Source organism: Bombus bifarius, unplaced genomic scaffold (genome assembly GCF_011952205.1).
Source record: "Bombus bifarius isolate JDL3187 unplaced genomic scaffold, Bbif_JDL3187 scf7180000008546, whole genome shotgun sequence".
In the NCBI taxonomy this organism is placed as follows: Eukaryota; Metazoa; Arthropoda; class Insecta; order Hymenoptera; family Apidae; genus Bombus; species Bombus bifarius.
The window spans coordinates 37467-154974 of record NW_022884719.1 but is presented as its reverse complement, the minus strand read 5'-3'; the positions used below and the strand labels follow the sequence as shown (position 1 = coordinate 154974).

General features: G+C 38.5%; 1 protein-coding gene across 3 annotated transcripts; it reads right to left on the bottom strand.

The window, feature by feature from the left end:
- Nucleotides 1-20454: 20454 nt before the first annotated feature.
- Nucleotides 20455-103163, bottom strand: LOC117213237 (triokinase/FMN cyclase-like). Of its 3 annotated transcripts, XM_033458600.1 has the most exons (12): nt 103105-103163; nt 102609-102798; nt 102411-102480; nt 95110-95220; nt 93720-93808; nt 83313-83529; nt 76091-76336; nt 59133-59522; nt 56309-56562; nt 28625-28752; nt 20579-20739; nt 20455-20546 (listed from the first exon to the last, which is right to left on the bottom strand). In XM_033458600.1, exons 1-11 carry the CDS (start codon nt 103146-103148, stop codon nt 20622-20624), a joined length of 1857 nt encoding a protein of 618 aa, XP_033314491.1. In that variant the 5' UTR covers nt 103149-103163; the 3' UTR covers nt 20455-20546; nt 20579-20621. The 3 variants fall into 3 exon arrangements, 2 of the variants coding, with proteins under 2 accessions (XP_033314491.1, XP_033314492.1); XR_004488612.1 differs by lacking the exon at nt 28625-28752; XM_033458601.1 differs by lacking the exons at nt 20455-20546; nt 20579-20739; nt 28625-28752 and adding an exon at nt 55606-56116.
- Between the last annotated feature and the right edge of the window lie 14345 nt (nt 103164-117508).

Here is a 117508-nt window from a genome sequence, read left to right as displayed (position 1 = left end):
GTCCTGTACTTCACTTATTGTTTTGATTGGACACTGTTGGTCTACTGCCCTGTTTATAGTGTATGTTTCTCCTTTATTTAATATTCTTATCGTTGGAACTTTTTCCATCCTTGGTTGGTTCACTTGCACTATGTCAGAAGCACTATATTTTACGTCCGCCTAGCTCGACTGCTCGGGCAGAACTGTGCTTGGTTTGTTGGTTGACTATTCGCGACTTATGACGTATTCCTTTTTCTTTCCTGGTTCACGTTACGGCTCATGTGAAGCGCGAGACGTGACAAGAAAAAATGGTTAATATCATTGTTTTTTTTAGAAAATTTGCGAGTAAAGAAGTAATGTAGAATAAATTAATTTAATAATGTTAACAGGACAGTAACTATTTAGATATAATAAAATAAAATAAGATAAAATAACATAAAAGTAAGATGTAAGAAATCGTGGAATAAAATATGAGGATTAGTAACATAATTAATATGATCGAAAATGTGTATCATAAGCAATTTGTATAAAAATATTTTATTATCAATATTGATATGCAGATTACCAATATACTGTATAAATATATAATAATATACTGTATAATATATAATGTATAAAAGAATATAAAGTTAGAAATGAAAAATATAATAAAAGAATAAATATACTGTTACGCCGCGCGACTCTCTGCCTGGCCCAGGTCACACACCGCGGGCCAGACGGACACCAGAGGTCCGCTCTTCCGTACGGCGTACCCTCAATAGCCTTAAGCACCGTCCATAAATCATAGATTTACGAGAAAAGGTCCTTTAAACAAAACAAACAACTGGTCCCGAGGAGTTTCTAAACACTATTGTCTACCACGGCAGGACAAGGGAAAGTTGTTTTTTTGTCACGCACGCGGCAACTTTCCCCCCATTAATAACCTTCTCTCGAGGGCAGTTAAGACCCTTCGTTTGAGCAATTAAAAACGAAGGCTAATCCCTCGCTCTCCTAAATAACATCGGCACGAACAAATCCGATGGTCCCGTGCGCTAGACTGATCCTTAGCCTTCCTCCGAGACAGCATCGTCTCCCAAGACCACTGATTTCACATCCTTCGAACGGTCAACATCCTTCGAGCGGGTATACACACCCGCAGATCAGTCACTCACTCATCTCGTACATACGCACCAGTGTAACTATCCTCGTTATAAGTTGTGGAATAAACGGTGACCTAACTTACTACTGTGTAATATTCAATCAACCACCTCTGTTATCCTACCCGAAACAGGGGAACGACTACTTCGCGGCGTCGATTCACCGAATCGTAGCGAGAATTTACGCCTCTCGCTGACGCGTTTTCCTAGCGACCGCGTCTCTCCGCGATCGGTCGTAACATATACTATGCAATGTAATTATCTTGGTGTTTATAATAAAACAGAGTGAGAGTTTTAAAATCAATTATAAATAATAAATTAAAATAATAAAGTATAGTATAATTCATAATAGAGTATTACTAAATTTCAATGGTTATAAGAAATTAAATTTCGTTCTATCGTAACCTGAGTCATGTAGTATTTAATTAGTGAGTATTTATACCATAAAACTCATGTTTCACTATAATCGAATTACTTTAATAAAAAATCTAACATTAAATTGATTAGTATGTTACTTTCTATATATGTAACACATATTAATGCATTATAGTTGTTATGGGATATTTAAGTCTCGAAATCAACTTTTATTCATCACATATTTTATTCATCATATAACATCATCCATATGTATATATGTTTCCATTATGTGTCATGTTCATTAATTTATTATTATCATTTACTTTTGTTATTTCATTAGTTGAACTTGTAATATTATAATGTAGGTGTGCTTATTAATTAATTTAGTAAGCAACATCCATTGATTGGAGAAAATCACGACCTCAATATGTCTTAGATTTTTATAAAATGATTGTTTACCATTCATACTGGCGTTTATATTTTCTTGTGTAGTTTTGTTTTGGTATAGAGTTAGATAATCATGATGTGGTTCAATAACAGGTCTATAATATAATCTTTACGTAAAAACATTTAGATTTCTGTACTAAGTTCATATTTAACAATGTTTGTTTTTTATTAAATAGTGAAAATGGTGGATAATTTTGATCAGTTTGCGTTCACTATACTGTCAAATCGTGTATTTTATGTATTGTTTATGAGTTACCTTTGTTTAATTTTCATTCAGTAGAAAATATATAACAAATTAACTTAGAATTCTTCTTCCATGTAATTTTTTACCACCTTGTATGTATTGTCCACATTAGTATATTCAGAGTCATACTAGTCGACACGTGTTCATTACAATATAATTGTCAAATTTATTGTAATTATCTAATATAGTTAATAAATTTAATTAAAATCTTAATATATTATTACGCCACGTGTAACATTTCCTTTGTAATCACATCGTTCTTCATGGCCTTCTCAAGATGGATGCTATGTACTTTGCTATTAAGCACGTGCTCAAGTAACATGATAAAATATACAATTTGTTTATTTAACTGACAGTTCATGGCGAAAAAGTATGTATTATTTGTGTCTTCTGGTGTTATTTGTTGAGAAATGTTAAGTTGGTATGATCGCTGCTTACTACAAGCTAAGTTGGTACGACTTCTAACGACGCTCTTTTGTCTTATAAGTCGACCACGTTGTTCTATTGACTTGGAGATTCCTGTGTGGTAAGACGTGTTATAAGACTGAAATATATTGGAGAAAACGAATCTAAGTGAATCGTTATTTTATAAACCCAAAACCTTATTAAATAACATTATTTACCTGAGATTTATCCATACTAAATGTGCTTCAGTGTTTTTTGGTTATAGTTATTTGGTTATAGTTACACGTGTTATTCGGCATATTTATTTATCTGTATCATATTTTCCAATTTATAAATTTACTGATTATTATGCATCAACTACCTTAATCGATAATGTGTTGTACTAACTCATATTATTTCAGTTAAAGAACAAGTAACATAAATTTATCTTTATTCACGTACATTCATAACGTATAAGTGTGGTGAGTTAATGACTTGTAGATTTTTAGTTTTAATTATAAAGATAGGAATATTAGTATCTTAGTTTTATTGTTTTCCATGTTAAACTTTGATTTATGTAATTTAATAATTTCTTCTTAGTTTATATGATGTTAATTGTAATAGACATATTTCCATGTGTTTAGTATATTCTCTGATAGAATCCAGTATTAACTTATAGTCTCTATTATATCGTGTTTGCAAATGTTGCATTACTGTTTAACATTTTACTAATATCATCTTGTTATTTATTGTATACGGCTTTCATCTGGGTTACATCTGATTAGTATTAGATAATTTTAAATATAATATAATATAATATAATGATACTTTTCTTTAATTTGATTTAAAGTTTCTGTTACGAGTATATACTTGTAATTGTAATATATATATATTTATTATTACATATTTCAACTAAGTTTATTACTTTATTCTTTATAACCATTAAACATCAATATGCATTAACAGATGATCTAGGTTCCTTCTTAATTTGAGACAATATCATTAAAATATACTTTTTGGATAGTTTACTGTTATCCAATGTATCATATTTTGTATCAAAAGTAGATATTAAATAATTTTATATCTCCAAAAGAATGAAACGGAAAGAGATACATATTCATTGTGTCTTTTCTTTCAAATTTTTAATATGCTAAAATAACCATTTTATATTATTCTATCCAGTGCTATGTTATTGATGCTGTTGCTATTACTTATTATTTGGACATGTTATAGATAAAATTACCTTAATTTTATACATATTGATAATCATAATTTTGATAAACAGATTATATATTTAAGTATCTTCTTATTAATATCAAATATTTTATATTATCGTTAATGTTTGATGCTAAGCTGTTAATCCTTGGATTCATATATTTCATGATATTGTTAATAGAATATTGAAATATTTTAGATTTATCATTCTACTTGTGGTATTTTAATTTATCTATAATTCCTTATTATAGTTTGACACTTTACCACTTCTTTAGCACTACTAGTTATGTACATAGTATGAGTAATTCAAAGTGGCCGTGAATGTCAGTACGTGTACACTTAATAATGATTAATATACACTAAATATATGCATTGTATTACTTATTATCTACCATTAGTATCTCCCCTTAGTGGAGTTCTACTTTTGGTATTTATAAGTCACAAGTTTCAATTGCATTCTTTATTTAGTGTTCTGTTATTTTCAGCACATGATGTGTAACTTCGTTTAATTTTAAATATGAATATCTATTTTGAGTGCATCAAAATTCATGAGTATGTCATATAAAATGAAAATTTTTGACTTGTGTCAGTGCTGCTGCATATTAGGCCGTATTACAGCCTTGATCCTATTGGCATGTGGTTAGATCATTTAACCACATGCATACTAGGTTATCTTTCATACAGTGGCTCACGAAAGTATTCGAAGGCTTACATATGCAAACTTGAATGGCCGAAATAATGTACATTAAAGTATTAGGTTGGCAACTAAGCGATTATGGATTTTGTTATTAGGTGGTAATAATTTGCTTAGACAAGCAGATGTCAATAGGAAGATAAAAGTCTTAAGATTATGTCAGTAACATTACCTACATAGGTAGGAGTTATGATCCATTTATTAGAAGTACGCATTGTAAGTGACTCACAAAAGTATTTGAATGCTACATATATTATTAAATTATTTAATATTAATATTTTGTTGGGCCACCTTTAGCAGCAATAATGTTTTCTCAATCGACGCTCCATACTGTAAACCAATAATTTTGTAAAACTACACTTAACAGAGTTCCATATTTCTATAATTTTATCTTTCAATACTTTCTTTGAGGTTATTTGAAATTTATTTCATTTTTTCCGATTTCAGCCCATAAATTTTCAATCGGACTTATGTCTGGACTTTGCGGTAGAGTAATTAACATGTGTGATGTGTTATATATGACCCATTCTTTCACAATTCTAGCAGTATGCTTAGGATCATTATCATGTTGGAAGTGGAAATATTCGAATAATCCTAATTTGCGGACACTTTCTTTAAGGTTATTTTTTAAAATATTTAAATATGTATATTTATCAAGTATTCCATCAGTAAATATCAAATTTCCGGCGCCACTGGCAACTATGCACCCCCACACCATAACCGATCCATTTCCGTGTTTCACTGTTTGATGTAAATGTCGAATTTCCAATTCCGTATTTGGTTTTCTCCACACATAATTTTGACCATCCGAGCCAAAAATGTTAAATTTTGACTCGTTCGAAAAGATGACTCTATCCCAAAAAGAATTATCTTTATTAATATAGGTTTTTGCAAAAGTCAATCTGTTTTTTATGATCGACCGCATTAATATATGACTTCTTTCGCGGTACTCTGCCATGAAAAACATTGGTTCGTAAGATTCGTCGACATAATTCCGGGTAAACTTCTTTATGAAACATATCAGCTACCATACTTGCGAGTTGAGGAGCGGATGTAGTAGAATTTTTTTTTAATTCGCGAATGATAAATTTCTCCTTTCATCCAGTCAATTTCTTTGGTTGACCTGATCGAGTTTGTTTGCAAGTGTTCCCTCATTTTACGACTTTTTTATGGTATAATGTATTGCGGACTTACTTTTGTTCACAATTCCGGCAATCTCGTTATATGATTTGCCGTCGTCATGTAATCGGAATATTATTTCTCTTTCACACTTTTTTATTTCAGACTTTTTGGTATTCATTTTAAATACTATTGTGCACACATTTACGTTACTGTTACTGGAACGATATCCTAACATCAAATGAACGTACCAATAATTTTATTTCGCAATGATGTTTACATTCGCTGCAAAGGAAAATGAAAAACTATCAACAGTGTTACAGCGTTCGAATACCTTTGTGAAACGCTTATCATGAATGTTTCTAATAAATGTATCATAACTCCTGTCTATATTATTGAATCATTTCCAAATTTTACTGATGTAATCTTGATACTTTCCTGTCACTATGAATACCAAATTATTTTAACAAATTAGTTTAGTATACATTTTATTAGTACTCATTTTATTAATTGAAATTTGTAAGTGTAAACGTACGAATACTTTTGTAACCCACTGTGTATTATTAGTCTATTACCTTACATTTCCTTAACGTATTTGGTAATTAATAAAATTTATCTAGATTTGTAGTTGTATGGGAATTTATTTGGTAATTTCTCCATATCATATGCACGTAATGAGACAACATAACTTAGAATGTAAGTTATGTAATTTTAACATGTCTTTATATTATCTTCATATTCACTGCTATATATTTATGTTATAATACCTTATTTCTTTGATATAGGCCACGTCATGATATGATAATTAAGCAATTTAGCTTGTAACTGAATTTAGAAGATCACCACTGTTATAAGATTATGTGAGCTGCTATGCAATACATCTCGGACTACTCTGCTAATTTTTTTGAGGACATTTATAATTTAGTTTAAACTTATTTCTACCATAATTAAGTAAGTAAGATCTTTTATATGATTATTGTACTTGACATGTTTATGTGTTTAACCGTTTGAGTCCTAAGCAACGCGATCGCTGTTTAGATTTTGTGTTGGAAAGTCCTAGTACATTTGAACGCTACGGACGATTGACGGTTTTTTGTATTTTATTGTTATACTCTTAATAATTTTTACTGAACAAAACCTGAAATATTTATAAACTAATAGTATGCATACATATATAGATTTATTTCATAAAATAACAAATATTTCGATCGTTATTACGCTTGTTTCTCTTTGCAATTGATTAAGACAAGCGCTATCGCACTGTTGGGAATTTTTCGATCTTGTTTTTTCAAAGACCCGTGGTACTCAAACGGTTAATGTTTCCTTCTTCTCCGCTGTTCCCATTCCTTTTCTTGCAATTGTCTAGTTTTCATAATTGTTTCACAGAATTTCCAGAAAGGCGTCAGTAGTTCTCCAGCATGATTTTCCAATGGCGTTCTTAGAATTTGACATCTGGAGCAGTTAAATAACGCATGCTCAGCATCGTGAGAATCTGCATTACAGTCCCAACATCTCCCGTCAGTATCTTTATTTATTTTTTTCCTATATTGATTAAAAATACCATGGGCAGTAATTAACTGCATGGTATGATGATTGATTTCTCCTTTAGTATTTCTAAATAGGCATGCGTCATACATTCATTTATCATTATCATACATCATACATTTCATTCTTGTCTCCATTTTGGTCGTTGCTGGTGTCGCCGCGGTGGGCCTGGTTGCTTTTAGAGTGGTTAGGAGTTGTTGCCCTTCCCGTTCAAGTCACACTACCGAGTGGTACCGTAGTACTGGTAACATAGTCTTGAAACACAATATAGCACTCGTAGGCGCGGCGGCTATTGCTAAATGGAGTGTGGTGTATTCCCTTGAGCTCATGAGATACGTTACTTGGGCTGTTAAACTGTTTGAGGAAAAATGGTTTGTTATCTATTTCATTTAAATGTTTAATGCTTTTGCCTTACTGAGAGAGGAGGTTAATTGGGGAATATTTAACGTGTCAAATGTTGAAATGCGTTCTAATTGAGGGCATGGGTTTTAATTGTATACGAGTTGGTTTATCCATGGTTTATGGTTAAGGAATTAAATTATAAGAATTGTCGTATGGGATGAAGGAAAAGTAATATAGAATAATAATGGATTATAGTGCGAATAATGTTTTAGCCTCGGACACAGAGTCGCCAGTTCCCGGGAATTCTGTGGCCGATCAATTCGCTGAGAAGGAGACCTTTGTAAACGACGTGGCTATAAATATGGATAATGCGAACAATGAAATGACGATCTGTGTGCCTCTAAAAGGCGACGCACTATGTCCCTTTTGCGTTAGGGAAGGTCTTAGATTTGCGTTTAATACCTTAAAAAGTCTTAATGAACACATTAATAGTCATCATCTGGAAAATAAAATATCGTGGTGTTGTCGACTCTGCCTAAAAAGTTACTCAAAACTACATGGGTGGTATTGTCATTATGGTAAGTGTAAAGGATCAGTTGATACTGGTCCTCCAAAAGCATTTCAATGCGAATTGTGTAATGATAGGTTTGACACTCAGCGAGGGTTATCCACTCACGAGAGGCACGATCATCCACATTTACGGAATGAAAAAAGACATGCGATGAGCACGTCGAGAGATACTACTCAAGTCCGTAACCGCCCGAGAGGAGCAATATGGACAACGGAAGAAACTGATTCACTAAAAATATTAGAGCTACGTTTTCGCAATTTTAAACAAATAAATGCTGAAATAGCAAAGATTATTACCAGTAAAACAGCCAAACAAATAAGCGACAAGCGAAGAGATTTGCGTAAAACTGCGGAGTCAGGAATAGGTAAAGTTAGGGTAGGAGACGAAACCGAGAATGATAATAACAACAATAATATACTTAACACGGAAACTGAAGTGGGAAACCAGGAAGAGATAAAAATGAATAGGGAAGAGGTGCACAGGCGATCATTAGAAAATGAGGGAGAAAGAAAAGAGAAAATGGTTAAGGAGGATGAGATGGAAGAAGGAGATGCGGTTCTAAGCGAAGAGTGGCTTACGAAGTCGATAGAGGAAGCAAATAGTCCTGGAAATATGACGCAATTAGTGATTGAGATATATAATACTATAAGGATGTTATGGCGCAATTACATACAGGGAACAGTCGAATTGCGTAGTGGAATAGACAGTTTTATTGAGGATATACTAGTCCCATTTCTTAACAAAACAAGTGAAACAGCTACTATAAGTAACAAAGAAAAAGGAAATCAAAACTGCAGTGGAAAAGAGAATAGTCGCAAGCAGCAACAATTTAAAAATAGCTTTAATGAGAGATTAAATATGAACAATAGGCGTCATAGGAAACGCTTTTCGTACGCTATATGCCAGAATATGTTTAGAGAATGTCCCAAAAGGCTGGCAGATATCGCGGTAATGGGCGATCTTAACTTACTACAACTACCACAAATGTCTCCGTCAGGACACGAGATAAAGAATCTCTACGAAACGCTCTGGGGTACACTTGGTCCAAACCTGGAAATAGAAAATGATAATCAGATTAATGAAATAAATATCAGTAGAACACTTACCCCGGTTACCCCTGAAGAGGTTCGTACTAAAATAAATAAGATATCACAGAAATCAGCTGCTGGCCTGGACGGTCTGCGAAAGAAACACCTGCAACAAAAAGGATTAGAGGTAGTCTTGGCCCTATTATACAATATAATTCTGGTTACAAGTTATTACCCCAAACCCTGGAAATTAAATCGCGCGACGTTAATTCCTAAGTATGGACAGAATCTCGCTAGTGTGAAGAATTGGCGCCCAATAACAGTTAGCTCACTACTCAGTCGCATCTTTTCGGCATTAGTGGATATCCGTTTAAGGAAGATCACGGAACAAGATATCAGAAAAAAAGATTTTACCTCGGAGAAAAACAATGTTATGCTCTTAAATGGGGCTATTAAATTATCCAAAATTCTGGATGGTGGAATAGTATCAGTTTTGGATATTTCGGAAGCTTTTGACACTATTCCGCATACAGCTATAACGAGAAGTATGGCCAAAAAAGGCATCCCTGCCGGAATCTGTGACTTAATAGAAAATATGTACACCGATGTTGTGACATATATTAAAGCATCAAATAGTCAAGTTGAAATACACGTAAAGCGTGGCCTCAAACAAGGCGATCCTTTATCGCCATTATTACTCAATTTTTGCATCGGACTACTATCAGAAGATTTACAGAAGAAAACTCTAGGCTTGAAGGTTAATGCCGAAAGTAACAGTAGAATAGCTATCCTAGTATTTGGAAATAATATCGTCTTATTAGGTGCGAACAGAAGCGAAGCACAATCCCAATTAGACCTTACGCACGAATACCTAAGGAAACTAGGCATAGTGGTGTCTATACCTAAGTGTCTAACATTTGAAATTAGAACTAGCCGGGACACATGGTACATGGTAGACCCTGATTTATCAATCCAAGGTAATAAGATATCGGCAGCAGATCCAGACACCGTCTTTAAATATCTTGATGTAAAGATTGAAACATGGCGTGGCCTGACAGGCGGTATTATAGTTCCTGACATTATCGACATAGTTAAAAGGGTGCGCAAAATGCCACTTAAGCCACAACAGAAAGTGGAGTTAATTGCGTCTTACATTATGCCCAGATTTATATATGGGTTCCTAATCTGTCCACCGAGTGATTCAGTCTTGAGATTCTTAGATAGTGAACTGCGGCAGCAGATAAAGTTAATACTACACCTAGTACCTTCTACCGCCTCTGGCTTTTTTTATACCGCCAAATCTAATGGCGGCTTGGGGCTACCGAGGTACGAACACGTGATTAAATTATCTATACTGCGCAACGCTATAAGGATGACAGAGTCCGCTGATCCGGCAATCTCTAAATTGTGTCTCAATAGTGCAGAACGCAAGAAATTAGAACGTATAGCTCATTCGTTAAGAATTAACTGGCCAACATCGCTCAAAGATATAGAGAAGGCCAAAAGACGGCTGAAGAAAGAAAACTGGGAAGATTGGAACGGTTTGAAGTCCCAGGGACAGGGTGCTTCTGCTTTTTATCAGGACAAAATAGGAAACTGCTGGCTAAAGGAACACGATCTATTAAAACCATCGCGCTTTATAGGTGCAATAAAACTAAGAACAAATACTTACGGAAATAGAGTGACTCTAGCTCGAGCAAATAAGAATATAGATATACGGTGTCGAAGGTGTCACAGTCGACCCGAAACGTTAGGTCACATTTTAGGATTCTGTGGAAGTACGAAACCTAAAAGAATTAAGCGTCATGATGATATAAAGAATTTACTGGCTGAAAGATTAGCCACTAGAGAGAGTAATGCCGTTCTCGTAGAACCCCAGTTGCAGGTTGGAGAAAATTCGATAAAGCCTGACATAGTAATTAAAAACGAAGACAAGCTGATCGTAGTCGACGTGACAATCCGCTTTGAGAACAGAGAAAATCTTCAACAGGCCTGCAATGAGAAAATGAAAAAATATGGAAAATGTTTAGCTGAATTAAAGAAGAAATATAAGTGTATAGAAGGCGGAATATTACCTGTGGTTATTGGCTGTAGAGGGGCTATTCCGTCTTTTACAAAGAAAAATCTTCAGGAACTGAAAAGTAGTATAAAAGATATGAAAACAATGTCGTTAATGGTACTGCGAAGCTCCTTGGAAATAGCGAATGCGTTCTTAGATTATGATACTTAGAATATACAAATTTTATGTTTTGAACAATTGTACCTCTATTACATGCGACATGAGAAGTGTTTTATTTTGATTTGTGATTTTATTATATTAACTCTAAGCGTTTATTGTACGAATTAATACTTGTTAAGAATTAATACTTGTATATGTCTAAGTACAGTCAGTGCGTGCGTGAGATTAGGTGTTAAGTAGCCAACGAGAAGGATAAGTCTCAGAAGTGTGAACTTCCTTTAGAGGAGCGTCATAGGTTACACCCAAATGCCTCCTCATGTAATTAGTGACACGTATGAATGGATTAGAGGTTCCCCCTGTCCCTATCTGCTTCCTAGCGAAACCACTGCCAAGGAAACAGTTTTCGAAATTTTAGCGGGAAAAGAAGAACCCGTATAGCTTGACTCTAGCCTGGTATCGTAAGGCGACGTGAGAAGCGTAGCATAGATGGGAGATAGTAATACATCGCCTATAAAATACCACTACTTTCATCATTTATTTACCTACTGGATTGGGCGGAGCATTTGCGCTGGTGTTTCGAATCGCTTGTCATAATAGCCGAGAGCCAAGTGTGTAAAAGTGCTGTGCGGCCTTTCCGGTTGATCGTCAAAAATACTCCGGATATTTTGCAACAAAAATAGTTGATTAAACATTAAACATTAAAGTCTAAGATTAAACATTAAAGACTAATAGAATTTTTCAGTCCCTCTTCTGAAGCGGGGTGTGCCGCTCTTAGTCTGGAAGATTGTTTTTTGAAACCAATTGAAGTTGGTTTAATTGACGCGAACTTAACAGGAAGCGATATTGAAACCTTCATCGCAGATCAGAGCTCGGTCCCGTGTCTTAATCTCCCGCGGATCTTCCTTGCTGCGAGGCCTAGAAAGGTTGATTTGGGTCTCTTTTTAATTTGAGACAATATCGTTAAATATATTTGTTGGATAGCTTACTGTTATCCAATGTATCATATTCTGTATCAAAAGTAGATATTAAATAATCTTATAAAACGTTTATTAAACGGAAAGAAAAACATATTCATTGTGTCTTTTCCTTCAAATTTCTAATATGCTAAAATAATCATTTTATATTATTCTATCCAGTATTATGTTATTGATGTCGTTGCTATTACTTATTATTTAGACATGTTATAGATAAAATTACATTAATTTTATACATATTGATAATTATAATTTTGTTAAACAGATGATATATTTAAATATCTTCTTATTAATATCAAATGTTTTATATTATCGTTAATGTTTGATGCTAAGCTTGGATTCATATATTTCATGATATTGTTAATAAAATATTTAAATATTTTAGATTTATTATTCTACTTGTGGTATTTTAATTTATCTATAGTTCCTTATTGTAGTTTGACACTTTCCAACTCCTTTATCCTGTGCTACTAGTTACGTACATAGTACGAGTAATTCAGAGTGACCGCGAATGTCAGTACGTGTACATATAATAATGATTAATATATACTAAATATATGCATTGTGCCCCTTATTATCTATCATTAGTATCACTCCGTAGCGGAGTCCTACTGCATTCTTTTAATCCTTAATTCTTAATCTTAAGTCCTACTGCGTTTAATCTTAAATATGAATATCTATTTTGAGTGTGTCAAAACTCATGAGTATGTCATATAAAATGAAAATTTCTAACTTGTGTCAGAGCTGCTGCCTATTACGCCGTATTACGGCCTTGATCCTATTAGCACGTGGTTAGACTACTTAACCACATGCATACTAGGTTACTTTTGATACATTATTGGTCTATTACGATACATTTCCTTAACGTATTTGATAATTAATAAAATTTATCTCGATTTATATTTGTATGGGAATTTATTTGGTAATTTCTTCATATCGTATACACTTAATGAGATAACATAACCTAGAATGCAAGTTATGTAATTTTAACATGTCTTTATATTATTTTCATGTTCATTGCTATATATTTATGTTATAATACCTTATATCTTTGATATAGGCCACGTCATGATATGATAATTAACATATTCGTCGCCATGTCGCACATATCGGTGCGACGGGTATACTTACGTGGGTGCCTCATCACCAAAGTATGGTGACGCTCTTCTTGTTCGAGTTAATTAATATACGATATTATATTATATCCTATAGGATATACAACATAAAAATATTAAAAATACATTATACCATACTTTTTATTAATTTATATTCTGGACAATATATTATATTATTCTATATCGCATGATATTTGTTAAAACATTCCAAACACATTTGGGGTGATTTTGGGCACTTCGACCAATAGTTGTAGACTCCGTCATCACTACTTTCCTCACTTTCAAATACAGGGTGGTTGGTAACTGGTGGTACTAGCCGAAAGGGGGTGATTCTACGCGAAAAAGGAAGTCGAAAATAAAGAGTAAAATTTTTCTTTTTAATTTTCTTTTTAATTTTTCTATCGAGACAACGATCTACAGTGAGATCCGTTATAACGTACCGCACGCGTACCGAGCGAAAATACAAAGTCGATTTTCTCGAAAACAAAGCCTCAAACGAAAAATTTTTATTCTATATTTTCGACTTCTTTTTTTGCGTAGAACCACCCCCTTTCCGCTTATACCACCAGTTACCAACCACTCGATATATTACAACAAACACAAAATAATGTTGAATAAAGTAATACACTGCAAACATACACATCATAACGAACATAAAACCAATATTAATGTCATTTCAAAATTCAAACTGCACTAAAATAGAAAAAAATAAGTAACAGACAAATAATTATTTCGGTATTAAATAAAATTTAAGAACATGTCACTACACTTTTACTGAGGACATTCACGAGCGTCCATCTTGGATTGTCACGAACATGAAGTAGCTCGAACGCATGCACAATGAAATACATGCAATAATTATACACACTAAAATAAATGCAAAATAATAATATTACCACTTCAATTATACGTCAACTACTAAAATAAAGTTACAAATAATTAACAGATAAATAATAAATTCGACACTAATAAAAGTCACTATATACTAGGGACATTCACAAGCGGCCATTTTGGAAGTGATGCTAATCAACACGTGCATGTAGTAACTTTTATGTGTTGCAAAATAAATTATATTTTCAATGAAGAAATAAATATTTAATAAGATGATAATACAAATGGAAGATTGTAACAAAAAAAATAAATAATAATTAACGCAATATAATACATCATTATTATATGGTAACAGGAATATTAGAAATTAATAAAAACCAGCCATGAGAAACAAACTGTGGCGGATCGGTATCAATAGGACGCCGACAGGTCGAGCCGCGGGTACCAACCGCCAACACTAGAGGGCTACGACGACAACGAGTCTGTCTGTCTAACTCGCTAGTGGTCGAATATACGAGCGATTGATATAAATACCGCACCTAGCGAGGCTCCCTCTACGTCTAAGGCAGAGACTACCGGGCATAGCCTTACTGACAAGTCCACCGGTAGTCTCGGGACGAAACGCAAACTCTCTTTTCATCCGCCACAAAACCATGAATTAAAACCCTGCAGTAAATTACTAAACCCTTAATTACTTATGGCGGACGGACTAAGAAAGAATAATAAATAATAATTAATACAATACATTGTAGCAAGAATATTAAAATCCGATAAAGAGCGGTCACGAGAAAAGAAAACTGGGTCGCAATTAACTATCAACCTATTCATGATTAACGAATTAATAGAACGAATATATTTTTTTTTATTTATTAATATTTACAATCAATTCTCGTATTGAGAATTTTCAGTAATTTTTTTCTGACGTGGCGTAATTATTTATAATAAATTAATACTTATTATAGATAAGTATAATTTGTAAGTAAGTATTATAAATAAGTAAATATTACTTGATATAAATATCTAATTAAATCTAGTGTTTAGTTCTAACGGGTAGTGTTTCTTCAGCCTACGGATCTGGTCCGACGTATCAAGTAATCCAGTAATTAGGGGGTTTCGATGTTTGTTGACTCTTTTGCTATATCTGTCGCTATATTTTGCTATTTCCTCTTTGACTGAGGGTATCTTGAGGTCGCGATGTATTAGTTCGTTGGTGACATACCAGGGTGCATTTATAAGGGATCTTAGCGTTTTCGATTGGAAGCGTTGAAGCATTTCAATGTTGGAATTACTTGCTATTCCCCATAGTTGGATTCCGTAGGTCCAGACAGGTTTTATTACGGTCTTATAGAGGGTAATTTTGTTCTGTGTGCTTAGGTTGGAGCGTCGGCCAATGAACCAATAGAATTTCTTGAGTTTGTCCTTGAGTTGCTTTGTTTTGTCTGTGATGTGATTTTTCCAAGTTAATCTCCTGTCCAGGGTCATGTCCAGGTATCTGACTGTGTCCAGGTATCTGAATTGTTGTATTGTTGATGGTGACCTGGGGGCAGGTTTGTTTTCGGAGCGTGAAGGTTACATGTGTGGATTTTTTTTCATTAATTTCGAAGTCCCATTTATGAAACCACTTTTTCATAGAGCCGAGACATCGCTGGAGAGTGGATGAAGCAATTACCGCGTGTGTGCGGGAAGCTAATAGCGCTGTGTCGTCAGCGAATGTTGCTATTGTTATCTCTGCTGTTATTGTTGGAATACAACGATATCAATCGCAAGCAGGTAAGGTAATTGATCGTACGGATTCTTCCCTTGGTTGCCCAGCCCCATCCCTACCAGCGTGCGTTCGTGAGATGCACCACGGCGGCTAGCACGTGCATGCTCTTTCGAAAAATTCGCCGGAAGAAGCGTGAGGATATGGACGGAACATTCTAGATGGGCACGTCGAGAAACTACTAGAAAGTTCTGTGCCACATGTGAAGCCACACAGACACCCACACAGGTCACACTCATTATTGCATAGAGAGTGGGGCTTTAAACCTTTTCAAGGGCAATGGGTCACTAAGCCAGTTAGTCTGTGAATAACTAGCCAACTGTCTACATTCCAGAACGCACATTTATAACTCTTGACATAATTGTTTAATAAATATCACATTGTATTATTTCAACACAAACATTGTGTCTTCCACAGATAATTAATCTTAATTCCAAGATTAAATTCTAACAGATATAGGTAAATCGGCATGGTAGATGGAGAATAGCAGGGGTCCGAGGACACTACCTTGGGGTATGCCAGATTCTATTGGGAATGTTGTGGAAGTGGCGTCTAAGTATTTAACCATGAATTGTCTATTGGTTAGGTAGGACTTTAGGATGGAGTAGTAAGTGTGTGGTAGGGTTTTTTAAAGTTTGTATAGTAGCCCTTCATGCCATACTTTGTCGCATGCCTGTAGAATGTCTAGGAATACCGCTGAGCAATATTTTTTCTTTTCAAGGATTTGGCTGATAATGTGTGTTATGCGATGGATTTGCTCTACTGTTGAATGTTGTTCCCGAAAACCGAATTGATGATGTGGCAGTGTTTTCAAATCCTCAAGGAGTGGAAGGAGTCGATTCGTTAGCATCTTCTCGAATAGTTTAGACAGGGTAGGTAAAAGACTGATTGGGTGATAGGAGCTGGTTTCGTATATCGGTTTACCGGGTTTAGGGATGAGGGTAATCAGTGAGATTTTCCAGGCCTTAGGATAGTGTTCAAGGCGAAGGATAGCATTAAAAATCGATGTGATGAATGCGATCCCTTTTATGGGAAGTTCCTTGATTGCTTTATTGCCTATTAGATCGTGCCCTGCTGCTTTCTTGGGATTTAGGCAACTGATTGTTTCTATAGTCTCTGCAGAAATGAAGGGTTCGATAGGAGGGGACATTTGGAAGGGGGTGTGCAAGTATTCAGTAACGTCCGCGGCAGCTTTGCGGGAATGGGGTTTGAATACTTTAGACAAGTATTTAGCAAACAGGTCGACTTTTTCTATAGGGCTTCGCGCCCATCCACCTTACAGACAGCGGATTGGTGGGATTATTTGTGGGGGGCGTGCGAGTTTCCTGGAGGTCTTCCATAGGGAGTAGTTGGAGTCGGCTGCGGGGGATAAGCTGGCGAGGTATTTTTGGAAACAGTCGTTTTTATAATTTTTTATGGTTTTGGATAGCTTTGGATAGTTGCGTTGTTTAGTTTGCATTTGTCATCCGGTGTTCTATGGGTCTGCCATACTCTTCTTAGTCTACGTTTTTCTGCTATTTTTTTTAGTATGTACTGGGGATATTCTTGTTTGCTGATAGACGTCTTTGTCGGTGTGGAGAGGCGGATGGCGTTTATTATGCTCGTGTTTAAGTATTCCGTGGCTGCTTCGATTTCTTCCTTAGTTTTTAGTGGAGTTAAGGCTGAAGTTGAGTGTGTAAAGACTTCTCTAAAGAGCTGCCAGTTGGTGTGTTGGTTGTGAATGGAGCCATTAGGTGTATTCTCGATGATTGTTGAACTGACTGTTGCTATCACGGGGAAATGATCAGAGGAGAGATCAGACGAGGAGTTGATTTGGACGTGTCTTGATGAGATATTTTTAGTTACGAAGAAGTCGAGAAGGTCGGGTATTTTGTTGGTGTCAGTGGGCCAGTATGTGGGTTCGTATGTGGTGAGGTAGTTGAGGTTGTTGTTTATTATGCTGTTTAAGAGGTTTTTGCCTCTTGCTGTAACCAGTCTTCTGCCCCATTGGGTGTGCTTGGAGGTAGTCTTTCTGGAATGATGGAAGTTCTTAGTGCTTAATACTTGTTTTGATTATTATTCCGGTGCCACCGTGGGCCTTTACGATGGGGTGTTGGGTATGGTAGAATTTGTAACCATTTATTTTCAGGTAGTTTTTGTCGGTGAAGTGGGTTTCCGATACGAGCATTACGTCGATTTGCTGGTATTTTAGGAAGAGTTCTAGTTCAAGTTTGCGTTGCGCTAGACCGTTGGCGTTCCAAACAGCTATGCGCCTTGGTTTTATTTTGCGTCGGGGCGTATTAATTTATCCATGATGAGTATTAGTAGCGATAGCAAATTATTTATTTGCTCTGATTGTTTCTCTATTAGCTTTTCAAGCCTAGAGAAGTTGTCTGTGTTAGGTGGGTTGGGGACACTATTTTGGGAAAGATCCCTTTGGCTATTCGGGTTATCTTGGATGCCTTGTACTGCTTGGGCATAGGAGGTTGAGGTGGTGATGAATTTGGTAGGACTGAGTGTTTGGTTGGTTGAGGGGATTGGGGTAGTCGTGAATTTCGGCGGGCTGGGTGTTTGGTTGGTTACCTCTTTTGCTCTGAGTTTAGGGTACCTGTTTGTGTATAGAGTTTTATAGGCTGAGCAGCCTTTGTAGTTGGCAGGATGGTCACCTTGACAGTGGATGCATTTCGCTGGGGTTTCCGGTGATTTAGCGCACTGGTCAGTGGAGTGAGTGCCTGCACATTTAACGCAGCGGAAAGTATGGTTGCAGTATTTCTGCGTATGACCGTACCTTTGGCACCTTTTGCATTGCACTATTTCTTTTTTCACAAGCGGTGGTTCGAATTTTACTATTGCGTTCATTAGGCGACTGATATTGTAGATTTTCTTATTGTTAGGCTTTTGTTTTATATCTATGAAAAATAAGGATAACGGGTCTTTCGAGACTCTATGCCTTATATTACTTACGTTGATGACTTCGTGGCCGAGTTTTGAGAGTTCGTATTTGAGTTCGTCTATGTCTGCTGAGTGGTGGATGTTTCGTAGGACCATCCGGAAAGGCCTTTCCTGTTTGAGTTGGTAGGTGTGGAAGTTGGCGTTCAGGGTCCTAAGTATCTTGGTGAGTTTTCTGTAAGCTTCTGGGTTCCTCGGCAGTATTTTTATTTTATTGTTATTTATCTTTAAGTTGTAGTCGTCCTTGGAGATTTCTCTCTCTAAGGACTTGATCATTGTTTGTATGTCGATGACGTCATCCACAAATATTGGTGGGGGAGGGGGGATTCTCTGTGCTTGTTGGTTTGGCGGCGGGTCTGCGATTTCCATGGCGTCGTTAGTGGATTGAAGTACGGCGAACCTGTTGTGGGTGTTTATTTGTATCGTTGATTGTTCGTTCCGCGTGTCGATCGTGTCTGGTTTTGATGTTTCTATTTTCCGTTTCTTTGTAATATTAGCGTCGTTGGTGCGGAGAGTTCTGCTACACTTCTGCCACGGGGGAGGTAGCGCGGGGTAGTCGCGAGTCTGCTCCGGAGAGCCTGGTCGCGATTGCTGGGCCATCATCGAGCTAGTTAATTCGCATGAGCTATGAGGCTAGTATTCGGGTTGGGGTTAGGTGCGTGGGATTTTCTTCTCCCTAAAGGGTAGGAAATACTTGGCTGTGTTCACTTTCGACGGTTGGGCGACACGTGTTGTTTTCGGACTACACTGGGCACTAGAGACACGTCTGCACGCTTCGGCACTCCTCAGCGAACTAAAAAATGAAGATCAAACAGATCTCACAAAGGACATAACCTAACAAACACGATGATGGTACCCCGCTGGGGTAGCCACCCACATGTTATATTAGTATACCGCTATAATATTTTACCAAATGTCCTACTGGACAAATTGTAAAATCCAAATAAATAAATAAAAAAAACATGTATTTGGTGCAAAGTTTCAAGCGAAGTTTGGATTAGGAATACAGCGTTATTCTTGTGAATTTTCTCGGAAGCAAATATTCGAATTCATTCATATCTGAATTACAGCGTGTCCTTCGTTCTTCCAAAAAAAATGTATTTGATGAAGTTCTATGTTCGGTGCAAGGATTGCTACTTACACGACTTTAACCAACTCGTAACCTGCAGTTTATTGCATTGATGAACCTCTGGACAGCTTTGGCATTTCAAGATTCACAGTAAAATTGATACTCGCGGCCAGTGTGCAATTACTTATTCTGTATCTTCATTGTGTTCATGGAGTGTTGGAAAATTTCATCCTAATTACCAATTTTATGTTAGATGCTATGGTGTATCTGAAAGTTAGGTTTCACAGTTCGAAGACATTTATTTTTAAATACAAGCTGTAAAAGTGTACAGGTTGATATGATGTGGCACGCCATTCTTAGATTTAAAGGAAAAGAATACAATAATTATGCAAGATCAACAGATCAATGTATGATGATTGTAGAAACAACTATCATTAACCTTATATTTTATACTTTATTATATTTTTTAAATATTAGTTTTCTTTATAAATTGAAGCAAATAATACATTTATTTTTCATTGTGAAATTGTTGAAAGTTCTTGACATGTTTTTACCATTTACATAATTTTTAGTAACATGTCGTAATGCGTTAATGTATAATTATGTATTTAATAAAAATTATTATTACTGTTCATTACAGTACTGTAATTAATAATTACAGAAATTACAATAATATGTTTCTTAATGACTTAATAAGTAACATTAATTGAAATTTTTAAGCACATTTGTAATGGCTTCAACACAAGTCGCAACAGCATATGCACCAGCATCTACCTTCTGGAAATATTGTGTTTGTTTTACATAACTAGCTCGTCCTACCCTGTAACATAAGTTAAATAAACAAATCAATTGAATTCAATGCAAGTAAATAAAAGTCATGTGTTATATATGTCGGAGACGAAAGGACACCGGAACCTTCGGATAGCCCCGCAACATTGCAATCTAAAGTCTACTATAACTGTAACTAAACTATTGTAGTTATTCAATCCAATTGTAATTGTTCGAGATTAGTGACGGTGAGCTTTGGCTCGAGGCGACAGTCTGTCGCCCGACGTAGCCGCGGTCAAGGAATGAACGCCTTGTCTAACAAAGGCATGGAGTAATTCTATAGCTCTCCTTAAAAAGGAAATAGTTGTAACACTCGACAGTAAACATTCCATTCTGTCCCGTAGCTCGCCACACGCAGACTCTATTCTTCGAGTAAGATGGTTGCCAGATGTCGATGCGTCTCCGCAGTACACGTTCAGCTAGCCCGAGGGCCCGTTATAAATCTTAAGACTTAGCTAGCGAAAGTCCTTCAAATAGACAAACAGTCTTTGTCCCAACTACGGGAAAATAAGAGAGATCCATTTTCAACGAGCAGCGTCTCCCACTAGTAACTTTCCCTCGAGGGCGGCTAGCATCTTTTTCTAACCACCGATATGGAGATTGACCAATTAGCAGCAACGTCAATTTCCCTTACTTCCTAAACGAAGGCTTTTCTCGACGAATCCGATGATCTCGTGTCCTTAGACACACCCCATCACAGTCTTCCTCTGCAGCATCATCGCGACGGAAAGTCATTCTCTCGTGAGGTCGTATTAGCGAATTACTTAGCGTCTTTACGCTCGGTGGATATTCCACGTTTTAACAAAGAATCAGTTGAGTTATACTTCCACCGTAGCCAAGGAAGTAGAGTACGATTTGGCCTCTGGAAGAAAGAGCATCCTGTTATCCCATTGACCGCGGATTCGGTATTGAACCTAGGATCATTGTCATTAGCTTCTCTAGTATCTAATTACCACGGTTATATATATACATGTAATATATATGTCGGGTTTACATTAGAATTAGGGTTAGGGGCGTGAAACGAATCTTCATTTGGATTACACATTGTTATGCAATAGAGAAGACATTGCCTAGTGCAAATACGATTATTACAGAATTTGACAAGTAACCGTAGTAATTAGATACTCTTTCTTCCAAAGCCCAAATCGTACTCGACTTACTTGTCTACGATACAAGTATTACTAAACTAGATTTTTGTTAAAATGTAAGACATTCGCCGAGCGTAAAGACGCTGAGTAACTCAGTAATACAACCTCACGAGAGAATGACATTCCGTCGCGCTGATGCTGCGGAGGAAGACTATGATGGGGTGTGTCTAAGGACACGAGATCATCTGTTTCGTCGAGGAAAGCTTTCGTTCGGAATATGAGGGAACTGAACGTTCCTGTTAATTGGGCAATTTCTATGTTCAGTTCTGCCCGAGCAGTCGAGCTATGTGGACGTGTGAATCAGTGCCTCCGTGCGACAAATGGGGAAAACAAAGTGACTCAAGACAGAGCCAATCGCTCTGGAAATATGCAACTACATAACTATACTATAGGGGTACAACTACTCCCTATGGAAAGCCACAAAAGAATGAAGCAGACAATAAAACTGCAATCAGAAGAGCAGATAACGCATGGGCAAGGAGCACCGAAGAGCAAGCTGAAGAATTTTCCAACCATCTATGCAACACATTTACACCACATAATATCAACAAAAGCAACCTCAATAGTCATACCGACGAGGATGCGCTAACCACTAGTACATCAACTGACAAACACTACACCATACCCAACACAACAGCACAAAAAATTAGAAACATAATCGAGAAAACAAAAAATAATAAAGCACCAGGAATCGACCTAATCAATGGCAAAATCTTGAAAAGCCTTCCGCCAAAAGCGATAAGACAAATCACAATAATATTTAACGCAATACTAAGAATTCGATACATTCCTAAACTATGGAAACTGGCACAGATCATAATGTTACCTAAACCAAGCAAAGACCCACATCAAACTACATCATACAGACCAATATCATTACTTCTTGAGTTCTCTAAAATACTAGAGAAAATAATTTACGGCCGCATAAAACCAATAATAGAGAAGGAAAAATTAATACCGGATCACCAATTCGGATTTAGAAACAAACACTCCACTATAGAGCAAATACACAGGCTCATTAACGAAATAATACTAGCATTAGAAAACAAGCAATACTGTACAGCCCTCTTTATGGACATAGAGAAAGCATTTGACAAAATAAATCACGAAAGCCTACTACAAACGATCAGGAAACAATTCCCGGAGCAAATATACCAATTAATAAAATCTTACTTAAGCAGCAGAACCTTCGTAATAAAAATCAAGGACACATACTCCGAAGTCAAAGATATCAAGGCAGGGGTTCCGCAAGGAAGCGTCTTAGAACCAATACTATACACACTATACACGGCCAACATACCAACAACTACCAATAACAAAATACTGACATTCGCGCGCGACACAGCGGTACTAGTCAGCCACACTAACCCTGTAACAGCAGTCACATTACTACAAGAACATATCACAAAAATAGAAAAGTGGTTACAAGTTAAACAAATTAAAGCAAACCCCAATAAATGCAACCATATTACATTCACACTGCGAAATAGATAACACCAAACATCTTTCTGAACGGCACGCACATAATACAAACAAGGCAAGTCAGATACCTAGGATTCCACATAGATACTCAACTCACATGGAAACAGCATATCAAATCAATAAAAGACAAAATACAGACAGCAAGGAGACAAATGCACTGGCTAACAAGTCGAGAGTCCAAACTAAGTATAGAAAATAAATTAAAAATATACAAAACGATCATAAAATAGTAAACGCCCCATGGTACGTTAGAAACGAGGACATTCGGAAAGACTTTGGAATACCAGCGGTTAAGGAGGAGATTAGCAGATGTGCAAGAACAGAGAAAGAATTGCAACGCACTCGAACCGGCTGGTAGCGGAAACGATCAACACATCAAGCACAGAAAGAAGACTAAAAAGGAAACACCCAACAGATCTCATAAAAGATATAACCTAACAAACACGACCATGGTAGCCCGCTGGGGGTAGCCACCCACATGATAATCAAACAGGCAAAAAATTCTACCAAATGTCCAAATCGGACAAATTGTGAATGTAAACAACTAAATAAAAAAAAATTTCTATGTTGGTGGTTGAAGAAGGATGCTAACCGCCCTTGAGAGAAAATTGATAGCGGGAAGCATCGTTTGTGAGAAACGCAGATTTCCCGTATCTACCCGTAGTAGGTGACACATTTAGGGACTGTTAGGATAAGGACTATTTGTCCGTTTGAAGGATCTTAGTTAACAAAATCCTAAGATTTATAGCGGATCCCCAGGCTAGCTGAACATGTACTGTGGAGATGCGTCGACATGTGGTAATCATCTTACCCAAAGAATATGGTCTGCGTGTGGCGAGCCACGGCACAGGAGCCGTTGGAATGTTTACCGTCGCGCGCCGCTACAACTATTTCTTTTAAGGAGAGCTCTACAATTACTCTACACCTCTATTAGGAAACAACGTTCATCCCGCGACCACGGCTACGTTCAGCGACTAGTTATCACTTCGAGGCCAGCTCATTATCACAAATCTCGGACAATTATAATCAGGTTAAATCATAAAGCGCCGGTGTCCTTTCATCTCCGATATATATAATATGTAGCATATATAATATGAGTTGGAAGACAATTCAAATCATGTTGTTGTTTTGGCTTGGAGTATCAAGATCGTTAGGATACACGTAATGTAATAATAAATGTAGTATCGGGGAGAAGGGCCCAAGAAACGTCGAGCTAACTACAGACAATGTCGCGAGAGCCGAGGCGTTGTCGGCTCCATCAATGCATTACCGGGTCCTTCAGGTAAATAGCTTTGCCAAAAAGACCTACGTGACCCTGGCTACGAGCGTCTGTAGAACACGTGTGCGGTGGGCCCAGCAATAGAATAGAGTGCTACAACGGCCAGAGTGTGAGTCGAGAAGCAGAGTGCGAGTTGAGCGGACACGGAGTGTGAGTCGGCGTGCGAAGATATCGTAGTCTGTCCTTTTGTTATCGAATATCACTCATTAAAATACCTTAACCTTTAAACTCTACCATCATCACTTGTCCTTACTCTAAGAATCCACCAGTTACTACATAAATAAACTCCGGGCAAAACAATGTCGACGCTACGTGCAACCGTCGAACAAAGACGAATTTGAATTTTCCGATTGTCCTCCGATCAGTATAAATAAACAGACGCAACCGAATCAGCTCTGTTTTCTATCGAATATCCAACGAGTTATCGACGAGAATCTAACGAGCATTTATCGAGTATTTATCAGCGATCTTATTTTGCGACGTATACACTGTACGGGCGCCTCAACGACATTATTTATATTTACTTATTTATTTAATTTAAATATATTTGACGGGTTTCAACAGCAAGTTCTCGTTATTCTAATTACCAATCATCTACAAGTTCTCTACATTGGTGACCCCGACGTGGTAAGTGAATAAAGATGATGGCAAGTACTAACGAAGCTGCGGATAGCAAGTCCACAGCTAATATAACGATCGTATGCCTCCATTGCAACCCTCGAACATCACGGTGTGGTTCGCCTTATTGGAAACGCCGCTCGACGCGGCGGACATCACGACCGACAAGTTAAAATTCGCAACCGTCGCCAAATGTCTCGACGGTCAGCTACTACAACAAATTGAAGGCATATTGACGAATCCCCCAGCCCCAGAACGATATGCGAAGCTAAAAGGGGAACTCATTCACATACTAACCGATACAGACAGTGTTCGGATAAAGAACTTGGTGGAAAGCGAAGAGATGGGCGATAGGAAGCCATCTGAGTTTTATCAGCACCTTAAAAAACTTTCTAGCCCCTCTACACCTGATGATTTCATCCTCATGCTATGGAGGAATCAACTATCCGTCCGCATCAGACGTATCCTGACCGCGGTCGACGACACGAACCCAGAACAATTAATGCAGTCAGCGGAACCGATACCAGAGGAATTTGAAGAGGAGTGCCAGCGTACTGCCCGAATAACGACGGTAATTGATCCACCAGCTCAAAACGTTGGAAAAAACGAAACTTGTATCGCCCCCTTTAACGCGTTGAGTGACCAAATGAACCAACTGAGGGCCCCGGTGATTGGGCTGAGTTTCAATCATCGTCCTCGTCGGCGATCGAGATTGAGCAGTCGGAGTAGATCAAGGTCGCGAGAACGATCGTGTGACTCCGACCTATGTTACTATCATCGGACATTCCGGGACCGCGCACGAAAATGTTGGTCCCCTTGCAAATGGAAGCAGGGAAACGGGACCAGCCGTCCGTAAATACGGCATATGATGACGGCTTGGGAACCCGCCGCATCTTTGTCATGGACAAGAGGACGAAAATTTCATTCTTAGTGGATACCGGTATCAACACATGTGTGTATCCGCGCAACAGGATACGCGAACCCGCGAATAAAAGCGATTACGACTTGTTTGCGGCCAACGGAACGCGGATCGCGACTTGCGGCACCATCACAGTGTCCTTCAACCTATCGCTACATCGAATCTTCAGGTGGCGTTTTGTAATTGCCGATGTACAAATGCTCAAAGTTATTTTAAGGAAAGATTTCAGTTTCCTTTGTTTAATGTTTTATGTTACCTGTTTAAATGATTGAATGCTTACAGTTATTAATATGTGTCATGATACGTTCCACGTATTAGATATGTCGGGTTAACATTAGAATTTAAGACGCGTAACGATTCTTAGTTTGAATTAGCCATTGTTTTACGAAACAAAGATTATATTTACGCGAATATACAAGATTTTACAAAATATTATGAATAATGAGTTTAATGAATGATAAGATTAACAAACGATAAGTTTAACTAATGATTAGATTAAAGAATAATAAGTTTAACGAATAATAAGAGGAACGAATAATATGTCTTACGAATAATAAATTTAACGAATAATGAGATTAGCGATTAATAGGTTTTACGAATAATGAATTTAATTAACGCCATTAACAATGTTCCTGGGTTCAAACGAATCCACGGTCAACGGGATAACTCTTTACTATGCGTAGAATAATTTTAAACACAAAAAAATACGATTGCTGAGACACTCGGTAAATTGCTCGATGTATCACTTTCCAAGGCGATCACACGAATGAATCTCTGATGAAAATCTTTTTCGCTATACGACTGCATTTGTTTGTTATATGCTCGCTGGAGGCATCGAGAAGGTTCCAATCGTCGTTGCTAGGCAGTTTCTGTCAAAAGTTTGTTGTATACTCTTTGGAAGCATCGAGAAAGATCCAAACGCCGTTGCTAGGCGGTTTCTGTCTGGAGTTTGATTCCTAATACAACGTGTGTCCCATTATATCGACATCTCCAAAGTACAATTCTATGTGATTTCTAGGGAGAACAATACAACCGATCCACACCTTCGTCAGGCAAAACGTTTATCCCGTGACCGTGGCTACGTTCGGCGACCAGTTGCCACCTCGAACCCACTTTCGCTATCACAAATATCAAATAATTACAAATGACAATAGCTTAATTACAGCTATGATAAAATCTAGGCTAAAGCATTAGAAGACTTTTTCAAAATTGCAAAGGGAAGGCTCCGGTTTTCCTTTCATCTCCGACAGATACATGTGTGGCGGCACTCGACAGCACAAATGCCGCCACTCGACATAAACAACTAACGGATGACGGTAGCGCAGTGATTAGCGCATTAGGTTACGAACGTTCGGAACGCGGGATCGAATCCCAGCGACCGAAGTCCGATTTTTATTCCACGATTCTAAATAGAAAGAAAATATAGCAGTACCCCCAGCTGCGACATCTACAGCCACCAGCCACAATCATCACGGACACGACTTATACACCTCATATGTATTTACATATTTTTATATATGTATTACATAATTCTGATATTTATCAGAATTAGATATCGATAAAAACATACAACTCAAGAGATTATTTTCTGTATTATTTAGAATATTATATTTGTTTTCTCAAATCTATCAAACACGGAAAACAGAAAGCAGTGTTGTAGCCAGATACATATGCTTTGTTCTCTCAATTTTGTTATACAGGTACATGATTATATGAGATCGTGGTACAATTGGGTGGCGGGTACTACATGCAAAAATAAATCAGGAAAAAGGATAACATTTCCTCACTTTTGTTTCATAATATTTTCACTAACTTGGAGTTAATATATAGGTACTGGCAGATTTTTCAACTCATCTTTTTCGGGAATGCAGCCTTAAATTAAAAAATGTGATTCATTTTTCTAGATTGGGGTTAGGTTTCGCATATAGATCACCGTCCGACCGATTATACCACGATTTTAAGGACATCCTATATACAACTTCTGAGAAAACAATTGACTTACCTCTACAAATTTATTTATAACAAAGTAAACGATAGTATTAATAATTACAAATAATAATGTAAATTAAAAAATATATGAAAATTTAAAAAACACTCCAATTCTCATCATTTTTTTTCCACTTCTCAATTTATAGTGTTGATCATTATAACTTTTGAAGAAATAAGGTTTGTAAAATTAATTGTTATGAAATAAAATCTAGAACACATACGTTCAGTTTGAAGTAAACTTGTTTATAAGCAATTATAGTAATGCACATTTTCAAGAGTGTTCAGGCTTATAGCAACCCACGATCCAAACTTGTTATCAAAACCTTCCGACTCGACATAACACACAAAACAATCATCATTATGTAGAAATAATATAAAACAATTATCGCTGAAAAATTTTGAGGCTTTCTACAAAAAATATACAAAACTGTTCTGCACTTACTTAGCTTTCATATTCTTCGTGGATTCACATGCTTTCCAAGTTGCTATCTTTAATGCATCACAAATGTCTACTAATGGCTTGTGCAACAGGTTTTCAAAAGTATCACAAAATGCATTGAGAGCATCAACCTAATAAAACACAAAAAGTATTTAAATAGTATTATAGCAAATTGATATTAAAATGTATAAACGATCTTTTCACATATATACAACATTTTATTTTTCAACTTTAGACATATCTTAAGGAGATATCATTAGTTAGTCGCGACATTTAATTATTATAAAAGTATTCATACATCCTATAAAAAGGTTATTTTTATTAACATGTAAAGTAAATATACGTTAATTTACAGCACCATATGTTATGTAAATAAAATATCTCTTATATATGTACGAATGATTGAAAGTTTTGCTTGAAAGAAGTAAGCCAAGAAAATTTCAAATTAATATAATAATAAAAAAGAATATTTCAACATAAGGCTGTTCTTTTCACGCTGTAGTGGCACGTGAGAGTAAAAACAGTCTACGGAAAATTAGAATCTGGGAGAGACCCATATTATTGTGCCTTTGAATACTAACGATTGTTTTGGTTTACAAAGGGGCCCGGGAACCGGTGTGAGCGATACACCGCCCCCCCCCCTTGCGCGCCTAATACCAGCGCTTGATGAAGCGGTGTGTGGCCATTGTCACACCACGCCTCGTCGCCGGAGCCGCCATGCCAGGCAGCCCGGTTCCCCTACCGGACTGCTTTGCGGCCCCGGGGCGCTGAGCTATTGCCAGCGCCTAAGTTTGCACCCCACCGGGGGGCGCGGCGGACTTAGCGCGCCTCACTGAAGCGCGTCCATGGCCTCTGCCGTGCCCTCGCCGGTCAATCCTCTCAGGGTGAGAGTACCGCACCCTCACCCTCTCCGCGGCCTCTTTTCGAAGCATAACTTGCTCACAGAAGGAGGTCGCGGCCCTCCTCCTCCTCTCGCTTACCAACAATGCCTCGAGGATCGTTGGCGGCGAGAGGTCCCATCCGATTTCCGCGATGAGGTCGTGGCGCGGGCAGTATTCCAGTGTGTGCTGCGCCGAATCCACACTCGCATCGTAGTGATGGCAGCGCGCGGTCGCCTCTTTCCCGATTCGGTGCAGATATTCACTGAAGCAGCCGTGTCCGGTGAGCACTTGCGTCACCCTGTAGGTCAGAGGAGGTCCGCCGCCGTTCAACCAAACGTCCCAGTTTGGAAGGACGGCCCCGAGGTCCCTTATCCCCGGTGCACCCGCTCTAGTGTCGAGGCTGGCGCGCCATCTGTCGAGCAAAGCTCGCTGAGCTCGAACCGTGACGTCGGCGCCCGCCGGGCCCACCCCGCCCGACACACCCCGAATGTGGAGGTAAATCTCGCGACACCTCAGGGCCTGCAATTCGAACGGGGGAAACCCGGCGAGCACCGCCGCTGCCGCCGCCGAAATGGTGCTGAAGCCCCTCACTACCCTGATGGCCACCGTCCTATGCAGCCTCCTGATCGCTAGGAGCTTGCGACGGTTGGTCATCAGGTACTCTGCCCAGATCGGAGCTCCGTAGAGGAGCTTCGATCGCACCACGCCGACGTACAGCCGGCGCACTCCGACGTCGGGCCCGCCCAGCCGAGGCAGCAAACGTCCTAAGGCGTTCGCCGTCGCCTCAACAGACGGCGCCAGGCGCTCGAAGTGAGCGCTGAAGGTCCAGTGGCTGTCGAGGGTTAGGCCCAGATACTTCATGCTGGTTCCGACACCGATCTCAGCCCCCTCCAACCTCAGGCGATAACCCGCTGGAGGCGTCCCGTGATCGGCCTTGCAGCAAAACCACATTGCCTCAGACTTCTCTGGGGGCCACCCTCAGTCCCAATTCCTTGATCTCGGCGACCACGCAGGTCATCGCCAACTCCGCCAGGCGAACGGTTCTACCCCATGCCGTGCCCCAGACCAGCACCAACGTGTCGTCGTCAGTGTCGAGTTCGGAGGCATCGGTGTCCGAAGCACTGCGTCGTACGCGATGTTCCACAGCAACGGACCCAACACCGAACCTTGCGGGACCCCGCGGTGTACAGCCCTCCCGGTCACCCCTCCGCCCCGGACGGTATAGACGATACTCCGGTCCCGGAGGAACGCCCGGACCACACCCCGCAGGTACGCCCGGCATATCCTGTCCCAGGGGATGCTGTTAAAGGCGTTGACCACGTCCAGCGACACGGCCAGCGCCACGTAACCATGCCGCTCGGCCCCCTCGAAAAAGGAGCGGACGCGGGCGACAGCGTCGGTCGTAGACCGCCCTGTCCGAAAACCGAACAGGCCGTCGTGCAGTCCGGGCACACTCCGGGACAGATGCGACTCCAGGTGGGCAGCCGCCACTCTCTCCAGCAGCTTGCCCGCCTCGTCCAAAAGGCACACTGGCCGAAAGGCGGAAGGCGAGTCCGGGGAGCGCCCCGGCTTCGGCAGCAGGACCATCCGCCCCTCCTTCCACGACGTGAGGAATTCACCCCGAGACAGGCATCCGTCGAACAGACGCATAAGTCTCGGGGCCAAGACGCCGGCGACGTCCTCCCACAGGCGGGCCGGGACTCCATCGGGACCCGGTGCTTTCCGCGCTCCGATCCTCCCGACGGCCCCGGCCAGTTCTTCCTCGGTGATCCTCAATTCCGGGCTCCACCTTCCCGCGGAGACACGTGGTTCTACTTCTGGCGGTTGAGGCTCCTGCTCCTCCTCTTCGATAGGGCTGCCATCTCCCTCGTTCGCTGCTCCTGGGAACAAGGTGCCGACGACCTCGTCCAGGAATCGAGGGTCCATGCTCTCCGTTAAGGGAGGCGCCCATGGACGGAGTTCGTTCAATACGATTTTGTAAGGGCGCCCCCAGGGGTCAGAGTCGAGGCTGGCCAGAAGCTCGTCCCAGGCCCGCCTCTTCGCCTCCTTGATGACTCGTTGCAGGAGCCTTCGCGCTTCGCTGTAGGCCTCGTACAGACGAGCCACCGTGTCTTCGTCCACCCGCCGCCTACGGCGGGATCTGTTGTACCGGCGCCGGGCGCGGATGCATGTCTCATGGAGACGAGTTATCTCCTCGGACCACCAGTACACAGCGCCGGCGCGGTGCGGGGCTCCAGACCGCGGCATACACGAATCGCAGATCGCGTGCATGTCGCGCCTCAGCCGAGTCTCTCCCGCTTCCGCGTCCTCGTCGGTCCTGGATTCTTCTAACCAAGCAACGCCCACGGCAGGAATCTTCTTCTCCTTCCCGGTGGGCCCATGGGCCCGCGCGCACCCAACGAACGGTCACCCATCGCGCCGCCAACCGCCACCTCCATGAAGATGTAGAGGTGGTCCGAGAGTGTCTCCTCCGGGGAAACCTCCCAACCGGAAACACGGCGGGATGCGGCAGGGTTTGCCCATGTGAGGTCCACTATGGACTCTCCCCGCCACGCCACGCACGTACTGGACGACCCCCGGTTTGGTTTACAAGGTCTAGAGGCAAATGAACTCTGGACAGATTGTTATTGCCGTTCCTTGTAATCTTCAATCAGAGTTACATATGAAGGTTAACTTTTTGTGGTAACGTCCGTCGATATAAATGTATGAACGTGTTCCCTAGGACAGAGTATTGGTATCCTTTCTTCGATCGGCATAATTGCATTGAGCGAGCAACGATTACAACTGGCATACACTATCTCTGTATCTGTACTTGTATTTATACCGATTTTAATACAACTGACTATTACAAATTCATCCACTCGTTTCGGCATCAAACAAACTTACACGTTTAATCCACCTCAACGCGATACTCGAGGACTGTCTTTCATTTTTTCTTTGGTCACACTCGCATACACACAGTCGCCTTCTGTAATCAATTCAACTCAATCGTCGTATCGCGACATCGGCATCGGTACTTCCAACATGCTTTACACTTTCGCCGCGATTCTATTCAATTCCTACATATATTTATCAAAACTGTTGTGTGCAGCTGCGTATATTAGTTGCAAATTATGTAAAGATATGTATGTAACAGTTTCCTCCATACTTACTTAGTTAAGCGTTGCCTTTTATTACATTTCCTTAAAATATACTATGTTAAAAGATTACTTATGTTATAAACATTATGTAGCAGCAACACACCTTCATGCCGATATAATGGGTGATAGCCTGCCGTTATTTAGCCTTACAATAATTTATGACTGGGTCGAGTGCTCAGTAAGAACCTCTGCAGATTGCTTGAGCAAATGTTTAGAAATCCGATAGCTGGCGACTTGAAGTCACCAAACTATGAGGTGTCGATGCTATCTGAGGTGTCCACTGTTTAGAGAATGTGTGAAACAGTTTGACGAAGGATAAGTTGATACACAGATAGACTGATGGCAAGCGACCCGATGTTGCATTACCAAAGAATAAAGAAATAGATAATAGGAGACTTTGTTTAAAGGATCTGACCACGGAGTGGCAAAGGCAATGATGCTTTTTGGTAAGCGGACTGTGAGGGACCGCACGGCATTTACTCCAGAAGCTGAGAGGCACGAAGTATTCACAAAATTAATTTCTAACATGTATGTCTTATATGAAAGAAATATAAAGAAAGAATAATAAATGGAAACAATCAAGGAAATTAAATTTCTTTAAAAGTGCACCTTTAATAATATAATTTAGACAGATGAATAATAGAAATACATTCAGTCAATCTTATAGTGTACACATTGTTCGAGATAGGCATGCGCGGATTATAAAATTTTGTAAAAACTCCGATAGCTGCACTATTCTACATTGTAATACAAAAACGAAAAGCCGCTGCGATGATCATTTATTACAATGTGAGATCACTGTATGTTGGATCGGGACTTGGCAGAAGAATGACTGATCGCTCATACATTCAGCCATACATTCAATTCGCTCCAGGATTACCAGACGATTCCCTTAATCCTACCCCCGCTGCCACTGACATTATCTATAGCAATACGATCTCATTTGTATATGTCATTTTTCGGCAATGTGTGAGCTTATCCTTATCATTGTATCAAGAGTGACGAGTAGTGATATGAGTAACATGTACTAAGAGTAATATGTCCTGACTTAAGGAACTCTTTTACAGCAATTCTGCTTTGTCTGAGTATTCGAAAGCGGCCCGTATCCTCACTGTAGTATACGATGTAGTTTATTACTTTGTATTATTTTATTCAGTTTTTTTCAGTTATTTTAATTTATTTTTCATCTAGAAGTGTTTTAAACTAGTTCATTTATCAATTATTAACATTAATTTCAACACTTTTATAGGGATTTCTCCCCTCTTAATGCAACTCCGGATGTTGTTCCCCAATCTAACTCTTTACGGACGGGGCCGCTCGACGAGCGAACGTCGCTGTGGACGAGAGGTATTGGCGCGCATGGTTGAGAAAATATACACGTTGAATGTTTGCGTTATTTTGTTGGCGCTTGTATTATTTTCTTCAATATTTAGTTCATCATCACTGTTACTATCACTAGAAATATTGAAACATCTGAGCCGATTCCTTGTTGAACGGAGTTTGTTTCCACTGTCTGAAGCACTGGCGTTGTCTTCTATCTTGTCAGGTTCAAAATAATATTCGTCATCACTACTATCACTATCGAACATGTCCTTTCTGAATCTTGTAGGCATCGTGTATAAGGTATTGTGGCGGATCGGTGCCAACAGAACGTCGACAAGTCGAGGCATCAACGCAGTCGTAACACCTCCCGGACGATCCGCGGGTATCAACCGCCAACACCAGAGGACTACTACGACGACAACGAGTCTGTCTGTCTCGCTAGCGGTCGAATATACAGTGTCACGATACAAATACCGCACCTAGCAAGACTCCCTCTATGTCTAAGACAGGGACCACCGGGTATAGCCTTATTGACGAGTCCACCGGTAGTCCCGGGACGAAACGAGAATTCTCTTTTTATCTGGCAGCAACTACTCCACCTACACCCCAAAGTATGTTAAGAAATGTTAGGTTGGTATGATCGCTAGTTACTACAAGCTAAGTTGGTACGACTTCTAACGACGCTCTTTTGTCTTAGAAGTCGACCACGTGTTAATTGGCCAAGTGTATTCTGTGTGTTAAGACGTGTTGTACGAGGCGGAGAAATATATGGAGAAAATCGAATCTGTGTGCATCGATTAATTATCAACCCCAAATCCACATCAATTAATAAAGTATTATAAAAAAATATGTAAAATATATAAAAAGCTTCGGTTTTCCGTCCTGTCCGTAACAAAGTCAATGCCAAAACATAAACTAAAATGAAATTAAAAGCTTTTTCCAAAATGATATAACCGACTTACAAATGCGCTGAAAAGTAAAAAATGGCTTTCATTGTATTTGTGCAAATTTGGTGCTAAGAAATATGAGATAATTTCTATTTTATGTACACACATACATATCCAAAGACGGTAAAGATTATTACTCATTTATCTACTAAACAGCACATTAAAATATTGCAACCTTTTGAAAGACGGAGCAAAATACCGTAAAATGCTACTAGTCTGGCAATGCTTGGACGCCATACTACAAAATTTCAATTCATTTATATTTATCTTATTCAAATTTCAAAAAATTTATATGTGATTGCATTACATCGCAATGCATTATATCACAAAGTTACCAGGAATATGTTTTAATAGTGACTAAATTGAAAAATGCCGCTTGTATCCGTACTGATACAAATTACGCTCAATGTATTGATAGTGTACAAAAAATGACGATTATGTAGAAAGAAACTTCTCTTCGAAACTGAGATCTATCATTAGTTTGTGCTGATTATCGATATATACCATGGAGCATAGAATAATTCCCATTGGCTTCATCAATAACACGCTTCCAAAATTTTAATACTTAGTATTACATTCATTGTTATTATTATATCATATTATTATTTTTCTTGCTTAGTTTAATGTTATTTTAGTTTTAGTTTCTTTATTTTGGTGATTATATTGTCATTTACTTGTAATATGTTATCGTAATATAATAAATGAAATTAGTATCAACCAGTATAATAATTGAAATCAATCAATAAGAACTAATGAAACTTTAAACATTTTTTTCCAAGAGAATAGGTCATTTGCGAACCATAGTGTTGCGTATTATCGACTAAAGAGCAACCGGTCAGGTCAAACCGATCGGTCGATATCGCGTACCTCGAATGACTTAACGTTCAAGGTGGAAGAGATGAAATAACTCGAGTGTTAGATTTAGACGGCACTTTATTTGTACTAGTTGTAGCACTTAACCGAACTAAGCGAGAACTACTGTCGTCCTGAGTCTGTCCTGTCCAATGGTTGGAGATGAACTCAATTCCCCCGTTCCTGATTCTCTCCCGCCGTTGGACTTCTTCTCTCTGCCGTGCCCTTCCGGCTGGTCCTTTCCTGGGTTTTTCCTGGCCTCGAGTCATTACGTTTACCGTCCTGGGAGGACATGTAATTCGGAACTTCCTAACGAGAGGAATGTGCCTGTCCGTGTCATTAACGGACGGCCACTCAAATTTCGAATTGCAGCCCTGGGAGGACCGGTAATTCGGAATTTCCTAATGAGGGAAATGGGCCTGTCATATGAGCTTGTTATATGAGTAAATAAAATGTAAATAAAATAATTATTATTTCATACTTTTTAGTGTATCTAATTTATATAAATGCGATGAAAATTATTTTTCACTCTTGGGCGCATTTCGAAGTCGGTAATATCTTTTTGGAAAAATGTTTTGTTTGTATTTATATTATATATGTCGGGTTAACATTAAAATTTAGGGCGCATAACAACTCTTCGGTTGGATTAGCCATCGTTTTACGAAGCAGAAATTATATTTACACGTATAACTTTTACAAAGTATAATGAATATTGAGTTTAACGAATAATAAGTTTGACGAATATTAAGTTTAACGAATAATGAGTTTAATGAACGCTATTAACAATGTTCTTGGGTTCAAACGAATCCACGGTCAACGGGATAACTCTTTACTATGCGTAGAATAATTTTAGGCACAAGATACGATTGCTGAGACGCTCGGTATAAACTGCTCGATGTATCACTCTCCAAGGCGATCACACGAATAATAATCTGATGGAAATTTTTCTCGCTGTACGATTGCATTTGTTTGTTATATGCTCGTTGGAAGCATCGACAAGGTTCCAATCGCCGTTGCTAGACAGTTTCTGCCTGGAGTTTGATTGTTAATACAACGTGTGTCCCATTATATTGACACCTCCAAGATACAATCCCACGTGACCAGGCCCGTTCTTGAGGCCGTATGCCGCCACAACCACATTTCTAGGGAGAACCATACAACCACTCCACACCTCCGTCAGGCAAAACGTTCATCCCGTGACCGTGGCTATGTTCGGCGACCAGTTGTCTCCTCGAGCCCAATTTCGTTATCACAAATCCCGAACAATTGCAATCAGATTGAATGACAACAGTTCCTTAATTATAGCTATGATAAAATCTAGGCTAAAGCATTAGAGGAGTTTGCCAAAATTGCAAAGGGAAGGCTCCGGCTTTCCTTTCATCTCCGACATATATATATGTCGGATTTACATTAGAATTAGGGTTAGGGGCGTGAAACGAATCTTCATTTGGATTACACATTGTCGTTATGCAATAGAGAAGACACTCACTAGTGCAAATACGATTATTACAGAATTTGACAAGTAACCGTAGTAATTAGATACTCGAAAAGCTAATGACAATGATCCTAGGTTCAATAGCGAATCCGCGGTCAATGGGATAGCAGGATGCTCTTTCTTCCAGAGGCCAAATCGTACTCGACTTCCTTGGCTACGGTGGAAGTATAGCTCAACTGATTCTTTGTTAAAACGTGGAATATCCGAGCGTAAAGACGCTAAGTAACTCGCTAATACGACCTCACGAGAGAATGACTTTCCGTCGCGATGATGCTGCAGAGGAAACTATGATGATTAGGGTGTGTCTAAGGACACGAGATCATCGAATTCGTCGAGGATAGCTTTCGTTCAGAAGGTGAGGAAAATTGACGTTACCGTTAATTGGACAATTTCCATGTTGGTGGTTAGAAAAAGATGCTAGCCGCCCTCGAGGGAAAGCTGCACGTGTACTGTGGAAACGCATCGACATCTGGCAATCATCTTACTTGAAGAATAGGGTCTGCAAGTGGCAAGCTACGGAACAGAGACCGTTGGAATGTTTACTGTCGAGTGTTACAACTATTTCCTTTTTAAGGAGAGCTATATAATTACTCCATGCCTCTGCCAGACAAAGCGTTCATCCCGCGACTTCAGCTACGTTCTGCGACAGGTTGTCGTCTCGAGCCCGAGCTCATTATCACAAATCTCGAACAAATACAATCGGATCGAATGACGACAATTGCTTAATTACAGCTATGATAAAATTTAGGCTACAGCATTAAAGGGCTTTCTCAAAATTGCGAAGGGAAGGCTCCGGTTTTTCTTTCATCTCCGACATATAAGTATAACGTTCGCCGTCGGGCAATTTGCTTATGCAGAAAAAATGATTGAATGAACGCTCGTCTAGGTTGCTGCATTAAATGCAACACACAACTAAGAAATTAAATAATGAATGTTCAAGAAACCCAGTCATTATTTGTGACAGTAAAAGAATATAAAATGATCAAATAGATTTATGTATGGACTGACGTCGCCCGTCAAATATTCGGGAAAACTTTGCATTCCGTTTTCTCCTTGCCTATTGAGAAAAGCACTGCTAAAACCCATCAACGAATAACAGAACAAAGGTTTGAATAGGAGAGACAAAAGTGGTGTCATACAAGATAGTTGATTATTGATGAGATATTAATTGTATATTGCGAAAACTTGCGACTAATTCATTTAAGACTGTAGGAATTCAAGGTCAATGAAAAACTATTTGATGGCTTTGTTGACAATATACAACTTACTTTGTGTTTTGTACAACAATAGTGGCGTGCTAGAGATTAATTTATGATACCAATTTTCATTCTATCATTAATATGAAGATGCGTAAACCTTGCATCATGCTAACGGATGGTACAGAGTTTATCGACCTATTAAATATTATAATTTACTGTATGATGAAGTAATAACTTTTCAGTAAGAAATTTTTTTTTATTATTTAATTTAAACTTTACAATTTGTCCAGCTGGACATTTGGTAAATTTTTCTAACTTAATTGGTAAGTAACATGTGGATGGCTACCCCTAGTGAGATACCATCTTCGAATTTGATTGATTTATTTCTTTAGTGAGGTGAGTGTTTGTTTGTTAGATTATGTCCCCTGTGAAATCTGTTGGGTGTTTCCTTTTTAATCTTCCTTTTATGCTTGATGTACCGACCGTTTCCACTGCCAGCCGGTTTGGGTGCGTTGCTGTCCTTTCTCTGCACCTTCTTGCACATCTGTTAATCTCCTACTTGACCGTTGGTATTCCCAGGTCTTTCCGAATGTCCTCGTTTCTAACGTACTATTGTTCTGAGTATTTTAGATTGCATTACCTCTACTTTGGTTATATCGCTCATTGCTGCTGTTCCCCATAGTGGTATTCCGTATGTCCAGATTGGTTTTATGATCATTTTATATATTTTTAGTTTGTTTTCTATACTTAGTTTGGATTTTCGACTTGTTAGCCAGTACATTTGTCTCCTTGCTGTCTGTATTTTGTCTATTGTTGCTTTAATATGCTGTTTCCATGTGAATCATGTATCTAAGCGGAGTCCTACGTATTTGACTTACCTTGTTTGTATTATGTGTGTGCCGTTTAGTATAATGTTTGGTGGTTTCTGTTTTCGCAGTGTGAATGTAATGTGTTTGCATTTATCGGGGTTTGATTTAATTTGTTTTACTTGAAGCCACTTTTCTATTTTTGTGATATGTTCTTGTAGTAATGTAACTGCTGTTGCAGGGTTAGTGTGCCTGACTAGTACAGCTGTGTCATCCGCGAATGTCAGTATTTTGCTATTGTTAGTTGTTGGTATGTTAGCCGTGTATAATGTGTATAAAATTGGTCCTAGGACGCTTCCTTGCGGAACTCCTGCCTTGATTTCTTTAACTTCAGAGTATGTGTCTTTAATTTTTACTATGAAGGTTCTGCTGCTTAGGTATGATTTGATTAGTTGGTATATCTGCTCCGGGAACTGTTTCCTGATTGATTGAAGTAGGTTAGTGTGGTTTATTTTATCGAATGCTTTTTCGATGTCCATAAAGAGTGCCGTGCAGTATTGTTTTGTTTCCAGCGCCTGTAAGATTTCATTGACGAGTCTGTGCGTTTGTTCTATTGTGGAGTGTTTGTTTCTGAATCCGAATTGGTGATCCGGTATTAGTTGATTCTTCTCTATTATGGGTTTTATTCGGTCGTAAATTACTTTCTCTAGTATCTTAGAGAACACCGGAAGTAGTGAGATTGGTCGGTAGGATTTGGTTTCGTGTGGGTCCTTGCCTGGTTTGGGTGTCATTATGGTTTGTGCCAGTTTCCAAGTTTTTGGAAAGTATTGTATTCTTCGTATTGCGTTAACTATTATTGTGATTTGTCTTATCGCTTTTGGCGGAAGGTTTTTCAAGATTTTGCCGTTAATTAGGTCGATTCCTTGTGCTTTATTATTTTTTGTTTTCTCAATTATGTTCCTGATTTCTTGTGCTGTTGCTTTGGGTATGGTGTAGTGATTGTCAGTTGGTGTACTAGTAGTTAGCGCATTCTCGTCCGTATGACTATTGTGGTTGCTGTTGTTGATGTTGTGTGGGATGAATGTGTTGCGTAGGTGGTTTGAAAATTCTTCAGCTTGCCCTTCATTGCTTCTTGCCCACGTGTTACTTGCTCTTCTGATTGCTGGTACCATTTTTATTGTCTTCTTTATTTTTTTTGTGGCTTTCCATAGGGAGTAGTTGTAGTTCTCGTGTGCAGATAGTGACTTGATGAACTTTGTGAACTCGTTGTTGTTGTGCTCTTTTATTTTGTTTTTTATTTGTCTAAGGGTGACGACCGGTTGGCTACTTGCGCGTAGCTTCGGCTACCAAAGGTGTTGGTATTATTATGGTTGATGTTCATTACATGCTGTATGTTTGTTGATGTCTCAGTTACTGTGCTATCCTGTTGTGTGTGAGAGTTATTGTATATTCCGTTACGAAGCGGCGGAAAAAGTTTACTGTGAAGTTGTTTTCTGACTAAACAGCCTTTGTAGCTAGCTGGGTGGTTTCCACCGAAATTGTAATATTTTACATCATTTATTTTTCCCGCGTGTGGACAGTTCATTGTTAGGTGCTTTCCTGCGCATTTGACACACGCCAGGTTTCTGTTGCAGCAATTTTTTGTGCGTCCATATTGTTGACACCGCATACATTGTGGTATGTCTTTTTTGTGTCTGGGTGGCTCGACTGTAATTATTGTATTTAAAACTTTTTTAATTTCGAAAATTTCCTTGTTATTATTTTTAGGATCAAGCTCTATTAAAAATAGCGGTAATGGTTATTTAATATCAAATCTGGTTATATTATTTACTGTTCTTACCTGACGTCCGATTTTGGCTAATTCCTCGCATATGTTACTTGTATTTGTCTTAGGGTGTAAACCTCTGATTACTGCTTTGTAGCTTTTATCAGTTTTGGGTTGGTAAGTATGATACCCAGCGTTTTTTTCTTTTAGTGCTTTTGTCACTTTCCTATAGATGTCTGGGGTATTAGTTTGTACTTTTACCTGATTCAATTTAAGTTGTTTAATGGTGTAATTTTCTTTTCCTGCCGTCCTGTTTAGCAGATCAATGAGGAGGTCTATTATTTTAGCATCTATGTAGATTGGTGGTGGTTTGGGAGTGTGTGTTATTGGTTTTTCAGCTGGATCTGAATCCATCTCTTCTGGCAGTGTGCTGAAGCAGTTTTGTATAGGAATTTCCTTAGCCATTGTTGTCTTTCTGATTTTATAGTCCTCCTAGCATTGGTGTCTGTATTTATTTTTCGTTTTTTGCTACAAGTTACAGTCTTCCAGCTTTCGTTATGATGTGGTAGATCATTGTTGATATTATTCTTTTTGTCATCTTTTTGTGTAATTTCCATCACTATTTCCTTTGTAGCTGAGCAATCCTGTACTTCGCTTGTTGGTTTATTTGGGCTTAATTTGTCTACAGCTCTGTTTATGGCATGTGTTTCCCCTTTATTTAGGATTTTTATTGGTGGTATTTTTTGGATGTTTTCCATCATTTAGCGATTGGTTCTGTTGCACGTCACTTTTCTTTCCCACTTGTGGCACTTACGGAGGCACTGGTTCTCACGTCCGCATAGCTCGACTGCTCGGGCAGAACTGTGGCAGTAAGAAATGCGTGCAAAGGAGACTTCCTTTAACCGGAGAGTGTGAGGATGCTATAGCAGTAAGAATACTTCTGACAGTAAAATTAGTGGACAAATATAACACAAAAGTTACTAATAAGTTGATGGAATCACGTCGTATGTATATTATTGTAGTATCGTGGACGAGGGGCCTGGGGGGTGTCGTGCGAATTACAAATAAGCGGTTGCTGAGCATGATGAGGCTTAAACAAAAGATATGAGGCTAAGACAAAAGACAAAGGGTTGCTAAGGGACATAAACGAATTAACGGCAGTATGAGTTGAGAAGCCAGAGAGTGCGGATTGCGTTGTCGAGATAGTGTTGTTAGCGTTGTTGAGAGAGAGTTGAATTTGTGTTGACGAGAGTTGTTAAGTAATTATAATACATTGTTACGATCAGTTCATGTTAAATTACTATTGTTTTCTGTTTGATCCATTTATTATTAATAAATTAATTATTATATTTACGATACTACATTATTATTTTAACAGACGCGTCTCGAGAAGCAGCTAACAATTGTGGAGAATTGTTGCATATAATAACATTAGCTGAAGAAACATCAATTTCTCAATGGTTTGATAAACAGCACAATATGAATATCTGATGTAGTACCATACAAAATTCTGAAACTGCATGATGTAAACCCGCTTGCAGAAGTGCGAAGTTTAGGGGGACTTCTTCAGGAAGGAAATAGCTGAGATCTACTTCCTACAAGCAATGTGTAAAAAAACGATCCAAGTATGCTTGAAACGAGGAGTTAATAATAAAAGGTACGAGTCAAGTCGGTTTTGAGCGACCAGCCTACCTACAGAAATGGACGATGTATGTTTGCAGAGACAATTTTGTAAAAAAACTACCGAATTTTTTCAGCAACGAGTTTATGAAAAAACAACTAAACACAATAAAATGAAATCGATGAATAATAATAGGTGATTTGCAATAAAAATAGATAAGAATAAAGAAATAGAAAGGACTTTGCTGACGAAACTGCTCGATGCACTACCCCTGCAAGATATAGAAACCTTCATCCCAATAGCCTAACCCAATTCAAAACATTTGATGAACATACATAAAAATTAATTTTTTACAGTAATCAGTAGTTGACAATAAATAAATGTGAGAAAATTCTTTAACGGGATCAACGGTAGAACATACCCTAAATAATAAAAACAATCATCTCAATATCAGTCCAACAATTGCAGAACAGTCACTGAACGCACATAAATGAAATTGATGAACAGCAAATTCCTTGCAGTAACAATAGTTAACGATGGATACATCCAGAAAATTTTGCAAATGGAATCAATCGCTGAACTACCCTTGCACGGTGCAAAGGTTCATCAAACATAAAAATTGGATTTTTATGAGAAGAGTAGTTTATAAAAACTAATAAAAAAGAATTGCCTTAACGGGACCAATCGGAATACATGTCTTACAAAATACAAAAATGATCATTGTGATTGATCAAGTTGTTTCGGAGAAATCGATGAACATACATGCAAAAAAAGAAATATTCATCAAATTAAAATATCTTTTTTGTTTATTGAAGTCGATATAAAAATTATAGTTTAGATAAGAATGACAGACCCGGTTCTAAATTTGGAGATAGTACTGTTATACTGGTACGCTGTCCTATTAAATATGAAATTATTAAAATCGATAATTGGTGTAACACAAGACTGGAGCTTTCAATTCAAGATATTCCTGAGCAACGAAAACAAGCGGGATATAAATAACGGCAGTCAAATTAGCATATATTGCCCCAACAAATGTCCCCAGGAATTAGAAGTGTACTTAGTTCTAAAAATAACAATAGTATAAGGAAAATAATTTTTTATTCTTCATATTCGGACATATTTAATAATGCAAAGTTGGATCTCGGTTTTCTAGCTTGGGATTCCGACGAGAGATTAGTAATATCAAACCCTACAAACAAACTAAATGTTGCAGGTGACTCTTTTAAAAAAATTCACATCAAAACTGTAAAAATTGTCAATCCTAAATTCAGTTAACTAGTCAATAAAAAAGTACAAGTTTTAAAAGAGAAAGTTTCTAGTACTAGAAACTTTCTAGTACTTGCTAGCGTGAATTAAAGTTTGTGCTTTTTCGAAGTACAATTCTGTCAACAACCCTAATTTACATGTTATGTTGGCCAATTATTTCACATCATTTGAGAAAATGAAAATTATTTTTTCCAAATTAAACAATAAAAAGTCTTTAGATTATAATAACATCCCGAATTAAGTTTTGAAACATCTGCCCTATAGTTACATTATTTATTATACCATATTACCTAGTAATGCATTTAACTTGAAATATTTTCCATTCGCATGGAAAATAGCCAACCCTCTAATTCAGAGCTATCGAACTTTTTTCTCTGCCCAGATAACATTACTACTCATATTCTACTTTACCTAAACCAGGTCATACACCACGGGCCAGACGGGAACCAGATGTCCACTCATCCTTACTGCGTACGCTCAATAGTCTTAAGGATCCATCATAAATCCCAGTAATTTGCTAGCTAAGGTCCTTCAGACAGAACAAATATCCTTTTTCTAAATCGCTTTCTAAAGAGTATTGTCTACTACGGCTTGACACGGGAAAGTTAGTTTTTCTCACGTACGATGCTTCCCACTAGCAACTTTTTATCGAGGGCGGCAAAGACGCTTCCTAGTCCACCAACCTTCAACCAATCAGAAGCAATGTATAGTGCCCTCACTTTCCTGACCAAAAATATCATGAACAAATCCGATGGTCCCGTGCGCTAGACACATCCATCGCTAGCTTTCCTCCGACACAGCATCGGCACTCAACTTTACTTCTTCTACACCGCTAGAAAAGTCAACTTTACTTATTCGACAACGCTCGCAAAGTCTAACATACATCATCTATCTAAGTCGGTTCTCGGGATTACCGAACATTCACTTCCTGTATTAAGTATCCTCTAGTGCTACGCCCACTAACATACTAAATTCAACTGTGCATATCTATCTTATCTTTGTGCGACAAATTGTCATCTACGATTTATACCTATTTAACAGTGTACCTCATAAGTGTTGGAAATAAAAACCTTATAACCCTGTGAATCACAGTGTTATATTAACTTACCCACCCCTATTATCTTAACGGAAATCAGGGGATCGATTAGCTCGTAGTGTCGATTATTATAATCGTAACGGGAATTTACGACTCCCGTTGACGTCTCTCTTCGCGATTGCGTCTCCCCGCGATTGGTCGAAAATACACATATAGATAACCGATAACCCACTATGAGCAAGTTAGTCCTTAGTCTATAGATCTTCCTTTAGACAGTAGTTAAATGTCTGCTCACCCTATTACGATCAGATAAGAATGCGTTATAGTTATAATTTATAACTGTTGCCCTATTGTAATCTATTGTTTTTATTCCAAAGCAAACGAAGTACATACCTAATATGAACATTGTTGTTGCGATATTTCGTCAACAAGTGATGGTACATCGACTGGAACTTTAGTAAGGAAGGTGAGTAGTCTACTAGCGCCGACCGATACCTTGATTTTATGCGTATCATAATAGGAAAAGTGCTTTCACTTATAGATGGATCCAAACGCAGGACATAATTATTTATTAACAGACAATAATTAGAAAAATTTATATCCATACTCATTGCTACTAGGTAGGAACAGATCCCCTTACAGGTTGCATAATTTCAGTCTCTATAAAATATTTCGTTGTTCGATCCTACAACTTCTTGAATTGTTGAAAATATCATTTTTAATGTATCAAAATCTTTAAATTTAGTTTGGAATTGTTCCGTAATTTCTGTTAACGGTGCTGTGAATTTTTGAAAATTTGCATTTGCGTGTTCATTTGTTATCTCTTTACGAGACGGAAAATGATAAAATTGGGAGGTTTCTGTTTTTAATATAAATAAGTAGATTTGTTTCTGGAAGCCGTTAATGTGTTCAATTAATTCTGATATCGTTTGGTCCTGCTTTTGTAAATTTAGATTTAAACGGTTGAGGTGATATATAAGTCTATCAAGAATGCTAATTCACTTAAAAACGAAGTATCTTCAAATTAATGCAATTGTTAAGGTATAGAGAGGATTCGGAAATACAAATAGTTTACTTTATATAACACTCTGAAGACCTCGATAACCTTCTTGCATGCACGCTTGTTGTCAACCGACTCCACCAGATTCTTCTAACGGCTTCCAACCGCCTTTTGTTTCAACTCAGACCTGGACGCCCTCTGATGCTTACACACACATTCACATGTACAGTGTAAATGTATCATCTACCTAACAGCAATAAATTCTCACTTCTTTTATTTCATTTTTTAAAAATTCGGCTATTTCATTTCTTAATGAAAAGAATCGGGATAAGCTGAACTCAACCAGCGTATATCTGTATGCAAGGATGGGCCTTCATACGTGGCACTAATTTCTTGTAAGAAGTTTTTAAATTTTTTACGCGTGAATGCATTATTTGTACTTCTAATCAAATTAGTAACTTTCATTACAGTTTTCATCGTGGAATTTAATATTATAATCTTTCCACATAACGGCTCTCGATGCAAAGTACAATGAAATGTTGGATCATTTTTTCTCAACAGGCCTTTTAAGCTGCGTAAAATAAAAATAACAGGCTGTAATAAGCCAAAAATTATAAATTATGATGTATTCGTACTTGACCGTAGTGATATGAATTGATATTTAGCTCTAGCTGCTGAAGAAAAAGACATAGAGTGATGACTAACTCATTTGTGGTAGGAAAATCTATAGAGTAACCAACTCTGGCCCGTGAATCGTCATTTCGTCAGTCCTGCTCTTCTCGAAAGGTAGTAGACTTTATCAAATCTGTTTAGTTAGAGATCTTCTCCCTAATATCAGTAAGACATTTGACAAAGTAGCTAATAAGTCAATAAAGTCTCACTGCATTCTCAATCATATTATTCCTAACGATCAATTCGCTTTTCATTCAAAATACAACACCATTCATGCTATCAGTAAGTTTGTATTTGATATTTGCTGGGCAACGAACACTGATAGATTTGTAGGAGTACCGCTAATCGACCTTGAAAAGCCCTTGGGCACGGTGTGGTTGAATACGTTGTTCTACAAGCTATTCTAAAAAATTTATTTGAGCTCGTCAACAATTTTCTCACTTAATAATGGTGTGCAATAGGACACGGTAAATTTACCCTTGCATTTCGATATTTAGTTCGGCGATTTACTGTTCTCTTTGACCTAAACAATTAGGATGAGAAATCTGCAACCGCTTTTGCAAATAATTTATTATTATGTGCTTCCTACAGGAAATTTTCCCAAATTAACAAAATCTCCCAAAATATTCAAGTCAACTATTATGTGGCCAAATACTCTAGCATATTTAGCATTCTGGAAAAATCATTTAGCAGCCCTAAACCAATTAAACATAAATCCTCGATTAAATATTTAAATTTAAATCTTTTTAAAGTCGCAAAATTTTTGGGTCTTAATCATTTTAAAAAATTAAGATTTCTAAATAATTTAAGATTGGAACTCTCCATAGCTCAAATAACCATGTTGTCGTAACAAAAAATTATTTTATTCAAATTTTCAAACAACAGTGCATATATTCTGCATTATAAATTATTAGTTAGGTCTATAATTATACAGGGTTGTTGGTAACTGGTAATACAAGCGGAAAGGGGGTGATTCTACGCGAAAAAAGAAGTCGAAAGCATAGGATAAAAATTTCTTTTTAATTTTTTTTTTAATTTTTCCATCGAAACAACGATCTACAGTGAGATCCGTTATAACGAGACGTGAGAAAGTGCACGCGTACCGAGCGAAAATTCAAAGTTGATTTTCTCGAAAACAAAGCCTCAAACGAAAAATTTTTATTCTATATTTTCGACTTCTTTTTTCACGTAGAATCACCCCCTTTCCGCTTGTACCACCAGTTACCAACCACCCTGTATATGAAATGCTTATATGATTCAATATCTTCACTAGCACGATGGAGAGAAGCAGGCTCGCCGAGAGGAAATATCTAAAACAATGCCCAGGATGATTCAACTCTCTTAGTTCCAATTCAAAAACTGAAATAGTAACTTGGAATTGTATAGCTATATGAATATTATGAGAATTTATTTATTTGAGTTGAAGCAAATAAGGAGTTATTGGGTGAAAATTAAAGATATCTCAAATAATGACTGAATTAAATACCGCGCGTTCTCAAATTCTCTTTATTTTCAAAAGGCTACGAAAATCGGATATCGAGTAAATAAAAATTATCGGATCCGGACTGAGGATAGCATCTCACTCATCTACTATGTTGGAAGAAATCCGTACAATAAGGAGATAACATATATTCTTAAGAACTTCTAGACGAATTTGAAATATTCACTACCATATTCTACACCTAATTTGAAACCCCACTTAAACTCCTGATATCCATGGACCAATTTAATAACAGTATAATATAGTTATTATTAAGTATATACATGTACATGTATTAGCTAGAATTGCGTATGTTAGATAAAATTAATACCTGCCACAAATAAGTTCCTATGTAAATATTCTGTTATTCTGTGGTATCACTTAATTCTATCGCATTGTTATTATTATTATTATTTTATTCTTTATTTTATCTTTTCACGTTAGTTTTTCCGTGTAAGCAATCGTGTTTGGACCTTGCATTTGTTTTTTGCACATGTATTTTTGTCTAATGTTATTTTATCTATTTTTTATCCATATTTGTATTAAAAATTACATGCCGTGACGAAGTATATAAATTATGCGAATACTTACTGTAACTATTTATAAGTAAAACTGTGGCATTTTTCATTAATTCTGTGATATTAATCTGCGAGAGCTGTTACTACAGCCATACAGATTTAGTGTATCTTTTTTTTTTATAAGTGGGGAAATCCCCATCGACACCCTGCCACTCCTGGGAAGCGGCGGGGTAGTATCGGGCTTAACCGACTAAAACCCCACGGTGGTCCGCCTGACGCTCAACAGGGATGCCCCGGGATCTCTTTCGAATTACTACAAGAGCACTCCTTGGTCTTCTCGCATTCTGGGGGAGTCGTTCCTAGGTTAGTTCGGGCATTGGGAGGAACCACCCCTCTGAACACTATCCCCTGGGCCGTCGAGCAAGTCTGAGGAGATCCCAGATCCTCCTCGGCATGTAGGCCCCAATGACTACCTAGGGCGGCGCGGAACCCTACAAGGGTGGGATATGAGAACCCGCTCTGTGCGCTCCTTCACGAACATTGCTCCTTCGCAATAGGAGCAAACTGCGAGGAACTCTTGTTGGCCTCTCAGCATCACCTTCCACGACTGACGGGGGTCCAAACTTTCGCCAATAGTTAGTCGCAGAACACGTCGGTGGGCCTCCCGCGCCGGACAACACTCCAGCGTGTGCCCGGCCGTGTCCTTAGAGAGACACATCGAAGAATTCAGAGGCCTCCACTATCCTATCTCAGGGTATGGTGTTGAACGCATTGGCTATGTTTAAAGAGACTGCCAGCGCTACTCCACCCCGAAAAACCATGGCCCCGTCTCCCCATCTGCCGTACCCGGTTCACCGCATCCACCGTCGAGCGTCCCCACCGAAAGCCGTCCTGGCTTTCGTGCAAACCTAGCACTCGTCCCGATATGTGGACCTCCAGGCAGGCGGCAATGACTCCTTCGAAGAGCTTGCCCATCTCATCTAGTAGGTACACCGGACGATACGCGAATGGCGAGTCCGTCGGTCGTCCCTCCTTCTGAAGCAGGACCAACCTCGCCAGGCGCCATATCCGAGGATAGGCTCCCTCCCTCAGACACCGTGTAAATAGGTGTCGTAGTCTGAAAGTCATGAACGCCATCGTTTCCACCCATACCCGCCCCGGGACCGCGTCTGGGCCGCGCACCACGTCGCGGGTGGCCATCCTCCTCGCCGCATCCAGCATCTCCTCCTTCGCAACCCCCAGTTCCTCCCACCACTCCACTGTCCAAATCGAGAATGTTCAGGGCTGCCCCGGCCTGTCCTCCTTTTCAATGCTGGGTCCATAACTGCTCCACGGATCCCATTCGATCGACTGGAAGAGGTCCATCCAGGATCGGACTTTAGTGATCTTGATACTCCCCCGTAAGATGTGCCCTGTCTCTCTATATGCCTCGTAGCAGAGCGAGATCTTTTCCTCGTCATGAAATTGACGACAAGGTAGCCCGAACGCAGGTGTGTGCGGGCAAGATTTACAGCTCTGCAATCTCCGCGGTCCACCAGTACACAGTCCGGTTCTGTCTAGCACCAGACACGGAGCGCGTACCGTCGCATCACATGCCGCGCTCATGTCTCGGCGAAGGCTCTCCACCTCCTCGTCCACGCTTGTCTCCTCTGTACAAGCGTCCCAGTTCCAGGCCGCCACAATGGCTGCTGCCTGGAGCATTTCATTGTCATCTTTGATGGACCATCCTGGTGACAGGCAGGAGCGTTCTACTCCCCGGATGCCGCGGGCCTCTCCAGCGGGCATTATCTCCGGCCCCACCTCCATAAATATATAGGGGTGGTCTAAGAAAATCTTAACCCCCTCAGATAGTCTCCAGCCTGAGACTCGTCGAAACGCGTTGGGAATGCTCCATATAATATCGACGACTGAACACCCCCTCTACGCCACGCATGTGCTGGTCGAGCCCCTATTAAGTAATAGGAGCCCGAGGCCCGTAGCCTGATCTGTCAGTACCCGGCCACGAGCGTCAGTCCTGTGTTCCTCCATTACGGGAAATGGGCATTAAAGCCCCCCCCCCCCCGAACGAGAACCTGACGGGGAAAGTATCGTCTCACGTAATCGCCAACCCCGTCCAGGAACTTCCCAAATGCGACCAGGCCACTGTTCGGAGAGACATATACGTCTACCACTACTATACCAGCCCACTCGATGACTACATACACCTTGCTCTACTCGGGCAGGACTCCGGCAGCAGACGTGCCCGGCGCTGACGTTCTCCTCACGGCGACCAAGTTATCCAGGTTTCTGACTCAGTCAGAGGTGTCTAGTACATGACAGGGCTCGGCTACTACTGATAAGGCAAATTCTGTGGTCGGCAAGCGCACCGAGCGACTCACAGACCGGGCATCCGATCATGGAGGTAGGGCAAATCTCAGCCCGGTAACCGGTGCCTCCGCACCTGTAGCATAGATGCCTCCGGTTTACTACTGAGCTACAAGTCGCTCTCACGGGTCCCAGCTCTAAACATCTGTAGCATTGTAGGAGCCTCTTCAGGATGGCTCCGACCCTTGCCGTTGACCAGCCCAGAGCAACTCTTCCTGCTCGGATTAGTATCCGCGCTGCTACCGTCGGACAGCTTATCCAGGGTGAACCAAGTCCGCCTCTGAAGATCCTGATGTCTCCTACTCGAACCTCCAGTGACCTGCATCCCCTGGTCCCAGCCAGGGCATCCCGAAGTTCCTCCTTCCCGACCGAGATGTTGATCCCAGTCACTCGAAGCTCTGACGTTCTAGTTGCAGCCACGATTCTTGCCGTGAACAGGTCCTGTTCTGCCAGACGTCTTGTAAACGCGGTTGTCTTGTCTCTTTCTTTATCCCAGGGAACATCCAGAATGAGGCATCCAGTCATCGCCTTCCTAATTTTAACTCTTACAATTCCGACTTCGGCTAGCGAGACTTTCTGTCCAGCTGTCGCCAGCACTTCGGCGTAAGAAGCCTTCTTCCACTCCCTAAATGTTAAGGTCACCGCACATGATTGCGGAAGGCGTTGAGCACCACCTTACTATTCGTCTGTACCGGCCTTCCTTCCCGCAAGGAGGACTTGCTTATGTAAGTCTATGGGGGCTGGCAAACCCACGTTCCCGCAACCAGGGAGGACCGTCGGGACAAGCGTCCCGCTTACGTGAGTCCTCTATGTACTCCGCAGGGAAGGTCGCCGGGAGTGTAAGGCGTTTAAGTACGGTTACACCTTCTCTACGTGGCCTTGGGTAGTAGCGCACCCACGATCCTGATGCCAAGAATGGGACCGTCGGGATAAGTTCCCGGGTACTTTGTACCTTGAGGCCCCCGCTTACGTGAGTCCGATCTGGAACTGCCGAGCACGGTTAGCAGGTCGCCGGCCGGCAGTGACGTGGCCATACATCCACACGATAGTCCGACGAATGACTAAAGTTGAGACCACGGGGGTTGAGTGAAGCCTAGAGAGATTTGCGACCTTTCAGCTCGACCAAATTGGGTTGGACTCGTGGGGGTAATGGTTGATGGCCAAATACTGGCAAGACGACCGATTTAAGAGGTATTGGCTTTCCCGAATGGTCGTCCCTGGGTGAGCAGTGTCCTAACTGTTCAACTTTTCCGGAGCCATCCTGGAAAGACGATAGGGCTAGGAAAGAAGCCCCGTTCGACCTGAGACGAGTGAAAGCCCCTGCAGACCTAACTAATAAGGGTAGCAAGATCTGGATACCGAGTGAACCCAACCCCTATGACTCTAGGGGTGCTTGGGTCTGGTATGGCTACTTCGCGAGGTACGGACCTGTTATCTAATGCTGCTACGGAGGTAGACACTAATTGTACCGGCCTTCCTTCTGGAGGCAATTGTAATGTCTCCGGCGCCTTGGCAGCACCTGGTCTCTTCATACTGTTCTTTTTCTTCCTCAGCACGACCATCTTGCATTCACCACCCTCCTGTCCCCTCGGGGGCGATGATAATTGGGTGGCATTACCTGCAGCCGTAGTTGCCTTCCTCGGCCGTGTTTCTCAGCTATGTCGGCCGTCTTGTAGACATTCTTCTAGGCGTTGCAGGCGTTCATTAGCGAAGGCCCGAGCTTCTCAAATCTTTTCTCGAGGACGGAAAGACACTCCTTCTCGCCCCCCCCCCCCCCGCTCCCATCATCTTTCTTGGGAGGCCCAGCTCTGAAGTGGAAACGTTGCACCGTGCACTCTTCTGACGACCGTAAACGGCCTTTCCGGTTTGCTCTTTCCGACGGACTTCGATCTCCTTCTCCAGCACCGTCACACGTATCTCCGCCAGCCTAGTAGCTCCAATACCGCAAGCGAACCCCGTCCTCCTTGTCAACTACCATCGTACCAGCAGCGATGGTGCTTGCCGCCTCCTTTAAGGTCTTGATGTAGATGATTTTCAGATTCCACGATGTCGTCGCCACCTATATTATCTCCTCGAGCCACCGAATTAGCTCAGTCCTTATGTCAACTATCGAGGACGTTCTTATCTCCAAGACCAGCTCCACAGATACATCTGGGATTGTGGATGTCAGCTTCCTTTTTCGTACCCTGGACATAGTTGATGAGGACGAAACCCCATAGGCCAACGCCTCTTCGATGTGCAAACTCGCACTTCCCTGCGAGATTCCTGCAGTGGTTGTTCCGGTGTGTTATCCGGCGCTGGCGCCATGACTCGGTCCATGCCCGAACTCTCTGGTCTGTCCATCCTGTCTGCAATTCTCTTGAATCTCCTGGTCACCTTTGACGCAAGCTCCACTCCTCCCTCCATCTCCTGTCTCCTGCTAATATTCTCCAGATACAGGAGCTCATCTGGTGGCCTGGCGGTCAACTCCCGAACAGTCGTGATCATGGGATGCCGACACAGTGGGGTCCTACGCGCACGTACTCTCGGGTTGTTTCCGAAGTTGCCCGTGCGGCGGCTATGTCGGCGCGCGTCCCAATATGACTTCCTTATTGCCTCATCGACAGGGCTGAATTTTCTGTACTTCCCTACCCCATCCATCCCTTACCAGTTTTCTTGCGCACTTTCGTACACACACACTGGCACAACACTCTAGTCAACTTCTTTTTTTCGGATTTCCTTATTTTCCTAATAGTTTCGGTTGCAGAGTATAGAGCAACCTGAACGCGTCTTCTCCCTGCCGCCATCTTCAGATCTCAATATATTGTATCTACTGTATACCTATATGTGGCGTTTCGTATAATTTCTACATGCATATTTCTGTAACTGAAATAGTAATAAACACATTAAAACAAGAACTGTAACACAGATTAGATGGTGTGGCAAACGAAGTGCTTGATTCTGATATGAACGACGAGCTGTACTCGAAATGCGTGACAAATTGATTGCTAACGATCTCTCACGAAAGCGATGGTACGCGAAACGAGATACGCGGTATGACGCAATCTAGCACAGAAACGCTAAAAGCGTCGCTTTAATTATATTAAATTTAATTTCATATTTAAATAGTTCAATAAACATATTGAATTGTGATTTCAATGACATCGATAAAATATTTTGCTAATTATTTACAAATCAGATGACCTTACCGATTTCAATGATCTTGAAATATGTTATCATGATCAACATTCTGAACGTCTTTTCCCTGTATATGTTACCGTCACTATAGGAAAAAGTTATTTGATATCTTAATCTTGACAACATATTTCAAGCTCACATAAATCTGTGAAGTCGTCCGATTTGTAAATAATTAGCAATATTTTATATTGAAATAAAAATATGCCTGGCATAGAAACGCCAAAAACGCTAATTCGTTTAATGCAACGGTTAATTCTTAAGTAGGAATTATGATTCCTAATCACACATTGATATACAGAGTTATCCACTTAACTCGAAACTAGCGGTCGCAACAATATTGAAAACTGCAACAGTTTAATATATACGCTTACTGCTACAATCAAACGTCGCGAGCCACCTGTGAGCTGTTATTAGAAGTATAATTAGGCAGTGTGGTTGTCGTTAAAAGCTCTTAAAGTTGGTGTTGCAATAAGGAGAAGACAAGCGAAACGAAATGAGGCAAGAAGAAAACATGCCTCGCGGATTTTCGCGCAACAATTTCATGTCCTTGCACGCTTCTGAAGCCGTCCTTCCAAACAAGCAAGTGCATCCGATTCTATACCCACATATAGCTCTTTTTTTTTTATTATATTGTATTATTTGGATTTGGTTTATCTGATATATAACTGCAATTTTTTTTATTTAAAATCGCATTCAACTACCAGAATTATTAATGAACTACAATAATATTGTTCCAATTTTTACAAACCTTTTTTTATTTTTTATTTTTATTAAACATTTTCTTCTACATCTTACTTTAAAATTTGTTAACGATTACTTTCTACGAATTGATCTTTATTACCTCGTTTTGTATCGTTCTGCTGTGAATACATCGAATGTAAAAATAAGGAACAAATTGAGAAACAACAAAACACCTCACACGACTCAGATTTAAATAAATCAGTTAAAAAAAAATAAAAATTAATTTAACTTTCGTACTGCAATACCTGGGCTCATTTGGACTAGTTGACGAACAGCGGATGTATGTTTGAACGATAAGAAGCCCAACGGTCTCTAAACGACAGATTTCACATCAGAATTCGACAATTTATATACAGGCTGTTCTGCTATAGGTGTAAAAAATGTAAGGGGTGTTTCTTAAAGCTAAAATAAGATATAAAAATCAAGAATTAAAAATTGCATCTTCAGCTTTGTTTTTTAGTTATTAACAATTAAGAATTAACCGAAATATCCCTGTGCGCGAGCAATCCTCCTTACAAGAACGAAAGTAGGTCAGGCTAACCAGCGGGGTGCGCAAGAATCCAATTGAACGATACATAGACAGCAACTTACCTCGTACAAATAGTAAAGGAGAAAATATACAGAGTGCCCGTAATGCAAGTAAATGTAAAGTAAAGCGAGTAAAGTAAATAAAGTAAAGTGAGGAAATGAAGTGTGAATGAAATAGACAGAAAAGTTTATGAGTCAATTAATTAACCTACGGCAGCTGCTAACATATTCCTAGTGTACAATGAGATTATATAAAATTTGAAAAAATAAACAACATTTCCGTACACAAAGTTTCTTTATTGCCTTAACTCATTTGCACCCAAGCGCGGATTAATCCGCACGCTGCGACTGTCTTCTATCACCAAGCGCGGATTATTACGCTCACTGTGACTGCTTTTTATTTCAGTTGCTAAGCATTCTTCAGATATGAGAGTTTACGTTTGACCCGTTTGTCAGCATCTCGCCTATATCAGTTTATTGTATTGACCATTTTAAAGAATTTCACCAGAAATAATATGATTTAATTTCTTATTTCTTATTTTTTTTAAATAAATATTTTTTTCTTTTTTCCATTTAGAAAGTGTAGAAAGTGTATCGATAAATCCGGATTACAGTACAGTACAGTTTTGTTATTGTGCAGCGTAATATACACATGTATTTGATTCGTCGTCCTCGTGACAACTAACGAAAATATCATTGAAGCAAAAAAGATTATCGATCATGTCACAGGTGGCGTAGCAAAATTTAAGTAACATAATATGCAGATTTAATTATTTACAATGTTAAACACCAACTATTCAAATCCCGAATATGCTTGGAAAATTATCGAAAGTTTATTGTAATGTTATATAATAAATATTTCTAAAAACTTACCATGGATCTATCACCCGGTTTCGCTTTCCCATATTTTATTAAGCAATTTAGACCACTGCGAAATGTACGTGCCCAAATTTGCAGCCAACCTTCTTTTTCAGAAATTAAAACTAATTCTGTGGTAATACTAGTAAAAAATAAGCAGTACAATGCTCCAGAAGTGCCACCCATTTCTTCTTCGGCTATATGAGCTAGTTCAGTAAAAACTGATGATGGGTGTGAGAATTGAAACTTGTCTAAATTTCCTAAAATTCCTGGAAATAAATATTTATCAAAGAAATTTAGTTAAATTCGATCGTATTTTCTGTATCAAAAAAAAATGATATTAATTAATAAACTGCAGACTTTTATTCAAATTCATATTTGTACGAATATAAGTAAAAAATAAAATTTCAATAAAAATTTACTTCATTTTATCACAGAGATATTACAAAATGTGTATTTTATCTCGGATATTTAATACATTTCTGCATACTATACTCATTTTGTATACTTCTGCATATTAAAATTTTTTATAAATACAGAAAAATCCACAGTCTGGTAATTAATTATATACAGGGCGTGTTTACGTTGCCAAAACCGAACACGTAAATATCTCCTTTACTATTAATGTTTAAGTTTTGATATAACTCTTCTCGGCTTTTTCTTCTTGTAATATATGCATAAGTCAGGAATGATATTTGTTTCTGTTTTGTTTAAGAGTATGCGAGCGCACATGCGTCAGGCAATTATTCAGTAAATTTTATCAGAACGGGGTCACCGCATATGTCATGTGCATGTTTTGTAAGCAAGAAGAAGCAGTAATATTATGAGAATCATTACAGATATATAAGATTTATGAAAAGATACCTTTTTTGTATTAAAATATTATTTATTAGATCAAGTCTCCCTTGTTATTTAAACTCCAATTTCTTATCTCATTATAAATCCAACAATGTTAATACAAAATCTGTATGTTATACACATATTTCTATACTACATTGCCTTTAATAAAAATTACGGCAAATTGAGGAAATTATTGAAATATGAATTTCTATACTCATTTTTTTAGAAAATATATATTTGCAGTAAGTGCTTTATAACTACAGGGTTCAAGTTGAATGAGCCTATCCAAAGTACCTATTGCAATATGTACGTGCAAATAATTGCGTAACCATCCTGAATGCACTGGAGCATCATTTGTTGGAAATATTGGGAATTTAATTCAGATTTTTTCTATGGGTTTAATTAAAGATAAGGTATAGTCATAACCTTTAAATTTTATAGAAAATGTAAATGAACAAAAGAGAGTAAATTGTAAAGCAATAATCAGAGATCAACTGAAGTCGTTCATAAAAACGACTAAAAAGCATTATATGAACTGTTTAAAACTAATGGAGAGACATTTGTGTATCTCCTTTAATTAAAACATTTTTTCTAATTATGCACGTACATTTTTGCAAAAAAAAAGATATGGTCGTGAATATGTAGTCCACTTTGAATTATTCATCTCTTTTTTTTAATATCATTTTTTCTGGCTAACCAAAAGAAAAATATGATTGCTCAAATTTGATTGCTTTTACGATTGCTCAAATCACCTTGTATATGATAACTAGTTTCACTTCGCACTTTTTTATCTAACATGTTGTATTTAAAAATCTAAAGAAATGTCATCATATTTCTTCAAATTGTAGTTAATTTATGATATGTAAATTTGTTATGTGTTTTGTTTAGAATTAATTATCGTATCGTAATTGATTCATACAAGAAAAAGAAAATAATCACGAGGCATTATTAGAAACTTACGAAATGGATTAACATATAGTGTAGTATTTAGTATATCTGTAGTTCATTTTGATATTAATCTTCAAAACTTGATAATAATATTTTTAAATGAAAATAATATTTTTGAAAATTTCAAAAATGTTTTAGCTAGGAAATTGGAAAATAAAAAATATTTCCAATAAATATTATTTATTGGAAAATATATCTTATTGACTGTTAATTGAAGATATTTTACAAACTTGTATTTGAAAAAAGATTACAATCTATTATTAGAATAAACCTTCATATCTGGACGTGTTCGTCCTACTGAATATAACGTTAGATGATTACTTAATTAAATCAGTGGCTGTCTTGCCACTTAGGCAATTCGTTTAATACCCGAAGTCACCAAGGTATTCCAAAATCAGAAAGATGTGAATTAGGTACGACAGGTAAGAATTTCATGCACTGATTTTCTATGTGTGAATTACGGGTTTACGCTGCGCCATTGCTGTGCATGTGTAAATGCAAGGGTTTAATAACTCGTCTGGTTCGTAGATATGTAATTCCGCAACCATAAAGTAATTTCTAAATCTCAATCTTCGATTCCAAACAGGAAAAATTAAACGAAAACCAAAGGATTTAGAACATTTCAGCAAAATAGCATCCGTGACATAAACCCGAGTAGTTGTGCGAAGATCTAACAACATATATGTTGAAATTGATCAAAGTGATCGGAAGATAGATGAAGAGAACAAAAATTAGATTTTATTATATCAAATTGAACGTTCAATATATGAATTCTCTATAATTCAATGTTTCAAATAGGATCAAATAGGTACTTAAATATTTGGATAAATTGTTAACAATTTTTCAGGCATACTTAAGATTAGGAGTTATTAGTCTTAGGAGTTTAGGACATACATAAGACCTTAATACGTAAAAAGTACCGATATATACCGATATATACCGATAAAATGCAGAACAATAATGTTGAATCTTGGTAGAAGGGTTCAACGATCATCATTAAATAATACAGGAAATTTTGTATTTATTCTTAGGCATGATGTGGCATACATACCAGTAGCAAGTCTGTTAAGCGTCGATCCTGTGTCACCGTCTCCACATCCTCTATCTAGATCATTAAGATGAGTTTCTTTCTGAATGATACTTTCACAAGCACTTTTCAAACATTGCTTTAATAAGTTCTGTAGTTCGAGAGTAATTTCCATTCCAATTGTTTCCACTGTCCGTACTACTGGATCTTGAACAACCTTTCGTGCATTTTCTGTAGAAATACTATATACGCAACCTGGCCACTTTGGTGCAACAGTAGGTGCATCTAGGCAACCAAGGAAGAAACTTTTATCATCTCCAGATAATTTTAAAAGAGTGATATGTACTCCAGCACTGTTCAATGACGTCATCAGTAGTCCCGCATACACACGAAGAGGCTCTATATTCATACTTCCTATATTAACAAACATTCTTTGTAAAACATTACAGTGATTAATTAACTTTATTATTGAGATTATGTATTCAACTAAATTTATTTTATTGTTAAATTTATTATATATGGTATCAAACCGTTTCTTAAGTTTTGTCATTTTTTTTCTTTTTTTTTTTTTTTACTTTTTCTCTCATTTTAAAAGTTTGGCGTAAAATTACAGAAAAGCATTATGAGCAAAAATAAAGATTAATACATATGAATTTAACCCCAAATTCAATACCCAAAATTCACTTCACATCGTTTGAATACTACCTGTAGGATATAAAGATTTGTCCATTACATCTTTCAAGAATTCGATCTTCATAAGTCGATTTGAATTAGGTTGGGTTAGGTTTGGACCCCTGCGGGGCTCCGCAGAGGGACAGCGGGATTTCGCCCGAGAACGAGTCACAGTTATGCGGTTGAGCCCAGCGTGCGTAAGCCCATTGAGTATGACGAGCCGACGAAACCGAGTAATTCACGCGGGCGCGCGTGAAAGGCGAAAAAGCGTCACAAAGGAACCTTCTAGTCGTCGTTGGAACTGAGTACTCCGACCGGCTAATCTGACTACGAAGTGGGTAATATAGGAGTCCTAAATACTCCTTCCCATGCAGGGCGGTCGGAGTGGCAGCGATTCGGGCGAGGGCTCAGGCGTCAAAGTGGGTGTAGACGTTAGTTACCTCCGGAGGTGGGAAGGAGGAATAAAATCGTCTTTTTAGAGGAAGAACACCTCTCTGAGGAGAACAGTGGCGCGGGGATGATATCCGTTGAGATCATGCGGTTAACCCATCGCGCTCGATGAAAGTCATTGTGAGAGTTTTAGTCGGTAAAAATACCATACTACGTGAAAAGAAAAGAAAAAAAAATAGGCCTCACTAGTAGAGTCACTCCGAGAATCCAGGTTCGATTTCCACAAAAGTGGAAAAAGTATTTTTTCTGCCACCAAACTTCAGGAGAAAGTTCGTAAATGCAAAACAATCTGCGAATCAAAAAGGGAATTTTCCAGTGCGAAGAAGAAGCACTGTGGCGAAAAGGACACCGACTTCCGCCAGTCTGCCCATCGCCATGGCTTAGGGGCGCCCAACTGTACACGAAGAAATAACGGTGATGTACGACCGGATGAAAAAGGTAGCGCAACAATGGAACGGAACTGAACACACTGAAAGAAAAAACTCCGAGCGAAGAGGACCAAGAAGACTGGCAGTAGCTGTGGTTAAGCGACATGCGTGCGGTCGAGAACTAGTCGTAGACTGTGGCGAGTCACCCTGACCGTGCGGGAGTACTCTGAAAAAAACAGCAGCTCAGGAAAATAGTGGCTTCCGTAGCCGCCGTGGCTGCACACTACTCTAATAGGGGTCCGGTTTGTTATAGCACACAAACGAGCCCCCAAGGATGGTTGCACCGGATGTGCATGAAGAGGGGTAGTCCATCCAGCTCCAAGACTTTTGTAAAAACAAAGGCAAGGACGCGGGCGATACTGGTGATGTACCTCAGTATTCACTGTGCCCCTCTTATCACGTTCGAAGATGGATACCGAAAGAATTGAAGTAAAGAGAAGTAAGAATCCCGCACTACCTGCATCCTCTCTCTAGGGGCTATGGAGTGTTTTTGGATATTTCCAGCACATAAAAGGAAAGAAGAGAGAAAGAATTGCGTCCGAGCCTGATGAGTTCTTCTACATCGTAGCGTCGTCAGAGCGTTCAATCTGGCGATGCTAATCGGAGGCCGGTCAAGGTAGTCCTATCAAGCTTTGAAACTTGGTTGGACAGAGGGAAGGGTAGTCCGACCTACAGCATGAGGCAGGTATCATCGGGCATAGTTGCTTCGGAGTAGTGTAGTGTGTAAATAGGGCATCTCGCTAGTCTAAAACCATCCGCGCAATGCTAGACAGTAAGAGATCATAGCAGGCGGTAACCATGTTCCGCAAGTACGTAATACTGCAGAAGAAGAGCACGGAGCGATATCGGTAACACACCGATCCGCAACAGAAACGCCGCTTCATCCTTCTCTGCAATATAAACCCCTATTCTTCCCCGCTGCAGTCGAGGGTTGCCCTCCCCTTCTGAAAGCTGCGGAATAATAAATACAATGAAGCTTTCCTTGAAAATGTGCGTATCAAATGCCATCATTAAGACTAAGATCATCTATCAAGAACCATAAAATACTAGATCCTCGAGCTATAGAGCACATAAACAAATATAATGACGGAAACTAACCATTTATCAGTTCCCATATATGTAAGCAAGTTCATATTGTATAAGATTTCTACTATTTCTTATACTCTTTTTCTTTCCTCGTATTTCGTAAGATAATTACATATTATATTTGTAATATCGTGATGTAATATGTTCACAAAGAGTGGACAATAGAGATGTTAATCAGACAGAAAAGACGATTGTGGCTTAACTTGAACTATTCATACCAAACGTACAGAACACAGCGCAATCCACACTCTCTCGGCAACGCCACTCGCAACCTCCGTCTCCGCTCGACTCGCACTCGGCTCCTCGACTCGCACCCTGGTTCTCGACTCGCACTCTGTTTCTCGACTAACTGTTGTCGCATTCCATTGCCCTTTTCCTAGGCCCACCGCACACGTGTTCTGCAGACGCTCGTGGCCAGGGTCACGTAGGTCTTTTCCACGAAACTATGCACTTGAAAAGACCGATGACACATTGATGGGCCCGACGGCGCCTCGGCTCTCGCGACATTGTTCATAGTTCGCCCGATATTTCCCAGGCCTTTCGTCCACGATACTACATTCGGCCATCCTGCAATAACATCTGTCCTCAGATGTTGCCCTCAGATGTTGCCTTTTATCTCGCTGTCATCAGATGCGTCACTTTCGGCGTTTAGGACCCAAGGCTTCATAAAATCGAGGTGTGCACGGGTCCTTCCTTAGGTACTGCTTCGCACGCTTTCTTCTTTTCTTGTAATTTCGCAGGTTCCCTTCTAGCTTACCTATGTTTCGTTCGGTTAGGCTACAGTCAAGGCAGTTGGATACCACGTGTTCGATCTTTTCGCGTAACCCCTTGAACCAGAAGTCCTTCTTGACCATAGCTTCTGTTTTGGTAACCTCGAAATGCCCACGCTCGTGCGCTTGCCTGACTACCTGAGCCCGCATCGCTTTCGATACTACTATTAGCACATCGTCCTCACACTCCTTATACAAAATATTGTTTCTTACTACCTGCCCATCGGCCTGACTGCACGTTGCGGCGTCCAAAATCCTACGGACTTCGATGTCCTTGTTCTGTGCCCTTCTCAACCGTGCAATCAGCCCGTCTTCACTCTCCGTTACATACATAGTGCTCGGCAGGGGGTTCCTACTCGGAGCATCTACATGCTGCATACTTTTCCCCGGCCGATGACACACCTGATACTTAATCTCGCCTAGTAACAAGGCCCATCTAGCCACACGCACACACAAATCTTTCTTTCTAACTACACCTATCGGACTCGCATACTCCGAGTCTGACGATTTGATGACACCCTCGTTTGTCCACGCTTCCATCAAATCATCTTCTTCCTTTCTTTCCGACGGCGCCAGTCTTCGCGGTCTTCGCGCTATCGGCTTGTCGCTTTCCAAAACTACCTTTTCGGTTATTCCGACGTCTCGCTTCTTCTCCGGCCTATACCCCCTAACGATATCGCGAATCGCTTCACGATAATGCGGTTCCCGTACGTGTGTCAGGTCTGTTTCGTCGGTCTGTTCTACTACGTTAATTCTAAACATATCCGACACGTCTTTGTTAGTCTGTTCGTCAAGCCGCAAGAAAGTCACTTCGCCCCGTTTAACCCATAACTCTACCTGATCCAGAAAATCAGTGCCTAACAACAGGCCGTGCTTCGTCAATATTTTGTTTGAGACAACGTGCAAAGTGATTGGCAGTTTACACCCATCAACCGTCATTACCTTAGTGAATTCACCCCAGGTCTCATTCCCAGCGGAACCAAAACCGTCGAACTTAAGTTTGCAGTTTCCCAGAGGTGGTGATCCTACCCTCACATACTCATCCGCTCGTATGAACGTAAGGTCACTACCTGTATCCACTAGTGCCACAAACCTACAATCATCTATCGCCACTTCCTTCACATACTTCCCCTTTTCGGATCTTGACACTACGCAAGTCTCTTTCGGTCGTGCCGTACACCTCGCTGCAATATGTCCAAATCCGCTGCACTTGAAACACCTAACACCTTCTCCCCTCTCCGGACACTTAACACTTAGATGATCCTCACTACCGCAAATGAAGCATCTTCTTTTCTTCATTGCATCTACAGATTGACTGGGCTTCCCGTTCTTCTGGGTTTTAGCCGGCTTCACAATCGACTTTGCTCTGCGACTCTTCTGCTCTTCGTACATCACTAACCTCTTCCTCAACCCTTTGATTGACGTAGCGCCGTACAATACAGCCTTATTGTTCTCGTCGTCTATTATTCCATCCACTATGTATTCCACCTTTGCTTCCTCCTCCATGTCCACATGGCTAGCTATTTCGAGCATACGGTACATGTAAGCCAAACATGCTTCATCACTCTCCTTTTTTGTTTCTTCAAGTTTCTGATGAACTTGCCTACTGTTGACTTTCCTCGAAAATTCTTTCACTAGCCCCCTCTTCAACTCATGCCAAGTCCTGGCGTGACACTCGAAGCTCGCAAATATTTTCGCTGATCCCTTCAGCAGCTTCCTCGCGTAGACTGCCTTCTGCCCATCCGACCACATGCACGTATCAGCGACTTCCTCGAACGACTCGAACCATCGTTCGACATTTTCACCTTTCTCGCCACTAAACGACTCTAATGCATCTTCGACGTCTCTAAAACTCAGTGTCGAACCAACGCATGCCCTTCGACAATATTCATCACGGTCCTGATACACCCTTCGCGTACCTCTCTTGTATCCTCTGGCGTTTTTTCTGTCATCTTCATCCTCACTTTCGTCGTCGCTTTCTTCTTCCGACGATATGTCATTACCATCCATGGCCGCTCGTAGCCGTGCGCGTAATTCTATTTTTCTTCCCGTCGTTTTTAAACCCAAACTAGCGAGGCGCTCCTTCAACTCCTTCGTATTCATTTTCTCAACATCCTCATCTTCGTTGCAATCACGCTCAGCTCTCTGTACATTTTCTAAATCTCGTTGACCGGTTAGCTCTTCACCGCCCGTCGATCCCTTACGATACGATTGTCCAGCCCTACACGCCCGATTCAGCCTTGCAATCAGCACTGACCTCGCACCCGATATAGGGAGGTTCATTCGCGCGAGCTTATTCCTCAGCTCCTCCAGCGTCGAACCCTCTTCACCCGACAATCGTTCGTCCCCGACGTTTGCCATTTTTCACACTACACAAACTTAAACAGTCAACGATATCGTCTTTTACCGCACCTCGTACCGGTAAATTCACAACTAGCTCGAATAGCTCTGTTAAACCGTTTCGTTTTCTGTCTTGTCCAATCCCGGACGAGCCCCCAAAAATATGTAATATCGTGATGTAATATGTTCACAAAGAGTGGACAATAGAGATGTTAATCAGACAGAAAAGACGATTGTTGTTTAACCTGAACTATTCATACCAAACGTACAGAACACAGCGCAATCCACACTCTCTCGGCAACGCCACTCGCAACCTCCGTCTCCGCTCGACTCGCACTCGGCTCCTCGACTCGCACCCTGGTTCTCGACTCGCACTCTGTTTCTCGACTGACCCTTTCTGTTTCTCGACTAACTGTTGTCGCATTCCATTGCCCTTTTCCTAGGCCCACCGCACACGTGTTCTGCAGACGCTCGTGGCCAGGGTCACGTAGGTCTTTTCCACGAAACTATGCACTTGAAAAGACCGATGACACATTGATGGGCCCGACGGCGCCTCGGCTCTCGCGACATTGTTCATAGTTCGCCCGATATTTCCCAGGCCTTTCGTCCACGATACTACATATTGTTGTGTATTATTATTGTATATTACCATTATTATTATATTATTTTGTATTATTTTATTTTATTTTGTATATATATGTATAATATTAGATACAATGTTAGTATTACTTTTCAAATGGACAATACGTTTCAAATAAAAATTGCCAAAATTTGTAGTACTATTTAATATTTTTCTTTCACAATATGAAATAATCAGATTCTTCAAATTTGCTTAAAGCTATTTAATGCAAAAGTTAGAAGAAGAATTGTTAAATATAAAATATACTATGTACATCGTATTTAATTCAATAAGGATTATTTTACAACACTTTTTAAATAAAGCTTCATTCCGACATTTTGTGTGCTTCAACAGTTATACGAAAATATCCCATAATTTTTCAGCGCAACGCTGTCGATTGTTCCCATAGCGCTGCGGGACAAATGTATACCTTAAAGCAGTGTACACCTCCCTAAGAATGCTACTAAGGAAAGTGGAGGATAACACCGCTGATTCTAACTGTAATTTCGAGAGATCCTCTAATATACATCATGGAGATATTAGTCGATAAGAATCCAGCGCTACTCCGCATTCTTCTCTAGACTGTGCGGAGTATTAATGAAGATTTCCTCCATGTGAAAACAACAAAGACTACGTCAAGTTCTTAACATTAAAACGAGTATTCGCAACTTCCGAAAGTCTACTTATAATAAATCCAATATTTGAATGAATCGGTCTTTTTATAACTAGTAGACGAATAATAAAAATATATTCCGTTAAGTTTTCCTAACAAATTTCAGTGAAATTGTAAGGAATTATAGACGATTAGCAAGTTTCTATCTTTTTTTTTTTTTTCATTTAATTTGTATGAGAGGTCAGTGGAGTGCTTTCTTTTTAGTCTTCTATCTATGAGAGTTTTTCTCGCTTCAGCAGCCGGCTTGTTTGAATGTGTTGCCGTTCTTTCCTTGTATTTTTTGCGTATCTACCGATTTCTTCTTTGACCGTTGGTATTTTTAAGTCCTAGAATATATCCTCGTTTCTGACATACTACGGGGCGTTGACTATTCTCGTCAGTATCTTCGATTGTAGCGACTCTAGTTTACTTGTGACTCACTGCTGCTGTTCCCCATAACGGTATTCCGTACGACCAAATCGGCTTTATTATCGTTTTGTAGATTTTTAGTTTATTTTCTATGCTGAGTTTAGAGTTTCGACTATTTAGCCAGTACATCTGTCTTCTTTTTATTCTTTTTCTGTCCATAATTGATTTAGTATGTTGTTTCCACCTAGATTTGTGTGTCTAAGTGTAGTATTTAACTTGCCTTGTTTGTGTTAAATGCGTGCCATTCACTTGGATATTTGATGGTTTCCGTTTTCCTAGCGTAAATGTAATATGGTTGCATTTACTGGGGTTTGCTTTTATTTATTTATCTTATAGCCATTTTTATATTTTTACGATGTACTCTTGTAGTAATGTGACTATTGTTTCTGAATTAGTATGCCTGACTAGTATAGCCGTGTCGTTCGCGAATGTCAGTAGTTTTCTCTTGGTAATGGTTGATATGTTGGCCGTGTATAGTGTGTGAGGTGGAGATAGTTGTGATGATAGTGCTACTGCTGATATAGAGGCCGAGATAGGTTCTGCTGCGGGTGTAAATGTCGCTGCTAGAGTACTGTTACTTTTCTTCTAATTTAGACGTCGTGGAAAGAAAAATCGGACTCCGCTAATCGGGATTTAAACCCGGGTCCCGAACGTTCGTAACCTAAGGCGCTAACCACAGTGCTGCCGTCGTCCGATGCTAGTTGCTGTCGAGTGCCGCTACATGTGTATAATATTGGCCCCAAGACGCTTCCTTGCGGTACCCCTGCCTTGATGTCTTTTATTTCAGAATATACATCTTTTATTTTTATTACAAAGGTACTGTTGTGTAGGTATGACTTGAGTAAGTGATGGATTTGTTCCGGGAAATGTTTTTCGATCGTTTGTAAGAGGTTTTCATGGTTCACTTTGTCAAATGCTTTCTCAATGTCCATGAAGAGGACATTTTTTGTTTTCATCTGTTCTATGTTTTTGCCATTTTGCTCTCGCTTTTCTTTTTCTCTGGTTTTGTCAAAGATGTCTGTTGGAATTATTTTTGTTTGCCTGTTGTTTGGTTCATAAATAGTAGTTGTCCATGCTGCTTCTTATATAATTTCTGTCAATGTTGCTACTACCTGTTCGATGTAGTCGGGTGTTTTTGGTGGAACATTGCAGTTGATTTTGCTCTCAATTAGTTCTTTAAACGTTTGCCATTTGGTAGTTATATTGCAAAGCGACTCTGGATTGCTGTAAAGTATTGGTCTGCTTGTGTATTCCATTATTATCGATGTATGATCGGAGCTAAGCTCAAGACTGGGTGTTATTTTTAATTTATTTGCGTATAGTCCCTTTATAACTGCAAAATCAAGCAAGAAAGGAATTTCCTTTAGATCTGTCAGCCAGTATGTTGGCTTTCCTGTGGGTAATATGTTGAGATTACTAGTTCTAATATATTTTTTCTAGTGTTCTACCTCGAGGTGTGTTAATTCTTGAGCCTTATAGCGTGTGTTTTGCATTGAAGTCTCCCGTAGCGATGTATTTGTCACCTAAGGATTGAAAATACTGTTCTCATTTTTGAAATGCCATTTTATGTCGCGGTGGTGTATATACTGCTGACATCTGGAAGTAAGTATCGTTTCTTATTATCGCTGCAGTCCCTCCGTGTGCTTTTCCTGAGGGGTGTTTGGTATCATAGATGGGGTAATATGGTATTTTCATGTAGCTTTTTGGTGTGAAATGCGTTTCTGAAATAAGTAATATTATTGTTATACAGAATTGTTTTAGTTTCGAGGGCCCGTTGTTGTAGGCCATTGGAGCTCCAAGCTGCTATTTTCACTGTGTCCGTTTCCATCTTTTACTTAACATGTTTGTAAATAGTTGCAGCGTGACTGTAATTTATTGTGCTTTTTGTCTGAGTATTGCATTTTGCTCACTTATCATTTTTGTTAGCATTTCAGTGTTTTTGATGTATTGCTTGTGCAGTTCCTTGATTTCTGTAGCGTCGTTACTGTTGTTGTTTTGGTTTTGGTTGTTTATGGGTGGTGTTGGTTAATTACTTGTGCATAACTTCGGCTGCCAAAGATGTTGTTGTTTCTATGGTTAGTGTTCGATACGATTTGTACGTTTGATGTTGGCTCTGGTTCTGCAATCTCTTGTTGTGAGGGATAACTGCCGTATGTTCTGCCTCGAAGCGATGGAAACAGTTTTCGTTGTAGTTGTTTTCTGACATCGCAGTCTTTATAGCTTGCTGGGTGGTTTCTATTACAGTTCATTTGCAGTTACAGTTTACTTCGTTTATCTTTCCTGTATATGCACAGTTTGTTGTTAGGTGGTTTTCTGGGCACCCGTACCCACAGGTCATCTAGCCGGCTCCACCTATAAGCGGCACCCGAAGCGAAGGGGTTAACGATATGAGTTGTGACATTTCCTTTTGGGTCCGTATCTATTTCTTCTATTGGTGAACCGAATGAATTTTGGAGTGGGATATTTTGTAGCCATCGTTGCTTTTCCGTATCTGAAGTTTTCACGACGCTTCTGACTGGTATTATTTTACGCTTTTTGTGCGCTGTTGCTATCTTCCAGTGTTCATCTTCATGTGATAGTTCGTCATCGTAGCTGTTTTCTTCTTAGTTTTGCATCGCTTCCATTGCTTTTGTAGCTTTACTTATGTAATATATTTCACCTTTGTTTGTTATTTTGATTGGTGGTATTTGCTGTTGCACTTTGTAGCTTTACCATTTATCAATGTTTGTTCTTTTTGTTCACCTAAATTCACTGCTTGTCGCATTTTCACACAAGCACAGTTTCTCGTGTCTGTCTAGCTCGGCTGCTGAGGCAGAACTGATTAGCAAGTTTCCTAAAAATTTCATCTGACCATATTCAAACAGTAAATACAAATGAAGTAACAATTGACATATAAAACAAGATATATCAGTAATATGTTATCGGTTTAACGTGTTGAACATGATGTATGATAGAATATTTAGTAATAGATATTTAATAATACTTTTGCAGTTATGTATAGGTGAGTCTCGTAACATGATAGCATCAAATAGCTCGTAAATTATTTGCTGTATTACGAGTCGAGGCTTTGCGAGTTGCACGAAAGGCCGGCGAAGGTATTTTATAACATATAGTTACAGTGTATTAGCAAATATGTGATCGCATCTAACGCTAAGTCAGGGAGCCACTAGGAATAATTAATAAAGAATAAGTTTACAAAGATGAAACAGATGGAAATCAGAGAGCCTTTCGGATGGAGACATACGGAGGTTGACCTGTCGCTAAATCGGGAAGTTATCCTAGGAGAGTGAAACTTCATGAACGAACCCGATTCGAAATCCACCAAATGTTAGGAGATTGGAGAAAATACAGAGGATTCTGATGTGAAATAAGGGAATTGTTGGATGCTAATGAACTTGATGCGAAATCAGAAAGCAGCAAGATGAGTTTAATTTTCGTGAACAAACCTGATTCGAACATACTAGGTTGGAATGGTTTCTTCTGGACTTTGAGGCATGCGAACGAACCTGATTAGAAATTAGGGAGTCGCAGGAGATGTTATTACAGGCCACATAACTATTAAAAGTTGACATGATTCGAGCGATAAAATTGTGTTGCGTGAGAACGTTTAGCTAGGTTGTACGGGCTTTGGATTGTGGGCTTGAATGTTAAAGCTTACAATAATTACATTCGAATTTATGCGGGAAACGGAAATATGTATATTGTAATCGAAAGACTGTTATAAGTTTTTCTGTCGCGGATAAAAATGACAATGTGAAGATTAAGAGTGGTGTTGAAAAAATGCCGAATAGAATTTAGGTGCTTGTGGATTCTGCAGAATTAACGATTTATTCGGAGAGAATCATTAGTCTGATCTCACTATACTACCTCTTAAAAAACGCGACGCGATGTTATGCACAGACTTTCGCGATGTTTTGTCCGGGGAAAATAATTTCTCGGCTGGTGATATACCAAGACAATACAAAAATTCCATGGTAAAATAGAACCTGTCTTTACCATTTACCAATTAATTCCTTCTGGGAAACTGTGCTCCCGGATATTTTCACAGTCGGCCTTAATAGTAACTATCTTCCCCATATCATTTTAAGATATTGAAATATTTATATGCATATAAAGCACAAAATTGGTGTCCCCATTGGAAAAACCATACATAAAACGCATAATTGCTATTTCTACATTAGAATTACGACCGAATCTGCGATAACACTATTTCGCGGCCATCAATATATACATTTAATGTGTTGCGAAAAGACTCACTTATGACATCAAAAAGTAATAAATAATAAAAGTTGATTTCACATTGAATAGACTGTTATTAGGATCTATGTTGACTAGATATTTTTTAACCATCCCGATCAGTACTATGAGCTCTTTAAATATCTTTTTTTCCAACGCCCTGTATAGTAGTTTATTTCATAATAAATTACGAGCCCTTTGTTCGAATCTACAATTTTTACCTGCTAATGTATGTAAAATTCGAGAGCCCGGTAATAACTAATATACACTCATCTGTATCACTAGAACGGAAAGGGTTAAAACTCTGTGTGAGTGCTCATTTTATAACTACATCCCTCTTTTATAAATATGGCAATAAGTTTGTTTGACGCAATCACGAACAGTATCATTTAGAGTAAGGTTGAATATGGATGCAACATCAATGAGATTTAAACAACATGCAGTGATCATGATTGCAACTGCAGAAACAGTTACACCTATGGCAATTTATCGTCGCTTATTGATAGTGTACACAACGACATCAAGATTACATTTGCGAAGATGTGTATGTCGGGTTCGGAATTCATCGGAGACCACATTTTTCACAATTGTCGTGAAGCATTTGTATCTTACTCGTGAGCCACGCTAGATCGTATGATTTGGGAATCTAAGAATAAACTATGTAAACTACGTAAGCGAAAATCCGAGCAGTCCCTTGTCCTCGCTCTCTCTCTCTCTCTCTCTCTCTCTCTCTCTCACTCTCACTCTCACTCTCTCTCTCTCTCACTCTCACTCTCACTCTCTCTCTCTCTCTCACTCTCTCTCTCTTTCTCTTTCTCTTTCTCCCTTCCCCGCATGATCGCGTGCCAGACTCAAGGTGGATCGAATGGCAGCGGAAATGAATTGCGACGCGAGGGGAGTTTGAAGGGTAAGAACAAGGCCACGCGACCGTTGCTTTCCGAATTTTTACCACTGGAGTTCGAACCGTCGAACGAAAGCAAATTAATGCATTGTCTTTGAGTCGCAAACTTGTCTTCTCATCTAGCTACTCACATCGAAGTCCTTCATCTTCTTGCATTTGTAGAAATACTGCAATTATATCGAAGTCGTATACCTTTTCGGAATGCAAAGAAATAAACTTTTTTTCTAAGTCCTCTTTTCCTTTCCCTATTTTTCTCGATTAACAACGCGTTTCTTTTTTTGGGCTAAGTCCTAATTTCAACTTGCAACATTCATTGAAACTATTGAAATATCGCTAGTACAATATTATTGCAGAATGACAACGCTCGACCAGACATCGCACACTCAATACTTGGTAGTCCTGCGAGTTTAAAATTTGAAGTCGTTCCGCACCCGCCTTATAATCCAGACCCGGTTCCTTCGGATTTCCACTCCTTTCCACAATTAAGGAGGACTTTGAAGAGTATTCATTTCAAGTTAGACAATGAAATCAAGACATCAGTGAAATCCTATATCAAAAGTAAGCTAGCAAAATTCTTCATTGTGGAAATGAAAAAACTTGTCACATGTTGGCAAAAATCGAAGTTAACGGTGATTACATTTAAAAAATTTTTATTTCCTTTTGATAATTGCCTTTTGTTCTCGGGATACAGACGAGTGTACAACATTACTTATCAGCCAACTCTGGCATAATGCTTCTTTACTATCTCAGATATTTATTTAAAAAAAAATGTAAAAAATTTTCTAGTATGTTTGCTGCCTGTTTATCATACAATGCACGTTACAAATAATGATGTGATGAACTCTATCAAGATGAATTATCTTAATTTGAAAGCATCTACCATTGTATCTTGCGCGTAAACAATCATTCAAAATATATCATTTGCAAATATAAGAGTTAATGTGGTCTTATATTCGACATTGATGACTATTAGAAACCACAGGGTAGATCGTCGCCAGTTTCGGTAATATACCCAGTATATACCGTTTAATGTTAAAAAAGTTCACTAAATTTAGCTCCTCAATCCTCATACAAGAGGAAGGACAAGCAAATCATCGAGTATTCTAAATAGGGTCTGACTTTGTGGGAAAATATTGCATAATGTACGGTGTTTGTCGAGGCAAGACAGCCTGCTATAAAAGAGAAAAAAAATACTACTTTGTGACAACAGCGTCACGCAGTTTGAAATCGCTGTGGCTGCGGCAATGATAAGTCGGGAGAGTTCAAAAAACAGTTATTTCGCATTCTCGAATATCGTAATACTTTGCCCGAAACTTAATCACATTTGAGAGTATTGTTTTAACAGGAAGTACTCACGGATGTGAACTATACTTTATTGCACAAACACTGTTGTATTTCGTCAGAATTAATATAATTTATTTTCGATTTCACTAAATAAAAACTCTTGTTATTTCACCACGCTATATCCCCCTTTTTTCCGTTTGATTTATCTTAAATCAGTCCGACTCCCGATCATCGCTGTTATTTCCTCGTTGGATTTATCATCGGGAATTTTAAAGCTCCGACTCCTTCATCTTGAGTCGGCAGGATAAACAATCGTGGATGAACGGTCTAGCAATGACTGTGTCACGTAAAATTAAGGCTTAGGTTTTAAAGACAAGAAGGTTGAGCCGTAACTCAACTTCATGTTTCTTTTCTATTGAACTTTATTAAATAACACAAGTTTATAAGCACAGTTTACGCGACTGATCTGAGAGATGTTGACTGATGAGAGTTTGTAATTTCAGTGCCGAGGTGTTCTCATATTATTACGGAGGAAAGCTCGGTGTGGGCGTGTCCCTTTGAACTAACAACGCGGATTCGTTGTTCACACTTTCCGTTAGCAAAAGTGAGGGTAACGATCCGCGATTCCAACTGGTTATAGCCGACGTTAATAAATGAAGATAGGAGGAAGAAGCCTCCTACCAACGTGGCTGACAACGTAGGTGACATTGTTTATGAGAAAAACCAGCTTTTCCAAATATTCGTTAGCCAAATATTCGGTTTTCCCATTAGGTAACTACCCGCTTTCTCCGTAATTTGTAAGAACGTGCAATAAACCTAAGGACTGTTCCAAGGACCATCCATAAACCGATAAAACTTACAGGGGCAATAAACTAAAAGTTTAAGTTTATGGTGGGTCCTTGAGGTTATTGAGGGTACGCGGTGAGGACCCGCACACATCTGGCCTCTAATGTAGATTGACGTTACAACTGTTACGTCCCGTTATCTGGTACCGGCTGAAGTCCATCCCTCGGTCGGGACAGCCACTAGCGGTGCGAACATCATAGATCGGACCGCAATAATCCTAAGGCACCGCAATATCCTGAGGCATAGTCATAAAAATAAATATCTTTTTTTACTTTAACGTCAAGGCCCTCAATTGCTGCAACATACAGGTCAAATCGAGACATTTGTGGCGAATGTATTGTCCGTGATAATTGTAGCTGCTGGCTGAAGATGTCGCTGCTGGGGTACTGCCATTTTTCTTCTGCTTTTTATGTGTGGAAGAAAAATCGGACTCCGGTCGCCGGGATTTGAACCCTGGTCCCGAACGTTCGTAACCTAAGGCACTAACCACTGCGCTGCAGTCGTCCGACACTAGTTAGTGTCGAGTAGTGGTATTTGATGTCAAGTGTCACCACAGTAGCTCCTTACCAGTGATAACATTTCTTCTTAGCGTGGTTAGGTTCTTAGCTTAGCCGATTGTTGTCAAGCCCGTGTAGATGTTGCGCGTTGTCTTCGATGTGGCAGTGGATACTTGTCGGTACAGTGCGGAGCGTTCCGCGTAGTATGACTACTTTTTAGTATGACGTGCTGGTGGTGATGCCCGTGAACTTTGCAATGGCTACATCACTCCTGGCTTGGTCATCGTCTCGTATCCTGTCACCTGCTTGCGTGGGTCGGCGGTGAAGCGTCGAGTTTTGTTGAAGGAAGAGCCGATCCGTGTGCGGTAGATCTAGATTGCCACAGTCTTAGATTCGCGATGATCGAAGTCTCGGGTAGCGCTATCACGATCACAACTCTTTTCGATGTCGATCATGTCGGGGTCACCAGTTTGAGGTGGATAGTGGAAAGTTGCTAGCGGAAAGCATCGTACGTACGGAAAACAGACTTTCCGTATTTTCCGTGGTATGTGAAGGACAAAGACTATTTGCTCCTTTGGAGAATCTTAGCTAAAGAAATCGTAAGTTTTGTAGCGGTTCCTTGGGCGAGCTGAAAATATTCCGTGAGGATGTGCCGACTTCTGGCAATCATCTTGTCCGAAGGATAGGGTCTTTGTGTAGCGAACCACGGGACAGGAACCGTTGGAAACATTAGTGTTAGGTGCCGCTACACATTCCTTAGGGCTATTGTTCCAGCCAATAAAAATTGGGGACGTGGGTTTTTCTACTTTTCCCGGGATTTCCACTCGTAAATAACCGATGGTGGGGAGATCAGCGACCATCCCCGGTTCAGTATAAATACCGCCATCACAGAACAGGAGTTTTTTTAGTTCTCTATTTGTTCTCTGATCAGTCACCGTACTCATGTGTATCTCGTACTCTGTCTTAACTTGTATACCGTCTGTCGACATATCAACTGTTATATTGAATGTTACATCCACTAATTTGTTGGAATAAAGTATATATTGTAACTTGTTACATCAGTGTTATAATCAGTTCAACCACCTCTATTATCCTAAACGAAATGGGGGATTGATCATTTCGTGACGTCGATGATCTAATCGTAACGGGAATTCACGACTCCCGTCGACGCGATTGTCACGTAAAGTTGATGCTTGGATTGTAGTAAGAAGGCTGAGTCGTAACCCAACTACTAATTTTCCTTTATAAAACTTTATTATAAATTTTAACACTTACAAGAATAACACTGAACCGGAGGAAAGGGGTTGTATGAGAACAGCAACTAGAACAAGAGCAAGAACTGCCCGAGCTGGGTGAAGTCTCGGTTTATATACGTTTTGGTTTTAGGATGTTGAGGGGCTAGGTGTAGGTTATGATGTGGAAAAGTGTCCGAAGGTCGGGGGTCGATATCCTATCTCTGATGTGAACTAAGGTGCGTCACAGCCTTGGTGTATGCTATGATGATAAGGTGGTGATGTGTCCAAAGGAGTCCGAAGTCAGCGGTCGATGTCTTATCACTGATGTAGGTTGAGATGTGATTGATGTCACACGATCTATCGCGAACACGTCTCTCCGCGAACGGTTGATCAGTGACATATTATTATTTTTATTGGTGTGCGGAATTATAACGAACTAATTAAATTGGCCGGGATAAATACGTCAGGTAAGTATGAAATATGCAATATATGTCTTTGCATACAAAATTTATGTATAAATATTTGATTGTTACTTACGAAGATGTTTCACAACATCATAAACTACAATTCCTTGTTCCAGTTGACTTAACGCTCCGAAGTTATTAATGATAACTGCAACTGAGTCTCCACTCTTTAAAGATAATGCCTCGCGTAAGCGTTTGAGCATGAATGCAACTATTTCACTGCAGGGTTTCAATTTCATTTTTTCATATCCAGCCTCTCCATGAATTCCCTGACCAACTTCGATTTCATCGTCTCCGAGCTCGAACATTGGAGATTGGCCTAAAAAAGTTAATATACACCGGCGTGGAAAATTAAAGGATCGCTAAATTTTCGATAATAAAAATTGTCTATATTCAAGTTATTGTAATTTCATGAGAAAAATCATACTACAATCCATTTCGGCTTGTAAACTTGCTCTTCGGCAATTTGAAACACAAGACTTCCTCTTTCACAATTCTATATTTTTCAGAGATGTTTTTACCTCGTGTAATGAATACAAGTATGTGAAAGTAGATATGCTTTTTTTCTTCAACAATTTTATAAATTCGAACAACTCTATGCAATTTGCAACATCTTATTCCAGATTCGTTTTAAGATGATTTTGTAAAAAGAAAGATTTTGTAAAAAGAATCCCCTTTACAATGACTTTTAAAAAATTGACGCACCATGTTTTCACCGTTTCATGGCATTTTAAATGAAAAGTGAGCTGCGCCATCATTCAAATAATTCAAAGTACACCACGAGGTAATGTGGAAGGAAGGTAATATGTGTGTGTTTAATGTGTGTGTATTGCACTAAATAGTGTGTACGATGCACGTATAATGTGTGTGTTTAGTGCACGTGCAGTCTGTGTGTACGTGAGTGTGTTTACAAGTGAGTATTACCTAGTCATTGCATTATACCTTCTTGACATTGCTCCTTCATATTAATGATTCGCTAGATTAATTCTTAAGGAATATCTGTCCACAGCCCTCAAAGTACATCTCCCAAAGTATCACAATATGTTTTCTCTGATTTTGTAGTCGGCCTCCAAGAATAAAAATTAATACGTGGGAACAAGAGCATGCATGAACGACGCAAAGAAGTCATAAGACAATGGAAAGATAATATACTAAATACCTTTCAAGCACACTAAATACTAAATACACGAGATACAAATTATACCGTGATGTATCCAGAGTTATACCAATACAGTTTTAAGACTCAGATTGAATTGCTATTTAAATTATGGATTTACGTCAAACTACGAATGTTTATACAGAATTTCAAATTCAAAGTCAAATATTCTGACTGAACCGTATTCTATTGATGATGAAATGATTGATGATGATTGATGATTGATGATGAAGATGAAAAACCTCAAAGAAACCATAGATTGCAACTCAACTGTAGCGGCACATGAGCGTAAAAAAGTTCAAGTAGGAATGGAAAATTCGAATCTGGGAGAGACCCATATTATTGTGCCTTTGAATACTAGCGATTGTTTTGGTTTACAAGGTCTAGAGGCAAATGAACTCTGGACAGATTGTTATTGCCGTTTCTTGTAATCTTCAGCCGGAGTTAAATAAAAAAGTTAATTTTTTGTGGTAACGCCCGTCGATATAAATGTATGAACGTGCCTAGGACAAAGTATTATTATCTTTTATTCGATCGGCATAATATCATTGAGCGAGCAACGACTACACAGTATCTCTGTATCTGTACTTGTACTTGTACTGATTTTAATACAACTGGCTATTACGAATTTGTCCACTCGTTTCTTTATCAAACGAACCTACACGTTTAACCTTTAACGCTCCGACTTTTAATTGTGAATATCGACCGGCAACTTGCAAGTTTTTAAGTGTCAGATTTTAAATACTACAATGACATGTAAATAACAATATTAAAGTCATTCAAAACAATCTTTATTCGTCTCAGAAGTAATATAACTTTGATTACAATATTGTAGTATCGTGAACAAATGGCCTAAGAAATATCGAGTGAACCATAAACAATGTCACGAAAAAGCCTAAGTGCCTACAGGTCCATCAATATGTCGTCGATCCTTCAGTCGAATAGTTATGCGGGAAAAAGACCTACGTGATCATGGCCACAGACGGTTGCGGAACACGTACATGCTGGGGCTATGAAAAAAGACAAAGGGATGCTTAAGGGAGAAAGAAGAATTAACAGGCAGTCGTGAGATAAGAAGTCAGAGTATAGTCAGCATTGTCGGAAAAAGTTGTCAGTATTGTCGAAGAAGGTGGTCCGCGAAGAAGGTTGGAACCGTGGCGACAAGAGTTGTAAATTAACTATTTAGTTGTCTTAGTTATAGCACATTACTATATTTAGTTCACGTTAAATAACCATTGTTTTCTGTTTAATCCATTCTAAATAAATAAAAAAATCCTATAACATTTATATTAATTATGATTGACTATTGTGTGGAATTTTTTAAAACATTCATTGGGATGCAAACCGAGGTTGCGTTCACAGGTCCTCACAGTAGAAAACTGTTTGTTCTTTTACCGCATTACTTCCTTTTGGTAAACAAACAAAACACTTTTTCTTTCTCCCTTTCAGCAACTGATTTATTATATGGAGTTTCCCATCTAAACCTTGTTCCTTATCTGTTCCGGAAAGCCTGTCATACACATTGTGTAGTATCGTGAGTGAAAGGCCTGGGAGTTGGCGGGTGAATCGCGTGGAATGTCGCGAGAGCCGAGGCGTTTGTTTTCGATAGGCGTTTGTTTTCGATCGCGTAGTTTTGGAAAGAGGAGGCCTACGTGATCTTGGCCACGAGCGGTTGCCAAGGGACGGGAAAAAAGGAATCAACAAACGAGAGTTTGCGAGTGGCGTTGCCGAGAGAGTGTTGATTGCATTTTGTGAAAGTCGAGTCGTTATCTAATTATTTAGTTGTGCTGTTTTCTGTACGTTTGGTGTGAATAGTTCAGGTTGAACAACAATCATCTTTTTCTGTCCGATTAACATCTGTATCATCCATTCCTTGTAAATATATTATATCACGATATTACACATTGTTATTCCGAAAGTTACTTACGAGCTGACTTACTAATAATTTCACAAACTTATACTGTGACAAAGCGCTTTCTCCTTTCCTTTCCTGAGAAATCTTGTAAAGTATATAAGCATTTATTATACTCGTTTCTAGTCCCCAAAAGAACCGTATTCTTCCACCATTTCAACGATTTTCACAGGAAACAATATGTTGATGCATATTGATCGGCTTTATCTACAGTGCTTGAGAGACACGCTTGGAGTAGAGCACTGCACATTGGTGGTGCTTGAGAGGCACACTTGGAACGTTAAGGGTTAATCCACTTCACTTTCAAGTGAATGAAATTCTTCAAAACTCTTTCAAAATACTATTGCACCATGAAGACGGGCACATGAAACTTATACCGAAATCTTCCAAACTAGGCAACGAACGACGATACTCATATAATTACCGCATCAATGCGACGCAACTGTCCAATCGGACCAATGGAAATAAAATTTATTAGATGCTTGGCTATTAGAGAATTGCTAGATATGATACAAAATATCGGCTGTTATGTCGTGTCCGACAGTCAGATCACGACCCTTGTACTTTGTAAGACGGGGGACAAGCGTTCTTTACCACTGATTGTGCATAACTGACTGTCGTGTCCGACGGTTGGATCACGGCCAAGGGTTGTCATAAAACAGGGGACAACACTGGTTTTGATGACTGCTCTTTCGCACCTCTGCTCCTCGTGTATAGACCACGACCTTCTAGTTTCATCAGATAGAAGACAACAGCTCTTCAGGATTGATTCTTCGAATCTGTCCGTCGTGAGCGCCGATTAGACCATGACCCTTGGTTTTCGTCAAATAAAAGACAACAGCTAATGGTCATTTCTCCCATCTGCCCGACTATTGATCTCTCAAGATGGGGGCGAAGGATAAAAGTTTGCTTCTTTTACCGAGTAGCTTATGACACTGTTGGATCTTCAAGAATTTCGGGGCCTAAACCTTAGGGTCTACATAGCAGTGTCATAAACCCATACCTTTTCAATGATCTTGAACTGTGCACATTATCCAAATCATCTCTATTCAGATTCAGATCCAGAGACTAGACAGGTCACTTCATAACATTCATTTTATAGTTCTTTAAATACTGTTTAAAAACATGGAAACTCTGTTTTGGATCATTATCCACCTGATAAACATACTCCTTAGGCATATGCTTTATAACGAAAATCACATCATATATTCTATAAGTCTCGTACCCTCTTGAGAAAAAGAAATTCCTTTAGCGATGTTAGATAGATGAAGCAAAATGCTGTATAAGCTACAACTGTAATGGAAACCACCCAGCAAGCTATAAAGACTGCGAAAACTGTTTCCATCGCTTCGAAGCAGAACATACGGCAGCTATCCCTCACAACAAGAGAATGCAGAACCAGGGCCAACATCAAACGTACAAATCGTATCGAACAATAACCATAGAAACAACAACATCTTTGGCAGCCGAAGTTATGCACAAGTAATTAACCAACACCACCCATAAACAACCAAAACCAAAACAACAACAGTAACGACGCTACAGAAATCAAGGAACTGCACAAGCAATACATCAAAAACACTGAAATGCTAACAAAAATGATAAGTGAGCAAAATGCAATACTCAGACAAAAAGTACAATAAATTACAGTCACGCTGCAACTATTTACAAACATGTTAAGTAAAAGATGGAAACGGACACAGTGAAAATATCAACTTGGAGCTCCAATGGCCTACAACAACGGGCCCTCGAAACTAAAACAATTCTGTATAACAATAATATTACTTATTTCAGAAACGCATTTCACACCAAAAAGCTACATGAAAATACCATATTACCCCATCTATGATACCAAACACCCCTCAGGAAAAGCACACGGAGGGACTGCAGCGATAATAAGAAACGATACTTACTTCCAGATGTCAGCAGTATATACACCACCGCGACATAAAATGGCATTTCAAAAATGAGAACAGTATTTTCAATCCTTAGGTGACAAATACATCGCTACGGGAGACTTCAATGCAAAACACACGCTATAAGGCTCAAGAATTAACACACCTCGAGGTAGAACACTAGAAAAAATATATTAGAACTAGTAATCTCAACATATTACCCACAGGAAAGCCAACATACTGGCTGACAGATCTAAAGGAAATTCCTTTCTTGCTTGATTTTGCAGTTATAAAGGGACTATACGCAAATAAATTAAAAATAACACCCAGTCTTGAGCTTATCTCCGATCATACATCGATAATAATGGAATACACAAGCAGACCAATACTTTACAGCAATCCAGAGTCGCTTTGCAATATAACTACCAAATGGCAAACGTTTAAAGAACTAATTGAGAGCAAAATCAACTGCAATGTTCCACCAAAAACACCCGACTACATCGAACAGGTAGTAGCAACATTGACAGAAATTATATAAGAAGCAGCATGGACAACTACTATTTATGAACCAAACAACAGGCAAACAAAAATAATTCCAACAGACATCTTTGACAAAACCAGAGAAAAAGAAAAGCGAGAGCAAAATGGCAAAAACATAGAACAGATGAAAACAAAAAATGTCCTCTTCATGGACATTGAGAAAGCATTTGACAAAGTGAACCATGAAAACCTCTTACAAACGATCGAAAAACATTTCCCGGAACAAATCCATCACTTACTCAAGTCATACCTACACAACAGTACCTTTGTAATAAAAATAAAAGATGTATATTCTGAAATAAAAGACATCAAGGCAGGGGTACCGCAAGGAAGCGTCTTGGGGCCAATATTATACACATGTAGCGGCACTCGACAGCAACTAGCATCGGACGACGGCAGCACTGTGGTTAGCGCCTTAGGTTACGAACGTTCGGGACCCGGGTTTAAATCCCGATTAGCGGAGTCCGATTTTTCTTTCCACGACGTCTAAATTAGAAGAAAAGTAACAGTACTCTAGCAGCGACATTTACACCCGCAGCAGAACCTATCTCGGCCTCTATATCAGCAGTAGCACTATCATCACAACTATCTCCACCTCACACACTATACACGGCCAACATATCAACCATTACCAAGAGAAAACTACTGACATTCGCGAACGACACGGCTATACTAGTCAGGCATACTAATTCAGAAACAATAGTCACATTACTACAAGAGTACATCGTAAAAATATAAAAATGGCTATAAGATAAATAAATAAAAGCAAACCCCAGTAAATGCAACCATATTACATTTACGCTAGGAAAACGGAAACCATCAAATATCCAAGTGAATGGCACGCATTTAACACAAACAAGGCAAGTTAAATACTACACTTAGACACACAAATCTAGGTGGAAACAACATACTAAATCAATTATGGACAGAAAAAGAATAAAAAGAAGACAGATGTACTGGCTAAATAGTCGAAACTCTAAACTCAGCATAGAAAATAAACTAAAAATCTACAAAACGATAATAAAGCCGATTTGGTCGTACGGAATACCGTTATGGGGAACAGCAGCAGTGAGTCACAAGTAAACTAGAGTCGCTACAATCGAAGATACTGACGAGAATAGTCAACGCCCCGTAGTATGTCAGAAACGAGGATATATTCTAGGACTTAAAAATACCAACGGTCAAAGAAGAAATCGGTAGATACGCAAAAAATACAAGGAAAGAACGGCAACACATTCAAACAAGCCGGCTGCTGAAGCGAGCAAAACTCTCATGAAAAGAGGATTAAAAAGAAAACACCCCATTGACCTCACTATGGAAATAAAATAGTCAAACTGGGATATGGTATCCCGCTGGGGTAGCACATGTTATATAGCAATTAAGCTAGAAAAATTTACCAAATGTTCAGCTGGACAAATTGTAAAGTACAAATGAAATATTAAAAAGGAAAAACGTACGCCTTCTTCCGCGTAACTATTCGGCTAAAGAACTGACCGTTTGGCATATTGAAGTTTTCCAACCCTTTCAGTCTGTCTGCACATAGGCTTTCTCTCATCATTATGTATGGTTCATCCGATATCATCCTCCAGCCTACCTAGGTTACATTACTTTACGTCTCTTATATAAAAATATGCATTTTTATGAACATCCATAGAGTAATTATGATGTAGTTACTAATAATGGTAAGATGGGTATGATTTAAAGTAAATAAGTATATAACATTTATGATTGAGAATATAACAAAACAATTTGTTCCAATTACATCTTGTGTAAGTAATATCTGGATACTAACCGGGTATTGCACATGCTGTTAACCCAACCGAATATGTGGCTATATTTTGCAAAACATCATGTGCAGTTTTAGTCACTTCTTCAAGTGATAGCCCTTGTTCTGCTAACGCACCAGCTATTTTCATAACAAATATTATTCCCGTTAAACCACGCTTGCCAGCGACACCTTGCTCCTCCTTCGGTATACTACAGTCTTCATTTACAATTACTTCCGAAATCTAAAATGTTAAATAGAATAAGTTACACTAAATTACAAATACAATACAATAAAATACAAATAAAATACAGTTCAATACAATAAAAATACAATAAATTACATATATTAAATAGAAACAATTACGATTGTCTATTACACTAAGCAGGACAGCGAGCTTGATTTTGTGTATCACTGTCGGCTTGCAAAGCTGCATATTTTCTACTACGTCCGGTGACTCTTACACGGTGCACATAGAATTAAGCAATAATCCTAAGGAACTGTCATAAAACAAGGTTTTTTTATTTACCGTTAAGGCCGGCAAGTCCTTTTTTTTTATTTGGAAGAATTTTTACAATCAGTTCTCATTGAGAATTATAAGTAAATTATTCTGGCGTGGTACTATATCGTGTATAATAGGTGATTATCGTCTGTTTGATTCTGGCTGAATCTAATGTTTAAATCTAGAGGGTAATGTCTTTTTATTCTGCTGATCTGATCCGTCGTGTCACGTAATTGAGTAACCAATGGGTTTTGGTGGTTGTTAACTCTTATGTTATATCTGTAATAACGAAACTACTTTAATTAGTTTATTAGTGATAAGTAAATTGAACAGGTGTTAATTGAACAGAGAATAATGTTTGTTAAACATGAACTGATCGCAGCAAACACATAATAATTAACACAACTGAATAATTAATTAACGACTCTCATCAACGCAATCCGCACTCTCTGACATCTCAACTCATACTACTGTTAATTCGTTTATTGTCCCCTAGCAACCCCTTGTCTTTTGTCTTAGCCTCACTACGTACATGCTCAGCAATCGCTCGTTTATAATTCACACGACACACCCCAGACCCCTCATTCATGATACCACATATCTATTACTGAATTTGGATATTTCTTCTTTAACTGTGGGTATCTTAAGGTCACGATGTATTGTTTCGCTGGTAACATACCAAAGTGCATCTATTGTAATATCGTAAGGTAGTTTGAACTGATCGGTTGAAAGGTTGGTAGGTAGAGATCGGTTGAAAATAGAAAAAATCGTGTACGTCGTCTTTCTGTGGTTCGTTTACATTTAAGAGTGCCTACGTGACTAAAGTCACTTAGTTCTTACATAGGTATGAGGAAAACAATAGACAACGTTAGACGAGAAGGACGGTTTCGTTTTTCAAGGCGGGACGACCGAAAGGTCAGAGTGTGCGAGTCGAAAAGTGTGCGTATTGCGAGAGTCAGAGCTAATCGAGTCGTCGAAGAGTAGAGTCGTTAGAGTTAATCGAGACACCGAAGAGTAGAGTCGAGAGAATTGATAGAGTTGTTAGAGAGAGAGGGGGGAGAGGGGGGAGAGAGAGAGAGAGAGAGTGTTAGATTCGTTGTGAGGAGAGTGGCTAAATAACTGTAAAGTTATTTGATATAGATACGAGTATTGCATTTAGTTTCCGTTAAATAAATATCGTTTTCTGTCCAATTTATATTTGTATATTCAATTTAATATTAATAAATTGTAAGCAATCGGGAAAAAATTTCTATCTTGATTTTCCGATATTACACTATTAAGGATCTTAGAGTTTTCGATTGAAATCGTTGAAAAATTTCTAGGTTGGAATTGGAAACTTGCTGTTTCCCATAATTGGATCCCATAGGTCCAAACAGGTTTTAATATGGCCTTATATAGCATTATAGTATAAGTTATAGTATAAGTTATAAGTAAAAGTGAAACCGAAAAACGCACCAAACAGAATAGAAAATTTCAATTTTCAACACAGCCACGTGGATACTCCTACATGGCACGGTATAAAAGAACGGTAGTTTTATAGAAAAGGAAACACTTCATCCCTTTCAATGAGCTTAAAGTATGTTCTCAAGGTCAACATTCTGAATAACTTCGTCCTATACGTATGTCGGAGATGAAAGAACACCGGAGCCTTTGGAATTTTGGATAATCCCGCAACATTGTAATCTAGAGTCTACCATAGCTGTAATTAAACAATTGTAGTTATTCACTTCGATTGTACTTGTTCGAGACTTGTGATAATGAACTTGGGCTCAAGGCGACAGCCAGTCGCCGAACGTAGCCGCGGTCACGGGATTAACGCTTTGTCTAACAAAGGTATGGAGTAATTCTATAGCTCTCTTTAAAAGAAATATTTGTAGCGGCACGAGACAGTAAACATTCCAAGGATTTCTGTCCTGTTGCTCGCCATACGCAGACCCTATTCTTCGGGTATGATGCCGACGATTACCAGATGCATCTCCACAGTACATGTTCAGCTAGCCTGAGGGTCGTTATAAACATTAAGATCAAGTTTCCTAAGCCTTCAAACAGACAAACAGTCTTTGTCCCAACTACGGGAAGATAGGGGAGATCTATTTTTCAACGAACGACGTTTCCCACTAGCAACCTTCCCTCAAGGACGGCTAGCATCATTTTTTAGCCACCAACATGGAAATTGACCAATTAACAGCAACGTCAATTTCCCTCACTTTCAAAACGAAAGCTATCCTCGACGAATCCGATGATCTCGTGTCCTTAGACACACCCCACCATAGTTTTCCTCTGCAGCATCATCGCGACGGAAAGTCATTCTCTCGTGAGGTCGTATTAGCGAGTTACTTAGTGTCTGTACGCTCGGTGGATATTCCACGTTTTAACAAAAAGTCCGACTTAGATTTTTGTGAGCACGTACATCTATCATCCCGTTGACCGCGGATTCGTGATTGAACCTAGGATCACTGTCATTAGTTTCTCGGGTATCTAATTACCACAGTTACTTGTCCAATACTATAATAATCGTATTTGCACTAGTCAATGTCTTCTCTATTTCATAACGACAATGTGTAATCCAAACGAAGATTCGTTTCACGCCCCTAACCCTAATTCTAATGTAAATCCGACATATAGATATGTAATATCGTGATATAATGTATTTACAAGGAATGGATGATACAGATGTTAATCGGACAGAAAAAGACGATTGTTGTTCAACCTGAACTATTCATACCAAACGTACAGAAAACAGCACAACTAAATAATTAGCTAACGACTCGACTTTCACAAAATGCATTCAACACTCTCTCGGCAACGCCACTCGCAAAACTCTGTCTCCGCTCAACTCTCACTCGGCTCCTCGACTCACACTCTGTTTCTCGACTGACTCATCGTTCATTCGTCCTTTTTCCTTAGCGTCCCTTTGTCTATTTTCTTAGCCCCACCACGCACGTGCTCCGCAACCGCTCGTGGCCAGAGTCACGTAGGCCTTTTTTTTTGCGTAACTATTCGACCGAAGGACCGACGATACATCGTTGGGCCTGTCGGTACTTCGACTTTCTCGCGACATTGTTTATAGTTCGCCCGATATCTCTTAGGCCTTTGTTCCACGATACTACATTCGGCCATCCTGCAATAACATCTGCCCTCAGATGTTGCCTTCTATCTCGCTGTCATCAGATGCGTCACTTTCGGCGTTTATAACTCAAGGTTTCGTGAGATCGAGGTGTGCGCGGGTCCTTCCTTCGGTACTGCTTCGCACGCTTTCTTCATTTCTTGTAATTTCGCAGGTTCCCTTCTAGCTTACCTATGTTTCGTTCAGTTAGGCTACAGTCAAGGCAGTTGGATACCACGTGTTCGATCTTTTCGCGTAACCCCTTGAACCAGAAGTCCTTCTTGACCATAGCTTCTGTTTTGGTAACCTCGAAATGCCCACGCTCGTGCGCTTGCCTGACTACTTGAGCCCGCATCGCCTTCGGTGTTACTATTAGCACATCGTCCTTACACTCCTTATACAAAATATTGTTTCTTATTACATGCCCATCGGCCTGACTGCACGTTGCGGCGTCCAAAATCCTACGGACTTCAATGTCCTTGTTCTGTACCCTTCTCAACCGTGCAATCAGCCCGTCTTCACTCTCCGTTACATACATAGTGCTCGGCAGGGGGTTCCTACTCGGAGCATCCACATGCTGCATACTTTTCCCCGGCCGATGACACGCCTGATACTTAAACTCGCCTAGTAACAAGGCCCATCTATCCACACGCACACACAAATCTTTCTTTCTAACTACAACTATCGGACTCGCATACTCCGAGTCTGACGATTTGATGACACCCTCGTTTGTCCACGCTTCCATCAGATCATCTTCTTCCTTTCTTTCCGATGGCGCCAGTCTTCGCGGTCTTCGCGCTACCGGCTCGTCGCTTTCCAAAACTACTTTTGCGGTTATTCCGACGTCTCGCTTCTTCTCCGGCCTATACCCCCTAACGATATCGCGAATCGCTTCACGATAATGCGGTTCCTGTACGTGTGTTAGGTCTGTTTCGTCAGTCTGTTCTACCACGTTAACTCTAAACACATCCGGCACGTCTTTGTTAGTCTGTTCGTCAAGCCGCAAGAAAGTCACTTCGCCTCGTTTAACCCGTAACTCTACCTGATCCAGAAAATCAGTGCCTAACAACAGGCCGTGCTTCGTCAATATTTTGTTTGAAACAACGTGCAAAGTGATTGGCAGTTTACACCCATCAACCGTCATTACCTTGGTGAATTCACTCCAGGTCTCATTGCCAGCGGAACCAAAACCGTCGAACTTAAGCTTGCATTTACCTAGCGGTGGTGACCCTAACCTCGCATACTCGTCTGATCGAATGAACGTGAGATCACTACCCGTATCCACTAGTGCCACAAACCTACAATCATCTATCGCCACTTCCTTCACATACTTCCTCTTTCCGGATCTTGACATTACGCAAGTCTCCTTCGGTCGTGCCGTACACCTCGCTGCAATATGTCCAAATCCGCTGCACTTGAAACACCTAACGCCTTCTCCCCTCTCCGGACACTTAACACTTAGATGATCCTTACTACCGCAAATGAAGCATCTTCTTTTCTTCATTGCATCTACAGATTGACTGGGCTTCCCGTTCTTCTGGGTTTTAGCCGGCTTCACAATCGACTTTGCTCTGCGACTCTTCTGCTCTTCGTACATCACTAACCTCTTCCTCAACCCTTTGATTGACGTAGCGCCGTACAATACAGACTTATTGTTCTCGTCGTCTATTACTCCATCCACTATGTATTCCACTTTTGCTTCCTCCTCTATGTCCACATGGCTGGCTATTTCGAGCATGCGATACATGTAGGCCAAACATGCTTCATCACTCTCCTTTTTTGTTTCTTCAAGTTTCTGATGTACTTGCCTACTGTTGGCTTTCCTCGAAAATTCTTTCACTAGCCCCCTCTTCAACTCATGCCAAGTCCTGGCATGACACTCGAAGCTCGCAAATATTTTCGCTAATCCCTTCAGCAGCTTCCTCGCGTAGACTGCCTTCTGCCCATCCGACCACATGCACGTATCAGCGACTTCCTCGAACGACTCTAACCATCGTTCGACATTTTCACCTTTGTCGCCACTAAACGACTCTAATGCATCTTCGACGTCTCTAAAACTCAGAGTCGAACCAACACATGCCCTTCGACAATATTCATCACGGTCCTGATACACCCCTTGAGTATCTCTCTTGTATCCTCTTGCGTTTTTTTGTCATCTTCATCCTCACTTTCGTCGTCGGTTTCTTCTTCCGACGATATGTCATTACCATCCATGGCCGCTGGTAGCCGTGCGCGTAATTCTACTTTTCTTCCCGTCGTTTTTAAACCCAAACTAGCGAGGCGCTCCTTCAACTCCTTCGTATTCATTTTCTCAAAATTTTCATCTTCGTTACAATCACGCTCAGCTCTCTGTACATTTCCTAAATCTCGTTGACCGGTTAGCTCTTCACCGCCCGTCGATCCCTTAGGATACGATTGTCCAGCCCTACACGCCCGATTCAGCCTTGCCATCAGTACTGACCTCGCACCAGATATAGGGAGGTTCATTCGCGCGAGCTTACTCCTCAGCTCCTCCAGCGTCGAACCCTCTTCACCCTACAATCGTTCGTCCCCAACGTTTGCCATTTTTCACACTACACAAACTTAAACAGTCAACGATATCGTCTTTTATCGCACCGCGTACCGGTAAATTCACAACTAGCTCGAATAGCTCTGTTAAACCGTTTCGTTTTCTGTCTTGTCCAATCCCGGACGAGCCCCCAAAAATGTAATATCGTGATATAATGTATTTACAAGGAATGGATGATACAGATGTTAATCGGACAGAAAAAGACGATTGTTGTTTAACCTGAACTATTCATACCAAACGTACAGAAAACAGCACAACTAAATAATTAGCTAACGACTCGACTTTCACAAAATGCATTCAACACTCTCTCGGCAACGCCACTCGCAAAACTCTGTCTCCGCTCAACTCGCACTCGGCTCCTCGACTCACACTCTGTTTCTCGACTGACTCATCGTTCATGCGTCCTTTTTCCTTAGCGTCCCTTTGTCTATTTTCTTAGCCCCACCACGCACGTGCTCCGCAACCGCTCGTGGCCAGAGTCACGTAGGCCTTTTTTTTGCGTAACTATTCGACCGAAGGACCGACGATACATCGTTGGGCCTGTCGGTACTTTGACTTTCTCGCGACATTGTTTATAGTTCGCCCGATATCTCTTAGGCCTTTGTTCCACGATACTACAGATATACCGCTCACAAACCTTAGGCTTGAAATAGTATATAAGTTGTTTGATAAGTCATACAAGACAATCGTCATTCTTATCGCCAATAACCCATCTAGGAATAAAGACAAAAATGAAATATAGGTGAACAAAAAAATGAAAAATAACCCAAGATATATATCAAATCTCCAAAATATGAAACTAGTCTACAAGAACGATTTTAGTTATTAAGACTATAAATATAAAATATGTAATGATGTAATTCAATTTTGAAATCCAATAAAATAATAGATATTATTTAAAAAATGGTAGGCTTATAGATCATCTAATTTCTTGTACCCGGACCGAATCCAGTTGTGAGAACTTCTTTTCATAATAATTATTCATGAATAATAATAATAAAATAATTCATTGAATTATCTTATGCATATTTTGTTATCAATTATTTTTTATTTATTATTAATAAACAGTTTTACAGAAAAGATTTCGAATTGCTGCCGGACCACTCCTGCGTCCTCTCCCATCCTGAAGGAGCTGTTCCTCAGGACTAGTTTGGGCATTCAGAGGGACTACCACTCTCAACGCTATCCTCTGGGCCGTCGTGCAAGTCTGAGGACATCCCAGATCCTCCTCGGCGTGTCGGCCACTATGACCACCTTTTTTTTTTTTTTTTTGTACGTGGAGAAATGCTCATGGGCACTTCGCTGCTGCAGCAATCGCGTAACAGCAGAGTAGTGTCGGACTCCTAACGACTAAAGCTCCACGATGACCATCCTACGCATGTGACAGGGGTGATCCAGGAACCTCTTATGAATTAACTTCTGTTGCACCCCCTTCTCGCGTCCTCTTGTTCGAGCCAATCCTAGTACCTCCTGACTATTGAATTGGCGTTAGGGGGGGGGGGGGTCATTGTCCCTAGCGCTGTCGCTCCTTCCAGGCGTGGTCCGTTTGGACGGCGGTGGAGCGGCTCTAGGTCGTCTGACTGCCATCCTTCTCCATCGTCTTATCCTGCAAGGGTGAGAGTTTTTCTTTCTCTCCCTTTCCGCTCGCTCTCTCGCGAGCATAACTCGCTCGCAGCAGAGGCGGACGGCCTCGTATTCCTGTGGCCCTCTCAACATCGCCTCTACAACCGCTGGGGGGTCAATGTTCCTCCTATGGCGTGTCGCAGAGTATAGCAGGGCAGTTCCCACGCCGGACAGAGCTCCAGGGTGTGCTGCGCCGTGTCCCTGCCTTCTCTGCAGTGGTGGCAGATGTCTGTCGTCTCTCGTCCGATTCTCTTCAGAAACTCGCCGAACACGCCGTGTCCGGTGAGCACCTGGGTCATTCTGAATGTGAGCGAGAGGTCGTGGCGGCTTTTCCATGCCTCCCAGTTTGGGAGGACCGCCTCCGCGCCCCGATGTTCGCCTCCCTCGTTGATCAGCTGGGATCGCCACCGGTCCCACGTGTCCTCCTCAGCGGTTCCTATGTCATTTGGAGCCGCCTGCTCGTTGGCCACTATGACCACCTAGGGTAGTGCGGGGCCGCTCTTCGGTGCAGAACCCTACAAGGGTGGGATGTTCTCACCCTCTCCCACTCTGCCCGCTCCTTTGCGAGTATTACTTCTTCGCAATAGGAGCGGACTGTGAGGAACTTCTGTTTCCTTCTCAGCACCACCTTCTACCACTGCCGAGGGATCCACACTTTCGCCAATCGCTTGTCGTAGAACACTGCGGGGGGCCTCCCATGCTGGACAAAACTCCAGCGTGTGCTCAGCCGTGTCCTCACCCTCTCCGCAGTGGTGACAGATGCTCGTCACCTCTCTTCCAATTTTCTGCAGGGACTCACCGAATACTCCATGCCCAGCGAACACCTGTGTCATCCGGAAGGATAACGGGAGCCCTTCGCGGTTCGTTCAAACTTCTCAGTTCGGAAGGACCGATCTAACGGCCCGGTGGCTCTGAATCTGACCTTCTCTGGTTTGACCAGGCCTCTCAGGTTTTTGTACACCCCTCGGAGCGCCAAGGCCTGGAGCTGGAACGGTGAATACGTCAACGCGTAAGATACCGTTCAGTATCCCCTTATGATCCTGATGTCGGTCGTCCTATGCAGCCTCCTCAGTAAAATCAGACTGCGACGACTCGCCATCAGATCTTCTGCCCACACCGGAGCCCCGTACAGTACCCGAGAACAGACAACTCACATATAGTCGGCACACTCCGACCCCAGCCCCACCGATATTTGGTAGCAAACTACATAAGGCGTTGGCTGGCGTCGTCTCTTTGAGGACCAAGTGTCTGAAATGCGTGAGGTGAGGCCCAGGTATTTCATCTGAAGCCCTACCTCGATGTCCTCCCCGTTTATATCCAAACACAGGTCGGGCAGAGTAGCCCCCCTACGCCGCCAGTCATAAAACCAGATAGCCTCCGACTTGGCTGCGGACACCCTCAAGCCCAGCCTGCGTATGGTACGTACCGCGCAAACGACGATGAGCTTGTCGTGACGCAATGTCTCGTATCACCAACGTCCCCCGGCCAGGAACAACATGTCGTCAGCGTTAGACACCATGCCTGTGTCCGGAGTCATGAGACAGCGAAGCATCGCGTCGTAGCTGATGATCCACAGAATCGCTCCCAAAACAGAACCCTGCGGAACACCGCGCTCGACGGGTCGCCATCCGTCTTCATCCCTACCGGTGTACCGACCCACCTGTTGCTCAGGTAGGACAGGATAACACGAATAAGGTAAGGAGGCACCTCGAAGAATTCAAAGGCCTCCACTATCCCATCTTAGGGTATGATGTTAAAGGTATGGACTATGTCTAAGGATTTTTTCAAATTGTAAATACATTTTTCTCAAAATTGATTGATCATCTAAGGCTGAAATGACAGATTTGTTATATTTTACATACATATCAAATTTCATTTAAATCTGTAAGAACTAGGTATGAAAATTCCTTTGTTAGAGCATTCAGATATTTGAATGTTTCACCGAACAGCAAATGAATGTTCGGTTACAATCTTATTTTTTATTTTACTAAAATGGGGGAGATCGATTAGTCGCTCTGTCTAAAGCAAATCTAAAGGTCGGATTTTCTAGATGCGTCCAACGCACACGCTGCATTAAGAACGGTCAAAAACCCAACATTACTAGATTGAGAGAATAAAAATCCTTTGATAGTAAGGGATATAGTATAGTTGCTAAACTAGTGACGTCGTAACTCATACTACAAACAAATGGAAATGCAGGAACAGTATTGTAGATACAACGCGTGGAGATGTAAGACGAAATTCATGTTATATAACACATGTGACATAGCTGTAGAGTGAGGGTAATGTGATGTTATATTATCGTCAAATTAAGGATATCGCCTAAAAATCCTGGATAAGCTCGAATCACACAATATCCTAGCAAAAACGAGAGAATGCTTCTCTATTGTAACGGTAAAAATCAGTGATCTCGCAACGAGACAGTGTCACTTACGTGATTCGGGTTTTAAAATGTTTCTGACCTAACGCGCGCGTTAGATGCACATAAGAAACCTCTCCTTAAATGAACCATAAAAACCGACGATGTGTTACATACGTACATAAACGTTGATGTATTAATCCTATCCATATAAAATATAGAAGCTAAAATTAATCAAAAAATTCAGTTTATAAATTCGTTTTCCTTTTTCTTACCTTCAGACCCTTTTGTCTCGCTTTTTCAATTGCTATTCCAAAATTAAGGCAATCTCCAGTATAATTCGGAACAACCATCAAAATACCAGCTAGAAACATATTATACACATAAAACATTTTATAATTTAATGCGTTACATTATATAACTCCATTTAAGATTTATGATAATAATATTAATAATACACTTCTGATCATGTATGCTAAATTGTTTAAATTGAAATCAAGGAAATGACTTAACGCCTAAACTTTTAGTTAAATTTTCTAATATTTTTTTTATATTTCAAAGCTTACGGAAGCAGCATGAAATTTTTTATCATCTGTTACTGGACACTCTGTATAGATAATAAAGATAGTACAAAATCTGTTTAACTTTGCGGAACTAAATCAGACATTTTGTGAAGTCTCGAAATTTCCGAAATTGGGATGAAAATTTTCGAAATAAAACCAGAAATTATTATTTCCTTTCCTTTTTTTCTAGAGATATCTAATTCATCAAGAACTAAAATTTTGACAAATTTTTTTGGAATAATCAAAGTATTTAATGGTGAAATGGTACCAATTAAAATCTAAGCAGAGATGCAATTGAATTATTATCAGTCAAGTAAAAATAAATTTATATGTATCGTCACAATACGAGGTGTTTCGAAATTTCCAATGTCCTCTCTCTAGTAATTACATATGAAATAAAGAAAAAGAAAAATTGTAAGAGAAACAAAGGTGACATAGTGAAATAGTAAAATCCACCAAACTCCAATGAGTAGAGTTCACATGTTTGAAAACTCGTACACATGATTTAAGAGTCAGCTCAGAGGAGAACGATATGATTTCAGAACCAGCTGTTCCTCTACAATATATCTAAAAGAATTTTTCTGGGAAGTAAAAGAGTTATATTAATTCATTCTTTACTTGTATCCTGGGTGTTCCGGATCTATGATACATCGTTACACTACCAATCATTATACAAATTGATTTTTAAAATTTGATATAAGTGACTACGTGCGTATGGGGCGCATACGACTGTAAATACAGACCAAATTGGCACCATTTTTTATTTTACGATCTCACTGTACCATTTTCACCAATCATATCAGAAATCAAGTCAAAATAGTCTATTATATCTAATACTATATTGTGAAGGTAAGTTTCGTAAAAATCGTAAAAAAACTAGTCATTTTGAAGATCTGTATTTTTCAAATATTTTAGATAAGAGGAAAATGATGACTTAAACATTTTTTTCGTATTAGTTATAACATATTCCAACTTGAAACAAATATCAGATATTCAGTACAAAAGTAACTTATTTAACGTAAATAACACGAAATGCTCAATTTTGGATTTATTCCATCTTGTTCTGTCTAAATCCAACGAAATTATAAATCTTACAACTTACTATTATTATATTGAGAAACACGGTCGATGGCATAAGAGATATGTTTTGACGGTGGTGCTGCGTATATTGAGCCTGCTACAGCCGCAGCTAACATACCATTTCCAACATAACCTAAAAGAATATTTGAAACTAATTTTATATTGTTTAATTTTACTCATACTATTATATATTCATTTAAAATTATATTATATGTACATATGTACATATACATTACATCTACATATATATAATAAAAGACGCCTTCGTATTTTTAATAGTTACAAAAATAGTAGTGCGTAACATTTATACCGGATATAGTATATCTACACATGTACAGTGTACAGAATTTAAAGATATTATTGATAAAAATTATCACAACGTAATTCTACACATCAGATTCGGTGAAAATTTAACTGAAAGAGCCTAAGCTTGTCTTTTAAGCTTGAAAATCAAAATCGTAAGAACAAATTTTTTTGCATCATATCTTACTCATCGCGAGAATCAACTTTGCAACTTTGTTAAGTCGCAACTTAACCGATGTTAAAGTTCTATTGTCTATTGCATTCACATAATTTGTAATATGTTCATATTTAACAATCAAATAGGAAGTAAATAACAGGATATTAATGCAGGAATAGAAAATTATTTTCTGTTTTTAAATAGAACGAAACACCTATCTTCATGATTTCTAAATATTGCAAGATTACGTTTTGTATGAAAATAACCATCCTAGCAAAAATTAGATAACCACGATTAGGTGTTATTAGGTCCGATCCAGATGAGTGATTTTTGTCCGTGCGATATCGCTGCAATCATATATGTCTTTATTCATTTTGTCAATTAAGAACAATGAAGATAAACATATGATGACAGTAATATCGCGCGGATAAAAGTCGCTTGTCTGCATCAGGACTTCATTTTTCCTCAGGTAGATACTTGAAGGACATATGAAGATCCACTATGTTTCTTGTAAATAGAATCACATTTCTTTATGCGTTGATCAGTACAACTCGTTATTCCACATAGGAAACTATCAAATTGGTAATTATGCCAAAAAGCCAGCTCAGAAGGTATTCATTATCTTTGTTACCTTGTTTCAAAGGCACAATTTATTAAAATATTTCCTGAACCAATTACTTTTTTAACATAACCAACTTTAGTAGTTTCTTGTGTGGAATAAAGAGTTGCGTTAACCAATGTATACAAAAATGCAAAAAGATACTGTTAATTATGCCGAGAAATGTTTCAATCAAAAGTTGAATAGCTTCTATTAGATGGACATTAATCGATGTAATTAGCATTTTCATAGGTGGGCGCGTAGAGGATCTTTGAAACTCAAATTTGTTTTCTTAAATGGAATTACCCATTTCAATATTCTCTATAAAAAGATGTTCAGCCATGTATGTTGCAAAGTTGTTTTGAAGATACTGTAACTCATATTTTGCAAAATAAAAATTAGAACATCTAATGAACTTCGATGTAAGTTGATAATTTTTTTATAGAAAATGTTAGACTTGGCGTTGTTTAATATATAAAGGAATATATGATTCCTTTCAAAAAACAAACAAACAAAAGTACTAATTACGTCGATCATTGTCCTCCTCGGAATCATTCAATTTTTATTTGAAACATTTTTTGATATAATTGACAGTATTGAAAATATTTTAGCTTTCATCTTGGGTAACTCACCTTGTATGTAAACATATATATAACATTATATTTTAGAATATTTAACGACCCGACGACAGCAATTAGATTTTCGCACAAGACAAATTTTATTTTGCAGTAGCTAAGAACTTAATCAACTTATATTTTCTGCTACGGAATAATGAAAATATTTTAATTCCCAGGATCATTTTTATACAAATTTATATAAACGGGATTTCATTAAAATGATCAGTTCTGCCCGAGCAGCCGAGCTAAGCGGACGTGAAAAACTGTGCTTCAGAAAAGTGCGGCGAGTGGGGAAGAGAAAGTTACGAACGGCTACGCCCATAGCTAAATGGTGGAAACCCGTGTCTTCTATTAAGAAGACTACAAGCAAACCTACCATGAAAAAACAAATCTCACCGATAAAAATTATTAACAAGGACGAACAATACTACATAAATAAAACAACAAACACATCAAAAACAAGTCAACAAATAAACCAAGAACAGGACTGCTCAGTTACAATTGAAGTTGATATGGAAACCAATAAAGAAACAACTCAACAGGATGAAAGCTGGAAGGTGGCCAGCTACAATAAAAAACGAAAAATAACAGGTAATCTAGATACGGAAAAGCAGCGATGGCTGCAAGAATTACCAATAAGAAACTCCTTCAGCTCGCTAACGGAAGAATTAGACGATGACCCAACAAGCAATACCACAATTCAACCAACACAACATTACAAAACCACCACCAATATTTGTTGAGGCGCAAATAATAGACCCGCTTATTGATCAACTAAACAATATAGTTGGAAAGGATAATTACACAATAAAACAAACAAAATTAGAACAGGTAAAAATCCAAACAAACACCCCAGAAAATTATAGGGAAGTGATAAAAGAATTAAGGAAAAAGAATGCTATATACCACACGTACCAGCTCAAAACGGAAAGGAGCTACAAAATAGTTATAAGAGGATTACATCCAAAAATTAACACAGAAAAATTAAGTCACGAACTAGCAAAAATTGGCCATCAAACAAGAACAATAAATAATATAACAAGGTACGATACGAAGCAACCATTACCACTATTCTTAATAAAACTGGAACCCAGAATGAATAGCAAGGAAATTTATGAAATCAAACAAATTCTAAACACAATAGTAACAGTGGAACCACCACGCTACAAAAAAGATATACCACAATGCATGCGGCGCCAACGATACGGTTACACAAAAAATTATTGTAATAGTATCCCGGCATGTGTTAAATGTGCAAAAAATCACTTAACAATACACTGCCCATGCACAGGAAAAATAGAAAAAGTTAGATGTTATAATTGTAACGGAAACCATCCAGCTAGCTGTAAAGGATGTGTAATCAGGAAGCAACTTCAACGTAAACTGTTTCCACCAATTCGCAATAGCTCAGTCGATAACTACCGACAGCAACAAAGTACAACGGATAACGAAGCAACATTGAAAGCACAAAAGGAAATAAAAGCTATAAGCAGAAACACAGATCCCAAGGAAACCGAAGCTACGCGCAAGCAACCCAAAACATTAGACAAGCAACACCCATGAACAATCAGAGTCAAAGCAACAACACCGAAGACGCTACAGAAATCAAAGAACTACTAAAACAATCAATCAAAAACACCGAAGTACTTACAAAAATGATAAGCGAACAAAACGCAGTCCTCAGACAGCAAACACAACAAATAACAGTCATGCTACAACTACTTACTAACATGCTGAGCAAAAAATAAAAATGGACATGCTTAAAATAGCAGCCTGGAACTCTAACGGCCTACAACAAAGGGCCCTAGAAACTAAAACATTCCTATACAACAATAATATTGACATACCACTCGTATCAGAAACACACTTCACTACAAAAAGTTACATAAAAATACCGTACTACACCATATATGATACCAAGCATCCCTCAGGAAAAGCACACGGAGGGACCGCAGTAGTAATAAAAAACGACATTAAACATCATTTACGCAGCCAGGTTAGTAAGGAACATATACAAGCAATCACCGTTACTGTACGAACTGGTAGCAACCAATTACAGCTGCAGCAGTATATGTACCGCTGCGACACAAAATTACATCACAAATGTGGGAAGAGTACTTTCAACATTTAGGTGACAAGTATATTGCAGCGGGAGACTATAATTCAAAGCACACACTATGGGGATCAAGAATCACTACACCTCGAGATAGAACCTTGGAAAACTACACTAGAAACAATAACCTCAAAATATTATCCACGGGAAGACCGACATACTGACCGACAGACTTGAGTAAAATACCTGACCTACTTGATTTTGCAGTTACAAAGGGACTAAACGCAAATAAACTAAACACAGCACCCAGTCTCGAGCTTTTACCTCCGACCATACACCCATAATAATTACATACAGAAACAAACCAATACTTTACAGCAATTCAGAGACGCTATGCAATAAAACTACCAAATGGCAAACATTTAAAGAAATAATTGAGAGCAAAATCAACTGCAACATCCCATTGAAAACACCTGAACACATCGATCAAGCAGTAACAACATTTACAGAAACTATTCAAGAAGCAGCAAGAGCAACCACTATATCCACTATAACCACTGAATAAACCAACAGACAAACAAAAATAATTCCATTAGACATCCTCGAAAAAATTAGAGAAAGAAGAAAAGCGAAAGCAAAATGACAAAAACGTAGTGGCAAGTCAAATACCTAGGACTCCACCTAGAAACACAACTCACATGGAAACAGCATACTAAATCAATAATAGACGAAATACAGACAATAATCATAATATTTTCGTTTCTGTTCGGAACTTAGAATTTAATCAACTCATTAAAATCCTATTAACATTACAAACTATTAACATTAAATAGAAATTATGAGCATTTTACTGCATTCATTTATATACAGGCTGGTTGGTAACTGGTGGTACAAGCGGAAAGGGGGTGATTCTGCGCGAAAGAAGAAATCGAAAATATAGAATAAAAATTTTTTTTTTATTTTTTTTTTTTTTAATTTTTCCATCGAGACAACGATCTAGAGTGAGATCCGTTATAACGTACCGCACGCGTACCGAGCGAAAATTCAAAGTCGATTTTCTCGAAAACAAAGCCTCAAACGAAAAATTTTTATTGTATATTTTCGACTTCTTTTTTCGCGTAGAATCGCCCCCTTTTCGCTTGTACCACCAGTTACTAACCACCCTGTATATATAAGGAAATTTGCAATAACTAAATTGTGTATCTCCTCGTACTTTATAAGCAATTTTGGCCCATCCTAACTGTTCTAATGCCATAAAAATAATAACCAAAGCCACCTGGGTCATCTAAATTGTACAATTAAATTTTATTTGTTAGAAAATGTTAAATTTCGCCATCGTCGATAACTCTGTGCAGATTTTCTTCGAGTTTTGTTCCGTATAAGGTGTTCACACATTTGACTTTATTTTTCATACCAGTGTTGTTTCTAATATACATATTATAGATAATAATATTATGTTATGAAGCACGAATAATTGTTTTCTTTTTCTATGTTTACTTGTTAATGTCATACAATAATTTTTAACATATTCATATTTAGAACACTATGGACATATTCAAAGTATATGAATATTATCGGTATGTTATTTGTTTGAGTATAATACAATTATATATCACAAACAAAAAATGTAATCTATACCAAGTACGTTAACCATTTATGTTTATGTAGTTACAAAGTGCCATTGAATTACATTAATGTTTCATTTAGGCATTAATAAAAACCCTTATTATAATTTATAGCAATTTTTTAAGGAAGTGTTTAACAAAAAGGAAACAATTTAATGATATTACTGATTATGAACTATTTGAAAAAGTGGAAATAATTTAAACCTTTTATTGGAAAAATTGAAGTGATAATTGTAGCGTCTGTTTCAAAACTCAATATACTATAATCAATAATAATTAACTTTACATAACAAAAGGCCCGTAAGCAACAAGAAGTTTAATAATAATTATACTTATAATTACATTTAATGCCAGTTTATTCCGAATAGATTGGGTGTCATTTTTCTACAAAATAGAGAATAACATTAAAAAACAGCCGATAATCGCTAATTAAATACCGGAAAAAGCATGAATTAAAATCAGGGTACAAATTTAATCAAGACATATCAAGGAAAGCATAAAGTGAAAAGGATTGAATTCAAATAAAAATGTTTAAGCAGGCGTCATTTTAATGGTACTAGATTACATTAAATCCTATGGAAAGAAAATTTGATTCTTTTTAACATCACATTAAAGTTATAAAAAGAAACAATCCTGTGAAAAGAAATCTATCTAAGAACAGAATTGGTTCCATTATTTAATTATTATGTAAATACTATCTATTTATAAACATATAAATATGTTGTTTTTTAGCATATACAGTTTATAATTGATATTCTATACTTTTTATATATTTGGTATAATAAACAGTTCTTAATTTTAGTACAAAATTATAGCAAAAATAAAAATGAAACAGGAATATAAAAATCTTGTCACCAAATTTGAAATTATATATACAGGATAGGACACATAAATCGGAACACCAAAATATGAAAAAAATTCACAGAATTAAATTATACTATTTTAAAAGGCACATGCAATTGGTACATAATGTTTTTTCCGAAAGTTACTTTTTTAATGAGATTTCAAAGGACATCACCATTTTTTTGGACAGGGCCATATCCTTTATATATTATTAAATCTACTTCGGCATTATCTATAAAAAAAGCATTAACATATGTATGTCAACAAACTATTAATTTAGCAAATATTTTAACTCTAATTTATCAAATTTAATATAGAAGAGTCTTTTTGTTTCTTATACGTTAAATTTGACAAATTAAAGTTAAAATATTTATTAAACTAATAGATCCTCGATATAAATATGTTAATACTTTTTATAGGTTACACAGAGGTGGATTGACTAATGTATTAAAAAATGTGGTCCTATAAATAAAATAGTGATGACCCTGAAATCTCATAAAAAAATGACTTCCAAAGAAAACATTATCTATCATTGCATGTGCTCCCCCAAATAGTATAACTTTATCCTGTGAAGCTTTTTCACATAACCATTAATAACGGAGATATTTAGGCGTTTGTAATTATTTCCGATTTATATGTCCTACCCTGTATTTAAGATAACATTCAATTAACATGTTCCATATATTAAAAATATGTATCCAATATAGTCTTTAAGTATTTAAGTTTCGTTAGTCTTGTAACTACATAATGTAGGAAAGTTTCTTAGAAAATTAAGGAATTCCCAAATCCTTAAAAAATTTTGTTTTTTATATTACATAATTAATAGTCCCTAAACGCTTCGAAAATTTATATACGCATATACTTTTATACCGAACTGCAAATAAATTATGTTTACTGTTTCTTCCCTTGAATGAATTACAGTTTTATTTACTTATATCTTACATAAAATACATTAAGTTATAGATTTAATGTATTTAAATGAAATTAATAAATCCAAGTAGGATATTTATTTTTATACTTGCTAGCATTTAAGAAGTATGATATGACTCAAAATAAAATTGTATTCATAATACATAATAACATGCATATAGTGTTCCGATTTTTTAAAAAATAAAATAAGCGCATACCAGCCGCGAAAGGTTCGTGTCCACTTCCACCGCCGCATATCAGGGATACCTTATGTTTCCGTTCTTGAAGCTAAAATACAGCAAATTGTTAGTAAGATTGTTCATGGAAACGCCAACATATATAGTAAAATCATGACAACATTAGGTGTTATTCGTATTAATTTGTTTCATACAGAATATTCAAGGTTATGTACGTACGTTTGGCATCAAAACGACTTTATGAGATTCTTGATACTCCAATTGCGGAAATGCAAACGATAATCCAAAAAGAGATTCCGTGACGGCATTATTAACTTCGTTAACTAAACTCTTCATAGTTCTGAATAAAATTTTCGTAGGATACACACTGAAGTAAACGTAGCTGTTCACGAAATCGTTCTTCTGCGTACTGTGAACGAAGAACATTCAAGATTAATCTTCACTCCGAGGTCAAGAGTTATCGCACACGTTGAAATCGCAATAAAGACACCAATAACCCTGAATATACACGAGCTACACTTTACCGTGCGATTCCACTGCGATCGTATATCTGACTTTGTCGTATTTAACAGGAAAACAAAGAAAAGCATATGATCGCAGCGGGATCGCGCGATAAAATATCGCTTGTCTGTATTCAAAATAACACATATGTATTTATCATGAATGTTAACCAGTTAAGCGAAATGCAATTAGATAACATCGAGTATTTCTTTACACTTTGTGTATAGTGAAACTACACCATTTCTTAATGAATCTCATTGATACTCGAACGTCACACATACTAGCTTGCAACGACTTATGTAATTTTTCTTTATGTTTATATATTTATTAACGTATAATAATATCTATGAAACGTATTAAAATTGATTAATATCTTTAACTCCGATTATATGTTAACTTCTGATAATCTTAGTTTTGTAAGTGCTATTATATTGCATTTGAATAAATATTAAAAGCACGTGACAATTGGGAAAATTACGAAAATTTCGTTAAGATAATGAAAATGGAACTGTTTAAAACACTCTCGCTACCACGGACGACTAAAGTCGCTCGCCACGATACCTTTGTTTAGATACCACAGGCAACTGAAGTCGCTCGTCACGAAAATAATCCAGTCAAATTAAGCCTAACAAAAGTGAATCCATAAACAAATTGACAATAGAAATATTTTTGGATGATATGGTTCGGAACGATATTTAAAACAAAATAAACGACTTTGAAACAATTTTCCTCCGGTACTTCATAAATAAAATATTGATTAAACGAAAAATATATGACTTTTCTTATATTTCGCTTTGTATGTTAAAAAGCATTTGTCATCCAACAAAAGGGTTTAAATGGAAAGTTATGTAGATCATAGAATTATCCGTAAAATGAGACCTATTACATTACAATAAGTCCAATTTGTGTTACAAATTAGTAAAAAGTGCCAAGAAATCCTTTTTCCATAAATCGTTTATAACTTTAATTAAAAGCAATATCGAGGAGCTGTGATAAGTAAGTAATATCAGAGAGGAAATGAGAGTGCTCACGCTCGTAGTTCTGGTTGTTTCAGAGTACAGGTGCTGCACCATGCGGCCAAGTGCTCAATTCAGATAAAATTAACGTATACAAAAACATATAAAATTAGGGATCTGCCCTGTTTGGTTATAATTTAGCATATACAAGAACCTATGTACTTTAGCTTAAAGTTAGGGATCTTCCCTGCTTGGTTATACAATACCATAGACAAGAACCTACTGAGTTCCACGCTACAAGAAACTGTTTAACCTTGTCTTGCAATTTAAGTTCCAATAGCGCTAACCTAAACAGCAAGAAGATCGGTCACACATCAAGCCATTTCACGGTTTGGCTGAGCGTTTGGAGTTGTGCAAATCGTACATGTCTTTTGATATGTAAATGCATGTGTAAGGTACAGCTAATTTTATTTTGCAAAATGTTTAATAAGTAATTACTACCAATTGGTCATTGAATAAGAAAGATTTATTATCTTGAAGTAAATAGTAAATCAATAACATCAACGAACCACGTCTCTCACACGATGGACAATTGCACGGTTCTACGGAAAAGTGCATATCTACTTTTCTATCCGAGATAAACAAATAGGAAAATGACAAAATTTTTTTTATTATCATTATTTAATTTGTATTTTACAATTTGCCCAGCTGAACATTCGGTAAATTTTTCTAGCTTAATTGCTAAATAACATGTGCTACTCCAGCGGGATACCATATTCCAGTTTGACTATTTTATTTCCATAGTGAGGTCAATGGGGTGTTTTCTTTTTAATCCTCCTTTCATGAGAGTTTTGCTCGCTTCAGCAGCCAGCTAGTTTGGATGTGCTGCCGTTTTTTCCTTGTATTTCTCTGGGTACCTGCCAATTTCTTCTTTGACCGTTGGTATTTTTAAGTCTTTTCGTATATCCTAATGACAAAATTGCGGAATAATGAAACTAATTGTAAGTTGCCTAAGAAGGAGAAATTAATTGTTTACTATATTTTTGTAGAGGAGAAAAGAGAAAATTCTTTTTCAAACGATCAGTAGAGTGATACAATAATTTTTATATTTTTCCGAACACCATTTAAATTTAACATTAATCCTCAGCACTTGGCATGTCAATTGTACTGGCATGAATATTTTTTCATTGTCGCATGGAACTATATCCTATATCGTTTTCCTTAGTATGTACGATGGTGTTTGTTAAGGAAAATTCAACGACATTGTATATGAGCTCATTTATTGTTGTAAAATGTTATAAATTAATCAGTTCATAAGGAATTAAGTGAGCCAGACTCACTAGCTACTGGCTATTAGATTGCAGTAAATGCTGTAAACAAATATCGAAACCAACTTCTCAAATTACCAAATATTACTGAATCATGAAAACTGACTTTAGTTGACATACTTTAGACGAATAAAAATTGTAGATGTTAAAAATACCTATCAAATAAGATGTCACATGTTAAGATTGGTAAATTCGTCGACTCATAAATAATAAAAACAGTCCAAAATCGCACTATTTCAATTACCAACTATTGAAATTGAGAATGCGAAGTTGAAAGTTAATGAAAATGTAGTTCTTGTCAGATGTATGAAAATGTGAATTTCGAATGTCTGGGATAACCGCCTGACTTTCGTCATCCTTCACTGTAGAAAGAGAAAACGTCAACACTTGAAGGTTTTGACAAAGTGAACCATGAAAGCCCCTTACAAACAATCAAAAAACATTTCCCGGAACAAATCCATCACTTACTCAAATCATACTTAAACAACAGAACCTTTGTAATAAAAATAAAAGATGTATATTCTCAAGTAAAAGACATCAAGGCACGGGTACCGCAAGGAAGCGTCTTATGACCAATGTTATGCACACTCTACACGGTCGACATTACCAACAACTATCAACAGCAAGATACTGACATTCGCGGACGATACAGCCGTACTAGTCAGACACACTAACCTAGAAACGGCAGTCAAATCACTACAAGAACATATCACAAAAATAGAAAAGTGGCTGCAAGATAAACAAATAAAAGCAAACCCCTAGGTATTTGACTTGCCTTCTTTGCGATATATGCGTGCCGTTCAGTAGGATGTTTGGTGGTGTCTGTTTTCGCAGTGTGAATGTAGTATGGTTGCATTTATCGGGGTTTGCTTTTATTTGTTTATCTTGCAGCCACTTTTCTATTTTTGTGATATGTTCTTGTAGTGATTTGACTGCTGTTTCTAGGTTAGTGTGCCTGACTAGTACGGCTGTGTCGTCCGCGAATGTCAGTATTTTGCTATTGGTAATTGTTGGTATGTTGGCCGTGTATAGCGTGAATAGTATTGGTCCTAAGACGCTTCCTTGCGGAACCCCTGCCTTGATGTCTTTGACTTCAGAGTATGTGTCCTTGATTTTTATTACGAAGGTTCTGCTGCTTAAGTAAGATTTTATTAATTGGTATATTTGCTCCGGGAATTGTTTCCTGATTGTTTGCAGTAGGCTTTCGTGGTTTATTTTGTCAAATGCTATGTCCATACAGAGGGCTGTACAGTATTGTTTGTTTTCTAATGCTAGTATTATTTCGTTGATGAGCCTGTACATTTCCTCTATAGTGGAATGTTTGTTTCTGAATCCGAATTGGTGATCTGGTATTAATTTTTCCTACTCCATTATTGGTTTTATGCGGTCGTATATTATTTTCTCTAGTATTTTGGAAAATACGGGAAGTAGTGCTATTGGTCTGTAAAATGTAGTTTCGTGTGGGTCTTTGCCTGGTTTAGGTAACATTATGACCTGTGCCAATTTAGATAGTTTAGGAAAGTATTGAATTCTTAGTATTGCATTGAATATTATTAGTCTTATCGCTTTTGGCGGAAGGTTTTTTCAAGATTTTACCATTGATTAGGTCGATTCCTGGTGCTTTATTATTTTTTGTTTTCTCGATTAAGTTTCTAATTTCTTGTGCTGTTGTTTTAGGTATGGTGTAGTGTTTGTCAGTTGCTTCTGGCCCATGTGTTGTCTGCTTTTCTGATTGCTGGGATTCGTTTTATTGGCTTCTTTCTTTTGTTCGTGACTTTCCATATAGGGTAGTTGGTAGAGTTTTGAGAATTCGTTATTATTATGATCTTTTATTTTACTTTTTATTTCCTTTGCGAGTTTGTTGAGGTATTTTTTGTTTTCATCTGTCCTATGTTTTTGCCATTTTGCTTTTGCTTTTCTTTTTCCTCTGGTTTTGTCAAAGATGTCTGTTGGAATTATTTTTGTTTGCCTGTTGTTTGGTTCATAAATAGTAGTTGCCCACGCTGCTTCTTATATAATTTCTGTCAATATTGCTACTACCTGTTCGATGTTGTCGAATGTTTTTGTTGGAACATTGCAGTTGATTTTGCTCTCAATTAGTTCTTTAAACGTTTGCCATTTGGTGGTTATATTGCAAAGCGACTCTGGATTGCTGCAAAGTATTGGTCTGCTTGTGTATTCTATTATTATCGATGTATGATCGGAGATAAGCTCAGAACTAGGTGTTATTTTTAATTTATTTGCGTATATAGTCCTTTTATAACTGCAAAATCAAACAAGAAAGCAATTTTGTTTAGATCTGTCAGCCAGTATGTTGGCCTTCCTGTGGATAATATGTTGAGATTACTAGTTCTAATATATTTTTCTAGTGTTCTACCTCTACCTTAAGGTGTATTAATTCTTAAGCCTCATAGCGTGTGTTTTGTATTGAAGTCTCCCGTAGCGATGTATTTGTCACCTAAGGATTGAAAATACTGTTCTCATTTTTGAAATGCCATTTTATGTCGCGGTGGTGTATATACTGCTGACATCTGGAAGTAATTGCTGTTAGTTTGTATTTTAACGGTAGTTGCTTGAACGCGTCCCACACTAGTTTCACTATGTAAATGGTGTTTGATATCGTTTCTTATTATCGCTGCAGTCCCTCCGTGTGCTTTTCCTGAGGGATGTTTGGTATCATAGATGGTGTAATATGGTATTTTCATGTAGCTTTTTGGTGTGAAATGTGTTTCTGAAACAAGTAATATTATTGTTATACAGAATTGTTTTAGTTTCGAGGGCCCGTTGTTGTAGATCATTGGAGCTCCAAGCTGCTATTTTCACTGTGTCCATTTCCATTTTTTACTTAACATGTTTGTAAGTAGTTGCAGTGTGACTGTAATTTGTTGTGTTTTTTGTTTGAGTATTGCATTTTGCTCACTTATCATTTTTGTTAGCATTTCAGTGTTTTTGATGTATTACTTGTGCAGTTCCTTGACTTCTGTAGCGTCGTTACTGTTGTTGTTTTGATTGTGGTTTTTTATGGGTGGTGTTGGTTAGTTACTTGTGCACAACTTCGGCTGCCAAAGGTGTTGTTGTTTCTATGGTTAGTGTTCGATACGATTTGTACATTTGGTGTTGGCTCTGGTTCTGCAATTTTTTGTTGTGAAGGATAGCTGCTGTATGTTCTGCTTCGAAGCGATGGAAACAGGTTTCGTTGTAGTTGTTTTCTAACTACGCAGTCTTTATAGCTTGCTAGGTGGTTTCCATTACAGTTATTTCATTTTACTTCGTTTATCTTTTCTGTGTATGAGCAGTTTGCTGTTAGGTGGTTTTCTGCACATTTGACACACGCCGGGTTTCTGTTGCAGTTGTTTTTTGTGTGTCCATATTGTTGACACCATAATAATTTGAATGATTACAAATTACTATTGATGTATGATGTTGGATGTGCAAATTTTGTAAATATTGCTTGAGAAAACTGTTTATATTTTAACTAATTCTCTCTGATAGAAAGTGTAAAAAAATATCTGTTTTTTCAAGTAACAAGTTTTAAATGCAGTTTATTACATAAGACTTTTACTGAAATCCCCTAGATACCTTCTCAGTCTTCAATAGGTAGTTTTTAAAATAATACCGATAAATTCATATACGGTTATTTATTTATCTGGCCGCCTTTGTCACAATACCAGTATGTCCTTTATTATATCTAAAGCTTGTTAGAATTCATAAATTAAATGAAAAAGTGTGTGGGTAAGAATCACTCATATGCAAAACAATTTTGAAAAGCGAATATCTTATTAAAATATGCGTAGACATAAAAAAAACATATGATACAATATAGAGACTAAGAACTATCGAAATATTAACGAACTAAAAATAAAAAGCCATATGATTGCCTTAATAAGAATTTTTTTAATTATATTACATTTTTTAATGTAGCGACCAATATTACAGCCCAACTCAACACGATTTTCATTATCATTAGGAAGACGGTAATTTCTTTCTATGTATTTATTTCAATTAATATTATTATTGCTACAAAAATTATTAATTTTTATTAATAAATAAAAAATTATGTGGCCTGTTCAGTCCCTCATGCGAATAAGGAATAAACCAACTGTACTCTGCCACCAATGTTATGTTTTGAACAGTTTTTTCGAGATTTCCTCCTTTTATGGCTCGGAGCACCTATCCCTTCTTTGGGAAATTCCGAAGTACCTGTCCTCTTCGAGCTGATGACTCCGAGGTCAGGGAGAAACCCCCGGCAAAAACCCCAGGGAAACCCTCGGCCAGGAAGGCACGATGGACGGATGAGACTCAACGGCTGGTGGGGAGAATCAGCGACATACTAAGTCAGTCATCATCAGAGCGTCGTACCGTGCAGGTGAAATACTTCAGTTTCAACAAGACTTTACCACCGTCGTGTCCATAACATCAAACTTTACTGTTATATAACAAGTGCAAATAAGGTGCTAAATTACACTAACACTCGATCTATTAAACCTCCTCCACCTTGAGCGTTAAGTCATTCAAAGTACGCGATATCGACCGATCGGTTTGACCTGACCGGTTGCTCTTTAGTTGATAATTCGCAACACAGTTCACGAAGTAGACTTATGTGCAAAAACGAATCAACAGAACAATATTTCCTGCAACGGAAACATGAATTCAAGCCTACATTGACAAACGCAACTGTCAAACTATTTGCCCATGTAAAACAAATTATTGAAGCAGATCTCGCCCATGCTACTACTTTGAATACAGTACACAAAGAAAGAACTAATAATAATTTATGCCGATGGAAGAAATTACAATGACCAAGTAGATATATGTGAAGACCAATAGCAAAAGGCGGTTGCAATGACGAAAAATATAATCCTTAATAGCATTCAAAGTTTTAATATTCAACAGAAAGATCAACTTAAATCAAGTTCCGCAGTAATTGAAAAAAATATAAAAAATGATGACAATACGGGAAAGACATCGTTTCTTACTATAGGTGGACTAGAGCAATGGCAAGTCGTTTATTTTGATATTGCTCATTGAAAATACTTAACATTACTAATCCTACAGTAGCTACAACAATAAAACTATCGTTCATTAAGGAAACGTTGTCAGCCGTTAAATATTCGGAAAATATTTGCATTCCGTTTTCTGCTTGCCCATTGAGGAAGGGAGGAAGGCACTGCTACAACCTATCAGTCAATGACAAGACAAAGACTTAAACAGGAGAGACGAAAGTGGCATCATATAAGGTAGTTGATTATTGATAAGATCATCAGATATCAATTGTCTCTTACGAGAATTTGTGAATAATCCATTTAAGGCTGCAAGTGCTCAAGACCAATGGAAAACTATTTCGTAGCATAGATGTATAATACTTCTCTCTGGTGTCATCATGTAACTACCCTAAAAGGAAGTTGGTGTTTTGTACAACCACAATGTGTACTACAGAGATTAATTTATGGCGCCAGTTTCAATTCTGCAAATTCATCATTAATATGAGACAAGAAGATGATACATAGTTTATTGGCCTATTAAATAACTTACGGTTTGCTGTAGTAACAATTCTTCTAATAGAAATACTACTCTAGCTGGAGAGTTTGAGAAGGGCGCAGCAGTAAGAATATTACCGACAGTAAAATTAATGGACGAATATAACATAAAAATCATTGATAAATTAACGAAATTAATTTATATGTACATTATTAATTCATTACACAAATCTTAGGAAGTAACTACATATGGAGAAAGACCACTAGAAAACGTTATTGCTAAAAATATAAATAACAGTAGAGGATTCTTGTATATAATAACGTAAATTGAGCGGTCATAGAGCGACAAAACATGCCAATTTTTGTATGGTTTAATAAAGGACGCAATAGAAATTGTAAAGAAATTTACATAACCAACTCTTCGAAGAGATCAGCTGGAAGAGGGAAAATTGTCGGACTCAGTACTTATAAAATTTTACGATGAATCCATTGGAAGCAGATTCAAAGATATCGATAGCTAGATTCCGATATCTCCAGTAGAAATAACATTTTAGATGACGAAAGCTAATGAAGACACTGAACGAAGAATGTTATCGTTTACTCTAAGCTGGGTAGTAATCATACATAAATTACAAGGGACTACACTAAATAGAGATGTAATTGATCTTCCTAAAGAAAATTTTGGAAATAGCCAAGTCTACGTCACTCTTAGTCATGTGATAAGTTTAAACGGCCTATCCGTATCTAATTTAGTACCAAACAAAATTCTCAATAAAACGCATGACGAAAGAGCATTTGTAGAAATGCAAAGACTTCTTTCGTAAAGAAAGAGTTCTGGTCTATTTCATATGAACAATGTCTTTACACATTACAAGATGAAATGTAAGCATATTTAAAACGAAGAATTAGTAATAAAAAAAAACACGGATCAAATTACCTTTGAGCGACAAACCTATGTGCAGAAATGGACGAAGTAAGCTTCCATAAAAAATTTTACAAGGAAATGGCCCAGTTTCATCGCTTCCAGTGACAACGATCAGACATAACGAAATGATATCAGTGAATAATGGGTAATTTGCAACAACAATAGTTAAGAATGAAGAAAATGAATCAGTTTTTTAGTGGAACCAACAAGAAAACATGCCCTACAAGATGCAAAAAGAATCATCTCAATTGATCTAACCGTTCCGAAAAAATCGGCGGATATACATAAAAAAGAAAGAAAAAAATACAATATACTCATCGAATTGAGAAAAATGCCATTTAAATAGCCCTTTTTAACATATTAAAGCATGAAAAATGTGGCTAACCAAATTGCTCACTATTACCTTAATTCAATGATGAAACTTTTTTATTTACAATTTTTTTCAAATTAAACTTTTACTAACGTGTTTATGAGATTCTTCTAATTAAAATGAGATCAAAGGCAATATACTTCAAATCACACTTACATACATATTTCATAACTGAAAAAAATAAGTAAATGTTATTAAATAAATAGTACTCCAAGTTATATCGTGTCTTGTTTTTAATTATACATTAGTAAAAGTTTTACTCAAATGTTACGAATTGAGAATATCATTGTCCACCCGCTTTCTTTGAAACTTCTTCAAAAGACACTCAGAAAACAGAAGCGCCTTTTAGCTCAGACATCCTTTATTTAAAGCGATACAGGAAATAGAGCTGCGTTTGAACCAATAGCCGTGAGGATTTCTGAACTAAATTCAACCGTTTTTCAAAAATCTTGAAGAGATTCATTTTTCCGATATGTGGACGTAAATGGTAAATCACAAACTCAGTACCTATCTCATTTTAATCGCTACTATAGAAGCAAGTGCATGTACTTTGAATGAAAGTCGTACAGACTTTCGACATCATAGCTTAAACACTTTTAAACTCAAAATTAACAATTTTTTTCGTTATATGTTATAAATTTGTCATAACAAAGTGATTTTATGAAGTTCCGTACAAATCCACGAAGAAGTAGCTTTTCGACTAGTTCATCTAACTTTTTCTAAGACGAATCGTAACTACATGCAGTTAAAGTATAAAAAATGCATGAGGAAAAGTGTATTTTAAATACGAATACAAGTTTCGGCCGTTAGCGCTCTATTGGTGTAAATGAAGGATTGTAATTTAAATGCATTATGTTATTACTTATTACAAATATAATCTTGTTGAAAATGACATCACATCTCCCGCATTACATCGCTTGAAATGATAAATTGATAACAATAAAGGAATGTACTTCTACCTAGAAAAGTTACGTTATTATCGAAATCTTTTTAAGTATCTGTTAGAATTTAATCTTGGAATTAGGATTAATATTCTGTGGAAGACACAATGTTTATGTTGAAATAATATAATGTGATATTTATTAAACAATTATTTCGAGAGTTATAAATGTGCGTTCTGGAATGTAGACAGTTGGCTAGTTATTCACAGACTAACTGCCTTAGTGACCTGTGGCGCTTGTAAAGATTTTGAACCCCCACTCTCTATAATGAGTGTGACCTGAGTAGATGTCTGTGTAACGTCACGTGCCACGGAACCTTCTAGCAGCTTCTCGATACAAAACGCTACGCTGTCAAGGCGCGACACCGACGTGCCCAATGTTCCATCCATATCCTTACGTTTCTTCCGCCGAGTTCTCGGAAGAGCATGCACGCGCCAGCCGCCGCGGTACATCTAACGAACGCACGCTAGTGGGGATGGCGCTGGGCAACGAATGGAAGAATCTGTACGATCAAACACTCTATCCGCATGCGACTGATATCGTTGTATTCCAACAGTATCTGTAGCGATTAGCTGCACAAGCAAAAGAGGAATTTCTTATGCAAACAACTAGTACGGTTTATGACACGAAAGCACCAAAGCTATTTTTTTAAAAAATCGTTAGCTTTTAATAAATAGCTTTCTGTAGTACATGATTTCGTTACAGTATTTTTCGATGGCCTCAATAGCAAATTATTGGTGTCATAAGTCGAGGTTTTTCCCGAGGGATATCAATCCCAGACCGGATGTCCATAGTCGATAACATTCTGGCCTTGGGCCAGAAGGAAATCTCGTTACATTGCCAACTCCCGCCGTGATCATGGACAAATACCGATTGGCTAACTCCTCCTTTAGTTTTAGCCAATTAAGAATACTTCCAAAAAATTTTCACGAACAGTAAAAGTGGGAAGCAAGGCAAATAGCGTAGAGTCTCCGATAAGTATGGAGCATTGACATTTCAGTGTAGAAATGAAGTATTGCAAAACTAAACACTGTGAATCAATATACAATCGGCTGTGAACCGTCATAAAATACCTGACGTCTAACGATAACGGTATCTCTCACGAGAGCCACAGATGCAGAAGCAGTGTCAATGAAAGTATTAATGACAACAATGTTGATATTGCACATACTTGCATGGATCTAAACCAACAACGATGAAATCAAGTTTATCACAATTAATTGTGGAATCACAATTAATCGAGATTCAAGAAGATAGAATACTTCAACTTCAAATATAATGGAATCAAACCTAACTATATGCAATAAATCTTACGCTAATGCCCTATCAAAGAATAAGCCATAATCATTTAAACAGCCAGCGAGATCCGATTAAGAAGATTCCTTGAAAATTGCCATGAAGCTGCCCATCCATTACAGGTAGTAAATGATTATACAGAAAACATCAAGAATAGAATTTTTTTATTATTTAATTTGTACTTTATAATTTGTCCAGCTGGACATTTGGTAAATTTTTCTAACTTAATGAAGAATAGAATTGAGCGAATCTGCGGAAAAACTTACCAAAAGATAAAAAATCACCAAAAGATAGTCACATGAGTACTTGGACGTCAGAAATCGATACTGTCTTCGCATAGGTTGCCAGCTAACAAATATATCACAATAAATAAAACAAATTGCACAATTGTGAAAACGATTATACAATTGAACTTAGATGGATACTACAGACTCTACGAAGAACTCCAAATAATCCGAAACTACACAACCCAGATTTATTATGCCTGCAAGAAACAAACTTCAAGAATAACCATCATTTTACATTAAAACACTATAACACCGTAAAGAATAGAGAAAGCGGAAAATGCAATAAATGCAAACAGCAATATCAAATAAGCACCGTTCCATCGAGATTCCACTATCTACGAATCTAGAAACGGTAGAAATCGCAATATCCTTCCCACAAAAAATTCACATTCTATAATATCTATATTACAAACAATTATACCCTCAAACTTAAAGATCTCGAAAATTGAATAGAATAAAATAGAAGAGTCGTAATTTCACAATAATAAAAGACCATTTTTTAACAAATCATTTCCTGACGAATATTTCGATAATTATAAAAGAGAAAATTACTTATATTCGAACGTTACGATATACAAGATATTATTACTTATCACATACTTATATAGGATGTCCGTGGTAATTCTAGACACGGCTTAACATATATATAATATATATCTCTTTGTATTGCAGATACAAAAAGTGTTATATACGAAAATTGTTTTTACGTAATTATTTTGCAGGATATAAAGATTAAATTAGTTTTTCTAGAAGTAACTATTATATACTCTTCTGCAGACCATTTCATAGTGCTTTTCAAAACGAATTCATTAATTTTTCATCTATACGACCAATTTCAATTAGCTTTTAAGATACAACGTTTGCAAATTTACTGATTTTTACGGAAAAAAGTGCACTGGAATAGGAAGCACGGAATATGAATAGGATGAATCATGTTCGCGGGGCAAGTGTCAAATGTTTAAACATTGCTTCTTGAAACAGATACGAATGAATAAATATATATATGTCGGAGATGAAAGAACACCGGAGCCTTTGGAATTTTGGATAATCCCGCAACATTGTAACCTAGAGTCTACTATAGCTGTAATTGAACAATTGTAGTTATTCAACCCGATTGTAATTGTTCGAGAGTCGTGATAATGAGCTTGGGCTCGAGGCGACAGTCAGTCGCCGAACGTAGCCGCGGTCACGGGATGAACGCTTTGTCTAACAAAGGTATGGAGTAATTCTATAGCTCTCCTTAAAAGAAATATTCGTGGCGACACGCGACAGTAAACATTCCAACGGTTTCTGTCCTGTGGCTCGCCACACGCAGACCCTATTCCTGGAGTAAGATAATTGCCAGATGTCGATGCGTCTCCGCAGTACATGTTCGGCTAGCTCGAGGGCCCGTTATAAATCTTAAGGTTTAGTTAACTAAAGTCCTTCAAACAGACAAACAGTCTTTGTCCCAACTACGGGAAGATAGGGGAGACATATTTTTCAACGAGCGGCGTCTCCCACTAGCAACTTTCCCTCGAGGGCGGCTAGCATCTTTTTCTAACCACCGATATGGAGATTGACCAATTAGCAACGCCAATTTCCCTTACTTTCTGAACGAAGGCTTTTCTCGACGAATCCGATGATCTCGTGTCCTTAGACACACCCCATTATAGTTTTCCTCTGTGGCATGATCGGGACAGGAAAGACATTCTTTCTCGCGATCTCATTGATGAAAGGAGTAACTCTTTACGACCAGTGAATATTACGCGTCCGACTTAGATTTTGTGAGTACGTTCATCTATCATCCCGTCGACCGCGGATTCGTTATTGAACCTAGGATCATTGTCATTAGTTTCTCGAGCACCTAACTACCGCGGTTACTTGTCCGGTTCTATAATAATCGTATTTGCACTAGTCAATGTCTTCTCCATTGCATAACGACAACGTGTAACCCAAACGAAGATTCGTTTCACGCCCCTAACCCTAATTCTAATGTAAACCCGACATATATATCAAGTAACATAATACAACATTTCGCGTACCATGGTGCTGAATATTAATGCGAGTCATTGTATATTACTGGGTTTTAATTGGAGCGTTTTGCAGAAACGTTTGAAGCAAGAGATTTTGGAAAAAAATACAGTTCCTCCTTTGTTGGTTTCATATCGTAATTATAACGGTAATTAGTCTGTACAGGTAATGTTTCTGGATTTTCATTCATGGTTATCAAATCCTTTAATGCCGCATCATAAATCATAAATCCGGGAGATCAGTTTTTAACATGATTCAACTGGTATTGAATGCCACGTTTGGAATCCAACAGCCCCCTCTCTGCATAGTGTACGAAGTTTAAAATTTATTAACTGTTGAAGGAAAACTTCACATCTTCTCTAATGTTTAGTTTTTTTAGCCCTCGAAGCCATTGAGTATTGTTTAGCACTAAATCAGTTTGAAGGGCCTCTCAGCCTCACAGCCTTTTCTGGGAACATGCCTTGCACAGATGATGCAGCGGGGTACAGACAGGCCAGCTTTTTGTAATTATATAAATACCCATAGGCCCATGGATTCGAAGCTTTTTCGTAAAATAACGCTGTCAGCATGCGGATCTAGACTAGGATACACATTGTACTTATACATAAATATATTTCTATTATACATTCATCTACGCATTTCCTCTCTCTCTATTACGAGATAAAACCTTAACATTAACTAATATCTGCTGTTAAGGTATATTACATGTGTTATGGAAATATAATGTCTATTATTAAATACGTTCAGAGATTCTGAAAATCATTCAATTAATAATAGATAATAAATCTCAGGGATTATCGGAATATACTTGAGTATATTTGGAAGATTCATCAAGTTCGACTATCTTTTGATATTTATACTAATTCATCGAGACATCTCCGCACCAATCAGCGAGGCGTATGTTCAAGGCCAAAAATTTTATGACCTTGGTCATTCGTTATAGTCGGCGTATTCGGACGAATATCGACTCTTGAAAATACCTCTTTAATATGAGCCAATCAACGACACGTATGATCGAGCGCAAA

What these genes read in the sequence shown, in the direction of transcription:
- LOC117213237 (XM_033458600.1), bottom strand. Translation starts at nt 103,148, where the DNA reads ATGAGATTCATTAAGAAATGGTGTAGTTTCACTATACACAAAGT. An exon ending in AACCGGGTGATAGATCCATG is followed by an intron (nt 28,753 to 56,308) that starts GTAAGTTTTTAG and finishes GTGTTTTATTAG; the next exon opens with GTTGATGCTCTCAATGCATT. An exon ending in ACGAAGAATATGAAAGCTAA is followed by an intron (nt 20,740 to 28,624) that starts GTAAGTGCAGAA and finishes CTTATGTTACAG; the next exon opens with GGTAGGACGAGCTAGTTATG.